The sequence below is a fragment of the Cryptomeria japonica genome, chromosome 6, assembly GCF_030272615.1.
Source record: "Cryptomeria japonica chromosome 6, Sugi_1.0, whole genome shotgun sequence".
NCBI classification, from domain to species: domain Eukaryota; kingdom Viridiplantae; phylum Streptophyta; class Pinopsida; order Cupressales; family Cupressaceae; genus Cryptomeria; species Cryptomeria japonica.
Window position 1 is genome coordinate 414,263,301 of NC_081410.1, and position 144,179 is coordinate 414,407,479.

The following is a 144,179-nucleotide window of genomic DNA, read 5'->3' on the forward strand; positions in this document are numbered from 1 at the left end:
CTTATTGCATTATTTTGTTCAACCACATGTACTTTCAACACATAGGAAAATAAAGAGATAGCTACTTTTTTATGTTCTTAAATCTTCATCATTTCCAATGTGTGGGACTAAAATCTTCATTTGTGATATTGTTTGAGCCATATCAAACATTGGAACACTTGGTACATTTTGATGAATTGTTTTGTTAACCTCTGATTTTATTACATATATTTCTTTTTCATTGGAAGCAAGACTCTTAATTGTATTATTAATTTTTGATTCATTTTTCCCATCATCAGCTTTGGATTCCTTCTGTGGTATATTAAATTGTACTTTCTGAGATTTTGGTGCTTTGGCCTTATCCTCTTTCTTGTTAGTTAGCTCAGAGTTATTTCGGGTGGTCACTTGTTCTTTAGTAAATATATTTCCAGACTTGCCCTAATCTAAATTGATCATTCTATTCCTTAAGTTATAGTTACTCTTGGCTTGAGTAACTACAACAATAGTGAGAGATCTTATGTCTTCTTCACTCGACCTTCTCAATATGATGTTTTCATCAACAAAATTAACAAAATTAACTCTTGGGATCTCTTCATCCTCAAAATCTGAGAAACCTTGTTGACACAACAATTTTGTATTCCTTTGATTTTCAACATCATAATCACTTCCCATATCCTTAGAGGAGTCATAATATTCAATTTCAAACCTACCAATAGAACATATTTATTGTTTTCTCTTGATCATCACTATTATCATATTCTTCATACATTTGTTCAAACTTCAAAATGGATTGAGTAACAATACACTGCTGAGGGGAATGGGGCATGTTGCAGGGCATACACCATGGGGTATCTTCAACTACATGAGCACTTGGTCTTTTCAAAGGGTCTGGATTATTCTTCCTAGTTGTGCCCCTTTGATTCTCTTGCACTGGTTTACCATCTTTCCAATTTATATGATAGGGCATATCATGTAACCTCATTGATATCTCATGATTTTGATACCCTTATCTATCCTGAGGTATACCCTTTTCATTTTTTGTAACTCTATAACTAATGTCCTTGACTGCATTCATAATCTTGTCAAGTTTATCCTCTTCTTTTGGTTGCTTATTCTGATGTCCTCTTGGATTCTGCAAATTTTTCATGTCATCTCTTTTTCCAACCTTATTAACATCTTTTCTATTGTTTTATATATCGATTTCTCCTTTAAATTCATCTCTAAGTGTTGGAGGATCTCTTGATCTAACTAATATCCAAATTCTGGATTATATGCTTTCATGTAAAAAATTAGACATATAGAATCATTTAGTCTCAAATGCTGAGGTATTTTATTCAAAATTTTGACAAATCTTGCATTGAAATCAGAGACCAACTCATTTTGAACCTTTTGGATTGTCATCATTTCTCCTAATTAAATTTTTTCATTAGTGTGGTCTCCATGCTGTTCTTTGAATTTTCTTTGGAAATCATGCCAACACATCATGTGTGCATTAGGAAGACTTCTATACTAGTCCCTTGCATCATCTATCAGTGATTGCATAAAAAGATTCATCAATATATCCTCATTCTCAACTTCAAAGTTGTCCATGACATTCATGAAGTCCTAATGTGATCCTCTCCTAACAACCCACTACTCCCTGAAAACTTTGGCAATTATGATCTTATATCATTGTTCACTAGATTTGGGTATCCTAGGATGCTAGTAAAATCCAATTGCCTATATAAATCCATATGAAGTGAGGGTCTATCAAATGGGTCTTCCCTCACATTTGGGTAACTCTAGCATTCTAATCAAGGATATTTAGTGGGAATTTAACTGCATCAGGTTGTGGAGGTACTTACTGTGGAACTACAACAATATTTTGAAATTGTGGGTTGATAGGAACATTTTGTCGTTGGAGTTGCAAATTAAGAAACTGCTACAATATTCATTGATGTTTTTGTAACAATTGTTGGTACAATTGAATTTGTTGTTGATGTTGGAAACAATGCAGAAAAGTGAGAGGGGGGGTGAATCAGTTTGCACTTAAACTTACTCCAACTTAAATTACAAAATAGATCTAATAATTAATAGTTAAAGCATGAAACAACACCACATCAATAACACACATAACACCAATCTTTTTGATGTCGAAAACTTGGTTAAGGGAAAAACCATGACGGGAACCTACCCATAATGAGATATTACCATGTTAGGAGTAAACGTGAATATTACAATGGGAATGCACATGCATTAAAGCAAACTTCCTAGAGCTCACTGCTCAAAATAAGAAACCCAAAAAAGCTACAACCTTAAGGGAAGGCACAATGCCTTATAGGAAGTCTCATTGACTTAAAAAAACATTCATACTACAATCTGGATCATATGAACTATGAAAATTACATCTCCATATGCTTGAGTATAGTTCCAGTTAAGCACACAATCTACTTTGCAACACTTCTCTTCTCCTTCACACTTCCGAAAGATCAAATCACTTGTTCACACATCCAACTCGATTCTTCACTCGCATACACAATGCAAACACTCATAGACATACATCTTACATGATTATTACATATATTTATACAAGATATCAACCTCTATTTCAAGGTCGGCTAAACCCTCAGTGCAAATTACAAAATAATATCCTCACACACTACAACAATACATGCAGACCAAAACAATGTCTGCTAAGACATAGTCTGGACTCAAATCAATACTAAAAATACACAACACCTCCAAATATTATGCCCTAATCATCCAAAACATGCTACAATCATCAAGAATGTTTCATAACATGAAGAACATCACCGGACAAGGAAAATATTCAATAACATGAATAATAATCAATGTGGACCACCAATATGCATAGAACATGATCTAGAGACATTCACAAGCAATGTGAATTGCATCACAACAACCGCAACAACTCGAATTACTAGAATCATCATCATTTCTCTACCTGAGCATAAGAACATCAACATAACTAACTGCTAAACTGAAATCTTTGCTTGGGAACCTCCAAATCATGAACCACTCTAACTAAGGATACACATCAATGTACAAAACACAACCGACATATCTGCAACCAAAGATATAGCAATTCCAGAGCAATACGAAGCACAAACCAAGATACCGAATAACACTAACAATTACATAACATCCTCAATCATTAGCTCATCTACAATACATAGGCTAAACCAACTCATCCAATCAAATTGCAACACTGGAATACACAAAAAATTTCCCAACAATCTACACATATGTTGACATTAATGACAACACATCAATAACAATATATTAGATAGTATCTAATAGTTGATTCATAAATTGGGGCCCTACTGGTTGATTTACTTGGGGCATTCAAATATTTGAAGCACTGACATCAACAAATATATTACATGAGCTGACACATTAGTGACTATATGACTTGATGTCAAAGGTTGTGTACTATCATTACCAGTTAAAAAATCAACAATAGGTGGGACAGTGGTAGTACTTGGCTTTGATTGATGGGTGGATTGTGATTGAGATGCACTAACAACCTTATTTGATAAAATTTGCAAGTCTTGCAACCTCTTGAGAAATTCTGCTTTCCTTGTCAGCATTTCTTGTCTTGTATAATAAGATTCTAATTCTTGAATCTCCTCTATTAATTCTTGATCTATCAGTTCTTTTGTTTTTACCCTTGACATTGAAGAAGCATTTGCATCGGTTTCAATTGATTTTCCTTTGTCTTGGTATGTGAGGGAACTTATTCCAGGGATTGCAAACCCATGACATTCTACACCAGAGTTTACAAGTAGACCACTAAACATATCATCTTGTTCCTTTTTTTCAATTTGACTTCAACCTCTTTTTTTAGTTGCTCTTTATGAGTTTCTTCCTCTAACTCAGCTTGAAATTATTTTTCCATATGTTCTAGACTAGCATTAAATTCCTTTATCCTCTCTTTTTGTTTATTTTGACCCTTAGATACTCTTTAGGTGATTTGGTGTGATAAGTAGTCTTAATACCCTCTTCTTCATCATAGTACACCTGATCCCTCTCTTCATTGTAATAATAATAAGAATACTTTTAGGTATCTTAGTGTAATGCCTATGAGATCTAGGGGACAATTCATTTGATGAAGATGACCTCCCATGACCAGGCATCAAAGATGTACTAGATGATTGTTCCACATCATGAATATTTAAATTGAAATAAGAAGAAGATGGGTCATTACCAGATGGTATAGGCTTACTTGTTGTATTGTTTGATTGCGATTGCTGATTCCCATCACGTGGAGGCTAATTTGGATGCCCCTGCTACAAGGATCTCCTCTTGAACATACTATCTTCTAAATCTTCAAGAGAATATTGGGATCTTCCTCTTCTTCTACTAATTGGTGTATACTTACACACCAATGTCTTCCCACACATCTACACTTGAGCAATTATTAAAAATACTCAGATTCTCCACCACTTTAAGTGGAAATTTATAAATCTTAAGATAATTCCTCTAAGAATTTGTAGACCTATAGAATGACAACCAAAACTCTTACAACTTATACAAAGTATGAATTCCATCTTACCCTAGTGAAAATAATTGCTAGAAAAGAATACATGACCAAATCTAGACACAAATTTTAACATGAACTCAAAGTATTTCAATCCTAAGCCAAAATTAATTGAAATTATCAATTCCCCAATGGAGTCACTAGTTTGTTGGTTCTTCTAGTTGATTCCTACAAAATTCTTAAGGATTTTCCCTCTCCCATCATTGAATGTTATAGATAAGTGGCCAATGCTTGAGAATCCTTCATAATTTGAGAGAATTCTCCTTCTCCTTTGGCTCTGCAAAACCAAGGTAGGTACACTTGATAATACCTAAAGATTCAACACATTAACCTCAAGTATTATCTATATATAGATAGTTCTCAAAATTATGACTAGAATACATAATATTTCACTTAGAATTGGCTCAATTCCAGTTACTCATTTTGCTATGTATCAGAGAATCTTAAATTTATTCTAACCCTACTCCTGCTAACATAAATGAAATGGAATTTAATTTTATGTTGAAATGGTTATTGAAACTTAGCACAAATGGGACCAATGCCTATATCCATGGTAACAGAGTCATACATCAAATGGATATCATGAAACACACTTGTAAATCTGAAAACCTATGCCTAGCATAAGCATTCTAATTCATCATTTCAAACCATACTTAAGAAATCTCTACTGTATTCCTTAATTATTGTAACACACTTAAAGGATTTAATTTCTTCCTTGAAGAAAACCAATGAATACAATCACACATTTGTGAGATCTTGACAGACATGAGCTTATTTATCCTAAACAAACAAACTCATATAATAAAAGGAACATCAGATAGGAGACAATTTGGAATAACATTTTCACTTATCTTTTCTCAAGTGTTCAATACAATTCACATGACAAAAACTCTGCAATTATATTTTTTGCAAAAAAATCTCTTACTAGACTACCTACCGCATACAAGAAAGATATCAAAACCCCTACAAAGTAACCTTGAAATCCCTTTTATAACAACAAGGGAGAAACAAGCTTTAAGTAACTTCGCCACATATCACATTTTAATTTTTACAACAAAAAATGCTAAGAGCATCTTTATGACTGAAAATGCATAAATTAAGAGATAGAAAATGGAAGCCACCCAATTGGTTAGCTTTTAATGATTATATCTGATTTGATTCCTTTGGTTAACACGTCCATGCTGAGTTGGAGAATAAGACAATCTTGATGGTGAATTGGCATCCGTGAGTCCCATTGGAAAGTGACATGTAGACTAAATAAAACAAAATATCATCAACCAGAAATGACCAAGGCACTAAAATATCTCCTTGTTTTATTCCTCATTTATCTTTCAAGAAAAACTGATTGCAAGTGTCCAAATGGGCATTGTAATTTGGACTTGCTACAATTGCATTTTGTCTGTTTAAAATCCTGACACTATATTCCAGCTCATATAACCCATTCAATTGTTTGTGCAAGTTCTCCTCTAGTTTATTAGCATCATCAGTAACCTTATCAATCACATCATGTAGGAGAACCTTTCCGAGCTTCACTTTACATTCTTGCTATGTTCTATCCTCCCCAATATCTTTAACAAATGATGGTGTAGTGCCTTGCAATTTGTTTAATCTACTGAGAGCCTTTGATATATTTCCATGAAATTTTTGGTGTTCCACCAATAATGCATCCACTTTAGACATTGTAACTCTCAAATCATCTATCATGCCCATCCATGGTTTCTCAACTCCACCTTCAATATTCTTAGAATAGATATGCAAGCAATGTAGAAGTTGTTATTTTTTGAACAAATATTTTACAACAAGTTATAGATGACATTCCACTCTTGTTTGCTTGTGTATAATTTAGACAATATTATGATATCTTGTCCACATGAGCTACAAATGTGGTAATACCTATTGAAATTTGGCCTTGATTAAATTTTGAGCTATTTTAAAATTACAAATTTTTAGCTCCTTCTTCAAAGACACATTTTCTTGTTGAGCCTTGACTAATTGTCTTTCACTTCTATTCTTTTTTCCTTCTCAAGGCTAGAATCAGTCTTTAATTTTGAAGTTGTAACTTTAGCTTCCAATAAAAGGCCCTTCCTCAAAGAAACACTTTGCAACTCCCTTGGTTCATTATTCTCTCTCTTGAGTTGTGCAATAATTTTCTCGTGTTCCTCCACTTTTTCCTTATTGAACAAAGCGGTATTTACATTAAGCTTTTCTACTTCTGTAGCTAATATATCCTTGAGTCTATAAACCATGAACTACCCTAGGATTTGTTATGGGTTAGTTACTATAACTATCCTTTTACCTTCTGGATATAAGCACCACAATGAAAGAGTGTTGTTTGAAGTCCTAAAATCTGATCCAAAACATAGTTTATCCAACCCTTCATCTGTAAACCTATAATAAACTCCTACATATCTCCTTAAGTTGTCAAAGGCAATACAAGATGCAATGTCAAGGCCTGGGATTAGTAGGCAGCCAACTTTCTTTAGCATCTCTCTTCCTTTTTTAGTTGTCATATTGTCTAATTCTTCTTTCACATGCTCATAAAATTTCTTAATATACTCATCATGTTGCTTAGAGGGAATATCACATTGCTTGCCAATTAGCTCTCTTACCTTCTTTTTATAGAGAAATATTTTAAATTCTTGAGAGTGAATAAATTCATCATTTAATAAAAATGTCTCCGAGGCTTTGTTTCTAACATCATCTATCAAATAATTGGCTATATCCATGATATCATCATTAAGTTCATTGGGAGGTTCATAGGGTTGCAATCTCACTTCTTGTATCACCTCCTCTTCCTCTTGTTGTCCTATTCCTTCACCAATTCCCTGAGATACTGCAATATTTGTAGATGGCATTGGAGACATTTGGGTAAAAGGTGTAGCCACAACTAGTCCTGCCTCTTCAGATATTGAAGAATTTGGGGACACGGGAGAAGCAACAGACTGATTTGTAAACAACATATTATAATTTTGAATAAACAATTCCATCCTCATGACCCTATCATCCTCATCTAAAAATATACTTGGGAAAGATGGGTTATCTAGCCTTCTCCTACTCTCAATCTTTTGCACTTTAAAGTAAGAAGACATTCTCATTCTTACTTCTTCTCGAGATTAACAATTTCTCATTAATTCTTCATTCAACAAAAAAATCATAAGCTCCGAAAGTAGCAATATTCTTAGCAAAATGATAATATCCCTCTGGATCAAACTTTCTTTCTTTTAGTCCAATTGGAAAATGAAATGATTTCAACAATTCAACAGCTTGCTCATATCTTTTGACAATATTAATCATAAAGTCACCAATGTCTAGACACACTAGAAGAAAATACCCCTTGGAAGAATCCCTGAAAGGGGCAGATGCTTCCAACATTTGCCAAACAATTTTTAGAGAAGCTAATATATTAGACATAATGAAGGGTAAAACATGAGGCTGGACAATTAATTCATATACCTTAATATACATATACTTCTCTGCCATATAATAATCTTCTCAATTATGATGAATACTAACCTTGAGATCCCCATCTTTTCAATTAGGCCTCAAGAAATTCATTACTTTCTTTATCAACCTTGGTATTTTAACACCATAGGCACTATATATTCTCTTGACAAAAAATTTCCCAAACACTATTGCTTGAGAATTCTTATAACCACAGTCTCAAATTGAAGTCCACAATTGGACTAGTTTCTTGTTGCCATTATGGTCAAACACACTCAGGGCCCTAAGCTTTGAATTGCTATCCTTGATACAATAACATGTGCATCAACATGGAGTACCACTTAAAGTTTATCTTGGAATCATTTTGTTGGATTTTAACTAAGGCATCATGAATTGCCTCTACTACAAGTTGTGGGTAATCATATGTCCTATAATCAGTTGCACTCTGGACATCACAAGTTAATACAGTTAACTCTTTAGTCATAGATGGGCCTCCTTCATATCCCAACACTTGACTTACAACATAATAGGACATTTCAAAGTACTCGTAAAACAAATCCACTTTGAATGGGGGCTTCTTTATTCTTCCAAACTATTGTAATTGACTCGTATACCTCTGCCTATGCATGGGCAACCATTTTCTTTTTTACATACCATCAGTGGCCTCATACATTTCCTTCAAGATTGCAAGGTCGATCTTCATGGTGTAATCCCTACAATCCTGCATATCAAAAACTTCAATTACTTTGTTTATGTTAATCTCCAGCAAACAACCATTTGTAGAACTAATGAATCTTCTAGCAGGATTATAACATCTTTCTAGGGCCTTAATAAAATCTATATTGACAAAAACATTAGGGACAACTAATTTAGTGAGCCCCAACCACCATGGATTATATTCTGGTACTTCAGACTTAGACTTCAAGAAGAAGAACTTAAAAATATTATGTCCCCTAATCTTGGAGTAACTCTCTCTATAGTTTCATTGTATCATAAAATCTAGAGACACCGACTCCTATTTTTGGCCTAAAAGATGATCCAGGCAATTGGGCTATCAAATCGTCATTCAAATTCTTTTCCTCCTTTTTTTTACCTTAGGTTCTCCTTATTTTGAAGATTTTGATGAAGTTGAAATTCTATGGACTCTATAGAAGACCTTTCTCAATTTGCTTGGATGCCCTAACCTAGGGTTTTGATTTCTTACCCTAACTCCTTTTAGAAAAACCATAGAATCATTGTAGAGAATTAAGAAAGGCACACTTACTAGTTTAATTCACTGGTTAAGAAAACTAAAAGTGGTTGAATTTGATTGCAGAAACTCTAGCTCACCTTCCTTGCCTTGAAATTTTCTTCAATTCTTTATAATGAGTCAAAATATGCGAACGACTAATTTTATTCCTCTTTCTTTTCCTCCATTAATGCAATTCATGTGAGCTTTGATGACACAAACGGGCAGAACCAAAATTTTAAATCTCGTCTGTCAATAAAAAGGAATCAACGACCATTAGCGAAATTCAAATCCTCTTTGGCTGAGAGTATTTTCATTAACTTAAACTCACTGAGAAACTCCTGAAGCTTCACCTGGTAACCCACATTAATCCTTGGTTGAAACCTCGCCATCTCCTTAATTTCTTTCCCAGACGCTCGTTGAAATCCTTTGAAAACTCTCAATGAGTCCCGAGTTAACAATTGAAACCCTTTTCAACTACAAAGGGAGAACCTACTCATATCTCGAGAACTCATTGAGGTAGAAAAAATCCTCTCAGTGAGTTCCAAGTGCACCACATGTACCCCTTTATGTTTGACTAGCCTAGATACTCACTGAGGAAAAAAGGAAACCCGAGTAAGCTGCGAGAATAAAAAGATCACTGCTTTCCATTAGAACTTGGAACTCTGCCAGAGCTAAGAAACACCTCATCGAGTGCCTGAGTATTGACTTGTTGGCATTTCTTGAAAGACAAAAACAACTCGAAGCTTAGTGAAATGCTTCAAAAGGTTTCATCCAGTCCTGAGTTACCCCTTATAAATGTTATTTCACCACCTTAAATGGGAACTCAAAAACTAGGCAAGGCATGAGAGACACTTCAACGAGTTTTGAGGGACATTAAAACACTGGCCAACTTAAAACAACTTTAAAGTACGTATGTGTAAGTTATGTCCTTAGGATATCGTGAGGATGGGGCCAAACACAAGGCATCAAACATTGAGGCATTAAAAGAGGAGTGAAAGACTTAGGATTGACTAAGGACATGACAACTGATTAGAATAATTGCATAAGAACATGAGGTTAGTTACGAGTGATACATAACCCATGAGAGAGATGCTTAAGACACATTTGACCGAAAGAGCAAGTCACTGGACAAAATGAAAAACCTACCAAAAGTTATGCTTAAAATGCATTTTAAAATCAAGGCAAAGGTTAATCCCTAACCCTAAAGCATATGCAAAATGTAGACCCAACACGTCATAAATTATTACTAGTCAAATTTTTGCCTCATGTTTGTGCTCCTACTTTAGCATGTCCTATCTCCATCCCCTCTCTAGGTCTGTTTTGGCCCTTTTTCCAACCCTAATGTCATGGAAACCATTGAGTGAGCCCCATCCTATAGGTCTCTTCACCATTTCCCTTGGTTCTAGTTCTATTTGCTGGAGGACCAATGCGTGGAGCACCTTGGTCTAGACTAGGGTGCCCCAAAATGCCATGGTCCCCCTTAAGTAGTCCCTAATTTGAAATGGGGCAAGTCATTTATCTCCCCGATGATATATGGTTCCCGTGGCTACACTTGACCGTTGGAGGTTGGCCTAATTGATAAACCCTATATAAAGACATCCTATCAATACATTTTAGATCTAAGACTCCATCCATAATATTCATGCATCTGTGAAGCATTCATCATAAAGCATTTTTAGATTTTCAAGGATGCATTTCATCCTTCAAGTATTATGGAGCAAGGTTACATCAATCTTCATGCAAGCATGTGTGTGTGATTAGGTTTTTCATGTTCATGTGTTTGTCATGCCATTACATTCAACATTTGTGATTAAATTCAAAATTTGTGATTACATTCAAAGAGCATTACATCATCAATCCTTCTATCAATAATTGCAGATTTGAGGTATATCTCCTTAGCATTTATTTCAGTATTTGCATTGTTTCATTCAAGGGTAATTCCTAAACTGAGGTTTGACTTCAGAAAAACCCCTATCCACAATCCTATTTCATTTCTTTTTGTGTGTAGGAAACAGGCTTAGGAGCTATACTCAAGAATTTCGACAGAGTTGATAGTGACGAACATGTTCAACTTTCGATGGAGGGAAATTCAAAGGACCAAGGTGAATTTGTCTACTTGGTCTCAAAAAATTAGGTCAAACTTCTAGGAATAGGTTCTAAATATCCTATTTTACCTAGATCTCACTTTGGGGCTTTTTGGGATATCTATAGCAATTTGTTTTTTATAATTTACTTCAATCATTCTTTGTTTTACCCTAATTTGACAATTATCATCCAATCTTCAACTAGAAAGGGAGGGCAATAGATAACCAGCGAATCTAATTAGAATTTAAGCCCTTTTCATATTTGGATTGTGGCTAGATTTATTAGGTTTATGCCACTTTCAATGTGGTGGTCCGGAAGGAAACATTAGTGGTCTTACTATCTTAATTGGTGAAACCCTAGTTTTTCCACCATTACATTTTGGTGAACCTGACTTTTTTCATACTTATTTTTTACTTGTTGTCTTAGGCTTGATTTGTGTGCACTTTATGTAAGGAAGTTAAGTAGTAGAGAAACTTCCTACACTAACTTTGAGAGGAGGATAATGCATTTTTTTTTACAGATTGTTAATTTTTTTACATAAACTTAATAGAAATAGATATAATAACATGCATACCACAACACTGTGATTTACATGGGGAAAACCCTTTCGGGAGAAAAACCCCACACTCCAAAAGCTGTCCAATATATCATTTAGAAATCAATAACATATTACAATATAATTGCAGAGAAATCTCTTCATAGGAGTACCGCCGACCAAAGATTTAGAGGTAATTCAATAGCTATAAGACTCTTACAGACAACCTCTATCTCACACTACTCATATATAGGAGATACAATACATGAAATCGTTAAATGGTATTACAAAACCATGGGCTAAAACCACCCAACAAAGTGGAACTAACCTTATCTACAATATAGGTTCCCTATGATGTGTTAAAGCACACATCAACATGTGTTCCTCCCTTTTATAGCTCATTTATGTGTCTGATGCATTTTTATATTTCCTATTTTAGGAGACCAAACTTTTGGAGGCCATAACTTGTGAACCAGGTGTCCATTTGACTAACCGTTGGAAGCGCTAGAAAGCTTGAAAAGTGATCTATCACCTCATAACCTACCACATCACTTATGTCCACTTTCTGAGATATTTAAGAGACTCTAAAGTCCCCAAAATTAAATTTTAACCTTTCATCACAACCTTAAAAAAATGGAAACTTTAATATCTTCAAATCTAGTTATGATCTTGCAACAAAATTTTGCTAGCATGCTTGTCTAGCTAATTTGAAGCTTTGGGGAGAATTTCGAACCAATTTGTGCCCAAATGAAAAGTTAATATAAATAGTAACCTTACGTAAATGCAAGGTTGAGACACCATTTTCCCAACACTTTAACATTCAAATTTACACTCATAGATCATATTTACAAAATTGAATTACAGAAATTTAGAGGTTAATTTCACAAAAACCCTAATTTATCTTCCTAAAATTGAATTGTGGGTTGTATAATTGTTCACTTGTATTTTCAGATCTAGTTCATACTTACATTGCATCTTGTAATTTGAATGTTTCAAAACAATAAAAATAAAAATAAAAATTATTTCATGCATTGTTATGTGTGTTTAGATTAGTCCCTTTATAATTTGTTTCATTACATTAGCTTCTTTCATTACACGTTTCCTTTTTCTTAAATTCAAAAAATGTCATATTTCTTTATACAAGGCTTTACTACCTTTGATGAGCCATTTAGTACCTATGACTTTGATTTTTATCCTACTCATTATGTCATGCTAATACAAGAGAATACTATCAATATTATCCCTTACAAATATAATTTGGTGCAAAAGGATTCTCTTAAGCTACAAGGATTTAAGATATATGAAAATCCCCTTTATGAACCTTTCAATGATTCCTCTCCCAAAGTTTCTCTCCATAAAGAAGAAATATTAATGCAGGAAGATATTTTTAACACTTCTCTCAAAGATCTCCCTCTTTGGGATGAACCATTGGAGAATAATTTTAATTATTCTCTTAACAAGTCCCTACCCTATGAGAGTTCCTTGGTGAAAGAGGATGATATTATGGTAAAATGGGGTGATATGATTGACAATTTCCTTAATAACACCTCACCTTCTATTCGTTTCAATAACCTTCCCCGTAGAGATGAAGCATCAATAAGATATGATTGCCCCTTTCCTAAGGTTTTCCATAAGGATACTTTAGAGCAAGAGGATAATACCATCTCCCATCCTTATAATGTTTCCAATGCTCCCTCTCCTAAAGATGAAGAATCTAACTAAGATCAAATCAATGTTATTCATGTTTCTGAGAAGCCTAAGGTTGTTGTCCACTTTCATCAAGATGTCTCTCAACCTCAAAAAATCCCAAAAATTGTTGTAAGGGATGAAGTGACCCATCAACCTGATTATCATGCATTGCCTTACACATATAATAATGAAGTCTTTACTTTAGAAGCTAGCAAGAACATACAAATTAAAGAACAATATACTTTGTTAGTTCCTACAATCCTCTCTCCAATTCATACAAATACACCATCTCCTACTAAAAATGTTCCTAAAGAAGAACCCTTGGAGGATGATTGGGGATCGTTAGCTTTCACACCTTCTTGTTGTAGAAAATATAAGATGCTTGAATTTGATACTCAAATTTTTTATCCTAACACATGTCTAGATATTGATTGGGCCTCTTTAAACTTCAATCCAATTCCACCTAAGAGAATAAGCTCTCTTGATCCTACACATGGATAAAATGGACATGTTTTAGGATGTGTGCAACAAAGTCTTGAAAGTCATGAAAAATCACACTTTTTTCTAATGAAAAGCTAGGTTTCCAATCTCTCCCTTTGTCAACATCCCCTCCTCCATTGTCTAGTGAATCCATGTCTTCTCATTTCATATGGCACTACAACAAGATAATGTTTTGTCTAATCTTCTTCATGCCAACTTAATTTCTCCTCTTTGGCCTAAATGGAGAAAGAAACATAGACAACATTTTGAAAATGCTACTTTTTAGAAGTATCATCAAATCCATGGCTATTTTAATAATTAATGTCAAGCTTTACAAATTAAAATACAACAATATAGTGATTTAGGTATCATAAAAATAACATCTAACAATGAATGATATATTCCTCATAATCAATTCAAATAACATTCAAGTTCCTATTAAGTTGCTCCTTACTATGTGTCATTGCTAGCTTACCTATTGGGGGCTCATTGTCATTCATGGTAGTACAATTTTAGGTGCAATCATACTCAGTCAGCAACATAATAGTTTATTTATTCTTGTCTCTATGCTTGGGGTTAAGGATAATTTTCTCTCTCTTTCCTCTTTCTAAGGATTCACTTTTTCCTATATGAGTTGTATTTTTGATAACATGATGTCCTTTCTTGCATAGAATTATCTTTCATGCGAGTACATGTGTGTTCCTTGGGTAGGACCTATTCCTTGCTTGAAACAACACGTCTCTTATGAATAAATATCTCCTTGGAGGTTGTGTACAATACCTCTCATTGTCCCTATGCTTGGGGTGCATTGATATTCCATATCCTTTATAAGGATCCACTTTTACTTTCTTGAGTGGTGTTTTCTTATGATACAATGTTATTCCTTGTGTGAAGTGGCTTGTTTTCTCAAGGATTCTTTCTTATGTAAGAAGTGTGTGTCCTTGTGTACAACCTCTTTTTCACTTTGGGTTAAAAGTGTGTTATCCTTCATCAAAAAATGCTTTTTCATAATAGGGGGAAGGTACAAATTCTTGTTCTCCTCCCTTTCTTTTGGTCAATAATGCTATTTTTGTTCAAAAATCTCCTCTTGGAAGTAGATGTCTTGTGAGAAAAGATCTCTTCTTCCTCCTAAGAATTCCCTTTACATTTGTTGCAAGATATCTCTTTTACAACAATCCTTTTCCTTTCTTACAAGAGTAATACCTCTTTAGTTATGATTTATGAACATTGTTGCCTAGAAGGATATTTCCTTAGGGTTGAAGTTGTGTATCCTTGTTTCTAGATTCCTTAAGACATCAACATAGCTTTATTTCACATCTTAAGGGGGGGAATTATGAGAAATCTTGGGGGCTTCACTTAGTGAACTTGGGTTATATCACATGTGTTCATGGCATATTGAAGAATCCCTCTATTTTCAAAAAATATTGCCCTAAACTCCTTTCTTGTCACCTTCTCCCAATACATTGCCTAAATTAAAAATCCCTTATTTTCACAAAATATTGTATGTATCAATTTTTTCTTTAACATTTTTCATACCCCTTTATATTTCTATCTATATACACATAAAAATGGCTATGAGCAATTAAATAAATATTTTATATTTATTTAATAATTATTCTTCTATTAAATAGTTAATTTGAAAAGATTAATTTATTTAATTCATTTTCATGTCTTTCTATTAATTAATATTTTATTAATTAGTTCATCTATCATATTCTTCTATTAATTAAATATCTAATATTTAATTATTCTTTTAACCATGTTAATTAAATATCTAATATTTAATTATCTCCTCCAAGCAATTAAATATCTAATATTTAATGGTTATTCTCCTATCCTATAGTCTCATATATTAAACAATTTCTTAAATTATTTAATCTTTCTTTTCCAACTCACCCTCCATCTCCACTTCATCTTCCCTTTCCCAACTCATCAAACATGTGGCTAAGGAAATTAATATTTCTCAAATATTAATTCATCATCTATCTTCAACCTCCAAATTCAATGAATATTGTGTACTTACACATATTTCATAACCATCTCCTATATTCTCTCCAACACTCCCTACATCATAGGAAGGACTTGAGTCCACTTGTCCTATCATGCCTAAATCTTCTCTAACCATCCCTAGATTCTCTCAGTCAGCAACCCAGTCAAGGTGAGATGAGTGACACTTGTCTTCTCCTTCCCCCTTTCTCTCAATCTTCACCTTTGTTCACAACCATCCAAATCTACAGATTTGATCATGACCATTGATCTAAGCCACATCATCTCATCCTCTCAAGGTCTATAAAATCAAGAGCTTCAGTTGAGAAAGAGTTAGACTTCAAGAGACTTCAAGTGCAATTTCAAGAAAATCATTTGTAAAACTTATGCATATGTGAGTTTTAATCTTGAAGCAAATAGAAATTATCAAATAGCAATTATCATATAGCATAATCATTTAGCATAATCATGTAGTATTGCATATCATAGCATTTGTTAACTATCAGTTATCAGTCCATTCTTCATATGTCATCTTGGAAGCTATCAGTGCATTATCTAAGAGCACACCATCTGCAACCAGGAACAATGGAGTTAGGACACAATGAGACATAAACCATGAAGGTAATATTAATGTTTTTATTTCATATGTATTTAATGTAGTTTCATTGGTTGAGTTTGGATTTCCTATAGTATTTCCATTTGTATTTTGTGAAACTAACATGTTGCAGGTAGCATTCTAAGGATGAAAATCAAGTCGACACATTTTGTCGCCCACCATGGGGCTCATGGACCTCGCATATACCTTTAAAAATCTCACAAAAAGTAAAATTAAGGCATTTGTAATACAGATTCACGCATATGTGAATTCTGACAGTGCTTTTTCTCATAGGTTAGCATATTTGCATCACAGATTAGCGCATATGCCATGTAGGTTAGCACTTTTGTCTGAAAATCTACGCATTAGCATTGTCGGTTAGTGATTTTGTCTTCTAGGTTAGCGCTTTTGTTCTCTAGATTAGTGTATTTATTAAATAAACCATGCTTTTGTAGTCTAGGTTAGTTCTTTTTCTCTAAAGATTAGCGCATTTGAGGAAAAAGATAGCGCATATGGTAGAATAGTGATTTTGTTTCCAACTAACAAAATTTTCTTGCAGGTTCGAATGCCCAAGAAATTAAAATTTACAAACTACTAACTGTTAGGTCCCGGAGACAACAGAGGGGGGGGGGGGTGAATCAGTTGTCTAATAAATTCAAACAAAAAAAAAGTTAACCAACTTAATGCTTAATACTAGTAAACTAGTTTAATATGCTCATAGACAATTTTAATAGTTAATTGCTATACCGGTAAGGATTAGAGCATGAAACATAAAGACAAAGTCATCCACAACACATAACACCAATATTTGTACGTGGAAACCCTGTAAGGGGAAAAACCATGGTGGGAAACCTTACCCACAATCAGATGATACTACTGCAGATAGTAAGTGTACATAAATGGGGTCTGCACATGCAAAAAGGGCAAGCGCCTAGAGCTCACTACTCAATCACAAAAGGGAGTCACACTGTCTATAGTTGGATGGTTAAATCCAATAAGAATGTACTGGACAAAATAACATCTTCATATGCTAGATTCAGTACCGGTGTAGTTCTGATTGTCCTCACAAAAACCCTCCTTCAATCTTCAAATGATGTCTACATGTATAGCTCTACTTATTCTCGCATATACCTTCACACAATCCATTTTCGCATTCCACACTTGATCTTACAAATTAAGATCTTACATTTATACCATAACCTAAGACCAATTTTAATAGGTCGGCTCTACAAGATATTACAATAAAAACATTTTACAAACAATACAATATCCGATGCAATAACCAATTCAACATGTCGACTTAATGCATTTACAACAATAATTAATCATCTCCTTAGCGTGCCGTGCTGATCTGGAAAAGATAAACCTGTCGGTGTCACTTGGACCTATTTGGCGGTAACAACAAATATGCAAATGCTAATGTACCAATAAACAAAACTCCAAAACAAAGTGTCCACATGATGTCTTCGATATAACCAAGTGTTTTCCATATTGTTCCAAGTGTCGCTGATCATTATATCTTGCCGGTGTACCAGATACCGATGACTGTGCATGAGTCACTTGCTTGCCGGTGAATGTTGTTGATTCTCCAAAGTGCCAGAGTTCATAAGTGTTTAGTAGGTATTGACATCAATGACAAAACCATACCAAAATACCAACAATCTCCCCCTTTGGCATTGATGGCAACACAAGATGGAAAACCATCAAAGTGCCAAAATAGAAATGCCAAATACCAAAAACCAACAATCTCCAAAAAGAGATCATAACCAGAAATCAAAATACAGATACAGAGAGTAATAATCTCTCCCAAACAACAATCTCTCCCCCTGGGAGAAACATGTGTTTTCTTTATGTTTTTCCATACCAATCTCTCCCCCTTTGACATCAATTGCCAAAGTTCTTACCAAAAACATCTAACCAAGCCAAGTTCATATACAAAATACCAATCAATTTAGTATACCAACTACTCCCCTTGAGAAGTATCTCCCCATCAAAGCCGGAATAAAACATTTCTCTGTTAATTCGGCCAGTTGATGACAATCATCAACTTCCTAAGTCTCTACCGGTGGGGGTATGACCCCAAGTTGATCTCTGAGATATTCAAAGGTCTCCTTAGGTAGAGGTTTAGTAAAGATATTTACAATCTGCTCTTTATGATTCACATAAACTAGTTTTATTTCCTTTGCTTCAACATTTTCCCTTAGAAAATTCAATTTGATAGAAACATGTTTGGTTTTAGAATGTAATACCGGATTCTTAGATATATCAATTGCTGCAGTGTTATCACAATATATAATAATAGGTTCCTTTCATTTTACCTTTATGTTTTTCAACATTCGCTTAAGCCATAGTACCTGTGTACAGTTAGTTGCTGCTACAACATATTCTGATTCTGCTGTTGATAAAGATGTACAACTTTGTTTCTTACTCAACCAAGAAACTAGTCTGTTTCCAAGAAAGAATGCTCCGCCGGTGGTGCTTTTTCTATCATCCACATCTCCTGTCCAATTTGCATCTTTGTATGCACATAATTCAAAGTTTTCATCTCTAGGATACCATAATCCAAGATTTATAGTGCCTTGTAAGTACCGAAAAATCCTTTTTACTACTGATTCATGATTTTCTCTAAGATTATTTTGAAATCTTGAAACAATACATACTGCATTCATAATATCAGGTTTGGTTTGTGTGAAATACAGTAAACCTCCTATTATAGATTTGTATCTAGTTGGATTAACAGGTGTAGATTCACCCCTTAGTGATAATTTGTCATTTAATGTCATAGGTGTGCTTACCAGTTTAGAGTTCTCCATCCCAAATTTCTTTAGTAACTCTTTTAAGTATTTGGATTGACTCAATAATATACCTTTATCAGTCTGTGAAATCTGCAATCCTAAAAAGAATTTTATTTCTCCAATCATAGACATTTCAAATTCTTGCTGCATTTTAATAAAAAATTCTTTACATAATCCATCTTCTCCTCCAAAGATTATATCATCAACGAATACTTGTATAACCAAGATGTCATCATTAGTCACTTTATAGTATAAATTGTTGTTTGAATTTCCTTTAGAAAAACCAATCTTCAAAAGATACTTATCCAATCTTGCATACCAAGCTCTTGGAGCTTGCTTCAATCCATACAAAGCTTTTCTTAACCTGCAAACCATATCATTGTCATCTATCAAAGAAAATCCATCAGGTTGTTCAATGTAGACTTCCTCTTCAAGATCTCCATTCAAAAATGCACATTTAATATCCATTTGATAAACTTTGTAGTTCTTGTGTGCTGCAAAAGCCAAGAATAATCTGATTGCCTCTATTCTAGCTATCGGTGCAAAGGTTTCATTATAATCAATTCCTTCTTTTTGAGAATATCCCTTACACACTAGTCTTGCTTTATTTCTGATAACCTTACCATCTTCATTAAGTTTATTTCTGAATACCCATTTGGTTCCAATTACATTTTTATCTTTAGGCTGGGGAACTAATGTCCAAGTGTTATTTTTCTGAATTTGTTCTAATTCTTCTTCCATAGCTTTAATCCAATGTTTATCTTCACATGCCTCATGAACTGATGATGGTTCAATTTGAGAAATAAGACATACTTCTTCATTAGCCAATCTTCCTCTTTTTATAACTCCTTTAAACTTGTTTCCAATTATCTGATCTTCAGAATGATTTAGTCTTACATACATGGGTGTCTTTGTTTGCTGTTGTTCCTCAGTTACTGTGGAATCCTCAAACGATACCAGGGTAACTGGATCTTCATTCTATACCAATGGATTCAGAGTAGGTTCATTTGTCAGAATTTCTGTTGTTAGTTCAGAGTCTATATACCTTGAAGTTCCTCTGAATTGTTCATCAATCTTTCCATTTGTACTTTCAACAATTTTCTGCAATCTTTTGTTAAAACATCTATATGCCTTTCTCTTAGATGAATAACCAAGAAATATTCCTTCATCACTTCTAGGATCAAATTTGCCAATATACTCCTCTTCTGATATAACATTTACTTCCAAAAATTCTGAAATATTTAAGAGTAGGAGTAATACCAAACCATAGTTCATGAGGGGTCTTACCGGTTTCACCTTTGATGTGAAATTTGTTGAATGTATAGACCGCTGTACCGACTACCTCTCTCCAATATACATGTGGTAGGTTTTCTTCTAATAACATACTTCTTGCTGCATCCAAGATAGTTCTATTTTTCCTTTCAACAACTCCATTCTGCTGTGGTGTCCAAGGTGCTGATAGTTGTCTTCTAATTCCATTTACTTCACAGAATGTATTAAGTTCCTTAGATGTAAATTGTCCTCCTTGATCTGATCTTAGACATTTGATTTTCTTACTGGTTTCATTTTCTACCATTGCTTTGAATAGTTTGAACTTTCCAAGTGCTTCTGATTTTTCTCTAAGAAAAGTAACCCAACACATTCTAGAATAGTCATCAATGATTAGCATGAAATATCTATCACCTTGTAAGCTTTTAGTTCTATCTGGACCACATAAATTAGTGTGAATCAAATCAAGACATTATTGGATTTTTCTAGAATACTTTTGAAACTAGCTCTAACTTGTTTTCCGAATTGACATTCCTTACATACTGTATTCTGAGGTTTGACAATTTTAGGTAAATCTCTAACTGCCTTAGTAGTATTGATTTTCACCATGCAATCAAAGTTTACATGACAAAGTCTCTTATGCCATAGCCAACTTTCATCAATATGAGCAATCAAGTATGTCTTTTCATTGTTATTTAGATGAAAGATGTTACCTCTAGTTTGGTTACCGGTTGCAATTTCCAAACCAATTCTATTCATGATTTTGCATTTTCCATTTTTGAATTGTAACTGAAATCCTTTCTCAACTAATTGACCAACAGTCAAAAGATTATGCTTTAATCCTTCAACATAGTAAACATTGTGAGTGTTATGCTTACCATCAAGAGATATTGTACCCTTACCTTTGATCAAACAAGCTTTGTCATCTCCAAATCTCACTAAGCCTCCTTTGTATTCTTGAAAGTTCAAGAATTTACCTTTGTCTCCTATCATATGATGTGAGCATCCTGAATCAATGATCCATTCATCCTTTACTTCAACTTTAGCTGTTAAGGCTTGTACTACCTGTTGAGCAGTAGGTACCGGTTGATCTTTTGTTATAGCAACAAAAACCCATCCATTTTCTGTCGGATCCTCATCAGAATCATTAGTCACACCTTCATCAACAATGTAACAAGATTTGTCTTTATTCTTCTTAAATCTGTATCTCTGATATTTAGGGTTAGGCTTGTATGTTCTTCTAGCTTCTTCTCTTATTCTAGCATGTCTATTAGGGCATCTTGAAGCCATATGACCAATTTTATTACAGATAAAACATATAAAGGGTGCTTTACCTTCATACTTACTTCCAACTGGACCTTTAGGCATTTTCCTTGAAAATAGTGCTTCAGGTTCTTTAAGTTCCTCATTCTCTTTCCTGCTTTCTTCAAGTTCTCTTGCATAAAAGGCTTTCCAATCAGATTTGTCAAATGATGGAGCAGATGATGTTGATGCTTTAAATGTCAAATCTGTCTTTATAGTAGCAACAAGACCAAATTCTTCAATTTTAAAAGCTAAAAGTTTCCCAATCAATGTATCCCTAGTTACTGATGTATTAGACATTGTTCTTAACTCATTTATAGCAGTGACTTTCATTTTATATGCCGGTGGCAATCCTGTTAAAACTTTTGAAACAATTTCATCCTCACTTAAGGTTCCTCCACAACATTTAATACCCAAACACAATCTCATTTACTCTTTCCATAAAAGCAAAAATCCTTTCATCTTCTTCCATTTTCAGATGTTCATACCTGACCCAGAAGCTTTTAAGTTTTGCAATTTTGACTATGGAATCTTCTTCATTCAGTGTTTCCAAATGATCCCAAATAGCTTTAGCAGTAGGCCTATCTGATAGTCCCATGATTTGTTGATCTGATAATGCGCTCAAAAGTGCTTCTCTTGCTTTGCAATCATTTTCTTCATCTTTACTTAAGGTAGGTGGATTAGGCTGACCAAGAGTAGGAGCAGTATAACCATTCTTTGTAACATCCCAGATGTCCTTTCCAATGCAATTTAGATGTGTCTCCATTCTGATCTTCCATATGCCATAGTTGGTTCCATCAAGTTTAGGACTGTCCTTTCTGAAATAGTTAGTAGACATTGGATCCCCTCAAGCTGTTAAACTTCTGCAAAAGAGGACTAGGCTCTGATACCAATTGTTAGGTCCCATAGACAACTGAGAGGGGGGGGGGGTGAATCAGTTGTCTAATAAATTCAAACCATAAACAACTTAACCAACTTAATGCTTAATACCAGTAAACTAGTTTAATATGTCGGTAGACAGTTTTAACAGTTAATTGCTATACCGGTAAGGATTAGTGCATGAAATATAAAGACAAAGTCATCCACAACACATAACACCAATATTTGTACGTGGAAACCCTATAAGGGGAAAAACCATGGTGGGAAACCTTACCCACAATCAGATGATACTACTGCAGATAGTAAGTGTACATAAATGGGGTCTGCACATGCAGAAAGGCCAAGTGCCTAGAGCTCATTGTTCAATCACAAAAGGGAGTCACACTAACTATAGTTGGATGGTTAAATCCAATAAGATTGTACTGCACAAAATAGCATCTTCATATGCTGGATTCTGTATCGGTGTAGTTCTGATTGTCTTCACAAGAACCCTCCTTCAATATTCAAATGATGTCTGCGTGTATAGCTCTACTTATTCTCGCATATACCTTCACACAATCCTTTTTCGCATTCCATACTTGATCTTACAAATAAGATCTTACATTTATACCATAACCTAAGACCAGTTTTAGTAGGTTGGCTCTACAAGATATTACAATAAAAATATTTTACAATAAAATCAATGTCCGATGCAATAACCGATTCAACATGCCGGCTTAATGCATTTACAACAATAATTAATCATCTCCTTAGCATGCCGTGCTGATCTGGAAATGATAAACCTGCCGATTTAAACTGGACCTATTTGCTGGTAACAACAAATATGCAAATGCTAATGTACCAATAAACAAAACTCCAAAACAAAGTATCCACATGATGTCTTCGACATAACCAAGTGTTTTCCATATTGTTCCAAGTGTCGGTGATCATTATATCTTGTCGGTGTACCAGATACCGGTGACTGTGCATGAGTCACTTGCTTGCCGGTGAGTGATGCTGATTCTCCAAAGTGCCAGAGTTGATAAGTGTTTAGTAGGTGTTGACATCAATGTCAAAACCATACCAAAATACCAACACTAACACGCATGTGCAGGATGGTGTTTAAGGCAAATATTATGCATTTCCTCATCTAGTTGATTAAAGGCCTTATTTTGGGAAGTAATATATCATGTCTTGTTCATTTAGTGCAACTAAGAGGATAAATTGACAACATGCAACTTTCATTTTTAGTAACTTCTCTAAAATTGTTGCACATAGACTTCTAAAAAGGCTAAAATAAACACCATGCTTGTTGGAGAAACATCTCCATATAGGACTTAGCCAACAATTGCTTTGAAAAGGTTAAAGAGAATACTTATATTCCATGTCTCAAAAGTGGTAGGTATATGCTCTCCCCTTAATTGTGTGACCAAAAAGCCAAACCCACTCTTTTATGCTTTCTTTACTTTCAAGCAATTAAATCCTTTAGAGGGCCTGCGTTCCTGAGCTGTCTTGAGGGGGCCAGTGAGAGGGGAACAACGTAAAGTGGAAATGGGCTAATACCGGATCCTTCCAATCCACTATAAATAAATAGTGTTTGTGACGAAAGTCCCAAAGAACATGTGCTAATAAGTTCATACCGACACTATGTTTCCCCATAAACCCTATGGAGCGTAACCTCTATAGGCTGGGAACCTTCTGTATTTATAGAGCTGAAAGTGCTGCATGTATGGCCACATGACCGAAAGCCTTTACTAAAAACCACTTGTACTAGTTGCCAAAATCCTTCTAGTTGTTGGCGCAGGAGGTCGGACTTCTGAATCGGCTCACAAACATATGGTTCCTAGTAGAGATATAAAGTTTGCCATGAGGAATTTTCATGGAAACTAGTGCTTGGCTATCCCAAAGAAGTGAGTTCCGAGGGTGGAGCCAGTGGGGTCAAGCATCTAAATATCCACTTTGAATAATGTAGCCTCAAGGGAAACCCCACGTGAGATTCAACAACTATTGTCTCAGCCCGCCATAAGATTTGTACTTGCTTGTGCATTTTGTTTATTAAACATTGTGTCTTCTATGTTTGTTACATGTTCCAAATGGTCAAAAATTGAAGAAAATTATCATCTACGCGTGAGCAAAAATCCAACAAATTGCTAAAAAAGTTTGATCAAAAGGGTAATACAAAAGCTTTCCAACACTTTAAACACCATATCAAAACCAAAGTGTCAAAACGTCAGTATCAAAATTATTCTTGAAGTAGGTTTGTCTCTATACCATCACATATTGTCAAACTAGCTCAAACGACTAGGTCACTAATCCCACAGGTTATTCCCAAGAAGTTCTATAAACATCAACATTTAACAAGCTATTGATTCAAACATCTTAAGTGCAAAAAAATCAACATCATTATCAAGTTTCTCATCAAGATAATCAAATCCTCTATCACGAAGCTTGATCAATCTATACTAGGTTCATAATCTTTGATATATCTTTCCTATTTTGAACCTAGGTTATATCAAAATCAAAATTGCACAAACATTGGAATCAAACAAACTTGTAAATTGTAAAATTCTTATATGACTTTTAAGTATCACCTTAAGAAAATAAAACCCAGTTATAAAGCTACTCAGAAAAGAATAAGATTCTTGTATATCAATCGCAAGATCTTATTAAAACATAGGACATTCCTACACCATTTTCGTCACTACTTATGTGGCTGTGGTACAGAGTTTGACGGAGAAATTTTACAAGGACGCGCTTTTCAACAAAGAGACGCTTTATCACAACGAACAAACAATAGCGGTAAAATCAACAAAGCATATCTTCCTAAACCAATAATCGCCTATTGACTTTGTCCTTTGGAAATTTCAACAACTTTGAAATAATCACATGCTAATTTGGACTAGAGCCCAATACGAACAACTTAGAAAAAAACAACAAATGCAGGAAGAAGATAATCCTATATTTCAAAGTTTCGGGTTTACCGTTGTTGATGAAGAAGCAGTCAATAGCACCATTAGAGACCTCGAGCAAGATTTCAAATTTGATAGGCTAATGGAAAAATTGTTGGCAAAGCAAAAAGAGAAATATCTCTTAATGTTGGCAAAATCTGGGGCTAAACTACCACAAGACTTTAACATAGAAAGATTGAAACAAGATGTAGAGGCAAGTAACACCCAAAACACAGATGATCCAAATAACGAGGATGTGAACAAAGAAAGTCATGAAGAAACAAAGAAAGAAAGGGATGACACAAGAAAATAATGTAATGATAAAAGAATTCACGAAGAAACAAGGAGAAACTATGTGGATAATCCATTGTCAAACCTTACTCAATGAATGCAAACTTTACAATAATAGATACAAGACATGAAAAATGGAACAAGCTCTAAGAAGTATTCATTAGAAGATATATGCCCATATCCGTTTGATAAGAATCTGAATATGATACCATTTCCGCAACATTGCGAGATTCCTAAATATGACAAATACAATGGAAAATCTGATCCTCAGGATCACATTAGGGAGTTTTATACTATGAGCATGGAATTTGCTCATGATGAAACTTACCTTATGCCTCTTTTTCCTAGGAGTTTAAATGGACAATCAATGGAGTGGTTTTCAAGATTACCATTTGGAATCAAATCTTTTGAAGAACTTGTGAATAGATTTATTTCACAATACTCCTACAATATAAGGAATGAGATAACGATGTTGGACCTCTGCAATGTTAAACAAAAGAATGGTGAATCTTTTATGATCTTCTTACAATGTTGGAAATGCATGTTTAATAGGTATCCCGAGATGTACCTGATCAAGAAAAAATGGACATATTCATTGATAATCTTATCAGTGAAATGAGTTATCGACTAAGAATGCAATGTCCTCCCTCTTTCGCCAAAATGATTGAGAATGGTATGAAAATAGAGAACGCAATGGTAAAGAAAGGAGAGCTAAAACTTTACAACAATAACAACAACAACAACAACAATGACAAACCCAAGTTCTGGTCAAAGAATAGGAATGTTAGCAATGAAGGAAATGACGATAATAGTACTACAAAATAACAACAACCAATTTTTAATCTATCAAGTCAAATCCCAAGCAATAATAATCTAGAAAACAATAAAGCCAAGTCTTTTTTCTCCAATCCTTGAAGGAAATTCACAAACATTGGAGAACCTTTGGAATCAACTCTAAAAAATCTGCTTGCCAACAAATTGATTATTTTACCAGAAGCAAGAAGTTATGAACCACCAGTCAAACCAAATTGGTGGAATGACAATCATTTTTGCAATTACCATTGGAATAAAGGACACCTAACAAATGATTGTCAAAGATTGAAACACCTTATCCAAGATCTAATTGATAATGGAACCATCACAATGGATAACCATAAGACAAATGAATCACACCTGGCTTTCAAAACTCCACTTCCGAATTATGACAAAGGTGAACCATCCCAAATAAAAGATGACAAAGGAAAAGCCAAAGTGAATTACACTTATACATATGATGATGTGGTAAATGTAATCATTGTTAAAGATAATCCATCTTCAGAGCCGATCAATCTTATTATGAGAAGCAAAGCAAAGGTTACCTTTCCAGGTATAGCAAAAGACCCAACATCCACTTCACAACAATACAATTTAGTAGAGCAATTACAAAGAATGCCTACTCAAATATCAATTCTGAAACTTCGCAAGGTTTCACCTATGCATAAGGAAATTTTGGAGAAAGCTTTAGTAGAAACAATAGTTTCAAAAGATTTGGATATAGATCAGTTCCAAAACATGGTAGGACACCTTATAGCTCCTCATTGCTTATCATTTTCTGAAAATGATGATGCATCCTTACAACATCCTCACAATGCTCCCTTACATGTTGAAGTCTCCATTAATAAAACTCGTGTCAAACATGTACTCATAGATGGAGGAGCCGGCTTAAACATTTGTGCATTAAGTTTGATAAAAGCTTTGGGATATTCAGAAAATGCAGTGGACCCGAAAAAGAAAATAACCATCAAGGCTTATGATGAAGAAGAATGTTCTTCTAAAGGAACTGTTATGCTACCAATAAGAATAGGACCCGTGGAAAGGGATTAATTGTGTTAGGTTTTAGATTTGAACCTCTCTTACAACATTCTTCTAGGACGACCATGGATTCACAAAATGCAAGCAGTTCCTTCTACATATCATCAATGTGTGAAATTTCCTCATGAAGGACAAGAGATCACTATAATTGCAGATTCTAGTCAATATTGCAATAATTTGAAGCCCACACAGGATACAAGAGTTTCACATAACAGAGAATCAATATATCCAACCAAATAAATTCAAGCAAAGTTATGGGAAACTTTTGAGGAAAAGCTCAAATTAAATGATGAAGCAATGGGAAAATATTCTTTGCATAATTTTCCACTTTTCCCCAAGTCATATGGAAAGCCTACATACATTCAATCAAAGACATCAGAAAGATCAAAACATATGTTTAAAGGAACATTTGTTAGTGCTAGAACTCTTGAAGAAGAAAATGAAGACAAAGACATTCTTGGTTGGTTGTACAAGGATGAAGATAAAACTATAACAATAGCAACAGACGTCAATATTCCCATAAAACAATATGGAAAAGGTTATGAAATCATGCGAAAAATGGGATATGAAGGAAAAAGACCAATTGGTAAGCAACATCAAAGTATTTCAGAACCTATTTGTCCACACTCACAATCCAAAGAAGATAAATCCGGGCTTGGATATCTAAAATCCAATCAAAGGCAACATAATCATCAACAACACAAATAGAAAAAGAAATCAGTTTCTAAAGAAGAAAATTGGCAAGAAAAGCTACATCAAGTGGCCAAAATAGTAACCGATAAACAAAAGAAGCAAGAAGAACATGAAAAGAAAGAAGAGGAGATTACCATCCAAGGTAAAGAAAAATCTTGTCAACAAGTTCTAAAAATACAAACAAATGCAAAATCTGAACAAGATATTCCAGAAGCAGTAAAAATAGAGATGACAGAAATCATAGAACTTTTTGCACCATATGACATTCTAGTATGGTATAATGGAGTAATCCTAGACCAAGATTCAAAGACAGATTCAAAAGAATATGAATGGAGTCCAAATGTCTTATCTACTACATCAAGTAAGGAACACAATGAAGACCAAACAACTACCAGAAAAGAAGACTTGTCTATTGCAAAACAAAAGATGGAGTGAGAAAGAAGGCAAGAAAAACTTAGAATTCAAAGAAAAGAGGCATATGCAAAAAGGAAAAGTAATGACAAAGACAAAGAAGTAATGCTACAAGAAGTACAAACAAGGATAGATCAAGCATCTATAAATACAAGATTATCATCAAAAGAGCGACAAGATGTATCCCGATGTGGCAGAACCATAGAAGAATAAAGAGATAGTCAAGTTGGATTGACTATTAGTCCAAAAGAAGTTGAGTTTGAAAGGAGACAAAATCTAGCAAAAGAATCTTCTTTATCATGTACACAAGTATGTCAACTCCAAAATGAAAATGAGGTCAATCAAGAAGGAATTTGTAGTATTAAAGATGTGTGTGTTGATATAATCCATTCATTTAATGGACAAACATCAACTGAAGAACCACTTGAGTGTGAACTATAAAATGCTAATATTGATTTTGTTAGAACTAATTCAGAGACGCTTGAGAAAGACAATTCTAAAAAACATTTAATGTATGACAATACCTATTCTATGCCAAGTTATGATCATTATGTCATGAATGTTGAAACACCTATTGATAACATTGATTATAATTTATCCCTTCTCTATCCTGAACTGATTGATTGGGATAATTTAGATAACCTTGAACTGAATGTCTTTTCTAATGATCATGACTTAGCTATGTACCTTAACGCTGTTGAACCCATCCCACCTAAGATATCTTCCATTGCAGAATCAAGTGATGTTTCTCATAGTCAGGAGAATGCCAAACTTTCTAGTTGCAAAAGCGAAATAAAACAGGGAAAGAGGCCTATAGTTGAAAACCATTTCATGGCAACACTAGATCAATAAAAAGGAAAAAAAAAGGACATATTTGATGGTGAAAACCTCTTTGAGGCGCCGAAAGATGGAAAATTTGACATTCTTCCTGCATATTTTTAGGAGAGATATGCTATCCTGATAGAACCAATAGAAGCAGTAAACATTGGTACATCAAAGGATCCTAAAATACTTCATTATGCTGCCTCATTATCAGAAATAGAGAGGAAAGAATACATGGAATTCTTTAAGCAAAGGCAAATAAATTTTGCTTGGTCCTATACGAATATGCTAGGACTTAATCCAGATCTTATCATGCATCATCTTAATGTGGATTTAAAAGAAAAACCAGTTAAGAAAAAGCTCAGAAAGATGCATCCACACATTGCTCTTCTTGTAAAAACTGAGCTGAAGAAACTATTAGAAGTAGGTTTTATAAGACCTGTTACTTATCCAGAATGTGTTTCAAGTATTGTTCTAGTATCAAAACCAGATAAAAGCATAAGAGTCTGTACAGATTTCAGAGATCTAAATAAAGCATGTCTAAAAGATGATTTCCCGCTACCAAACATTGATATCATAGTGAACTTATCATCAGGGCATGAGATGTTTTCATTAATAGATGGCTTCTCAGGATATAATCAAATAAGAATTGCACCTAAAGATCAAGAAAAGACAGCTTGCACCCATGCATGGGGAACATATTGCTGGATTGTTATGTCATTTTGGCTTAAGAATGCAGGAGCAACTTATCAAAGGGCTATGACAATAGTTTTCCATGATATGGTGCATACCTTTATGGAAGATTATGTTGATGACATACTTGCAAAATATCATACAAGACAAGAACATGTGAACATTTTAAGCAATATTTTTGACAGGCTGGAAAGATATCAATTGAGATTAAATCCAAAGAAATGTGCATTTGGGGTAACCTCTGGAAATCTCCTTGGGTACATTATATCAGCCCGTGGAATTGAAGTAGATCCTGAAAAAGTCAAAGCTATCATGGAAATGGAGTCAACTAAAAAGATAAGTCAATTGCAATATTTACAAGGAAGATTGCAATAAATTAGGAGATTTGTTTCTCAGTTAGCAGATAGATGTCTTCCATTTACCCATCTTCTACATAAAAACGTTTCATTCAAATGCTATCCAAAATGTGAAGAATCTCTTTTGCAAATAAAAGAATATCTTATGAGTCCTCCAGTACTGATATCACCAACCAAAGGGAAACCATTGTTGCTCTATATCTCAGCAACAAATGTATCATTAGGAGCCTTCCTAGCTCAACATGATGATGAAGGAAAAGAAAGAGCAGTTTATTATATCAGTAGAATGCTTGTTGGCTATGAATTAAATTATTCCTCAGTAGAAAAGACATGTCTAGCAGTTATATTTGCAACTCAGAAGCTACGACATTATATGTTGATTCATTCTGTGAAACTAATAGCAAAGATAGATCCTCTCAAATATTTATTGAGCAACTCAACATTGATAGGGAGACTAGCCAAATGGGTTATGATACTGAGTGAATTTTATATAGAGTATGTTGACCAAAAAGCTATCAAGGGACAAGTTATCGCTGATCAATTGACTGATGCACCTTTACAAAATAACATGCCTTTGCACATTGAATTTCCTGATGCAGATATCTTGATAGTAAGTACAAACTTTTGGGAATTATACTTTGATGGCTCTTATACACAATATGGATCAGGCGTAGGAATCTTTTTCATCACACCTCAAGGACACACAATTCCCAAATCATATAGACTATGGTTTCCATGCACTAATAATACTGCATAGTATGAAGCATTGGCTATTGGGCTTAAAATGGCCATTGAATGGAATGTCACAAAACTACATGTCTATGGTGATTCACAACTTATCATCAATCAAATAAATGATGAATATCAAACAAAGGATGATAAGCTTATGCCATACAAACAACTGGTAGAGGAACTTAAAGGACACTTTAAAGAAATATCATTCACCCAGATTCCAAGAAATGAGAATAAAGCAGCAGATGCATTGGCTACAATAGCATCTCTCTTGCAAAATAAGGAGAATCAACAACGTTATGAATTTCTTGTGGAAGATATCTTAACCCCTACCATTCAATCCCAACATACCTATCAAATTTGCCATATATCAGGAGTCGGTCAATCCTCATACGATCAAGCTTATCAGTATTTAAAAGAACATATCCTTCCTCTTGATTTATCTCACAATCAGAGAAGGAATTTTATCCGCTAGTCCTCTCACTATACTATAATTTCTGATATCCTATATAAGCATGGTCTAGATGGTCCTTTATTAAGATGTCTTGAACAAGAAGAATCTGAGAAAGTTCTTGACAAAGTTCATCTAGGTATTTGTGGCACACACTCAAGTGGTTTAACATTGGATAATAAACTTCTTCTTATGGGTTACTTTTGGCCTACTATGGAGAGAGATTCATTCACATATTCTAGAAAATGCAAACAATGTCAGATCCATGGGAATCTCATTCATGCGCTAGCACAAGAGTTATATCCTATGACAGGATCATGGCCATTTTCACAATGGGGTCTTGATTTGGTGGGAAAGATAAATCCCTCATCTTCTAATGGACATAAGTTTATTTTGATAGCTACTGAATATTTTACTAAATGGATTAAAGCAGTGCCTTTAACAATAGTGACAGGAAAACAAATATCATCATTTATTTTGAGTTATATAATTTGTCGCTATGGAGTTCCTATGACTATTATCATTGATAATGGAAGACCATTAAAAAATCAAGATGTGAAGGAGCTATGTGAACAATTTCATATCCAACATAGGTTTTCTACTCCATATTATCCACAAGAAAATGGTCAAGCTGAGGCATCAAACAAAACTATCTTGAAAATCTTAAAGAAAACAGTTAATGAAGCTAGAGAATATTGGCACATTCAGCTAAATCTTGCTCTTTGGGCGTACCGAACTAGCATCCGCACTCCAACAGGTTCAAATCCATATTGTTTGGTCTATGGATTAGAGGCCATATTACCTATCGAAGTAGAGATACCTTCTCTACGAGTATCCTTGCAAGGTCTTATACTAGAAGAAGAACAACGAGTCTCTCGACTCCAGAAACTAGAACTGATTCAGGAACATCGCCAAAATGTAATAGATCATTTGAAAGTATATCAACAAAGAATGGAAAGAAGCTATAAACATAGAGTCAAGCTACTCATTTTTTAGATTGGAGATATAGTTCTAAGGGAGAATCCAAGAAATCAGCAAGATCGAGAAAAGAAGGGAAAATTTGAACCAAATTGGCTAGGACCTTTTGTCATAGTAGAAACATATGGATCAGGAGCATACAAGTTATCTACCCCTGAAGGTGATTGGTTTGATGAACCTATCAATTCTATCCATCTCAAGAAATTCTATGCTTGAGATATAAAGTCCTGAAAAAAATAATAATAAGCATATAAAGTCCTAAAGAAATCAGTAAACATTCGAAAAGCAAAAACCCCTAAAAAAATATACAAAATATGGAAAAAATGCAATAAATTTAGATGGTGAAAACCTGGTGAACAGGGGCTATCTAAAAAGTGAGTTCCTCCATCTATGAGATCGATTTGCGCACCTATCCACTCCATCCTATCACATCTATCGCTTCCATCTATCTTAGCTTATCCATTCTATCATTTGCATCCATTGCTTTGAACCATTTAGCTGAAAATATGCAGCTTACCAACAGTTATAAATCTTTGACATACTTGTCGTAGTCACTATCCTAGATTTTACCAAAATCAATCATATCTGCATTTGTATCCCTCCATGGTTTGGATCTCGATCAATTCATACATCCATAATAAATTTTTGTTTCCGTTGGGGGCAAAATCCTAATTGATTTTGCTAAGATGATCTTTTGAATGTTTGAAAATCCAAAACATTCGAAAAACTTAGAAAAACCAAAAACACCTAGGATTTTGAAACAGATAACGAGCAATAAAGCAATGAAAATCAAGGCATTTCATCAACAACTGAATCGTGAAACTCAGAAACCAAAGAATCGATTAGCAAGTAATAAAGGATTATCAAAGATCATTCATCAAGATGATTATATCAGTTAATGACCATACGAACATGTGAATGACATGCAAGATTCAATATTTATATCTTGATTTTATTGCTAATCATGTACTCTATGCAACTCAAGGATGTCCATGACTAGAGAAGCTATGATGGGGCATGATTATATTTCTTTAATTGCTGTATGTGGTTTATCTTTTACTACAATATGAACTTGTCTCAGGATATGATCGGTAAAAGATCAAGGAGGACGTTCCAAGTCATGCATGAAAGGAGATAATCCTTGTCTATTCTGCAAGCAATACTCAGGTCAACTTGATCCATTATATCAAGTTTCTTGTATTAACTTGCTATATCAAAATCCATGTAAGAAATACTCAGGTCATCTTGAATCATTATGTCAAGTTGCTTGTATTTTCTTACAACATTTTAAAGCTTAATGATGAAATCAAGCACTGTTACAAGATAACATATGAAGAATGGCAGTACAATTTTTAGTTAGATTATTTTGGATTAGCTCATTATTTGTCTGCATTATAAGCATTCATGTTCAGTTGCATTATAAGCATATCATTTAATTAATAGATCAACGGTCATAAATAAAGATTGAGTATACTTGGACAAACAAAAACAATTTGCATTTAATCATTATAGGTGCATTCATTTTAAGAAACATTTTAATCATCATCCATTTCATTAGTTTGCATTTAATTAAGTACATTTCATTCATCATGTAGTGTATCATCATTATTATTTGCATTATCATTCCATTAATGATCATTTAATTGCATCTTTGCACTTAGATTCATAATCATTATAAACATTACATAAAAAATCAAAAACATTTCATGTAGATCATTTGCGTTTACATCATCATAAATAAAAAGAAAATCAATCATTCATTTGCATTTTCATATAGATCATTGCATTTGCATCATTTACATTTCATTTAAGTTAGTAATAATTTTCATTTGCATCCGAGATCATCAAAATCGAAAATCAACAAAAGCATTTATCATTTCATTATCATATAAAGCATCATCATTAAATAAAGTAATATGCATAAAGATCATAACATCATCCATCTAATCACGCATCCATCTAATCATCATATAAAATATCATCATCAAATAGAGTAACATAATAAAGATCATCATCATATAGAATCCATGTTTGCATTTAGATCATCATAAAAAAATAAAGTACAAGTATACAATGATATCAGATAAACAATACAAGTGCCTCCAAATCAAATCATGGTTGTCCTGTACCACTACCACCTGATTCTGTTCGTCTCTGTGGTTGTGGGCGAGAAGATCCTCTAGATGCCTGTATCCCATGATCACCACTGCTAGTATCCATCAACACGGTGGTATGATAACTACCTACTCTCTGGCTCTCTGCAACTACTTTCTCATATCGTTGTCACCAGTGGGAAGTCCCCTTCCCGAATTGAACTAATGCTCTAACAGTATCAGCTGAGAGAGTACCTGATCCAACCTGCTGAATGTGATCAAGAAGGCCCTGAGTATCCTGCTGTCTCCTAACTGCTCTATCCCTCTCTTCCATAAGAGTCTGCACCTGTGCTTGAAGCTGATCAATCTATGCTCTAAGACTATCAATGGTCTCCTAATCTCGCACATCATGCTCTGGTGCATCCTGATCTAGCATATCATGCTCTGGTGCAACTTGCTCTAGCAAATCCTACTGTGGTGCATGAACCCCAATCCCCTCCTCACCACCTCTCTATCTAACTGCTGGAATCTCCATCCGAGTAGCTCTCGCAATCCATCATCTAATAAGGGGAACATGATCCTCTGGATCCTCATCATCTCCACCTTGAGTTGCAATAACCCTGGGGTCTGGTTGAATCTGACCAAAATCAATGTCTCTCCTGCAACCCCCATCCAGTCCAGTCACGCTGCCTCCTCCTGTCAATGGAAACCCTCTTGGTGATCTCATACCTGCCCTGCCATGCTCCCTCCCAACCCATCCAACATCCCTCCCACCCATAGGACATGGTCTCCCAATCCTGCCAACTGGTCCAAACGGTCCTCCACAAACTCTCAATCGACCTCCCCTCCGTCCAGGTCTCCTACCACCACCACCTCCATCCCCACCCTCATCTCCACCTCCCCCAGCCTCCTGAGCAACTCTGATCTCTCGTCTCCGTCTACGTCTCCTCACACCTGGATCATCTGAATCATCATCTTCATCTCCTAAGCTGGGAGGAGGATCTGTTGGATCAGTAATACAAGGAAATGGATGAGCTAGTATATACTGAGCATAATCTGCAGTAACCCCATGATCAAGAATGTGCAATCTCATATCATAAGCCACTCTTGAAGTAGCTAGAAACTCTCTACGAGCAATCTCAAATGACAACGAAGGTCCCCAATCTCGTCTATCTCTATACCACCGAGCATATATCGTCACACCAGTAGGCATAGGCTGAATGATATCAAACTGTCTAAGAATGCAACTTATCAATTGTCGCTCAACAATGTAAGGAGTTCGACCAATGAGATATCTACTCTGTATGATAAATGGTAATGTCCATGCATCATCCATCCATGGCTCACAATCAACATATGGTCTCCAAGTAATGCTATCCAATGAATCAAGCACCCAACACCAATACTCCATCTTACCCAGCTTATGCTGAGTAAGGATACCTGCATAAAAATATACATATGGTTGTCTCTCTCCACACACTCTGTGATGGATAGGCCGGGTAATAGCAATGTGCTCCCAACACCAGATCTGTAATAATGTGCATCCTGTAGACAAACTAGCACTCTCATCATACACCACCTGATTAAGATCATGATATAAATGTGCAAGCATGCAAACACCCCAAGCATATCGAGTACGATGCTGCATCATACTCAGGAGAATCTCACCCCATCCAATAGCAAAACCTTGCGATAGCCTATTAGGACAAATAAATCCTCCAATCAAACCAACAAGAATCACAGGAAGAGTCTCGTAATACATCACCATATCCTCCCATTGGATCTGTCCTCTAGCGATTTTATCATCAGCAAACACGGCTCTGCAAGCCTCTATCCCAACATGATCCTGAAAATCATACTGCACTAACTTGCCAGTCACTGGGATGTGCAAAATCCTATACACATCCTCGAGCGTCACACTAATCTCACCAGTGGGCAAGTGGAAAGTATTATGTTCACTATGTCATCTCTTGGCTAACGCTGTCAATAATCTTCTATTATGTGTAATCTCAGGCATATACAATAGATGGCGTAAACCACATACATCTATATGTCTAACCTCAGCCTGTGTCAGCTCTTGCACTAAATGACGTACTGTCGGTAATTTCTCCCGACATTGGAGAACATCAAGTTTCTCCTATTTTCCAAGAGAATTCAATCAATCATCAACTATCTATCTATCACATCAAAGCGATTGCTAATCTATCAAATCTATCAAATTAAACTCAAGAACACTTATGCTATCTATCTATCAAATCAAATTGAAGCAAATTATGCTATCAAATCATTTTAAAACCTATCAATCATGGTTTTCTATCAATCATTGAGTTCAATCAAAACTCTGCTAAGCTCTTGCATTAGAAACTAAATCAGTTTCTTAGAGATAATCAATCAATCAAGCAATCAAATCAATCAATCAATCAATCAATCAAGCAATCAAATCAATCAAATCAATCAATCAAATCAATCAATCAATCAATCAATCAAATCCCTAATCATCTTACATGCGCATCAAACACGTTAAATCTAATCATCACAGTGATTTTTAGCTTTTGCACTTATCAAAAACATCAATTTTGAGCAAAAACGTTAAACTACAACATTTGCGCTATCCTATTGAGCAAAAGCGCTAAACAAAAGCATCAGTGCTATCATCCTTAGCAAATGCGCTAACCCTAAGAACATATGCGCAAAACAAAGCAAAAATGCTAACTTTAGCTGCAAAAGCGCAAACCAACAAAGCAGAAGCGCTATCCTATGCATATGCGCTATCATACTTAACATATGCACTAACAAAATGATCATAAGCACTACTCTATGCATATGCGCTAAACCTAATTGCATATGCGCTAAATAAAAACACAAATGTGCTAACCTAATGCTGAAAAACAAAAAAATTAAAAAAAATATTCAAAAACGCGCCTAAAAACATGAAAAGTTGCGTGACAAGTTGAAAACAAAGCTCGGGATAAGATACATACCGGATACCCATACTCGGGAGGTCGCTGATATCGTCGAACACGCTCAAAATGACGGTTCTCCATAGGAATCACCATTTCGCCACCTCACCAATAATATTTTTTTCACAAGCTGACAAGGATAACAATGAAATTAAAATTAGCCTTGGTTAATTCTATATTTACTATTTGAAGAGTAATTAATGCTATTCAATGGGGCAATTTAATTTGTTTTTTACAAATTAATTTAATTGACAAATTTTTTATCAATTATCATGAGATCAATCGTTCAAACCAAAGTTTTCAACAATTTCACGATCAATCTCTCGAGGGGGCACACAATCAGGATTTTCAATCTTCATCAGGCGCATTATCGAGACTTGATTTAATCTTTGAAACAATATTTTCTCGACATCATTTTAAAGAGGGGCAAAATGTATACACATAAAAATGGCTATGAGCAATTAAATAAATATTCTTCTATTTAATAATTAATTTGAAAAGATTAATTTATTTAATTCATTTTCATGTCTTTCTATTAATTAATATTTTATTAATTAATTCATCTATCATATTCTTCTAATTAATTAAATATCTAATATTTAATTATCTCCTCCAAACAATTAAATATCTAATATTTAATGGTTATTCTCCTATCCTATAGTCTCAAATATTAAACAATTTCTTAAATTATTTAATCTTTCTTTTCCAACTCACCCTCCATCTCCACTTCATCTCCCTTTGCCAACTCATCAAACATGTGGCTAAGGAAATTAATATTTCTTAAATATTAATTCATCATTTATCTTCAACCTCCAAATTCAATGAATATTGTGTACTTACACATATTTCATAACCATCTCCTATATTCTCTCCAACACTCCCTACATCTTAGGAAGGACTTGAGTCCACTTGTCCTATCATGCCTAAATCTTCTCTAACCATCCCTAGATTCTCTCAGTCAACAACCCAATCAAGGTGAGATGAGTGACACTTGTCTTCTCCTTCCCCCCTTCTCCCAACCTTCACCTTTGCTCACAGCCATCCAAATCTACAGATCTGATCATGACCATTGATCTAAGCCACATCATCTCATCCTCTCAAGGTCTATAAAATCAAGAGCTTCAGTTGAGAGTGTTAGACTTCAAGAGAGTTCAAGTGCATTTTCAAGCAAATCTTTTGTAAAACTTATGCATCCGTGAGTTTTAATCTTGAAGCAAATAGCAATTATCATATAGCATAATCATGTAGTATTACATATCATAGCATTTGTTAACTATCAATTATCAGTCCATTCTTCATATGCCATCTTGGAAGCTATCAATGCATTGTATGAGAACACACCATCTGCAACCAAGAACAGTGGAGTTAGGACACAATGAGACATAAACCATGAAGGTAATATTAATGTTTTTATTTCATATATATTTCATGTAGTTTTATTGGTTGAGTTTGGATTTCCTGTAGCATTTCCATTTTTATTTTGTGAAACTAACTTGTTACAGGTAGCATTCTGAGGATGAAATTCAAGTTGACACACTATCTTATAATATGATAAAGAGTTGGCTAGGTTTTAAGAAAAACTCTAGATTTGGTAGAAGCTGCTAATATTAATTGATGGGCTCTAAATTAACTGGAGCTCTTATTTAACTTGGCTTGGTTTTAAGTTGGAGCCCTAGACACATGTTAACCATTGAATATCAGAGGAAATATTATTATATCTTTTCAATTGAAATTAACAAGTCATAGTGTTGGTGTTTCCAACTTGTTAGGACTATTTAAAATTTGGCAAGATTTGGCTTATTGTTTGTCTTGATTTCCCCCCTTTTGCCTCTGCTAGGGTTGAATCAATTTTTTCAACTTAAGTGTCAAAAAATTACACCCCAATCTTGGTTTGTTTCCCTTTTGTTCTAATCACACGTTGACTTGTTGAACCATCTAATCAAGCCTTTAGTTATGACTTCGAGCCTATTACATTGTTTGTTCACCAACCCCTTTGTGTTAGGATTTATGAAATTCATAGGTCATAATAGCTCCATGGGCCTTTTTTTCAAAGTTGTTATATTTTTTCCTATGTCCTAGGCGAAACAAACCCATGACCCTTTATTAATTCATGACAAATACTCACATGCATAATTGTTCACTTAAGTTTCCCTGCACCCTCACACTATTTGACTCTAGTAAGATTATGGGCTGTGGGCTGGCGAGATAACACAAAAGCTTAAGGTAATGTTTCCTTGCCACCCCACTGCTAAGAGATAGCAGTTAAACATAAGTTGTGGGCTAGCGGGATCAATGAGGCAAAACATCTAGTTGTCAAGGGCTAGTAATCCCCGCCACCCTGTATGGGTAAAACAATGTAGGCTTATACATCATGGGATGATAGGTTGTTATTGAAGTTATACCCTGCTACCCCGCATAGGTTGACCACAGATAAAAGAGATCATGAGACAAGGGGAAGTAAAGTAAATGGTAAAAGACTCTTGCAGCTCGTGGGCCTTGACTTTAGTTAAAGGATGGACTACAAGCTAATGGGGATCACCAAGGTAAAGGAAAATTTCCCCCGCTGTTCCGCTAGAAGGAAATATTGGAAAGAGACATTGTATAGATGATCCAATGTTGTCATTGATGGAAACTAATGCTAATGTACCCATCCACATAGCTTAGTTTTTTCATACTGGAAGAGTGAGTGGTTTTGGTTAAGTCTTATAGACTGGAAAACAAAGTATTTGATAGAGAACATGTTGATCGATCCATAATTCAATACAGGTTTATATATTGTGTTGTGGATCTCAAGGAAGCATTATGGATGTGTTATCTACCATATTCTAGGTTTGTGGCATTCGGTGTTGACTCATGGTTGAGTTAGATGATCCGGTGTGTTGGTTCTCAGTTTGACAGAGCAGTTTAGCAGTATTGTGTAAATAATCATTGTGCAGATTATGTGGATTGATTTTGGTGCTTATTTATGTGATTGTGGCATGTTGTTAGACAATTTGGGTAGTGTGTGGACAATTATTTTTGGTCCACATATGCATTGGAGTTCGAATTGAGCTGACTTGGTATAGACGTTTCATTATTTGGATAGTGTTCTTGAAGCTGACATGTAGAAGACATAATTTTATTTTGCGGATATAAAAGATCAATTAATATGATCATTTTCGGTATCAGTGTGTGTGTGGAAAGTGTTTGTGATCAATTGTGCGTAGTTTCATGTGTGCAAGTGAAAGATTTCTGCTTCAAAATAAAGCAAAACAATATAACAAAGCAATGAAGCAGAGCATGTTGGCACTTGCATGCAGATTGCATTGATGAACTTTTATGTTATCATTGATGTCAATTATAACCGGTAATGATGTTGTAATAATGTTGTTTTGCAACTGGTAAGTGAGCTTGTTAAGGAAACTGGTATTACTAGAGAAGAGGTGAGATCAACCGGTAAACCCTACCTATTGATATGCTAAACCCTAACCGATGGAGCTTGGTGAATCAGTTGTATTGGTTTATGATCAAATGATGAGCGGTAATGAATATGCCACGTATGCATGTTGTATGAGAAGAGTTTCAAATGGTTTTTGGCGCGTAGAGATAATGGTTTTATCTTGGGAATGTGCAAGTTCATTGCATGTAATAGAAACCGTGTGATGAGTTGCAGAGTTCGATGAAGCGGTGATCAAGGAGCGGTCGAGGTTGTCTTGAATGATGTGCAATGATTGCTATGTAATCCAACGACCATACTTGAACCGATTTGTTTGTAATCTCTATGAGATCTTAGGTTTGTGATGTGTTATCGACCTATTGTTTTGTTTATAAGGTCAATGAATTGTTTTGTTGTAGTGTTGGCAATTTTGGTTGAATGTAAGAGTGATTGGTTTCCGAACTAGACGATGTATCTGTAGTATGTATAAAGGCAAATAGGAGCATGAAAAGGATCTGATCAAGCAGAGTAGTACTATTCACCAGATCAACAAACCCCTATTGTTCTCTAACAATTACAACAGTCAAATCCCTTAACCAGGTAAGCTCTAACAAGCTTAGTGATATCTAAATCTTCTAACCAGGTGATCCATTAGCTTGGATTTCAAATCCTCTACCGAGGTTACTCCTAACAGGGTATTTCTTCTAATAGGGCATTATAGCCAATCCCTTAACTAGGTGGTCCCTAACAGAATCTGTTCTTAACAAGACTTATTGTAAAGCTTTAACAGACTTGGCTCCTAACAGGGTGAACTTCATAAGAGTTCAAAATACTTGTAGGTATTCATCCCCACTATGGTTTTTCCCATTTGGGTTTCCACGTCAAGATCATTGTGTCAAGTGGTGAATGTTTTTGTGGTTATGTTTGATATGGTTAATTTGCTTAACAACTAAATCCACTTAGATATGATAGGATGACCGACAACAATCTGAAATGAGCTTTTACTTTTGTCAGTAAAGTATTTGGATGTTTTGGTTAAAAGGTTTTGAGAGTTTCAGAGTTGTTTTATTGTTATTCTGTTATGATAGTCAATCGATTTACTTAACAATGATAGTACAATTTGTAGTTTAGTGTTTGAACTAGTCAGTTCTGAGTTTGTCTTGAGAGAGTGTTTTTGTTTGGTGAAAAGTTTATGTCAGTTTTCTATCTATTGATTCACCCCCCCTCTCAGTAGTTGACTAGATCCTTATTGATTCATCATACCATCAGATCAATATGTGATGAAGGGTTTTGTGCTTAACCACAACTGTACCCAGACATTTGTAGATGCTATTTATCAGTTCAGACATTCCAATTATCTTTTATAAAATATTTTGTAAGGCAGTGAGCCTTCCGAGGTTGTTGCCCTTCTTCTTTTTGAGCAGTGAGCTCTAGGAAGTGTGCTTGAATGCATGTACATTATCTATGTAATATTTTTATACTTCTAACATAGTATATTGATATTGTGGGTCTCATCCCCACCGTGGTTTTTCCCTTAATCGGGTTTTTCACGTATAAAATCTGGTGTCATAGTGTTGTTGCTGATTGCTTTATGTTTTTGCATCTTTCTTTCATTCATTTGCATTAAGTGGTTTAAAGGACAAGTTAATAAGATCAAAAATTGTAGAACATTGATTCACCCCCCCTCTTAGTGTTCCTTGATTTCAATAGGAAATACAAGGCACAATTGTTGTGTGGGCCTGCGGGACATGATGCCAATGAAGAGCCATGTGAAGAGTAACTGTCTAATCGAGGATCAACGATGAAGTTTTACAATCAATATATCTACCACCTTTAAACACTCATAGGAATTGAATTAATGGCGACTGAAGATGCATGAAGACATATTTTCTCATCTTGGTTTTGATGATTTCAGTGTAAGGAGATGCTAAGTGAGGAAGAGCGTTCTGCACTAGAAAATTAGGGTTTCAAAGCACCAAAAAACTAGTTTGTTGATTCTACTGGGCCTACTTTATTTTCAGCTAAATTCTACAGTATGTGGGAATAAAGTAGAATTTGAGTTGTTAAAACCCTAGCTCATTAGAATGGCTCCAAAAAAGTAGCCTGTTGTTTAGAAGATACCTGTTCAAGGTGAAAGCTTGAAACCAAGAAAGAAGAAGTCTATTTATTTTTAACAACCTATAGTTTCCACCTCCACTTTTTATTTAAAAACCTCTCTAGTGTACTAAAAACCCTAATTAATCCGCCCAACTGCATTAGGACATGCATGACATTCTACCAGGGTTTGGCATGGAAGAAAGCAAAAGAAATTTTTTCATTGACCAATGCTTAGGGTGTAGGATGCAATTATAGACAATAGAGCATGGGACATTTTCTAGTATTTCTATGGGAATAGGGATAAGGATGTGCCATTGTCAAATCCATGGACATTGGATGTGGGAAAATTGGTGGTCCCTAATGTATTAATTGAACTAGACTTGCTTAGATTCTTGGCTAGGAGGTATCATGCAAAAACATGTACAATAAGGACAATGAAAGGACTGGTCATGGTAGACTTGAGCAAAGATGTCATTATTGCTTGTTTTGGTTTGAATAGGGTAGCTTTAAAACAAATTGACCTGGACAAGTTGGAAGAAGAGTACAAAGAGAGAAGAAGGATCATGGGAAGTGACGACATGCCAAGATATAGGAAGAAAATGTTCAAAGTAGGAAGGTATGCTTTTTCATCTTTGAAATCAAGAACCATTTAAGTTGGTGACCTTCGAGCACTATTTTGTGAAAACATACCATGCTTTGGGCCAAATATTAGGAAAAGATGCACACAAAGAAAGAAGGTCTATCAACTTAATGATGATAGAAATGAAGATACAACACACAAATGTTAATGAAGAATATGATTTTGCTACATACATTCATAGCCAGTTACATGAGGGGTTGGTGAGAATACAGGGTGATGGTTGTAAATTTTAGGCATTACTATATATTGTGTTATCTCATTCTTTTTCAAAATAGAAAGTTTGGAGTCCTAGCATGAGAATCACCATGTTTGATAAACAAGGTGACCCATGGCTTGTTCAGATGTGGACCTAGATTTGGGATCGGAGGTCAAAGTATTGTGATTATGTAACTTTTCATGACCATTTTGTGATGAAGATTTTAGGATGGCGTGGTCTGTCATACCAAAGGTTCCCACCACTTGTCATGCAATTATTGAGGACAAAATATTTGAAATCCACTAACAAGCCTGTGCTAGAAGATGCTTACACCCATAATTTTGGGGTTTGTTTTTATTATACCGAGTACACAATGATTCGAGTGTATGGTTGCCCTCAAGCACCTTATAGGTTGCCTAGAATTTTCCCTCCTATGCTTGCATTTATGGAGTTTATGTGGCAATTGATGTGAATCCTATGCTTGCATTTATGGAGTTTATGCGGCAATTGATGCGAATGGAACATCATGGGTAAAACCAAAGAAAAAAGGAACACACTTGCCATGTTTCACAAGGTTTTATGATTTTGTAATTGGTTGTGATATGTTAGAGAATGAACACAGGTTCATGAAAGACATGTACCATTTGAAAGTGGTAAAGTGAGGGACTATGACCCAAAGGGTTACATAAACTATATGAGCATAGTAAGAATGAAAAGGAAGGCCTACTTACATCAGGTATTTTCTAAAGAGGATATTATCAGGAACTGTTCAAGTATTGGTGAAGCTTTGGATAGAAGAAAGAAATGGATTATTTTGTTGAGATTGAAAATTGAAAGAAGAAGTTGGGATCCAAGCTTTACAGGTTTTTATGTAGAGATAGGCAATGAGGTTCAAAGAATGGAACTTATGATTGATAACTTTGAGTTACTCTTTGGTCAATCACTTGCCAATGCACCTCTGATTAAAGAGAGGCCTGAGCCACTAGCAAGGGAGGCAAATGTTGACAAAGGGAAAATAGTTACAGAGGAAGGTGGTTTTTGCAAACTTGGCTTGAAATTCTAACCTCACTTACAGTAATGATAGAAAATGTTAAACATAAGAGTAAAACCCAAATGAAAAGAAACAATGTTAATGTATTAGCTAAAATCTAGCTCATGCCAACTCAATTGTAAAATGTCCATATGCAAATTTTGAAGAGACAATATTCTTGTTTTTATAGATTAAAGAGTGATGGAATGATGCTCCTTAATGGAATGTGACAATGTCAATGATACTGAAATCAAGTATATTGATTGCATGATAGTTGACACTTTGATTTCCTTGTTTGAAGAAGTGAGTTCTACTAGAATGGTACATACATTCTTTCCTTTTTTAAAAATCAAGATTCATATTATTATATTCAATCTCAAGGAATAAGTAGTAATATCTCAACCTTACTCTTTAGCCGTTGTCTTAACTTCTTAAGTGTTTGTTTGTGGATATCACACAATTGACACTACTCCATGGACCAATTTACACTATTTGATCGCTTGTGTTAGGTTAAAATACTATCTTTTGCATTGCTTCATCATTAAAATTATATACAAAGTAAAAAAGGTGGTAGTTCTTGTAAATCACAACTATCCTATACAATATAAACTACTAACTAAACATCATATAATAATATTATTAATATTCCCTCTTATTACATCATATTCTTTTATTGAAGTAAGGGTACCAAAAACTAGAGTAGGAATAACACAATGGTCCAAACAACCACATGTTGAACTATGAAACACTTAATAGCTCACCAAGTACATAAAAGCTTATGGACTAGTACACACTATAATCTAAGACTTACATCATCGAGGGCACACCCAGTTGTTCACATTAGTGGGAATGACCTTGCTAAAATTTCAATAAAGGATAGGGATACTCACATTATCTATCATTGAAGTTGTTTATAAGGGACATACAATGTTAACAACTAGAATTTTACAACAAATGTGGATAGGGAAACACACTATCCACAAGCATAAATTATTTATTTTAGTTTAGAATATATATTCCTCCTCATAGTCTTGGCTACCAAAACTTCTCATTATCTTGCTTATCAGAACTTTTCTTTGTTTTCTTGACTACCAAAACCTCGCATTATTTTAGTTACCAAAACTTTAGATCACAAGTATTAGAATAACTCTCTTATGATCTAGAGTGAATATAATATGAAGATCTAGAGCTTTTAAAGCAATATATCCACTTTTTATGGTGAGAAGTTAATTAAAGATAGAAATAGTCCTCCATCCTTATGACAAATTCCCCAACCTTCACTTTGAACCCCCTCTCCCACCCTCCCTAATTTTTTATAGCCAAATACAACACAAAAATCTTTGATACATGTATGAGAATACAAAGACAATTAAAAAATATCAAATTCGACCAATAATATATCTATTTTATAATAAAAAATTTATAACTGGTATTACATAAAAATGACTCTTTAGATAATTATAAAAAAATATAAAACTCTTAAAAATAGTTAATAACAAAATGATACTAATCTTTAAAGTTTAAGACTTCAAGTATTTCTTGAGATTGACAAATTGTTTCTAAGTCATAAATTGTATACATCATAGTTTAACTTGAACAACACAATCTAAATTTTGACTTGCTTAAATGACTCATCTTAAATTACACTTAACAACTTCATCTCAATGTTCTTACTTTCATGGTATTTAGTATTGAGGATTGCACACAAGAATAGAACACACTCGCAGTTGCAGCTAGCTCCCAAGATTGCGAATGTTGGAATATGTTGGTCAAGGTTATTTACCATATTATTGTTCAATATCAATATAAGCCACCGAAACCTTCAGTAAAATACTATATTTATGAAGTTGAATTGTCTATACAATATACCAACGTTCTTCTCATATTATAGAAATCAAAGACTAGTTATTTATGAACTTGGGTATTGAAAGCTTGAAAGGGTACTGAATCAGAAGAATCACATCGATTTTAACTTTGGAAGAGTATCTCATCAACTTCCCATATTACAATAAGATCCAATAATACATTATTTTCAAATAATTCAGCTAAGATGTGTTACTGTAAATTGTCAATTCAAACATTTGTTTAGAGTTGGATTATGGTCTAACTGCATGAGATCTGAGAATGAGTAATTCTAGCCTAAACCCTAACAAAAATGCTGTCCACAGATCACCCTAAGCTGAGAGTTTGCTTGCTGGATGAAGAGCTTTCTATTGATGGTTTCATGTGGGTGGATGTATTACTTGTAGAGGATTCGGCCTGATTGTGGGGCACTCCAGCAGTGAGCTGCCATACTTGCCAATGGGTGAGATACCCAGGCCGAGAATGTGAAGCAGGTGTTTCTATTTTTCCTTCTAGCATTTCAACTATTGTAGACATCCTGGGTCTTCTACCTGGATTCTCACGGGTGCACAACAAACCCACATTAATTATCCTTACCACTTCTTCTTCATTGTATCCAGAACTCAGCAGGCTGCCATCTACCAGTTGCAGCACTTTCTTTTCCTCGTACAAATGCCAAACCTGTGATGTGGAGCCATATTAAAAATCATATCTAAAAGACAAAGCTTTTGAAATAACCGTGTGGAAGTTTTTGACATGTACAAGAGTGAATTTAATACACAATGTTACCCATTCAAGAAGGTAAGCCCTCTTTTCTTCCAAGCTGGTGTCTGTATGTTTTCTGCCACTAACAATTTCAAGAATGAGCACCCCAAAGCTGTAAAGATCTGCCTTGTCTGTTAGATGCCCACTGAGGGCATACTCTGGAGCCATATATCCACTGAAGAGTTTTTCAAACGATAAACTGATTTTAGAATTGCTGAAAAAAAGGGGGTTGCAAACGTATGCTATTCAGATTTTATGTAACAATCATTTAAAAGAAAAAAGGGGTTCAGTCTGAAAATTGCATAAGCATGTTGTTGGTAGTGTTAGTTTTAGTTCTGATGGTGTGTTAGAATGTAATCAGCTATTAAGTTTAGATCCAAGTTTGTAGGAATTGATTGTTTCTTAAGACTATAAAATATCTAATTTTTTCAAGCAGAATATAATTGTCAGTTTCATTTGTGTATATCTCCTGTCTTTTTACTGTTAATTTTTTAAATTTATCATGGTATTGAGTTGGGTTGGATGTGACTCCATCATAGGAGTTCTCAGGTAAATGAGAGCATCTTGAGAGTTGATTTTCATAGGGTAGAAGGTAAAGTTTGTTCTAAAATGAGTATCATAAGTGCGGTTGGCTGGATTAGGAGCTTATGTGTTGAAGTCTTTAAAAGAGACATAGAGATCCATCTCAAAAAAGATTATTTTCTATCATTTAAAAAAAAGGCCTCAAAGGACCAAAGATGAAAGTGCTATTTTGTAAGGTGAAAGTGTCTATTCGAAAAGAGTATAGATTATGCTACTAAAAACATTAAAAAAAAGGACTAAACAAATCATTGAATTATTTTAATGATCATTAGATGTGTTGGGATCATCAAAGTACATTTAAAAAATTGTTAGAGAAAATATAGGTTCCTCATCATGCCTTCATTTGATGTTGGAGGAGAGGTGCTCGACACCTAAAAGGATAGTGATGTGTCCATTTAATAGTTTAGTGGATGCTTGGTTGCAAGAATGAAAGAGAGAGTTTGTAATGTGTAAGAATTGATGTAGGAGTGGGGTCAGGCAATCATGCACATCCAAAAAAAAAATATATTTTTTGCGTAGTTGGAATTTTAGCTTTACATTGATTTTTGTGATTAATAAAGCCAAATATTTTGACATGGCTTGTAATAGACTTTAGCAAATATTTTTATTGTAATTTGGTGACAATTTAAATTGTTAAAATTAAAAAATCATCAATATAAACATTGAGAATTTGTGGACCCCACATACACCTAAATGGAAGCCATCAAATTCAAATTTCTCGAGAGTACATGCTTATCACAAAGCATATTCTCTTTAGTTTGGCATTCCACTGGGTTTTGCCAAGTTTGGAGTCAAATGGGTGAGTTGGTGGCATGAGGTATCTTTAACAAATTGTAAGTGTGTTGTAACAACACTAAATGAAGATTCTAAGGCAAATTCAAATTAAAAATTAGGAAGGAATCTAAGTTTGGTGTGTCATTTCTGGGTCCCCCAATGAAATGTAATTTTATGAAGAATTTGACATTTTTCATGTTGATTTTCAATTCTTGGAGACATAGTCGGTGAAGGCTTGGAAGATTAAAAAAAAAAACAGATTTTGGAAGACATTGCTGCTGTTGTACATTCGATTCGCAGGTCTGTTATCAGTCATATATCAGATTGGAGCATCAGAAAGTGAAGACAATAGGCTTAGCATTGTGTAATGAAAAGTTGTTTCAATTTTCAAAACAAAATTCTCAAGTTTGTTTGCATAATATTGATGATCATTCCATTTCTTTCTTTCTTTCATGTTTTTTTTTTTTTTTTCCCAAAATCAGATTAGCATAAATGTTTTGAAGTGTGTGATCAGGTGATTTTGAAGGGGAGTCTCCTTTACATCAAGAATATACTTAGATATCATACATACTTCATTTCTTCAAGTGTTGGAACTAATGAATAAATTTATAAGCAAGTTGTTGGCAGTGTTAATTTCAATTCTGACAGTTTGTTAGAGTGTGACTCTAAGAAGTGACATTTCAGTTAACTATCAAATTTAGATCTAAATTTGTAAAAAATGGTTAATACCCCTTAAGATTATATGAAACATGTAATCTTTTGAAACATAATATTATAAACAGTTTCATTTATGTATATTTCTTATCATTATATTACTGTTATTTTTCTAAATTATTTTCCAATTTCAAAAGATTACAAACTTGTTATCTTGTAAACTCTTCAGTTTTTTCCAACTTACATTGTTCCAGCTACCCTTGTGCTGACATGAGTGCCTTCCTCATCGAACATTCTTGCCAAGCCAAAATCAGCTACTTTGGGATTTAAATCTTTATCTAGAAGAATGTTTGTAGATTTAATGTCCCTGTGTATAATTTTTAGCAGTGATTCGTCATGAAGGTATGCAAGACCCCGTGCAATTCCTAAGCAAATCTTATATCGAGTGGGCCAGTCTAGCTTAATCTGGGATTCATTACGATCTGCAAATAAGAATTAGAATTCAGTGAGAAAAATTGGATTCCTTGTGCTTTCTGTAATCACTTCAGAACAAATAAACATTTAAAATGCAACCCATTATGACACTTCCAAGTTCCATTTATGAAGAGTTTAGGACATGGCAATGACAATAAAAATAAGAGTATTTTAATATTGTGGGAAACAGTTTTAGCTATCAGGATGTATTATGGTATCTATGATTAGATGTTGCATAATTGAAATTTTTTACTTTTCATCGATGAGAATTATTTGTACTTTTCATCGATGAAAATTATTTGTAGCTTGCTCATTATACCATTACTCTAAATGAATAACATCAGTCCTCACATCCAACCATAGTTGCTGCAGGACATCCTGATGACTAGATAGCCATTACCAATATTGTATCAAACAAGAAGTAAAAAGACATAATGAGCCGCATAATTTAATGTCAATTTTCAAAGGTTCTGTGGATCAATTTGATATAAATGGCAATGGTGCTTTTCAAATGTTCTAACAGATAAATTGCTAAAAGTATAGAGTAATTGTAAAAAGGTAGCTTTACCAAACAATGCTTCAGCAAGGTTTCCATTTTCCATGTATTCATAAACCAATAGCAGCTCATCTCCCTCTACACAGCAACCATAAAGCTTAACAAGATCTGGATGTTGTGCTGCAGAAATTAGTCCTACTTCATTCAGAAACTCTCGACTCCCCTGTTTGGAGTAAGCTGATAACTGCTTTATTGCCACCTTCCTCCCATCTGGCATTATGCCCTGTACAGTAAAAATATTCATATGACAGTGATCTGGTAAATCCTCTATTAAATTGGAATGCTAGATTTCAGGCATATAGGCTTGGTTGAAATTTGAGGATGCAGATTAATGTACCTTGTAAACAGCACCAAATCCACCTTCACCTATCTTATTTTTGGGATTAAAATTATTTGTTGCAATTTTCATCATTTTAAAGCTGAAAGAATTGTTCTCCATGGTCTGCAGCTCTGTTAACCCTCGGAGCATGCACAGAAAACAATTAATATGAAGCTGGTGAATTAGAAAAACAAAATGATTTCGATCAGGTAAGTTTAAAAACCTTTGTCCTCACTGAAACAGGATAATTTGTTGGCTCCCCTTTTCCTTTCCTTGATTAAGACCATAGATAATATCAGCAGAAGGCCCAAAATGATCACCACGACAACAATAATTATGACTGTCTTATGATTCTTTGAGTTTGGCACATTGAATTCTGCCACAAGAAAATTCAATAAAATTACATATCAGATGAAAGAGGAAACATAGCAAAGGGTTTATCTCAAAACAAACAGCCTATAATTCATACACTGCTAATGGCCAAAAAGAATTATTCCCCTTGCATTGAACATTATATTTTGAACACTCTGTGAAGCTCAGAGCACTCTTAGGCTGCAGTCCCATGGAGGAGGCTTTCTAAAAATTTTCAATGGACGTTGTTGAGATTTTTTAAAACTATTTTAAAGTGGATGATTTTGCGGTGCAATGTAAGTTTCAAATTTTATAGAAGTCGATAGAATATTTTTTTACCCCATCCGAAACACACCCTTTTAAAATTATAAACTAAAAAAAATGTTAATTATCATAGATTTTTACCATAATTGAAATACCAATAGATAGTAAAAATGTGGTCAAGATAGTAAAAATGTGGTCTGAAAAAAGAGGTTGAATCATAATGATAATGGTTTTCTGCCTGCTTTGGAAATCAATTTTTGTTGGGATTGCTGAGAATAAGTTTATGCTATGTCTCTCAGTTATGAAACTACTGTAATTAATTCAAATCAATATAAATCTTGGCTCTGCCTTTACAAGAAAAAAAAATTGTGGTTATAAGTTTATGCTATGTCTCTCAGTTATGAAACTACTGTAATTAATTCAAATCAATATAAATCTTGGCTCTGCCTTTACCAATAAAAGAAAATTATGATCAACTTATAACTCTGCAGGCCATTGTATTTTTCTCCCCTAATTATTCAGTTTTGTTTTCTGTTATCCTTAAGTAGATCTATTCTAAGCAGTTAGAACACAGTAAAAGATAATGGCATAAAGATCTGACTTACGAGGAGATACTCTAATGGCCGATACCAAAGGTCCATGCATATCTTGTAGTTCACAACATGCCCCTTTCCCAGCCCAAAAGAAGTGAATCTCCAAGAAGTTTTCTGTAACATTTATGGTGTAGTTCATAACAACAGCCACATTTTTGTCTCCAGCGGCCTCTTTAATATTAAAATCTTTCAACTTTCTATCTCCCTGCACAAATTTTGAGCAATTCCACCCAATATGGTGATCAGGATTCAGGACCGTTAAATTTTGAGCAATTCCACCCAATATGAAAAATGGTCTGTTTTGACAATTTTAGACTTTAAAAGAAACATCCCAAAAAGTTACTGACAAACATAATTGAATATGAGAGAAATTTTGAAACATTCCAAGAATTTTTTCAAATTTTTCTTCCATACTAAAGATTGGAGAAGAACTCTCTAATTTTAAGCTTTCAAAAATTTTATCCCATAATTAGTCAATTTACAATACCACGAAAAATCAGATTGCTTTTATACATACATCTAAAGCAGAAATTGCTAAAGCAAATTGATGTACCTGAATATAGACATCAAAGATACGTGCCCTTTTTGAGTCTGGCGTATCTGGATATTGTATCTCTGCAAAATGGAGCTCTACAGTGTATAATCCATTATGGAGGTCAAGGCCATAGTACCTCAGAGAGGCTGGAGAAATGCGTGCTGTGCTGTACAGTTCTGGATCTAATGCTTGAGAGCTAGCTATGGTGTTATTTTGTGGACTAATAGAAAAGGTAGCGTTACTCTGGGCATTGAAATTTTGCTGACTCAGGGGATCCCCAAAAAATCCTGTATTAGTTACTAGCCACTTTTTGTTCAGACTTTGGAAAAATTGAGTAGTACCAAGATCAGCGTCGAATTCAGTACCAAAAGATTTCAACTTGTTTCCTCCACAATTTATAGCAAAACCATAGTCTGCAGACAAAAAGATCACAACTTTCAATACTGTTTTTCATTTATATATATGGGTTCTTTTTATAGTGTACTGGTTGAGTGATGTGATGTTGTGATTATCAAGGTTGAAGTTTTCATTGGGTCATTGTGAACTAGGTTTGCACGTCTTTTGATTCAACGTGCTCTCATATTTGAACCTCAGCTTTATTAATTGAAAATGAGATTCTTTTAATACTGTAACTAAAGTAATATAATTACATTTGTAAGAAAGAATGTATAAGATGGATATATAGATATATGAATGGGTGAGACATACAAAGTTTTTGAGAAAATTATGTAGAAATCACTGTGAAATTTGTTTATCTATGTTATTTTTTATTTAGTTTTATGTTTATGTTGGGAAGTATTTTGATATGTAGATATATTGACAAAGTACTCATTTTGTGTAAAATTGGGTCCCTTGTTCTATGCCACCTACACACATTGTTATGAATTTATCTCTACCTCATTCTTATGATTCACACATCTCGTTCCAGCTACAAACTTACATATTTTTTTATTTCAAAACAAAAACTTCAAATTTGAATATTTCCCTCCAAAGTTTATGTGATTTGTTGCATTGTTCTTGTATTTAAAGGCATTGAATACATTCATTTGATTATTTGACAACTCCAAGTTGTATTCACATATCATTCACATATTAACACATCAATTGGTATATTAAAAAGAATTTTAGTCACAACTATGTATAGGAACATATACATGACTAAAGATTATTGTTTTCAATCATTTGTAGACATTTATACAAACTAACCTAAGAGAACATGCCCTTATGTGACATACTAGTGACCCTACCACATTGTTTTACATTGATCTCTAGAATGAAAAATATAATTGAAAAAGTAACCATTTGACATTAATACATGGTCATTTTAACTTCCCTTGCAAATTTGGACCAAGAGTATAAATTATTTGTACAAAGGGCAAACCACAAGAAACTCGAAATGCAATTGTTCACCCATCTCATATATAACCATCAAAATTAAAAATTTCCTCTTTGTTGTTATCATGTTGCAATTGTTTATCTATTAGCTTTTAAGTAAAAAATATAAAAATATGAAAATGGTAAAGATTTTTTCAAGTATCGTTGCTAAGTGATACATGAATTTGATGTATGAAATTCTCAAGTGGTAGATGCCTATACGAAGAATCATTTCCCATTTACCTTATATATTGTCCTACAAAGTATTCATAGGTCAAATATCTCCTTTCAAATTAAACTTGTGCATCTTTTATGGTGTACAAATGTCTTCATCATTTCCCACTCAACTTAAAAATTAGAGATAAACAAGAGTACCATTTTTAGTATAAATTTAAAATATTTTTGTGAAAAGAAATTATAAATAAATAGGAAATATTATAAAATATTTTTAAGAATAAGATGATTAAGAATTCTTACTTTGTGACTTGTTACCGCATGGAAAATTTCTTTGGAGGCATAATGTTGGATCTCTAATTCAATCAACAAAAATCAATGAGAATTTTTGTTGGTTATTATTTTTAATAAAATATGCTCTAAATTTTTAATAGGATTATTTGTAACCTCTTTTTATGATTTAAAAGAATTCTTAAAAATGTTGTACATATAGAAAACATACCCATTATTTTTGAGATTTAGATTGTTCCTAACTATATTCCTGCACACATAAATGAAACTAGATTAAAAATTTGATCAAAATAAGGAGTTTCACTTTTGAGTAGATTGCGTGAAGAAACATGTTTCAAATCTTAATGAATATATATCAATTTTGATATAAAAGATAAATAAAATATTTTATAATAAATTAACACAATAATTTTTTGAAAGTGTTATGTAAATGAAATTAAATCAACATTTTATAATAAAGAAAAAATACTACCACTCATGAAGAGGTCAAAGTGAACTTTAATCTAAGAAAAAAAATTAAATATAACTTTTGAAGTTCTAACTTAATAACATGAATTGATTGTTAGAATTAGAATAATTAAGTAAACTTTAGGCTACGTTGGTACTTACACTTTTGAAATACTGGTAGACAATGCTATGGGAATATCTCCTGAAAATTGGTTATATGACAAATCTCTGCAAAGTATAGAATTTATTGTATTAATGCATCTATTAAAAATGGAGCCACATTTAGGGCCACAAAATATGTTTAACATGAATTCTTTGTTTATATATCGATTTAACAATCACTTAATTTTATTGTGTTTAAAGAAATGAAGGGGAGTGTCTTTGTCAATAATTGAACATTTTATAATAGTAATGTTTACAATAGAAAGATCCACGTGTAGTTTTTTTTTATCTATATAATAACAATAATGTATATTAATAATTTATTCTAGAATTTAAAAAAGATTTAGAAATTTGTTTGGTCAATTAATAATCATATTTTCTACTAATAAAAAGTAGTTGACGACTTACTAATAATTTGTGATGTTTTGTTTCTAAAACATATATAGGTTTGGGCGATTGATAAGATATTTTTAATTTTTCAATTTGAGAAAAACACACATCTTTTGTGATTAATAAGCCCTTATTTTTAACATAACTTATATTCTATGATATTATTTAATGAATACAAGTTCTATAATTTATTATTTTATGTTTATATATGTCAGTTACATTAATCAAATCTTAGATAGCATGCTTTATGTACAATGCTCTTAATAATTTGCAAACATTTCCACTAATAATTTATGATATGCACATGTAGATATTAGTTTACATACAACAAGATTTAGATCAAAATTAAACACAATTTGTTTGACAATAAAAGTTCTTACATTATTTGAATATCATTATCTTGTGAAGAAAGACTCCCACTCAAAAAGTTGCTCCCTAAAAACCTGAAATATAGGAACAACATCTTTTATTTAACATTCTATTACAATATAAATATTTTTGACTTGAAATATTGAATATATTTTATAAATTAATAATAAATTATGCATTCTAATTAGAATATCTTAAATGGTAGTTTCTAAATCATTAAAATAATTCTTACAATAATACTAGTGGTTGCAATGAATAAAGTTTTTCTGGAATTTCTCCACTTAACTTGTTGAAACTCAAGTCCCTGTGGAAACCCAAATCACAAGTAAAGTTATGAAACCAAATCAAGTAATATATGGAAACTCTAGATGCTTTTTCAATAATTTTACAAAACTTATAAATATTACCTCAAAATATTAAAATGATATATTATGAATAAAAACAATTAAGATGGCCTCTCAAAATTCCTTTTTCTTCACCCTTATGATTATCATCTAAATGTAATGGGTTCTATATGGAAAACTCATCTTATGAGAGATGCTTTCTTTTGAATCACTTCCCATCAAATATGGGATGAATAAAAATTATATTTTTAAGTGAACTATAAAAGGCATCATATGCTTTGATATGTAGTAGAAAAAGTACTTATATAAAAATTAATGGGATAGGAAAATTTATATTGAAGATTCATAGTGTATAAAACTTGCATTGAGTTTATGATATTACAATATCAAACTAAGTTGTATCAATTGTAGAGGAAACTCAATATGTATTTATACATGCATAAGCTAGAAACTAGTATTTGGGTGAATGACATCTCAATAAATTTGAATCCTTTGATCTTACAAAATCAATAGATATAATGTGTTCTATGTGTATACTTCACACTTATGAGAGTGGACTTATGTGAACTAAAATGCTCAAAATTATGAAATTGATTCCTCAAAACTCATTATATAATTTGATGCATTGAAAAATTTGCATATTTAAAATAAATAAGCTAAGAAGATATACTATGAATGATTCAAAAGAAACAAGACTTGTTGAAAGGTTTCGAGGTAAAAACTAAAGAGGGGTTTATTTTGTAATAAAGTACATTTTTTATTATGATTGAGTTGGAGTAGTATTAGAATTGATTGATTTTCAACAAATCATGATGATTCATTAACACAATCATACTACAAGGTTCTAATGGAAGACTATCCAACCATACAATGTAACCACTAGATCTAAGTAAAAACACCCAAATCTACTCAAACAACATAACAATTTAAATTAAACAACAAAGAAAATAGAGAGAATGGTGTATTTATTCCATTACTAATGATTACACCAAGTTGCTAGGTATTTCAATTGAGTCTTAAGGCCTTACAAAAATCTTAGATTGAAAGGTCTGACAATACAATATATTATAATTGACCAAGAACTCATTAGCATTTATATGAGTCACAAACTAGTTGTACAACATGACCAATTTTATGAGTCTTTAATCCCTTGACTGCTCTACAATCCATGCGTAGTTAGATCCTCAATGATGTGCCACTTGAATTACAATCTCAGTTACTTTGATCCTCATTTGATCTAATCCTTTTGCATAGATATAGTTAACTCTATTAAAAACTCTCAATCCAAGCTTTATCCTTTCACTTTCAAACTCATTTGTCAAGTATTATATAATCTTGGTTTTTCTAGAGGATCATCTCTTGAATAAATCATTATCTAATAATCCTAATCTTAATTAAGCATAACCTTATGAAGTATTACCAATTACAACATCTTTTTATTATCTCCCAAGCATAATGAAATCTTAATTATTTGGTGTCAAGAAATAGATCCTAAGTAAGAATCAATATGATCCTAAAGTACTAATCGTGTACACATATGCCTTAAGAATGGTTAAATTTGGACCCTCCCTTTGGTTCAAGTTGGATGCAACCTTCTTATCCTCGAAGCAAAATAAATATCTCTATTTTGAGTAATTAAACATATCACCAACTTAAATAACGGAATCCGAGAAAACAAATTAAAAAAAATGTTATTATACAACACCCACATGATGTATTATCCCTCTGTCACAACCCTCCTTTATCACTTTTTGATTTAAATACAATTTTATTATATTTTTGGATAAGCTATTTAAATGATTGAATAAGTGTTATAAAAAGAATGAAAATAATAGTACACACACACACACACACTTGGAGAATATACATTATTTTTATTTATTTATTTTCCACTCCCAATTATGACACATGTTCTAGGAAGAATAAGAAGCTTCTAGAGGAATCTCCACCACCTTGCATGTAACTCCCCCACTAAGTTTAATCAATTTGCATGAGTCCAATATTGGAAAAGAATCTCCTTTTTATTTAAATTTTCTAGATAGTGGAATGGAGGGAATTTTCTTATAAAATTGTATGCAAGTTTCAAAGAAGGGAGTTGATTATGTTTTGAAGGAAATTTCCCAAGTTTTAGAAGTAGATCTTCTTTGGTAGTCTCATTTTGGTTGCAAGAATTTTAAGTTGTTGTTTGAAGGATTTCTCTCAAGTTGCAAGGAAGGATCAAAAGGATAGCTTGTGGATTCAACATCAAGCTCGATAAACCAGGTTCTCTCCTTGTTATTTCATATTCACTTATGAGGAATTCGTATTATCAAAAATATAGTTATAGATCTTCTTTTATATAAAGAAATTTTTATATTAGATTGTAAATATTTTATTTAGGGATAAATAATAATGATAATGCTTTCATATAGTGCACGTAAAAGATAGTTTTTTAATTTATTTTATTTCCCTTAAGAAAATATGCACATGATCTTGCTTTTTTTTTTTCCAAAGATTTTACCAAAAAAATCATATTCCTTTATTTGTTTAAAATCTCTTTTTCTGAGATTAAAATTCTTCCTTGTGTGATTTGAATCTTAATCTTTTTTTCTTCCCTCTAATTCATTTCTTTGGTTCTTCGAATGGAAATTTGAATCTCATTCTTTAATCTCTCTGTGATTATTAGTTAAATAAATCTCTCTGTGGTTATTAGTTAAATAAATCTCTCTGTGATTATTAGTTAAATAAATCTCCCTGTGAGTTGAATAAGATCTCTTTGTGGATATTAGTTGAATAAGATCTCTCAGTGGATATTAGTTGAATAAGATTTCTCTGTGGATATTAGTTGAATAAGATCTCTCTATGAATATTAGTTGAATAAAATCTTCCCGTGAATACAAGAAATGAATATTGGAAATAAACAATCTTCCTGTGAATACTGGAAAAAAACAATCTTCCTGTGAATACTGGAAATAAACAATCTCCCTGTGAATATTGGAAATAAACTTGTGAATACTGGAAATATTAACCTCTTGTTTACTGTAAAATCAATCCAAAACAATTGTTTGATTATCTATTTTATTCATGTTATCATTTTCATAAATGAATACTCTTTTTGTTTATATATATATACCTTTAAATAATTGGAAATGTAAACCATATATATATATATATATATATATATATACATATGTATACATATATATATACATATGTATACATATATATATACATATGTATACATATGTATATACATATGTATACATATGTATATACATATGTATACATATGTATATACATACATATATATATACATACATATATATATATATATATATATATATGTATGTATGTATATATATATATATATATATGTATACATACATACATATATGTATACATACATACATATATGTATACATACATATATATATGTATACATACATATATATGTATGTATGTATACATATATACATATCTATATACATATATATATATATATATATATATATATATATATATATATATATATATATACACACACACACACACACACACACACACACACACACACACACACACACACACACACACACACACACATAATTTATTTCAAATGATAAAATGTATTAAATATTACAAAGGGATTATATTTTAGCAAGTGCCATTTTCTCAAAAAATGATGTTGGGTTTCGGGCAGCATGCGGGGTAGTGGCGGCGATTATTGTAACCGCCAGGGGAAGTGGTACCCTCCACTTCCCCTGCAGTCACTGTCACGACAGTGGCCGCAAGGGAGTGGAGGGGACCATGGGGTCCCCTCACCACTGTGGTCCTGCTTCCGCAGACCCGCAATGGTGATGGGACCCGTGGGTCCCACTCCCACGTACTCCCCTTTCTTTACCTTTTTCAAAAACAATGCCACTATTAAATTCGGCCATTTTTTTATTTTTTTTTGTTTGTTTAATAAAAAGATTTTAGGTAATTTTTGAAAAGTATTTATTGTTAGATTTTTTTTTTTTCAATTGTAAATTAAATTGTATAATTGCCTTAGGAAAATTTATAATAATAATTAAGTTCCTTTTGCAATTTTCAAAATGTAAATTAAAATTGTATTAAATTTTATAATCGGAAAACTACTTAAAATTCGTTGGGTTACTTGGTTGGTATTTGGACTCATTGAAAGCAATTATTGCACATTATCATGATTTGAATCTAATGTCTAAATTAATCGTTATTTTTGGAACCTATGACCATAGGAATAATGAATTGCTTAATCATGCACGCAAGTTACACTATTTTTTATATCATGCAAATTATTTATACATTAGTTACATTTATTGATGTTTTCATCTCCATGCAAGTTACATGTGAAATTATTAATATGCAAGTTTCCTAATTGACATTATTATGCAAAGTTATATTTCAAGTTTTGAATAATAAATAATGTTAGTTATGGTTTTTATTCCATGTAATTCATCAAGTAGTTATTTCAATTAATTGAGCTTTGCAATGTCTAATTATACGCGTTCAATTCATAATTATTTTCCAAGCATGATGCTTATCATAAGTTGGAAAATTAAATAAAGGAAGTTGGAAAACCAAAACCTAGTAGCGTTCGGTATATACGGTGCCTCTGGGTCACGCTTACGGGTAATGTCGTCGTGTTGAACTACTGCACTTAACACCTAATAAAGCTACATCAACGACGTCTGTGGCATCGTCCCTATAAATCGCCGGGGAGTAATAAGGGACACTTGGAAGTTAAAATCCAAGGGGCGGGTAATCCCCCTTGGATCGGTAATCTAATAAGATAATTTTTAAATGATTTTACATCCATTGAGTTAAACCATAGTAAACCCCCTTTAGGGTTGGTTAAGTAAAATGCTTTTATGAAATTGATTTTTAATCTTGAAGAGATATTGGTGATTGACAATTTGGTCAAGGGTGACGCTTATGATAGGTGTTAGGATGTAGTTGTTTTTGGCCACAAACAATAGGCCATCTTGAGCCTTTGTTTAAGTGCTACCACCGTGGGTAGCAACCGCAGAGAAACTGTCTGGGACATTGACCCTAGAAAGGGTTGCATACCCACTAATCAGTTTACATCAAACCATAGAGTAGAAAATAGAACTACATACTTTATGCCTTGATCCCGTGTTGAAGTGGGTATGTAGGCAGTCTTGGGACGGAGTTGTCCCTCGTACTTAGGCGTTCGTGGGTGGGGTCTAGGCTTGGTAAGAAGAAGGATTGAGTAAGAATCCTAAATTGAAAGATAAGTAAAATAAAATGGAAAAAGTAATTCAATGCATACTCGGAAGGAATCTCGTATGGATTCACTTGACTTCCCGAGGCTTTAAGCCAAATTCCAAGGCAGAATTCAAGCTTGAAATTATGTTATTTAATTACTCCTAAGGACAACGACCTCGGTGCACTTCTGTTAGAAGAGTGTAGTACTTAGTGAGTGGCTTAGGACCCAAATGGTCCCAATGAGTCTCTCTGGCCAGAGCACCTCCTATCCCAATTGGATAGATGCCTACCCCGTATGGGTAGATGCCTATCTCGTATTGGATAGATGAAATCTTATGTCCCGTATGGACATATGCCTAACCCGTATGGTTAGATGCTCATCCCGGATGGATGAATGCCTAATCCAAATGGATGGATGCCCAGAGTATGCGATTGAATCAAACATAAATGATTAAATTAAGCAAAAAAAAATAATGGTCAATTTTGTTGGGTTAATTAAGGTGGTTTATTACACCCTCAATCTTTACTGCACAAGCTTTATATTATTGACTAACCTCTATCTCCATTCAACAAGCATAACCTAACCAATGACCACACTATTATGAAAATATGTAGTGCAAAATTAAGTAGAGAAACAATAAACGATAAACACACAAATTTATGCGAAAAAAACCTTGTAAAAATATGCTAGGAAAAAAACAATGAGCAAAGATCTTTCGTATTATATTTCTTAGGAATTTTCACATTTACATCAATCTTCAAAAAGTATCTTGATTAGATGACTTTGCATAGCATATAAAATCTAAGTTGTAGAGTCCTATTAAGAAAAAAAACCAAAAATAGAAAGTATTACTCATGCAACTACATGATAGATAAATGTTGAAATGGATAAAAATAGTAAGTTCCAAAAAACACACTATTTTTCACAGCTAGAATGACACTAGTGTCCTACCATCTCTTGACTTTTTGTCATTGCTAGAGGGGTGCTAGAAATGACTTCATATTCCCACACATGCACTACCACAATATACATCATTAGGATAAATAACAAATACTACCATAAAGTTATAAATTCACATAATAATAAAAAATTAAGAAAAAAACCAAAACAATGGAAAATAGATCAGAAAATAGAACATGTATTTTTGGGTGATGCAAGACTACATGACCCATAAGATGCTCTTCCATTAGACATTATAGGTAAGAAATTTACAAGCTTGGAGATGGAAAATAGTGATTGAACATTGTAGAACTATCATTTAAGTTGGTATCACAATATTAACATGTTCTTCCTTCATCTATCTTATTTTTGCAAATATATTTTCAACTATGAAGTTGGAACCTATTACCTCTTAGAGTTTGTTGTAGTCCAACAACATAGTCCATAAAATTACCTTTCTTAATCTTTGTTTCTTTTTCTATAGGAATAACATAAATGCCACAATTATCAAATGAATCTCCCTTTTAGGAAGCACCTCAATCTTTCCATCTCTTGATCCTCAATAATAGAGATTGATTCCTCCTTTTCAGAATGCATGACCTCTTCACATTTCTTCAATCCTTAAAAAAATCTAATTGTTTACAAGGAATCATCTGTCTTGATTTCTAATATTAGCTGGTTTACCACACATCTTCTAAGAGAATCTATGTTAGCACACCTAATAGATTTATTTTATGTACTAATAATTCATCATTGGAACCATTCTCCTTACTTCTAGCATCTCATCAACCTATTGTTTCATCAACCTTTTAATCTAGACATCACACCCTTGAATACATAAATATATTTATCTTTACATGACCAAAAATCTTTCCAAATTGAGAACTACAACTCCATTTTTTAATCATGAATCCTCTAGTTGGCATCTTATCAAAATGAACCCTAATTTATTTCTCAAATTAGATTACACTTTGCAAGCAATTCATTTCTTATAAATTTCTTGAGACTCTTATTTATTTCTATAAATATTTAATATTTAATCATTTTGAATACATGATTTGATGTCAATTGCATGTGTATAAAATTTGGATACCCTTATCACATGTTTATCCCTTTTTTCGTGTGTGCTTTGTCTTATATTTTGACCCTTTCTACCTGCACATTGATACCTTTTACCTTTTACAAGCCATTCACTTATTATAGATTTCCTCAAACTCTTGCTTCTATATATAATACTTTAAGAAGCAATCCTTTTGAAATACATGATCTAATGTCAATTTTATGTGATAATAAGATTTTCATACTCTCCTTTTCCATGTGTGTGGTTTATCTCTTGTTTTAACCCTTTTTCCTTGGTCATTGATGCCTTCTAGCCATGTTCCCCTTTTCTATGTTTTTATACACATTGATTAACCTTTTTAATTAATATATGCTATTTAATTGTAAGCCCTTCCTATATCCTTTCATTTGTTTAATATTATTTTCTAGTTGATCCCCTTACCCCTTTGTTTAACCTTAATTTTTCATCTTAAGGATTGTTTTATGTGTGAACCCCACCTTCCCCTCCATAAAGCTTGTCTAAATGAAAAATTCCTATATATGTACATCCTTCCATAAATCAATGATAAATTTAAGAAACAACCCCTAATTTTTGTGATAAAATCTTGGTGTATCTTTCTTTCTTGAAAAAAACTATTAATTTTTATTGGCAAATATTTCCCTTTTTCAAAAATATTAGTTGTATTGACAAATTTACGTGCATTACTAGATATTTATATAAATTTATGGTTAATATTGGCAAATGATAGGTAAATGCATTGATTACCATGGCAAATCCTTCCTTTCTAAAATATATAAATTGTGATGAAAAATAAATATTAACTTGAGTTAACCATGATATCAAATATTATCAAATTTATGCATCCATCAATATCCATACAATTGTTAGCACAATTTGCCCATATATTCCTTTGTTTTGTTAAAATAATAAAGTAAGGTCATCGGGGTGGTAGTCACCAATGGGGTCAATGGGTAGCACCCTTTGTAGGGTTGAGGGGACCTTGAACATTTAAAATCAATGCATTGTAAAGAAGATGCTTAAATAATAATCCTACTAGAAGTTATAAATTCATCTCTAATCTAACACTCATAATTACTTTTCACAAAGTATTATATACTTGTTCTTTAAACTATTTATAAGATTTGTCTATGTCAACCAAGATCTAGAGAACTAATGAAATGCATGAGCTACTCATAAGACTAATATGACAAGAATAAGTGTACACACAATATATGAGAGACCCTTGATTATATAGACCAAGGTGAGACATAAGACAACACAAGATTATGACAAGTGTCTTAATATTATTATATAAGTGATAAATTTCCTATGTGTCCCCTAAGTAAAATTAAGTGTAAGGTTTAGAAAGGACACAACAATGGAATTAGTTAGGTAGTGGCCCTATTCACACCAACACCCCCCTTAAGTGTAACTTAGGGGGAAAATAAAGCATTAAAAACTTGAAGGACGGGTCTTAGATACAAGGCTTGTTGAGGTACCCGTGTACAAAGAAAACTCTCACTAATGAAGAAAAGGAGAAACCTAGTGGGGAAAAACCCCTCCCCAAGTAAGACAAAATATAAGAAAAAAACTATAAAAGAAATAAGGGCGAAACCTCTTGTGAGGAAAAATTCCTCCCATAAAAGAGAATTAAGAGAGAAGTTCAAATCAACCCTTGAAGAAATGTCCATACCCCCAAGATATCTCACAAATGATGATATTTATTCTTGATGAAGGGTTTGGTGAAGATATTTGCATTTTTCTCTAATATAGGACAATATCGCAAATCAATGACCTACTCTTGCATCAACTCCCTGATGTAGTGCGTATAGGTCTTGATGTGTTTGGTTCACTAGTGTTAAATATGGTTCTTTGAGATCTAGATGTCACACTCTAATTGTCACAAAAGAGGACAATTGGTCATGGAATGTTGAAGCCAAACTTAGTCACAATATTTTGAAGATAAATAACCTCAATGGCAACATTAACAACTCCTTGATATTTAACCTTAGTCTAAGAAAGAGAAATAACATATTGTTTCTTACTCGATGAATGAATGTGGCCTATATTGAGATGAAAGCTATAACTAGATGTGGACTTAAAATTATTAATATCACTAGCCCAACAAGAATCTACATATATAAGTCTAGTCGTGTACTTATTACAGAGTGAATTCCATTTTGATGAGTTTCTTGTATATAATACAAGATGCATTTGGAAAATTTCCAATAAAGCTTGAATGTGGTTCCTATATAAAACATGAAACCATATTAAATTCAAAATATATGTTAGGGTGAGTGTGAATCAAATAGATGAGGCTTGCAACAAGTTGGCAATACAAAGTTGTTGGAAACTTGAGTTGTTGTGTTGTGTTGCCATTGATGTCAACCTATGTTGTGTTGTCATTGGTGTCACTATGTGTTGCAGATGGTTACATATTGCAAATGATCCATAAGTGAGTGTTTTGATACTGTTGTGTGGTTTGGTGAAGATATTGAGGTATTTCTGGAAGGTTGGTGTAGTGGAAGTTTCAATATGCAGGAAACAATATTTATGCAGGAAAGGGTTTTTAATGTCTCAGTGGAAAAATGCTTTGCATTCCTTCAGATTGTGAAGATTATTTGTTGTGGTTTTAGATATAATGCTTATGATCAGTGTATGATGTATTATCAACTTTATAGGTCCTCTATTGGTCAAATGTTAGAGATGGTTGTTTTCGTTTCTGATAGTGGCTATCTGTTAGAATTGGTTTAGAGAATGCTTGGTGGCTTATGGATATGCCAATACAAGTGTTGCAGTTTGGAGGACATGTTCATTTGGTTTGTGCAGTGTTCCAATTCAATTTTTGGGTGTGAAGTTGACTGGCAAGTGAAGTCAAGTTATTTTGTTTTCGGAATGCTCAATTGTGCTATGTTAAGGTTGGCCCGGTTGACTTATCTTACTTGGATCACATTCTTTTGGTCTAGGTTTGGTTTGGAGAATGAGTTTGGTTAGTGTTTTGGGTCTCATCATGGCATGCTGATATCTGCATTGTGTAATTTACATTGGAGGATAGTTTTTGGACGATTGGTTAACATGCCTCATTTTCTATCTACACGTTTCATTTGATGCCAACTTTGGTGGATATGTTACTGTATGTGGTTCATTGGAATCGATTTGGAAGGAGGTGTTGTGATGTGTTTGGGTCCCCTCTATCTCCTAGACTGGATCACATTTGACATGTTTGGTCTAGGTGGTCTAATTTGTGTAATATTGTATATTCTGCTCGTGGCCGACCTTGTTAAAGGTTTAAATGAGTGTAGATGTGTGAGTGAATTATGGGATGTTTGTGAATTAAAAATTAGTTTTAGTGAATGATTTGCAAGAAGATTTGATGTTGGAGATGTGTGAAAGATAGTTGTGAAGAGCTTTGATGATGATATCTTCAGTGTGACAGTGTTCTAAGATATTGTTTGAAGTCAGATGTGTTTGCCATGATATTGGTCACTTTACATAGTGGTTCAAGGTCAATTTTATGATCAGAAGATCTTGTTCATTTCATTTCAATTATTCCTTTCTTTGCTAGAAGACATAGTCTCTTGGAAGATTTTTGTACTTTTCCTTGAGACGATGTGTCTTAGTCCTGCAAGTCATTTGTATCTTTCCCTAAGGTTGTGTACCTTAGTTTTTCAAGTCCTCCTAAGGGTAGTGAGTTTCATAGGCAACATTGTAATAGATTATATTAATATTGTGAGTGTGATTCTCACCATGGTTTTTCCCTGCTTAGAGTTTTCCACGTAAATCTAGTGTTCATGTGTTTGTTGTGCTTTGTGCTTTCATGATTTATTACTATAGTAATTATATAGTCATGGTTTGAAGTTTAAAAAATAAGACATTAAGTATTTTGAGGTTGGGACCGATTCACCCATCCCCTCTCAGTCCTATGGTGTGTTCAACAAAAGTGTCATAAAATAGTTGAGTAGAACATTTTGCCTCAAGCTTGACTCCAAATAAAATGGGAGTTAGTGTAGGCTTACAATTTTCCATGTGAAACTAACCTTGTATATCAAGAATATACTTGGGTTGAGGAAGAGTCCCATAAGAGGATTGAGTGATTTCTATATTGAGAAAATAGTGTGAAGGACCCAAGTCAGTCATAGAAAATTTATCAGGTGGAGAAGATTTAACTATACCAGTGATGGATGATAAACTCATTGTAATGATAAAGTCATTAAGATAAAGAACGAGAAGAAAATGAGTGTCTCCCTATCACAAAATGTAGAGATTCAAATTTGAGTGACATCAAGAGAATTTACCTAATAGAAGAAAGGATTTTTGTGAAGGTATGAAAATGCGAACCAAACAAGATATGAATAATGCAATGCAAGATCCAAACTCACAATCCACACAATTATAAAATGAAGCCTAAGATCTATACAAAAATCAAATGATAAACAATAATACCAATACAAATACCTTAGGGGACCCCATTGTTACTTGATAATATTGCTTGAATGCTTGATGTATACTTTCTCTTAGATTTTGTAGCATAACTTATATCAACATGATAGTATGAAGGTGTGGTGCTTGATAGTAACAATGATAGCTCTTGATAGTAATAATGCTCATGAAAGTGATAATTTGATGATAGTGTAGGTGCTTAAAAATGCTAGGGGAAAAATGAGTGAGTGAAGGTCTTATTTATATGCCTCACATAACATTTGATCAATGGCAAAGATTACATGACAAGATCAATATATGAGAATATTAGAAAGAAGGTAAGATCTTTAATGCACGTCAATTGATAAAGTGGAAAGATAAGGAAGGGTGTAAATGTATAGAGGAAATAAATAAAATATTTATTTTATTTGTTTGAGGCGGGAAAATTAAATAAATTATTTGAATTTATTTAATTTTGAAAGGAAAGTGTTATCTAATTAAATAATTTTTTAAAGTTATTTAATTACAGGAGGGAAATTAATATCATAATAAAATTATTTAATAAATCTTGGGATAAAATAGTGAAATTAATTAAACAAAATTATTAATTAATTATGGATAGAAAAGGATAATGAAATAATTAATAATAATTTAATTAGTAGAGAAAAACTAGCTTAATTAAATAATAAGAAAAATATGTAATTAACATAGAATAAATGAAAAATGATCAGGATGACATAATGAAAATGCATAGTCAAATTTAGATTCTATATTTTGCCCCCAATGGTTTTATGGTTTTGTTTCAAAGAAAAAGATGACATGTAATATGCATGACTGATAAGGTAGACATAGGATGAATGCCCCCTTAGGAGGTCGATGAGAAAACAAGTTCATTGACAATCTCATGATAGGAAGGATAAGCTAGGCAAAAAAAAGGGGAGATAAAAATGATAGCTTAGGGCTCAAATTGGGTTAACCTAAGATTTGAATGTGCACATAGTGGAAACTATCACACAATTAGATAGAGGGGTGCAATTGGAAGCTCATTTGTGCAAGAGGGAGACACTACTCCACAATTGACATATGTGATATGTAGTCGATGCACTACTGTGTAGATGGTGTGGGCCGATGTGCAACTAGACACCACCAAACATATGACATGGGTTGATAATCCACAATGTGGGCCAACATGTAATTGGTGCATGCATGACATGGAATAGTGTGCAATACATGGACACATTGTAGGATAACATGCAACCAGAGTGCATTTTTATGCACATGGTGGGAGCAAACAAGGGGGCACTTGATGCATTTTTTCATAAGAAAAAAGGTAAACAAAAAGTGAAAGTGACCAATGGGATGACATGATTGATAGAGAAAATGTGACTAAACAAGGTATAAGAAAAAAATTCATCACTAGATTAAACTAAGGTCTTTTGGGTCAAAAAATGGATGACAACTTGGGTTTAATGGATGCAGGTAGAGCTAAGGGATAAACAAGGGTAGCGACATCACCATGATGATCATTATCGTAGGGGTGATTAATCACATTTTTTGAGGGTACAAATTCATTTTAGAGGGGTGAACTTGTAGTCAATCTACACATGTATGGTTTCATATTTAATGCAAATGCTATGTGAATGATGCTAATAAATTTGAGGTTCATGCAATGTTATGGTTGAGTGACATGATACTAAATTTAATGCATGACTAACACACATGGAAGTATATGCAAGGATGAAAATTAGCCCATTGATTTTAAAATACATTGTGAAGCATCTAAATGGATACTGGAGTGGATGTAAAATGTGAAAGATGGATGGGGTATGATAGATGGATGGTATGCCTTCTATTTTTGTTATCCTTTATATCATCATTGAGAATTTTATGAAGTAAACAATAAAAAAAATAAATGATCAAGATCAAAGATCAATATGAAAGATAAAATGATAAATAAATGACCATGCCCCACTCCTCAATCTCCACCATGATATCAATATTGAGGCTTATATGAGCTTCCTCAAAATAGGTGAAAAGAAAGGATAAAAAATATATGCACTAAAGTAAAGATCATGCCCCAGTCTTCACTCTCCACCACGATATCAAGATTGAGGCTTCCACGAGCTTCCTTGGAATAGGTGCAAAGAAACGATCGACAAGATAAAAAAATCAGAGATCAAAGATAAAAGATAAAGATAAAGATTAAAGATCAAAGATTAACATAAAAAGATCAAGAGAAAACAAGATCAAAGCTCCAAGGATCAAGATAAATTGACAAATACAAAAGATCAAAAGATAAATTAGCAAGTAAATAGACCAAATGATAAAACAAGTCAAACAACCAACATATCTCTTGCAAAATGGAACATAGGAAATATACGTCTATTAAAGTGTAGAGAGCTAGGTAAGGCATGATATAGGAAGAATACATCCTATCAAGGGAAATATAGATAGTTAAGCAATGATGGTATGCAATAGATTAGAAAAGTAAGATTCATAAGAAGCAAACTTAGATCAAATTCAATCTTTCATTCATGGTTTTCATGAAAGCTCAAATGTTCTTGTCTTGTGATATGCACAATTTTGATCTTGTTGTTGTTGGATTTAAGCGTAGGTTTATTTTTATTTTCTCAAGGTGATAATATAGATCCACTACAATGACAAGGTCAAGAAGATCTCCCTAGTTAGGTATGGGAAATGGTGGGATAGGATGGATAGATAGAGCTTCCTTTTGATTTGATCAATTTTTTACTCGAACCTTGGGCTTATGAATTTTGGCCTTCTTCTTGCAGACATGACGAATATGGTTTTGGCAAGCTTTCAAATGATAGCTAGATATGGAAGCTAAGAGATAAATCAAGATCAAAGATGGGATGAGAATACATAGGTAATATGAAGCATATATGACGAATGATATAGATAGGATAATCAAGGATAAAGAAAGGAAGGTGGAATGGGAGACACACGATGGAGGATTTAGCTTAAGGGTGCATGGAGATTTTGGAATTATAAGTTTGGATGCCATTTTAGGTTGTGTTTTGACATGCACTGCTTGGATAGGTTTGATTAGACCTTGTTGAGGTTTAATATTATGACATTTAGATAAATGGATAGTGGGATCTTGATTTAAAATAAGATAGTGAGGGGAAGTGAAAAAGGTACTTTTCTCTTGAGGTGACATGGAGGAGATACTTGGGTCTTATGATGAAGTGGGATTATGAAGGTGAAAAAGGAATATATCTGGATCTTGCACCATAATAACTTTTATTTGGATTTGGAAGAAGATTATTAGATGCTATGGAAGGTATAAATTGTTCTAAACAAGTTATGGTGTAATCATAAGCCATGGTGAAATATTCAAAATTCTTAGAGGAGCTATCCTTGTTAGATGAATCTTATTTTCCATGTTTAGGGAGTGAATCCTTGAATGCCTTGAGATAATTATTTGATATGGGAGGAGTATCTTTAATAACAATATCACCATTATCTATGAAATCTTGGATAAGATGTTTAAACTTCATGCAATTTAAAGTTTTATGTCCTTTGATTCTATGATAGTCACACAACTCATTATCTATATACCATGGTGGTTTTATTGCTATTTCTTGATTTCTAACTTCAGGTAATATGATAATTTTAGCTTGAAATAGTTTTGCAAAGCAGTTTAAATGGGTTCCCCAAGGGGAGTGATTTATTCAAGAAGTTTGTTTTATCTAGAAAGGGTAATACCTTGTATGTCTTTCGATATGTTAGATCAGGTTTGAATTTCATTTGATTCCACTACACCATCATTGACAATATTCTTATTCTTAGCCCAAATGTAAGGTTTATCATTAGACGTAGAGGGGTTTTCCTTATAAATATTCACAATACATTTAGCAATAAGAGCATTTTCAATGTTTATCCCCATTTTAATAATCTCGTAAAATGTATCAACACATTGAACTTGTAAATGAAAGGCCATACTTTGGTTTAAGTTTTGAACAAATATATTAACAAGTTGTGTTTTAGGGATATGATAAGGGTGCTTGCTTGCTAGATTTCTCCATCATTGTAAGAATGAATAAAATGTTTCTCCATTTCTTTGTTTTATGTTATAAAAATTAGCCATAGAAACCTCATTTTCAATGTTGTATGAAAAGTGAGAGATAAATTTTTCTACCAACTCATGAAATGAATCGATCCTATGAGGTAGATGTAAGAACCACTCAATAGCTTGACCTCCCAATTTTTGAGAAAAGAGGCGCAATAGATAAGTATCATTATAAGAAACCTCCATGCATGCTATATAGAATTTATTATATCACGAGGATCAAATTTTTCCTTATATTTGTCAAATTTACATATCTCAAAAATGTTGAAGAAAAGGTATCATGGGTATAAATCTGTTAAAGGGATACTGGCATATGTCATCAAGGGTGTAATTGTTCTTCATGTTTCCCATTTCCATATTTGCTATCTTTTTTGCAAGCTCTATATTTGGGATACCAAGTCACTTAGGGGTATCAATGGAAATGAGTTGAAGTTATTCATTTATACGTATTTGTAACAACAACATCTCCTTTATTTTTCAATAAAATAGCAGCTTTCCTTTTCAATACTTCTTGTATTGTGTTATTGAATAGGTGATTAGATGAATTTCTATGATTTATGTTCAAAATCCTTTTATTTGTCTCATTTAATCAAAATTTGATGTAAGAAGATACATGATAGTTGCAGGTTTTAGATCGTGTTAGTTGGTTTTGATAGCTTGTAGTTGTGAAAACCTATTGTTTTCCTTCAAGCAAGCATTAGAGTCATCCCTTTCTCTAAGGAAATATTTATGCATCACATGTTTAGTTGAATTGTGAGAGTTTCAGGGCTACTTGTTGGAGGTTTTGTGAGATAAGTAGGTTGTAGGTCTCAGTCAAGCATTTGGTGCATCACCTCCTAGGATAGGTTCAAATTCAAAGTTTCCTTATATCCCTTTTCCTGTCAAGAATTAGTTTCAGATGTTTCATCAAAGATAACCATCTCACTCTAGAGGTTGATTTCCACCATAGGCAACCCACAAGTCTGGAAGTCATCCAATGTTTCACAAGATTGCTAAGCTTCCAACTTAAGCATCATGAGTGCAATCTTGGTGACAACAATTATAACTAGAAATGGGTGGTTAAAAATGTGGGATGTAAGTGGAGCCAAAAGGTTTACTAGGTGGGGTTTAAGTGGAGCTAATGGGTTAAGTAGGTGAAATGTGATTTTGGTAAGCATAGGAATGAGATGCCATTTTTTGGGTTTGTTGGTAAGTTTAGGCATGAGAGGCAATTGTTGACTTTGTTGGTGGGTGGAAATGATGTGAGAGGTGGTTTGTTGTGCTATGGATGAGGATGAAAGGGAAGATGTTAATTCTATAACTTGTGGATGATTTTGGGAATAGGAGATGCTTATGGATAGAGGAATGCAAGATCTCATGGGAAAGGTTGGGTTTGGTATAGGTTGATCTAAGATAGTGGAGGTATCAAATTCATAAGGTAACTCAACACCCATTTGAGCTAGAAATTATTCCAACACTTTCATACTCTTAGGATCTTGTTCAAATTATCTTATGTCTTCTAATTTTGGTTCTTGTTGCTCACCTTTTTTAAAAAGAGAATTTCATGAAGTTGGATGTTTAGCTTGTGAAGCTAGAATGTTTTAGGAGTATTATAAAGGAGATGATTGTGAAGCTCCTTGACTTGTTTTCATATTTTTCTTATTGTGTGATCTTGTGATTGTTATGTGATGTATTAAATATAATTGAATAAATTGATATATATGATAGATTCTTGTTGTATTAAAGCAAAAAATGATCAAAGTTAAGCTAGATCTCTAAAATGATAAAGGTAAAGTTAAATGTTTGCTTGAACTATACTTATGAGCCCAAGAAAATGGATGAATATTGAGATATACCAACCCAAGACTAGACAAAGACAAAGACAAAAATCAATATATTCACCAATGACAAAAGATAGATCTTCAACTTGGAATATACTTGTGAGACCAAAAAAATGATATTGAATACAAAAAGAGAGGAGATCCAACTTAGACTTTGATGCATTTAGGAAATGATATGACAGGCTTCTTAGATCTTTATCTTTTTCAAAACTTATCAAGATTTATAGTTTTTTGCTCCAAGTTCGCAAGTCTTTGTTTATTTTTGTTGCTATTTTATGTCTAACAGTATGAAATTTTCTATTCTTGATAGGGTGAAGCTATGATTTTCTATCGAATTTGCAAGTTTTTGAATCATTGATATTGAACCACATGTGTTGGGAATTGTACCAAATGTGCTAGGAAAGTTACTAGATGCACAAAGGAACTTTCTATATGCACAAAGGCATTTTCTATATGCATGAGGAAGCTTTTTAGATGTGTGGTGGAATTTTCTATATACACGGGGGGGGTGTGGGGTGGGGGAGGGGGGTGAGCTTGCTAGAGGTGTGGAGGAAATTTTCAAATGTGTAGGTGAGCTTGTTGGATTCATGGTACTATAGGGTTTTGGTTTTAGCAATGGTTGGGTTTTTGACAAGAGATTTTGACTTAAAAAGTGTTCCAATTCAATTAGTTTTAGTGCATAAATAGAAAATATAGAATGCATACACTCTTAGATCTATAAATCCAATTTTTTTGAGCTTGATTGTTTTAATTTTTAATGATGTTGCCTCTTTGAACTTTGATTACATATGCAAGTATGCATTTAAGAAATGAAAAAGAAAACAAATTACTTATGGCTCAATTTATATTTTCATCCCCTTTTGGGTTCAAGTGGGAAAAGGGATCTAAACACTCAAGTACATAAGAAACATCAACAAGCCTAATCAAGTGAGATTATTAATCCTTGTATGGACAAGAAATGATGACCAAAAAGTTCAATCAAAGGCTTTACAAGCTCAACTAGGGGTATCCTCTATATACCATAAGGACTATATGTTGAGGCCTACATTTGTGGATGAAGGGGAACATTGATAAATGATTGAGTAGAAAGGGTAACCCACTCTCAATATTCACTTCTCTAAGGTAGCAAGTTCTTAGAGGCTTATCACAATTTGATAATATTACAAGTTTTCAAAAGGTGTGTCTTTTTGATTCACCCCATGCTCTTTATACTCCGCTAGAAAAAGGAAGTTGAGGTCATCCCCTAGAGTGAACACTTCTCTAGGTAGACCTCAAATAAAACTAACCTTAATTTGCAGACCGAATGCATGATAGAACAATCTATATACATTATAAAATTATCCAATTGTGTAGAAAAACTTGTTGGCCATTTGGTGGAATTGATTATGTGTTGCATTGATGTTTTGTCATTGATGCCAACACTAGTTGTTTGGATTCTTTACTGACACCCTTCTGGTCCCGGTAGGTTGAGTGGATTTTGGTTGTTTTGGATCCGACATGATCCGGTAGGCTCCGGTATAGATTGGTGATGGAATTGGCTTGTTCATGATACTCATGCTCATATTCGGTCAATTGGTTTTGGTCTGGTGATCGGATGCTATCCTTCTTGCTTAGAAGCTTAGTTTCTGGTTCCGATGAGGGTTTCACTAGCAGAGATTTTGATGAAGATCTTTGATGAATTGCACAAGTGATGTTGGTGCAACTTCTGGTGGAGTTTCATGATGCTGTTGGTGATCATATTCGAGACTTGGCGGACAAAGATCATTGCTATAGTATGTGGACCTATACTGGGTCCCAGATGATCTAGGTTATGGACCGGCTTTAATGTAACGTGTGGATTGGACCTCTCGATGTGTTTCCAGGATGTCTTATGTGTTGGATATTATTTGTTTGGTCTAAGGCTGACATGGTTTGTAATTATGTAATTGGTTTATTATCTGGTGGCTGACCTAATTGTTTATGGTCGAGGGTTTGAATATATAGATGTAAGATCTCATTGTAGATCATCATGGTTATGTTAGAGGTCATGGTCAAGGAATGTAATGTGCGAATAATGTAATATTGTTTAGGCAGAGGATTTGGTCGATCATTGGAGGTCAAATTGGGTTTATGTAAGAGGATTCAGTCCTCCGGTATTGAGCTTAACTGGAACTGTACTCAGGCAGAGATGCTATCTTTTGTAGTTCAACACCTCTAGATTTTAGTATGGATTTCTATGTAGTCACTGAGGCTCCTTTTATGATGAGCAATGCGCTCTAGGTTGTTGGCCTTCCTGCAAGTGCAGGCCCCTCAATTGTAATTCAGGGTTCCAGTATTAAAGTTTTAAATTGATAATAGTTTTGGTAATCTGTGACAACTGATTAACCCCCCCCCCCCCTCTCAGTTGTCTTCCGGTTATTTGAACTGTCTAACAAAACTAACCAAATGTAGAACATAGATGATGAAATGTGTCACTCTACAAAAATGATGCTAAAATAAGAAAACAATGATACTAGATGCCCGCTTAAAACTATCTTTTATGCATTAGGATACCAAATGCACCCTAGAAGTGACCAAATACATATAAGATAATTATGATCTCTATAAAAATTTTCAAATTGCATGATAAAATAAGATAGATATGCATAAGGATAACTAGACGCATGACACAATTGACCAAATGTGTAGATTTGACCTAGACACAAAATAAAGTCCTCTACAAAGAGAAAAAGTTGTTACACACTTATTGGAAATGTGCCATAAGTCAGCTTGAATGTGTGGGTTGTTGGCTCAAATGTGCGTATTTGACCTACAACTTAAAAAATAATGTACTTCTTGCAATTTTTTTTATTAAAATCAAGGATGTGAGTCCTACCGAGCATGCCAAAATGTCACTATATGAAAATATATATCTAAACAAGATATAAGCAATGTAATGCAAGATCCAAATTCACAGTAAAAAAATCACTCAATAAAAACCTAAGATCTATGCATAAAATTAACTGATAAACAATAATACCATAGTAAATACCTTATATTTCTCTAATGTTACTTGATAATCTTTTGAATTATTGATGTAGATTTGCTCTTAGATTTTGTATTTTAACTTTGATATCAACACGATAATGTGAAGATTTGATGTTTGATGCTTGATAATGAATGCTTGATAGTGATAGTGATAGCTCTTGATAATGATAATGATAATGCTTATAAAAGTAATAATTTTATGATAGTGTAGGTGCTCAAAAGTGCTATGGAAAGAATGAGTGGGTGAAGGTCTTATTTACACGTCCCACATAAAAATTGATCAATTGTGAAGATTAAAGGACAAGATCAATGGATGAGAAAATTAGAGAGAAGGTATGACCTATAATGCACATGGATTGATGAGGTGGAAAGATAAGGAAGGGTGTAAGTGCATATAAGAAATATATAAAATATTTATTTTATATATTTGAGGTGGAAAAATTAAAGAAGTTATTTGAATTTATTTAATTTTGAAATATAAGTGTTAGATAATTAAATGATTTTGACAATTATTTAATTATAGGAAGAAAATTAATTAAATATTATTATTTTTTAATTAATATTGGGATAAATATTTAATTAATAATGGATAGATGTGTAAAGTAGTAAAAATGGGATTCGTTAGTCTAAACATACAAACTAGGAATCAAAACCAATCCCACTAATTACATTGGAGAACAAATAACAGGCCCAACTAAAAACCTTTGGGAGAGCTAAGCTCAATGGTCTTGATTGTTCTCTTTTACATTTTTTGATTGACTAGATAATATAGATGCAAAGAACTAGGCTAAATGGTGCAAAATTTATAATAAACAACATAAACAAACAAATGCAGATCTGGAAATCAATTGACATGTATATAATTGGAAAGGGAATGTAGAAAGGAACTTGCCATAGAAATTTGAGCTTGAAATGACTAGACATTGTAGCTAGGTGCCTTAGTTCTAATAGGTGTCCAAGTGTAGAACATGAGACAAACTAATATCATGAGATTCAATCTTCCTTTTGGTCAACTTTTAGGTCAAAATACCTAGACAATGGTGCTAGGTGCCCTAGTCTTGGTGGATAGGGGCACTATATGTCAGTGTCCACCTCTAATGAAATTTTCTTGGTTGCTTTTGTCTCTATCTACACTCCACTCTTTTACCCTCATTTTGAACTTGAAACCTCTTTATGAGATTGTAAATGTACAAAAGGAGAGAAAATTGGTGTTTGGCTGTATAGGGGTTTGCCCAGTCAAATCCTTGGTTGGACTCAACCCTACAACAATGATGATTAGGAAAAATATAGAATTTTAAAGTAAAATACTGAATTGAAATAATATTACCTCAAGGTTAATGATATCAATGATGATGCAATGCTCTTAGGATAAGTCCTCCATGTGTTGGTGCAATAACATGATAAATCATCACAAAATCCATCATGAAAACATAATTGAAGATGCCTTGTTGTAGCTTAATGCTCCTTGAACTCAAATTTTCTCTTGAAGAATAATAATTTCTCTTGATTTGCAACTTGCAGATGAGAAAATGAATTAGAGATGATGTCTTAAATAGAGTTCTCCATGTATTTTCACTTTTTGGCTAACTTACAATGGTCATATCCCAACTTGAAGGATAGATTTTTAAATGTCAAAGCTAACATATTATCATCCTAAAATTTCAGCCAAAAAGCATAAGACATTATAGCTAAGCTATATGCCCTAGCAAAATAGGCTTGAATTTTAAGGGATACGAGATAATAGGGCCCTCATATTGGATCTATATTTTATATGATAAATGGCAACATTTAAGTGGGGGAAAAAGTGCATTGAACTTTAAAATGAGATAAGACCCATATAGACTTAAAACAATATAGAGAAAGGGCACACTTAAAATAAGGGCCCAAATAGGAATGTGTTGAAGCTTTAAAGTAAAATAGGAGTCATATTCTTGAGTTGAGGATTAATTCAAGGCAAGAATAGGTCCCAAAATGCTTAGAGGAATGTGAAAATTAAAATGAGTTATAGTAGAGTGTGAAATTAGACTCATAATTAAAGGAGTACAATATATGACACTACATTAGCCCCCACTTTAGTAGAGTATGAATTTATGCTCATGCTCACAAAAAAATAGAAATGAATAAATAGAGCATTAGAGAGAAAGACAAGCTAGGGAGAGGATGATATAAAGTTTAAGAGATGCACAAGCCCCCAAGCATAGGATCCTATCTATCCATGCAAATAACCTTCAAATATGCACAAAAGGAAACAATTTTAATACTAAAGAAAACAAAATAATACAAGTCAACTAATTGAAAAGACCTCAGCATCAAAATGTCCCAACCATGAATATAATTCTTGGTATGTTATTGCAAAAGTATGTGGCCTTATAGAAAGAACAGGGGCATACACCAATTGATAAGAGGAGAAGAGATATGGATTCTATGTCTAGTAAGGAGTTGATTATTATGATCCATATTAGAAGAGAGAAAGAGAAGAAACATGAACTCCATTGGGCAAAAAGTTGTGTTATGTTGGGTGATTCATGTGAAAGAAAAGATAGTGAAACATGGCTAGCAAGGTGTGTTATGCTAGTTGACTCATATTGAGAAAAATTACAAAGAAAAACCTCATGTTTGCTAAATAATTTGAAACACTCTATTGCGAAATGTGTGTTGCAGCATGCACACACAAAGATTACCAAATAAAACCCTTGATTTGCAAGGCAATCTAAAAACTCTATCGTGAAATGGGTGTTGTAGTGTGCACACACAATTATTACCAAACAAAATCTCTTGTTTGCAAAGAAATCTAAAAAAATCTACTACAAAATGGGTGGTGCAATGTGTACACACAAGAAACAAGGAGGTCATGCTTATGCCCCCCTTAAGATGTCAACATAGCTACATTTTGATACCTTAAGGTGGAAAGAGAAGCACACCAAGATAAACACCTTAACCACCAAGGAGATATCCTTCAAGCAAAAATGCATTCATCCCAAGTTAGAAAGAGGATACAACTCTCTTAAGACCGAAAGAGATCATTGTAAAAGAGACATATTGCAACAAGTGTAAAGGGATCCTTTTCAAGAATACATGACTACTAAAGAGGGAGAGAGAAATATTTTCCTAAAGATATCTACCTCAAAAGAAAAGAGGAGATCTTTAATAAAGATGCCATATTTGAAACTAAGAAAGGGGAAGGAGATCCAGAATATACACCTTCCCTATTGCTATGAAAGGGGATTATTTATGAAGGATCACACAATTTATATCTCTAAAGAGAGAACATTTATAAAGTACATACACTTTCAAGAAAGGAAGAGGTCCTAATAAAAAAATACACACATCCAAGGAAGGAGTAAATCCACATGAAGAAGATGAAATTATATGCAAGAAAGAATATCAAGGTATAAAAGATACAACTCAACAAAGGGAAAATAGATCCTAAGAAAGGAGGAAAAATTTAAAAATATTCTTGCCCCCATTGTAAAGACAAGAGTAAATAAGCTATTATGTTGCTAGCCACATATGGTTGCACCTGAAATTGTACCACTATGAATGACAATGAGCCCCCAATAGGTAAGCTACTAATACCACATAGTGAGGAGCAACATTGTAGGAACTAAATGTTATTTAGAATGGTCATGACAAAGGTTCCACTTGTTGTCACTTGTCATTTGAGCAATACCAAAATCAATGGCTTGTTGAATTTTAGTCTTCAAAGGTTGAGATTCATTAGTGGAATGGCCATATATTTGAGGATAAACACAAACATAAGAATTTTTAAGATCGTGTTTACATTTTCTCCTCTGTTTGGGCCAAGGAAGGGAAATCAACTTGGTTTGAAGAAGGTCAAATAAAATGCTTTCTTGTTTAGATAAAAAGTTAAGAGAAGAAGATATAGATGCACTAGACAATGGGGGAAGGGATATCGACAAAGGAGGAGGTTAGAAACCTAAGCCTTATTTAGAAAAGTGTGATGTAGATTTCTCATGAGCCTCAAAACTTTGTTTCACACATACTAGAAACCATGTCCATTGTATCCATATTTATACAAAGGATTTTGAAACCAACTCCATAATGTTTTTCCAAATCAAGTGTAGGAGTTTTAAAAATGTCAAGAGAAGAGGGATCACTCTTAGTTTAAATTGGGTTTAAGTCTAGAGAGATCCAATCATCGTTAAGATACATGTTAGAAGAAGAAGTAGTTGGAATGGATTTAGAAGAAGCTTGAACAAATGAGACACTAGGCTCCTTTGAGGCTTGAGTCTAAAATTTAGAGACTTTATATTCTCCATAAAAGGAGGGTACAAAGTGTAAATACTCCAAATCATCCTCTAAGAGTATCTCTTCAAGTTAAGGAGCATCCTTGGTAGGATGTGGTGCATTTATTTGTATTAGAGAGAAATTGAAGGATATTGAGATTGAGTTTCCATTTGCAAACAAATCTGTAAGTTCTTATCACCCTCTAAGGTATAAATCTTGTTTTTTAGATAAACTTGACATTACGATGAAGAGTAGAAGGGACTGCTTGCATAACATGAATCAAAGGTCTATATAGAAGAAGATTGTATGTGAGAGTACCAGGCGTGACATGGGTAGGATCAAAATACCTACTTTAACAAAAAATATAATTGTACCTAATGAATGCTTACTAGCATTATTAAAGCTACAAATAGAGAGAGTTCTAGATTGAATAAGAGAAGCATCCATATTGATGCTACGCAACAAGTCAATGCTACATACATTAAGACCTAATTTAGTATCCACTTATCAAAACACCATTGATGAGGACAATTATCATAAGAGGATCATATTTACTTAGAATTTCCAAAGAAGGTAACTCATGTTGGGAACACACAATATCGATCTTTGCTTCATTCATAAGATCAAGAATGATTGCTACATCATTTGGTATAGTACAAGGTGATACACCTACCTTCTGTAAGGCTTCTTGGAGCATCCCATGGTATTTAGGTAAAGTTATCAAATACCGAAGAGAGATCTTAGCTTGGGTAGCACAAATTTTCTCAACAAGATCACACTCCTTACCAACATGTTGTGAAAGACAAGGTGGTGGATGAAGAAAAGGTTGGGAAGTGGGAATAAATTTAAAATTTTTCTTGTTGTTTCAAGTGTTATATGTGTGAGCTACTGCATGATAATTAGGTTGTTGACTCACTATACCTTTAACAACAATAACTAGTTTGTTTTGAGGTTGAGGGACATCTTGACAAAGGTGGAGATGAATTTTAGGCTTTACATAACTAGAAACATGAATAGGATCAATTTTGAGAGAGGGACTAGTATGATTCATCAATGCTTCATCTCTAGAAGGGATTTCATCCAAGTGAATTGTACGAAAAGTGTCATGAAGGGAAGTATTAATGGTATCATCCTCTTTCTCCAAGGTGTCATTCTGAGTAAGACAAACTTTAGGAGAGGGAAAAACATAACTCAATACTTCATCTCTAGAAGGAATATTAATGAAATTAAAAGAAAGTAAGGTATCACTAGGAAAGGTAGCCATGATATCATCCTCTTGATCCAAATGATCTTCATGGGGAGGTACATTTTTAGGAGAAGAATCAACATCATTCCTCAAAGATTCGTCCTTACAATGGAAGTTTTTGAGAGAAGTGTTGATAGTCTCTTCTTGCACCAAAATGTTCTCATGGGTGGGAGTAATTTTTGGAGGGGGTAAACCATAGCTATGGATGAAAGGAATAGCTAAGTTATCATCATATGCATAAAAGGGAACATCATTAACATCTTGGATAAAACTTGAAATTGAACTAGCAAGAGAAGATAACAATTCCATTTAACCAAATACACTTATGATCAAACAAGATATTCATATGCCATATTAATCAACAATTATGTAACCAAGTAATGTTAAACAAATGTATGCAATGAATATCTAAAAATATCATACAAAATCAGATTATCTGAAGTTATGCAAGTATAAGAAGAGTTGGGTTCACCAAAATGTAAAGTACTAGAAGTGGAATTCACTAGTCTAAACATGCAAACTAGGAACCAAACCAAATCCAACTAATTACATTTGAGAACAACCATGAGACCCAAATACAAACCCTTAGGAGAGATGGGTAAAATGGTTTTGATTGTTCTCCTTTGTTTTTTGATTGATTGGATAAGATTGATGCAAAGAACTAGGGTAAATGGTGCAAAATTGACAATAAATAACATAAATAGAAAATTGTAGATATGGAAATAGATTGACATGTATAGAATCAGAAAGGGGATGTAGAGAGGAACTTGCCATAGAAATATGAGATTTAAATGACTAGACATTAAAGACAAGTGCCCTGGTCTTGATAGGTATCCAGGTGCAAAATGATCTCAAGAGCTTCTAATCTTCCTTCTGGTTAACTTTTAGGTCAAAACACCTAGACCATAGCGCTAGGTGCCCTAGTACTGGCAGATAGGGGTTCTCGTTGTAAGTGTCCACCTCTTTTCTAATAAAATTTTCTTGGTTGCTTCTATCTCTATCTACACTATGCTCATATACCTTCAGTTTGAACCCAAAAAGTGTTTATGAGCCTATAAATGCACAAAAGGAGAGAAAAATTGTGTTGGGTTGTATAGGGGATTGCCTCAATCAAACCATGGGTTGGAATCAACCCTACAACAATGATGATTATGGAACAAATAGAAATCTGAAGTAAAATACCGAATTGAAATAATATTACCTCAAGATTAATGATATCAATGAGGATGCAATGCTATTAGGATAAGTCCTCCATGTGTTGATGCAATAACACGATAAATCAACACAATATACATCATGAAAACATACTTGAAGATGACTTGTTGTAGCTTAATACTCCTTGAACTCAGATCTTCTCTTGAAGAGTAATAATTGCTCTTGAATTAAAACTTCTATATGAGAAAATAAATTAGAGATGATGTCTTATATAAGGTTCTCAAGGTATTTTCTCTTTTTGACCAACTTACAACATTAATATCCCAACTTGGAGGATGAATTTAGAAATGTCAAGGCCAACACATTATCCTCCCAAAATTTCAGCCAAAAAGCATAAGACGTTGTAGCTAAGCTACATCATCTTGACAAAATAGACCCAAATTTTAAGGGACGTTATATAATAGGCCCTTGATATTGGATTTGTATTTTGTATGAGAAATGATGACAATTAAGTGGGGGAAAAAATGCATTTAAATTTAAAATTATATAGGACCCATATAGAATTAAAATGATATAGAAGAAAGGGCACACTTAAAATAAGGGCCCCAATAGGAATGTGTTGAAGATTTAAAATAAATTAGGACTAATATTATTGAGTCAAGGATTAATTCAGGGCAAAAATAGGTCACAAAATTCTTAGAGGAATGGGAAAATCAAAATTAGTGCTAGGAGAGTGTAAAATTGAACTCATAATTAAAGAAGTACATTTATGACAATATAATATGAAAAATGATAAGGATGACATGGTGAAAATGCATAATCAAATTTAGATGTCTAGAATTCCATCTTGGCATGCCATGCCCAAAAGGGCTCCTTGAGGTTATAGATAAGCTTCTTCATCCTACAAACCAATTAATAATCTTAAATAAATCCTTGTGAATGCTTCATGTAAATCTCCTTCTAAATATCCTCATACAAAAATACACTCTTCACCATCCGTTTGATGGACAAACCATTTATGTGTTGTAAAAATAGCAAGATAGGCAAATGGAATTCATCTTAGCAATGAGAGAATACGCCTTTGTTTAATCAATACAAATAACCTATGGTAAACCTTTGGTTGCCTCAAGTAATGCTTTGAATTTGTCCATAGTTTCACCCAATAAATATTTGGTCCAATAGATCCACTTACATGAAACCTTTTTTCTTCCCTTAGGAAGAGAGACAAAGTCTCATGTGTGATTCCTCATCAAGGAACTATAGTCTTCTTCCATTATTGAATCCCACTCAAAAATTATTAATGCTTCCTTAAATGACTATGGATTAGATGTAGAATCAATATAGATGTGTGAAAGATTTTGATTCTATGATTGAGTCCTTTGAGTATTTGAAGGATCCCCAACAAGTGTACCTATTGACTATAGAGACTATTTATCCCACTGAGGTAATGAAGAAGATGGGGATGAAGGATGAGAATCCTAATCCTTAGAACATGAATCGTTTGGAGATGTAAACCTATGAGCTAGGGGTGAGGTAAAATCATTCAAGTGACCATCATCTTAGTCCACCATGGAGGAAGGATGAGAAGGAGGAGAGGCCAAGCTAGAAGAGATTGTATTAAAGTTTACATTCCTCTCAATGAAGAGTTTATGCATTTACATATCCACGAGTTGATACCCCTTGACACCATTCAAATATACAAGAAATATGCAAGGCCTACTTAATGTTCCAAAGCTTTTCATTTCTCTAGAGGAATATGTGCCCAAGTAGGAAAGACAAAAACTAAAAAATGCCTCACAACTGATTTCCGTCCACATCAAGCTTAAAAAGAGTCATCTCTTCTAATTCCTTATAGAGAACTCAAATTTTAGTGCATGCAACATAATTAATTGCTTTATTACAATATTCCAAATCAAGAGAATGACCATGAATCATGTAGCTAGCTATCTTTATGAAGGTCCTATTATTCCTTTTGGAATCACCATTCTAATATTGTGTGTATGCAATTGAATGAAGAAGATCAATCCCATCAAGAGCATATAATTTACCAAGATGATGGTTCACATATTTTCAACCATTGTTTATGCATATAATCTTGACATGCTTTCTATACTCCTCAAAGTGAGCTTTAAAATATTGAAATTTTTCAAAGACTTCATTATTTTGGCAAAGAAAGTAGACTGAAGTTTATTTAGAATAGTTGTTAATGAAGATGAGTACATAGCAAGGTTTGCTTATAAACAAGGTTGGAATAAGCTTGCTAGATAATTGTGAACCAAATAAATGATTTCCAAAGTTCTCTAAGACTTTCCTTTGTCAAACTTATCTTTTGGATGTTTGCCCATGGCATAACCTAAACACAATTCATCTTGAAAAATTGATTTGAGGGAGTTGTGTTTCCATATCCTATGAGATGATTATTTAAGATAGTGGTAGTTAAGATGGAAAAACCATTCATGTCATAGCTTACTTCATCAAATCTGAATGAGTGATTAAAGTTGTAAAAGGAAATTCTAGCACAAAATGGAAGAATGCATATAACTAAGACTCATGGCTATATTTTCTCATTACAACCAAGACAACACATGAAGATATCTGATCAAAATTGATTTGGGATAAAACTCAAGATTTATTACCATTCTCAAGATGAGTTATTTGGTAGATTAAATGAAAATATAGGAACATAAAGAACACTCTCAAATGATCTATCATCGATGTCAATTGAATATTTTTTACAACTTCCACCTAAGTATCATCACCTAAGAATGTGTGGCACTGTACAAGGCTCAAATGAAGAGAATTATTCTTGATTACAACTCATATGATGTGTAGCACCTTATTCAAGTATCCATTATTGGTAAGATTCTACTAATGCAACAAGTGCCTATCCTTTCCTTTTCTTTGATTTTGAAGAAGTGGAAGGAGATATTATTGTGTGTAGGAAGATGGAACATTGATGTGATATTTCTTAATAATGTTTGTCAATTCATCAACTTTCTTAGCATGGAAACATTGATCTTCATGACCAACTTTCTTGTAGTATGAAGAAGTCAATATCTCCTCCTTCTATTATTTCCCCTTCTTTGAAGAGGATGAAGTATCTCCATTTGAAAGAGAATATGATTATGCTCTATCTTTTGATGACTTGAACTATGATTACTTATTTTTCTTATTAGAACCCATCTCATTATTTGGATGACCTGCCACCAAATCCTGTGACTTGGATGGCTTGATAATAGGTCCATGAAGATCAAATTTTTCTATTGGCATAAACATTTTATGAGAGAATCAAATGATGGTGTAAAATAGGGCTTTACCATAGTCAACCAATGAATTTGCAAACTAGAAACAAATCCTGAATATTATGAAGGAAGCTTGCCTACCAAATTGAAGACCAATTTTGCATCCTTCTTCTAAAAAACACATTATTTGAGTTGTGCCCTTAATTTAATAACCTTAGTTATTGTTGATGGTGGTTTTAGAACAACAAAATTCAAGTAGAATGATAGACACTCTACTTCTTTTTAAAAGTTAAAAGATATCCTTGTGAAGTCAACTCTAAGGTTTCTTTTTAGCTATGTATTGATCATGTTGGATAATTTAAGTGGTTTATGTGATTTTGTTAACAAGAGGCCTTTATTGGTACAACCAAATTTGAATAGTTATTTATAGTTTTACACTTGGTATTTGTTAATCAAAGATCAAATATTTTAAGATTAGGTGAAAAAATAAGTATCTATCCTATTCTAGAATATCCTAATATATTCTTGTAACAGATGAAAATTGGGGTTTCACAAGTTATGCTTTGTAAACTAGGAAATGACATAACTTTTACATGCATCACATTATAAAATGAGGATGAAATCAATAGATCCAACCTCAATTCTATTAGGAATAGGATTGAATGCTGATTGGAGTCATATTTCCTTTTTGTTTAAGTTCAAAATGTAATTGAAAATGTGTAAATTGAATGCCAAATCTAATGTAAGAAAGTACATCCATGAACTAACAACTTGGATTGATTATGCTAACTGATAATGAAACATAAACTTCACAACAAGTACATAAATGGATAGGGAATTTGAATGTGCACTTGTGACTAAAATTTAGTGCTGATTTGGTAGGACCAGGGCACCTAGTGCCTTGGTCTTTTTGAGCCACCGTAAGAGAATCTAGAATCTGTTTGTAAAATCCAATGAAAAACATTGAGGACAAGGGCAACCCCAATGCCCTTGCCCTAGAAAATCAGGTCCAAATTATGGGAATAGGTTCATATTGGGCTCCAGATGTTGTCTGAGGTCTTCTTGCTCCATCAAGTACTTGTAGCTACACACAAGAGGAAAGGAAGGGCTTTGTGGATAGGGGTTTGTCTTAGGTCAAACCTCGGGTTTGGAATTAACCCTAAGTGAAATAGAAATTGAACTTGAATTGAATTGGAAAGATTTAAATTCTTGAATGTAGACATTTATACTTTCAATAGGTGATGCAATGTTCTTAGGATAAGTCCATGCATTGATGCAATAACATGATAAATAACATAAAATCCATCATGAAATCATAGATAAAACATAACATGAAGGTGCCTTGATGTAGTTTGTTTCTCAAATTGAATCATATTTGCTCTTGAGGAAAAAGGATTTCTCTAGAATTGGATGATAATTTTAGCATAAGATAAGATGATCATAGATATCCAAATGAATTGAGAGAGATGCCTTATATGGGGATTTCATAATTAAAATCACCTTTAGGCTGACTTATATTTGATATATTTTCACATAGAGTGGGGTTTGAATTAGATAAGATTGTTAGATTATCCTCCTAAAATTTGGGGAAAAACGTCCAGGACCAGGTAGCCCCCATCGATTTGGTCCTATTATATTTTTTCTAAATTTATAGGGATGCGAGGTAACGAGATTTTAATGTTGAATCGAGCTTGGTGGCTCAAACCATAACTCATAGGTATGCAAAATATGCTTTGAGAATCGAAATTAGGGTAAGATTATAGATAAATAAGGAAAAAATGATAAAGGACACACCTAGAATTAAGGGCCCAAATAAGAGTGTGATGACGTAATAAAGTGGAATAAGACCCATAATATTGATTTAAATATTAATTTACAATAAAGGTCCCATAATGCATAGAGGAAAGGGAAATACTAAAATAGGTGCTAGGAGAGTGTGAAACTGGACACAATAATAAAGGTGTACAATTTACGATGCTACAATTCTAAACTTACCTTATAAATTTTGAGCCAACAAAAAATAATATCAAAATAATATCAAGGTCCAGAGAAAATTAGCTAAAAATAAGATGAACTATAATATGAATGGACAATGATAAGATTTAAGTTTATTTCTTAGCCATGAAAGATATAATGAAAATAAAATAAACCAATATTGCAATGACTAGTTTTAAAACCATTCACAACATCATTGCAAGAGTCTAAATAAAATCTCAATGTAAAGATATTTCAAATTGAATGTAACTTAACCACCATATTCGATGTGCAAATTCAATACGCAACTCTATTACAAAACATAGTAAGGTAGAACTCACCAAGTTATCCACTCTTAAAGAAATGGAGCGAAACAAACCACTACCAAGGTAGAGAGCATTCAAAACATAATAGGCATGATCCTTTCATTACTTGAATAGATGAGCACTTTATAATTTTCAAGAGCACTTCCACACTAAAAATTCAACAGTTCAATTCGTATAATAAATTTTAACAACCCTCTTCAAAGTCCATAATGTTGGCATTGGGTTGTCATTGATGTCAACCGGTATGAGAGATGTATGTGCAACACTATTAAGGAGGAGTACAGGTTGAGATATCTTTGATATCACCTTGTGTTGTAGAACATTGGTAAGGTAAGGTAGATTTCCCCAAGAGTCACCGGTACACAAGTTGGTGCTTGACTTGTGTGGATGGAATGGTAAGGTGATCGGTACTGGTATAGTGCATCCCCGGTAAGGAAAGGATGTCAATTGGTAAATGATGTGTTGACATGGAGAAGTCAGATCAACCAAGTGAGTGGTTGTCAGCCGGCCAAGGTGCTTGGATGTTGTTTGTGATGAAGAGGCAAAATGTTACCTGAATCACATCAACACTAGAGGAGAAGAATGAACAGGTCACATGTATGTTGTAAGGTTGCAGGACAACAAGACTCCCACCCGATGAAGATGTAGTCATCATGAGAAGCAATGATTGACAGTGAGTGTGCCCACACTGGATCTATCAGTGAATCAAAGGAATGCCTCAAGTGCATGAGAATAGGGATATGCATTGGACCGACAGAGAAGGCATGATGAAATGCTGGTACAGATGAAGAGTGATGAGTTTGTCATTATGACAAACCGGTTGAGATATGATTAGAGTTGATCAAGGATAAGACAAGGCGCATATGCAGATGTCTTCCCACCTTGTGGGAATGTGCATGCTTTGGATAGACATGTCTGAAGACCGGTTTGGGTGTTCCACTGACAGTTCAACAAGTGTAGACATGAAGAGTTAACCGGTAGAATGTGAGATACCGACAGGGTTAGAAAACCGGCAAGAAAGAGGAACTGATAGAGTGTTTGGTCGGTGATCCTATCTAGACCAACATGAAGATCCTTGTTGGTAGTTGGTCGACATGGATACCACTTGGAGTCAATGTGGCAAGCTCGCAGAGATTGGTGAAGTGTCGTGTAGAGATAGGTATTTCTACAAGTGTGCATTGAATATGGATCTTGTGATTTATGGATCAGATTAGAGAAGTGTGGCGTGAGGAAGAATGAACGACAGAGAAGAATTAGGGAGTTGTTCGTGCCTGGATCGAAGCAAGAAGATCAGACTGTGAGAAGACCTCAAGGAGGAAACAACCGAAATATTAATGGCGTTTTGACAGAGGTAGGTCAAGATACATGACTGTGTTTGCTTTATTTGGAAAACGTGTATTGGAAGGTGCGTTATTGGTGAAGTTGTACAGTTGGCCTCGAGGGTGATGAGGAAACCCTAACTGCCTAGATTTTGAATTGACTTTTGGTGAGAAAACCAGGCTATAAATATGCAAGACAAAGACTTAGTTAAGTTGTTGCTGAATAGAAGAATATTATGCTGCTGCAAAGTGTGTTACTTCTGCATGTAAGAGCAAATCAGCCAAGTTCTCAATGAGTATCTCAGAAGAGAGTGGGAGTGAGTGAAAATCAAGTTGAAGTGTTCAATCGGTAGCAGAGCAGAACTGGTAGTGTCAATACCGGTAGAGTAGAAGTGAAGGAAGCTACAGAGAAGGCAAACAGAAAACCGACAAAGTGTTGTACCGGTGAAGAGCAGATTGTAAGGTGGAGATCCAACAGAGCAGAAGAAGAGGAGAGGTGTACCGGTAGAGTTTACCGACAACTAAGTAGCAAAGGAGTGAGTCAGTGTAGCAGAGAAGGTATCTCACCGGCAGAGTAAGGTATATGAAATTGTTGCAAGATTCAGTTGTAACAAGACAACTACCTTTGTAATTGATGTTTTCATTGTGATCATTGAGTTGTAGCTTGGTGCAGGGGTTGTATCTCCTTTGGGTTGTTGACCATAAACAAGTTAGGGGTTGGTGTTCCTTGGGTTGGTGCCCAAAACATTGTAACAATTTTTATTATGAGGCTGGATTGGAGCAGTAGACTCCAGCAACATTGCTCACTGAGTTTTTTCCCTCTTGGGTTTTCCTCGTATATGTTAGTGTTATGTGATACCCCTTGTGTGTGTTTGCATTTGAGTTAGTCTCCTCACTAACTAGTAAGTTTGTTCATAGTTAGATCTAAAAATCGGTATGCACACATAGGATAGTGAAAGGGAAAAGTTTGAGAACCACTAATTCACCCCCCCTCAGTGTTGCATTGTGTCTAGCACATAAGAGGGTTATAAATAGCCAATGTTGGGTGCAAAAATGAATCCAACCTCAACAAGTTGACATAAATCACTTTTTTCCTCTTAGAGCTTAAAGTTACAACTTTCAATACACAATATACTAAACATAGAGAATTACAAGCTCAAAATAACCTATGAAGTTGAATCTATCCCCAGGAAGGATAGTACCTTTAATAGTTACTACATAAGAGAAAAGAGAGCATGTTTTTTATGCTAAAAATTGAGCCTTGAATTCATTCAATGCATCCTTGATGAGGATGGAATTGGGGCCGATTATATATTGGATCTAATGCTTTTGGAGTTTAGAGATTTATTTGCATTTTTTTATCACCAATTTAATCTCTGAGAACCAATATTGAAACTTATTGAAGTTGCACTTGACACTCGTGAAATCATCAATTTGTCCCTTTGTTATTTCTTTTCTCACATTTCTAATGAACTCTTTAATAATAACCTTAATAGGAAAAATAAATTACTAAGATTATCCTAGAAAGTATAGGGTATGACCTCAACAATTTGTTCTCTCTCTCTCTCTCTCTCTCTCTCTCTCTCTCTCTCTCTCTCTCTCTCTCTCTCTCTCTCTCTCTCTCTCTCTCTCTCTCTCTCTCTCTCTCTCTCTCTCTCTCTCTCTCTCTCTCTCTCTCTCTCTCTCTACCTTTGTTGTGTTAACAACATCTTGCTTGACTAAAAAAATATGCTTGCACTCCTTAATCATTATTGCTTTGCATTTAGTGGCCTAATACCACTCTATTGGTGATCCAAGGTTGGTAGCCATTATTACCTATTTGCTTTGCACTTTTGCCTATGGGATCTTCATCATTTATTTCAAGACATGTAGGTTACACTCCAATGCGTTAAGTTCCTCATCTAATATTTTTTTAAACTTTGGCAAGACACTTGATTTATCACCCATCTTTTGGTAACATTGGATAGCCTCCTAGATCAACCTATTGTCTTGAGCCTCTAAGGAATAAGCTTGAAGTGTTCTTTCCTTTTAGTTGCATATAATACTCCATTGAAGAAGTGAGTTGGCTATCATTTCTGCTAAGTGCATTTTATTTCTAGTTGTTCATTATATGTTCTCATCTTGCCTATCTTAGGAATTGGGTGACCGAAAAGTGACACAAACATTGTATCTTATCTCATTTTCACTTGGATTTATTTAAAAATAAAATATGGGTGCTTATTACATATTTGATAGCTATAATAGTATTAGATGAATTGAGCTTCTTTGGATGAGGATCATCCATGTGGTAAGGGTGTTTAATCCATTCTTTGGTCCTTTTGATGACCTTCTTAATTTTGTTCTTAATTGAAAGGTCCTCATGCACTAACCAATCAACTTTGGCAAGGGGTTTGTTGTATACTTTGTTATGATTGTAGGAAGGGTCCAACACTTTTCCATCCTCATGCATGGTCTTGATAACCTTCTCCAAAACACAGGTCCCTTAACTAATGCGAGGGGCATTCAGCTATAGTCTCTGATTCTCACCTCATGCTCATCAAGGCAATACGAGTAGAAGTTTTCAATATCTAACACATGTGCAAAGAACCCAATAAATGGGCCAATCTTACCTAAAGGATCAAACTTTTATCTAGCCTCATCTAAGTGCATGGTGAGATGGGCCATTTCTAATTCAACATTTATTGAACATTATGAATGCTTGAGAAAGAATAGTTCCCAACCTTGATGGGGAGGGAAATTTTAGCCTTGTGTTTGCATGCAATCAACCTTTGGATCTCTACAGCTTGCCTAAAGATCTCCAAGAGAATAATTTTTTGCCACATTTAGATCTTCACTTCCTTACCTTGGGCAATCCTAAGTGCCACATGATTGACCCCAAATTTAAATTTTTAAAATTAAAATCCTATCTTTCTTGCCCCTTTTCACTAGTCATTTTGAGCCAACTTGGTACACATTTGTGCAACTTATTGCTATGTCTTGGTTTTTGCATACATTCAATGTGCAATCAATTCATAAGGTCAAATAAAACAAAAAGAGAGAATTCATTCTAGGAACACTTTGGTTTTGGAGCTTAAAAGAAATCACCGTCTACACAAAAATCACATAGGCTATCCATAAGTTTGTGGATGTTGTCTTCCATCATTACTCAAAGCCATAAGGTAAGTCAAAAAAGGGGGTTGAGTCGGTTGACCTAGGTTAATATGGTCTTTGCAATCTAACAACTTTCTTAAAGAGAGTTTTAAATACCAGTTGTCCTTACAAGCATTTAGATACCAAGATTAAAATGAATAAGGTTTGAAAATCATCAACCTACCAAATTAGATTTGTGCATCAAAAGTCAAATCTATGTCATAGGGTCAAACCTAAGCCACTCAAGATTAATTCACATAAGAATTTAAATTTGTTTAATTCAGGATAATAAGCTTATCAAGAACATCGATTTTTTAATTATGTAAAAGTTGATTTTGTGCACAATGAACATTCATGTTTCCTCATCTAATTAAAAGCTAAGTGCCTTGATCCATTACATTTAATTCTTAAAACTAACATTTCAATTTGTCAAACTAAATTAATTATTAACTAATAATTATATTTTTTTCATTAACATAAATCTATGAAAAAGGAGCTTTTCCTAGTTACTGTAAATATTAATCACTTATTTTATTAAAAAATAAAAAATAAGTGTCATTGGATCTCCTAGATTTCAAATTCTTGTGAAACAAAACCTTATTAAAGTTCTTACAGAATTTCCAGCTTTTGTAAGGCTTTGCCGGTTATGTCTTTTGGAATCTTTCCAGTGATGTTATTGTTTCTCAAAACCCTGCAAAAACCCTAGCTATTATAAGCTACTTAGAAAGCTGTTCAATTAAGCAAATAAATTGTTGAAAATAGTACATCTATATTTCAGAGAGCGTTCTTATACTCACAATATTTTCAGATTAGTTAGCTTCATTATGGAATCCAAAGGGTTCCCACCCTCTGCAATATCACTTATCCTCCTGTTAATGGCCGAACTGTAAATATAACTCTGAACTTGGAAGCACATTGCAATTTGATACACTGTGAACAAATTACGATGGAGAAAAGAGAGTATAACAATACTAACAAGTCTTCTAGTTGAGATAAATTTGATACGTTTGGTGGAATAGGTCCGTTCAAAGAAGTTCCTTGGAGTATTCTGCAATAAAACCATTTTCTTTTATTAAGAACATAAGGTTTTCACAGACAATGAAAAATGAGTACAAATCATTTGAAAACATGTGTGTTGAAGATTTCATAGCTTGAAATGCACAAATGAAATTATCTCACAATTTTGTAAGATTTTTCAACTTCCCAATATCGCTTGGTATTTGACCTATGAAATTATTGGAAGATAGATGCCTGCACATCATAAAAATAGCAATACGTAGTGTCAATAAGTTCCTGTGTGTCACATCTCTAGTTTGAATGTGGCTTAGTTTCGACGACTATATGGTTCTGTAGCATTTTCAATTTCCTAATCTCTGAGGAAGTGCAGCAGAAAGTGTATATGAAATTTGGTCATTCAGAACTACATTCATTCTATAATAGGGGATGAAAAACAACAACTGTATTCTACATTCATTCTATAATAGGGGATGAAAAAAAACAACCGTACTCGGTTTATCAGAAAGCAATGCAAACAACTGTACTCTGTTAAAGATATCAGATTTTCACAATCCATACTGCTTTTTGATTTTGTTTCTGGATTTGATTGTGTTCATTTTTTTAATTAATGTTTCAATCACACACTGTGATTTATCATCATGATATTAGAGAGATCAAGGAATAGAAAAATAAACTCTCTAACATTCTTGATGATGGATCACAGAATATGTTCCAAACTGTTGATGCAAAAAAACTAAACACAATCAAATCCAGAAACAATAACAAGAAACTATACTACGTTTATCAGACTGTTTTCAATGCAAACAAATAATTGTATTTTCAAGAGAAAGAAGAGAGGGGAGAGGAATTACAGTATCTCCAAATTCCCAAGATTACCAAGCTCTTCTGGAATAGAACCAGACAAACGATTTCTTGAAAGATACCCGAAAAGAATTCCAATAAACAAACTGATAAATGACCATCCTAATCTTGTAAAAAAGTCCATTGAAGTGTGCACAACTCTTATATTCCTGCTATTATCCTATTTTCACTAGTTGTTCCGAATTGAAAAGCTTCACACTGTACATGGACTATATAAAAATGATATTCAGTATGCATACTATGACAGACAGAACAACAAATAAACTCTTGCAAAGAGAACTTACAGATATTTCAATGAAGTCAAGGAACCCAATTGTGAAGGTAATGGGCCAGTTAACAAGTTGTCTGTCAGATCACTGTCAAAAACACCAATCAAAATGCATAGATAGGTAAGCTATAGCTAGTACACGTGATTTAACACTGAAGTGGATTAATAATGCTTTAATTGATAAAGAAGTAAATATACAGGCATTTTTAGTACTTTAGCAAAAAGAGACGACAACCTATGCAGTAAGAACTCTAATCAGAATAGAGGTTCAGAAGAACCCAAATGAAATTCCATTTGAGATATGAATCTAAAAGGACTGATTGGGTAGATTCTTAAATAGGGTTTCTTTAGTAGCACTCATCTCCTAAGGAAAGGGAATTGGTTAGGTAACCATATATTTAGCAAGTTATATAAGCTTATGTTTTCCCTACATAATTTGTTAAATATATGGATAGCTGCTTCGATAGAATAATAGATGTACAGATGCACAAATAGTTCTTTTTTTACTTATGTCAATACTCAGAACTCATTTTGTACACCACTCTCGAAGTGCAGCAGAAAGTTTATATGAAATTTGGTCCTTCGAAACTATTTTTGATTCTATAATTGGAAATAAAAATAAAATAACTGTCTTCTTAAATGCATGAAGGTTCTATAGTTCATGATAGTTTAGTTTGATGATTTCTGGGTTTGACTGTGTTAAATTTTTTCATCAATGTTTTCAATCATGCTCAATGATCCAACATCAGTATGAGAACTAGAAAAGAGAAAAAAAATTAAACATTGATGAAAAAAATCAAACACAATCAAATCCAAAAATCATCAAACTAATTGTACTCTCTTTATGAGAATGTTTTCAAATGAAAACAACTGTACAATGCAAACAAATGAGTGTATTTTAGAGAGAAAGAAGAGAGGGGAGAGGAATTACAGTATCTCCAAATTCCCAAGATTACCAAGCTCTTTTGGAATAGAGCCAGACAAAAGATTTCTTGAAAGATACCTGAGAAGAATTCCAATAAAGAAACTGATAAATGACCATCCTAATCTTGTTAAACAATCCATTGAAGTGTGCACAACTCTTATATTCCTGCTATTATCCTATTTTCACTAGTTGTTCTGAATTGAAAAGCTTCATACCGTACATGGGAGTATATAAACATGAATAGCATTCAGTATGCATACTATGACACACAGAACAAGAAATAAACTAATGCAAAGAGAACATACAGATATTTCAATGAAGTCAAGGAACCCAATTGTGAAGGTAATGGGCCAGTTAACAAGTTGTCTGCCAGATCACTGTCAAAAACACCAATCAAAATGCATAGATAGGTAAGCTGTAGCTAGTACATGTGATTTAACACTGAAGTGGATTAATAATGCTTTAATTGATAAAGAAGTAAATATATAGGCATTTTTAGTACTTTAGCAAAAGGAGACAACAACCTATGCGGTAAGAACTCTAATCATAATAGAGGTTCAGAAGAACCCAAATGAAATTCCATTTGAGATATGAAGATAAAAGTATTGATAGGGTAGATTTCTAAATAAGGTTTCTTTAGTAGCATTTATGCAGCCATACATTTAGCAAGTTATATAAGGGAAGATATGACTAGATAGCCGCTTCAATAGAATAGCAGGTGCATAAATAGTTCATTTCTAGTTGATGCAAGGACTAAATGGGTCTATATATGAAGTTTTATTACTCACAGCTGTTGAAGTTTAGTAAAATTGGCCAACTCTGGGGGAAGCACCCCACTAAGATTGAGACTGCTAAGTGTTCTGCACCCAAAATGTCAATACTCAGAACTCATTTTTACACCACTCCAGAAATAATAGAACATGCTACGTGGAACAATTTCAGATACATACATGTTGGTGACGTGACAAACATTATTATTGAGGTAAGAACAATTACATCCCAGTCCTGGAAAAGTACTGTTATTAGGCTTGCCTCCATTGTCTGTGCATGGATCTTCAGTTAAGTTCCAATTTGTCATACCCAGTTGGACAATTGCCCTCAGTGCCTCAGCTGTTGATTAAAAGACACATCCCACCATAAAAAATAAAATGAAAAAGTGTTAAGAGAGTTAAAGCAGATTGGTACAAATCAGTCTAGTGAATTGCATAAAAACTGTTAAATTGTTATGTACTTTCATTCTTGTCTGTGATTGCAGATTCAGCTTCTCCTAGTAGACAACACAAAAGGGTAAAGGAGAGGATCAGTGAAATAGTGTAGATTAGCTGGGAAGTCATTGTGCTATAAATAACAGAATACAAGTTACAAAATTGTTATCAGAAACATGTATAATAACATTATAGACTGCAGAAATCATATGTATACAGCATAATAACATTATGGACTGCAGAAATCATATGTATACAGCAGAATACAAGTCACATAATTGATTACCAATGACAAAGGTTAGGGATGAATTGTCTTCATTAAAGATACTTTTTGAGTCCTGTGATAGGACAGGGTTAGGGATGAATGGTTAGGGATGAATTGTCTTAATTAAAGAGACTTTTTGAGTCCTGTGATAGGACAGGGAGAGAAAGATAGCCTGTATCAATTAATGGTTTTAGTTGAATAGGAAATTCGATGTAATAGACCACAAGATTTTTAATAATTTATTTAATTAACTTTTAAATAAAATTAATTTTTTTAGTGTAAAAATGAAATGTGTTGTATTGAATACTTATTAGTTCCTGCCGATAGGCAGGTATATTAATGCATTCATTTGGTGCATTTTATTTTTTAAGGCAGTCAATCATTTGAGAGTATTTTTAAAAATTTGTTCATATTTTTATAGTTCTAATTTTTGCCCATTTTTTTACAACTCAAATAATACTATTTATCTGCTTTTTTATTGGTGAATTCTGCAAACAGTCATGGCAAAAAATCTATTTTCTTCAAATATTTAGTCAATATTTTTATGAACCATCCAAAGTGTCAATAAATTTGCGGTCTTGTTGATTATGATAGATGGTCTTTGAAATCCATAAAGATGTACCAAAATCTTATCTTATTCAATGAGATCCAAGAAAGTCTAAATAAAAAATTATTTCTTAAGACATATTTTCCTGACAAATGTCATATAATTCAATGCATATTTATTATACTTTTTGACAATTGTATATATATTCAATAGATAGAACTATTAGTATTGTACATTTTAATGTGTATGCACTTGACACATTAAATTTTATAATATGTATAGTACACTAAGTGTCTAGAAACATCCTCCATTGCTTAATGCATGCACATGAATTTTTGTGCAGTTGTTCGACTATTAATTATCTTTTGTTGACTTGAGAATGTTCCTTTCCATTCTTTTGCCTTTATCAGTTTCTGTCGCCTGTCACCTGTGTGTATTCGAGCAATGCTGCAATACTTCTTTCTCTCTTGTCACCTCAAGAACGATTCAATAGCAACTGTTGGAGAAATGGAATAGTGTTTTCTTTGTGCTTGCAAATTTAGGTACAACAGGTTTCTTCTTAATGTGTTTCCCATTTATATGACTTGAGAATTGTAAAGGTGCATAAACTATTTCCATTCATTTGCAGGCTTCCTCATAACCAAATTTGTTGAGCAGGGAAGGATCAGCATTGGAAATGGAATTTGCGTAAAAATTAATACACAAGAGGTATACTCTCGTTAATGCATATCAATAGAGTATTTTTCAAATCACATTTACATGACGTCTGCTTCTGTAATACTGTGAAGTTCAAATCTGAAGTGTGCTTGCAAGGTTGTGGTGATATGCTTAAGGTCCTCAAATGTACCAGTTGAGACATGACAAAGAATCTATAATTTAGGGCAGCTTTTTCCATATTTGACAACAGTAGTAGCTCCCATAGTATTCACATTCAACGCAATATCAATCCCTGATTATCACAATAAATAAAAATACAATTCAATCTTCTAACCAAGAGATTTTATAAAATCCATTTTTTGAAAGTCTAGCAATCATTGCATTTCATGAGGCGACACCACTTTGAGGATGTCTGTCAACAATTCAGGTGTGTTCTCTGCACTTCCACAATTTGTTTGCATGTCTACAAAAGATTTTTCACCTTTAAAATCTGAGAATAAACCAACCTACTGTGATATTTGAGGCGTGTCCATACCATATTAAAAAAACTACCACTTTGGCATAGTCTGAGATGAAACTAGTAAAGAATTTGAGGTTATGTCACCCTGTACATCAACTTGAAAGCTACAAAATCCCTTTCAAAGAATCTATTTTGTGCATTTCCCGCAATCATTACGATATGTGAGATCACATTTACCCTCTATCTTCCCTCAGCTTCAAGCGGGAAGGAGGATTTGCCAAGATGAGTCCCTTTCTTGTATGATAGCTTCTCGACTTCTCCCTTTCTTCCTTTTTGGGAAAGCAGGTTTCCTTCTTTCTTGAAGCAACCACTTACAGAGCTTTACATTTCTTTTGCACTTACCTTCCAAACTAGATGAGTCCAAGTGGTTTTTGTGGGCAGCAGGAATCCAAAAGGGTAAACAGTTTTGTCTACGTTTAGGATAATGCAAAGGGTAGGGAAAGTTTTGTTTTCCTAGCTAGGTCCTTACCCACGTGCCAGGCTATAGGGACTCATCAACGAGATGTGGCACAAGTGCCGCAACCTTCACTGAGCACCTCGAATACATCCCAATCGGCAACTTGAGGGCCTAGCAAACCCATGGCCTAGTGATAGAAAGCAATTCTTTATTCAACACAGAACCCATAGTTTAAGAAATCCAATTCTTCCATGGGAAATATGACGTCTTTGGTAGATTTAGCTCTATCAAAGAATTTATCAAATAGAATCTTGGTGCCTTGAGCATGTATTGGTCTTTTGAAGGAGCCAATAGGTATGTTCAATAAATCCTATTCGAACCCTTATTTAGTTTATTAGATGTTCTTTTTATTACAAAGAGATGAAATCAACATAAAAATCCTAACTTTAAATTCTTAAAGTAGAAACTAACACCACAAATCTTCTTCACTATACAAATATCCTTTTAGTAGTGTTAGTCTAATAATTGGAACTATTTGTAGATCAAATATTTTAAAGAATCATAGAAATATGTCATTTGTTTATAATAAATGCTCATACAAGTGAATCAATGAAACTTCCCACAAGTCATTGGCATGTTTAAACGTGGGTCATTGATATTGATCTTTTGTGTGAGCTCAAATCAATGGTTGGTGCATATTTTTAATCACAATACAAGAACATTTGAAAACGCCAACAACAAAGTTGCATTATAAAGAAATAACACACTATAATTGTGTTTCACCACTTGTTGAGCAGCTATTTTGCTTACCATTTAGCACATGATAAAAAAAAAACTATCTTCATCCAAATATTTCTTCTAATTGTAATCTTTATATGTATTATTTACAGATGCTACAAGTTCAACCTAGTAAACTATACATAAAGGTAAACATAATACATTACATTTAGCTTTCTTCAGTTCAAAGATTTCCATGAACTCTATAATGTGGAAAATACTAATTTACAAACAAAAAACACAATTTGTGTATTACAGGAAGGACACCATTTTAAAGGCATAAATCATGGATGTCTACCATATGGAGCAACACCTGTGAAATGGAGCACTACTACTTAATAAATAATAGAAAATTGGCTAGAATTTTGCTTTTTCTGTTTCAAATTTTATATTTATCTCTCTCTCTCTCTCTCTCTCTCTCTCTCTCTCTCTCTCTCTCTCTCTCTCTCTCTCTCTCTCTCTCTCTCTCTCTCTCTCTCTCTCTCTCTCTCTATCACACACACACACACACACACAACTACTCTTCTATAAATGTTGCAAATGCTGACAAGACAAATTTATTATAATATGCAGTGACCCTCTTTTATATTCAGCTATGCATTGTCTTCTTTGTCGTCAACATCTTAAGAAAATATGTTATTTGTCTATTTTTGTTTTGAAATTTTTGTTTGTCTTGAGATAATTGACATCAACATAATGATCATTGATATCAACATAATGATCATTGACATCAACACTAATCAAAAATATTTCGGCAGGAACTTGACGCTTTGCGTCTCTTGTTATTATATGTTAAATAGTTGTTTGTTTTTATAGAGTAAATGTTAGAGATCAAATGTTGTTAAATGTAAATATTTTATAACTATTATTTTGATTTTCGATTTGATTATTCTACACTATGAAATTACTAAGTGAAAGATTTTTATTTTGCTTCCACCAATTTTTAGAATAGTCAAAGTCAATACTAGCACATGACTAAGATTGTTCAATGACTTCTAATCAAATGTCTTTAAAGGAAAAATAAATAAATAGTTAAGTGGACGATTTCTAATTTGCTTCTAATAAGAAGGTATAGAATGGTCCAAGTCAATATCAGTATGTTTATTAAGATTGTTTAACAATTTTTAATCAAATGATTTTCAACCAAAAAATTGAAATAGTTAAGTTCAAATATTTTCTTTTTTATTAAGGCTAAAGATAGGTTTTGGAAAGGCTCAAATTCTGTTGCAAATATTGATTCAGATTTAAAAATATATTTTAACAAATAATTATGAAAATATTTAATGGCCAATAACATCGTAGACACCCCAAATTCACCACTAATTTTCTTTATAATAACTCCCCCCTAAATTAATTAAATAGGTTACTATTTAATTAATTGCCTTCACCATTCATTATTAATTAATTCCCACTCTTTCCCTAATATTAATTAATTAAGCCAACTTTATTATATAACTTTAGCTCTTAATTCCTCCAACTTAATCTATTAATTAACCCAAGATTAGTTAGTTGATTACGCTAATTAATCCCTCTTAATATTTCATCTAATTTAGTATTCCACATCATCATTAATCCTTAGCCTTTTAATCCTAGCCACTAAATCTATTTGCATGGATAATTTTTTTGATTGTTTTCCTCTTGTCATGTGTCCTTAATCTCCCTTCTGCTCCCACATGCCTTAGCATGCAAACTCATCCCACTTGCCATCTTGGAAGCATCTTTGATTTCCACATCAACCCAATTCATGCTCCCCCATGTGTGGGCAACTAACTTGGAGGTATGCTAATTTTCCACCTTATCAATTGACCTTGACTCATATCTACTTCAAATGCTTACATGACAACTTGTGAGAATACTCGGCCTTCCACCTCACATGCCACTTGCCTTCTTCTCATTTAGCCATACACCTTAATCAAATATCATCATTTGATCTTGGATCTTCTTCTCCCTTGTGACATTTGTCACAATGCTATCATCATGTCCATGGATCAAAATCTTAACCATTGATTCAACATTACATTTGCTCCCTCTATTTTCCTCTTAGAATATGTATTTAATGAGAGGTCTAGCCTCCCATATGACAAGACACACTATACTTATGTTTTTATGAGCTAATAATCTACTTTCATGCTACTATTTTCTTGATTAAATCCACTTTTATGCTATCATGATGTTGTCAATTTGTGCAGTGCTTTAGCATGGATCAATCACATACCATCATTGGAGCTTATCTAGAATAATGGAGGTTTGATGTGTGTTTTTCAGTTATTTTCTTCATGTTTGTTGTTTATGTGTCTCCATTATTGCTATATCACAAATATGTTTTCTATGTAAAATTTTGGATTTGTGCTTGTTGATTTGTTGGTTTTATAAGTCACACAGAGGGTGCATATTCTAGTATGCACAATAGGACCAACATCCATAGTTATTTTATGCTTGTAGGTCTCAGTTCAACAATTTCACTACATGTTTTGATGATTTCACATTACATTTTAGCATATGCACTTTGTGTTTTAGTGGTACCACATCACATATAACATGTTTTTTCATAATTTTTATATAATTAAATTTTTTTGACAAAGAATCATTTCATAGGCTATTATAATGCTGATTTGACTAACCTTTGGTCTTTTACAGACCTAATACACTTTGTTACAATTTTTTTAAATTTCCACAACTTCAATATATTTTGATATTTCTACTCTATATTTGAACAATCACATATAATATTTCAACAAATATAATGTTTCAATATATACATATTTCATAATTTAAAATGTATTTTTAACCTTTTTAATTGTTTTGCTTAGAATGATACATATTTTAGCATGTGTAAAGAGGTAGAACAAAATTTAAAAATTTCTATTTTTTAGATTTTGACAATTCCACGCTTTGTTTCAACGAATCCAACGAGTGTTTTGATATGAACTTTTTACTTTTTGCTATCAATCCATAATTCAACGTACACTAGGGGAAGAGCACCAGTAGCCGTCATAGCTAACTTCGTGCACCCATAGATCCTAAATGGTACATCGGATTTTGATTTTTGTTTTAGTTGTCTTCGTATGCCACTTAATTGCTTATAGCTATTGATTTGACTTCTAGGTAGTAACGATGCACACTGTGGAATTAGTTATGCGCACAAAAGTCAAAAAGTACACATTTCAAAGTGTCACTTGATACCTAACTAAAGATGTTCTAGTAACCGTCCACTCAAAATTGCTAGTACTTGTGGACAAATATCCCAATAGTTTTGCACAAATGTTCCAATAGTGATGCACAAATGTTCCAATAGTGGTGCACAAATGGGCCAATTCTGAATAAAAATTACAAAAAATGACTAGCTATTGGTACAAAACAAATTTATTAAAGGTTTTTTCACTATGATAGCTATTGGGGGGTCAATATGGCAATAAGTGTGTAGGTATTGGAACTATGTTAGCTATTGGTGCTCTTCCCCTAGTGTTTTGATATGAACTTTTTCCTTTTTGCTATCTATCCATAATTCAATGTACATGATTTGTGTTTTAGTAGTTTCATAATTTCTCAACTTGTTCATGTTGACTTATGGTCATTTTTGTAGCTTGAAATTGCAAAGTCCAAGACACACCTTCAAACTTATTGATTTTATAGTTTTGTAGTCAATGAATTGATTATTGTCATTTTCTATTTTTGGTTGTTTTATTTTATGATTATTTGCTAGTATTGAAAAGTTAGACTTTGTTTTTTCTACACTTTCATTTGGGTTAGGGGAAGGGTACTAGGAGTGGACATAGTTTCAATAATGGACAAATTTTTGTCAACCCAACCTCCTGTTACTAGATTGTAAAGGAGCCCAAAAAATTGATAATGAAAAGTTCATTAATGAATATCACAAGTACCAATAGTGGATAACTTTGCTCAAATGTCCCAATAGTGGTGTACAAATGGGCTACTAGTGGTGCACAATGGACTAATTATAGTCAAAAAAGGCGATCTACTACTGGGGCATTTGTCCACTACTACTGCAAATTTTGAGTTATCTACTATTGGTGCAAAGGTGTTTATGTATGGGACGACACTTTTAAATGACCATTTTTTGACCTTTCTGCATATAACGATTTCCACAATGTGCATCGTTACTACCCAGAAGCTAGATCCTTAGTTATGATGCAGGAGCATCCCCAGTTCACAGCAATCTTGTATCAACCAAACAAACATTTTCCTTTCTGTTTTGTTTGCAGTTTTAGTTTTCTTTCCGTGTGTCCTAGTTTTGGCTCACCAGATCCCGTGGATTTGGATTCTACTTGAAGACTTGATCATCTTTCTTGCTTTCAGACCGCATCTCATTTGGATCACTTTCCGACAAGATATAGCTACCGATTTCCATGATAGTTTCTTGTTACCGGTTGCCTGAGACCTATTCTGGTGATATACCAGAACCCATTCCAAATCTTGTAGAGCCTTGAGCATTGATTTTGATGTTCCTTGGCGTGTGGCTGACCTTCTTCGTTTCATCCTTGGATTTTTTGGAGGAATCTCTTGGCAGAGGCCGACCTTGTTCATTTTGCATGTTAGGTATTGTTCTTCGGGTTTTGATCCCTTTTGGGCCGACTGGATCCTTTGGATATATATATATATATATATATATATATATATATATATATATTGGTCCAGACTGATCTCCTTGAGGTCCCTCCTCATCGGTGACTGCTTCAAGTGGTATCAGAGTGAAGTTTTGTTCTGGAGGTTGCACGCCCTGAATTTTGTTGTAGGGTGGTGGATTATGAATCCAAATTGCAATTGTAAAGGACTAGCATGAATCAATGGCACAAAGAGGAACTAGGAATGGTGGAGCGCATGGGAATACAAACCCTGTTATGATGGAGATGTTGCGAGGAATATCAGCCCGGTTAGAAGCTGTGGAGACAGCCCAGAGAAGAGGCTGACATATTGAAGATGTAAGAGAAGATGAAGGGGAATAAGCCTCGACAGAACAAGTAAACCTACTGGCAGTTGATTAGAATGAAGAAAGGTTTTTAAGGGTTTTGAGTAGGGCGAACACTAAACCTCATTTTACCCCACCAGAATATGATGGGAAGTTAGATTTAGATGAATTGATGGATTGGATCTCGGAGATGGAGAAGTATTTTAATTTTGAAAACACTATAGAAGAGAGGAAGGTGAAATATGCCTCTACTCGGTTGAAAGGTCATGCATCTCTTTAGTGGGAGTATTTGCAAGTTGATAGACAAAGAAGAGGTAAAGAAAAGATTAAGACATGGGATCAGATGATTGCTAAGTTGAAATCAAAGTTTGCCCCGACGAATTATCAAGTGGATTTATTCAAGAAATTGCAGAACCTGAGATAAAAGGAATCTAGTGTGAAGGAGTACACCGAAGCATTTTACAAATTGAACGTCAGATCCAGACATGTTGATGATGAAGTTGAACAAATTGCAAGATATTTGAACAGATTGCGGATGTCTATACAAGATGAACTCAATTTGGTCAAATTGGAGAGTGTTGAAGAGGCTTACCAGTATGCACTAAAGGATGAAGAGAAATTGAACAAAAGACATGAGCAGAGACAAAGAGGTAGAGGTGGAAGGTTTAACGGAGGACGATTTCAAGGAGGAAGAGGAACCAATATAGATCAGAACAAGGACAAGGAAGTGAGCAAAGAAGGTAATTCATACTGAAAGGATAATAGAAATTTCTACTGGAGGAGAGAATCAAATGGTTACCGAAATGAGAACTTTGGAAGACAAGATAGGAGGACATTTAAAGGAACTTGCTTTAAGTGTGGAGGAGAAGGACACCGTGCATTTGAATGTAAGAAGATAGAGGCTATCGAAAGAGCAGCAGTGATGGAAGAAAACCCCACTGGATCAGATAATAAATTAGAAGATGGAGAACTATTGATGATGAGGAGAGATTTGTGTCATACTGGAGGAGATGAAGAACCCTTGCACATGAAGAATCTGTTCAAGACTAGATGTAAGGTATCTAGTAAGTGTTGTAAAGTTGTTATTGATAGTGGTAGTTCAGATAATCTTGTTTCAGAAGAGATGGTGAATAAGTTGAAATTGGAGAGATTGAAACACCCTAAGCCTTATCAGATAGCATTGATTTACGATGAACATAAGTTGTTAGTAAGTGAACAGTGTTTGGTAAAATTGAAAATTAAGAATTATCATGATGAAGTTTTGTGTGATATTATACCTATGGATATTTGTCATCTTTTATTGGGAAGACCTTGGCAGTTTGATAGACATGCAATACACGATGGGAGGAAGAATACATACACTATTGTGGCCAATGGGATGAAGCAAACCTTGTTACCTTTGGAGGAACCTTTGAAGGGTGAAGTTTGTACAAATACCAGAATTTGTTTAGTAGATGGAAGGAAATTCATGGATGGACTGAGACATGAGACTATGTGTTTTGCCTTAATTCTTAAGAAGACTGAGAGATTGGAACTGGAAGGAGAACACTTGGAAGAGATAAGAGATTTGTTGACAAAATATGAGGACATCATTTCAGATAATGTACCTGATGGATTGCCACTTGTTAGAAGTATTATTCATTGCATGGACTTGGTTCCCAAAGTTATTTTGCCTAGCAAAGTTGCACACCGGTTGACACCGGCAGAGAATGAAGAACTAAATAGACAAGTGTAGGAGTTGTTGAAGAAAGGTTTGATCCCTTATGCAGTACCAACACTATTAGCACCTAAGAAGAATGGATAATGGAGGATGTGTACCGATTCAGGAGAAATAAACAAGATCACAGTGAAATACCAGTTTCCTTTGCCTAGGATGGATGACATAATGGACTGTTTGAGTGGAGAAAAATACTTTACAAAGATAGATTTGTAGAGTGGATATCATTAGATCAGGATCATAAAAGATGATGAGTGGAAGACAAAAATTAAGACAAATGAAGGACTATATGAATGGTTGGTGATGCCTTTTGGATTGACTAATGCTTCAAGTATTTTCATGTGGCTAATGAATGAGGTATTGAAGAAATTCTTGGGTAATTTTGTTATTGTGTATTTGGATGACATTATGATTTTTAGTAGAACAAAAGAGGAGCATTTGTCGCAATTAAGATACATTTTACAAAGGTTGAGAGAAGAAAATTTGCTGATCAATATCAAGAAGTGTACTTTCATGAAGGATGAGTTAGTCTATTTAGGATTTGTGACATCTGAGGATGGTTTGAAGATGGACCTTGAGAAAGTGAAAGCCATTGTTGAGTGACCTACACTGGAAAACATTGGAGAGGTAAGATCTTTTCATGGATTGGCTAGTTTTTACCGGAAGTTTATCATTAATTTCAGTTCAGTTTGTAACCCTATGATTGAGACCATGAGAGGAGATCAGAAGGAATTCAAGTGGACCGCTAGAGCAAACAAAAGTTTTGAATTGTTAAAGCCGAAAGTGACTAAGCAACCTGTGTTAGCTTTACCAGATTTCAATAAGGTATTTCAAGTGGATTGTGATGCAAGTGGAACAACAATAGGAGCGGTTTTGAGTCAAGAAGGGAGAGCAATAGCCTATTTTTGTGAGAAATTTAATGACGCTTGAAAGACATATTCAGTGGATGATCAATAATTTTATGCCATAGTTCAAGACTTGAAGAAATGGAGACACTACTTGTTGCCTAAGGAGTTTGTGTTGCATACAGATCATCAAGCTTTGCAATGTTTGAACAACCAGAGTAAGTTGAATCAGAGACATATGAGATGGGTAGAATTCTTGCAGAGTTACACCTTTGTGTTGAAGCATAGAAGTGGGAAATCAAACAAAGTTGCTGATGCATTGAGTAGGAGAAGGAATTTGCTGACAAAAATGAGAATGATAGTATTAGGTTTTGAAGACCTTGTATGATGAAGACTCGGATTTTGCAGAACCTTGGAAAGCATGTAGCGAACCGGTTATGGTTGATAGGAGAAAATGGTTGGATTATTTCATTCAGGATGAGATGTTATTCAGGGAATCTTAGTTGTGCATACCAAAGAGTCCCATGCGAGAGAACCTAATAAAAGAGAAACATAATGTCGGTTTAGCTGGACATTTTGGCATTGACAAAATAGTTGCACTGGTGAGTGAGAAATACTTTTGGCCCCAGATTCATAAGGATGTTAAGAGATATGCATAGAGTTGTAGAGTTTGTCAAGTTGCAAAAGGTAGTAGTCAGAGTGTGGGATTGTATAAACCTTTGATAGTACCAGTAAGACCTTGGGAGGATATAAGCATGGATTTTGTACTTGGATTGCCTAAGACACCGAGAGGGAATGATTCTATATTTGTGGTTGTGGATATATTTTTCGAAGATGGCTCATTTCATACCTTGTAAGAAGACAACAAATGCATTACATGTAGCAAACCTATTTTTTAAGGAAGTGGTGAGATTGCATGGATTACCTAAGAGCATAGTTTCAGATAGAGACACTAAGTTTGTTGGGATTTTTTGGAGAACATTTTGGAAGAAGATGAAGACATATTTGAAGTTCAGTTCTACTTTTCATTCACATATTGATGGACAGACAGAAGTTGTTAATCAAAGTTTGGGAAACTTGTTGAGATGTTTAATGGGAGATAAAACTAGAAGTTGGGATTTGATTCTTGCAAAAGAAGAGTTTGCCTACAACAATTCGGTGAATAGAAGTACCGAAAAAACACCTTTTGAGATTGTTACTGGAGTACATCCTATAGGAATAGATGAATTGAGAGACATTAGCAGTGACAACCAGAAGAGTTCAGAAGTAGAAGATTTTGTAGATCACATGGTAGCATTGCATATTCAGGTTAAACAACATTTGGAAGACATGAACAACAAATATAAAGAGAAGGCAGATGAGAAGAGGAGACATAAGGAATTTGAAGTTGGCGATGAAGTGATGGTATATTTGAGAAAAGAGAGATTCCTAGTTGGAACTTATAATAAGTTGCAGATGAAGAAGTTTGGACCCTGTAAGATTTTGAGAAAGTTCAGTTCTGGAAATGCATATGAAGTGGAGCTACCAGATAGTCTAAGTATTTCACCTATATTCAACATTACATATATTCATGAGTACCATGAACCAAAATTCAATGAGGACAGTGTTGTAGACCTTGAGAAATAATTTCCCTGGAAGGAACCAGATCAGATTGAAAAGATTTTGGACAGTAGGATTGGGCATAGTACCCGGAATAGTCAGTATAAAGAATATCTTGTGAAGTGGAAGAGAAGACCAGTTGAAGATTCATCCTGGATTTCTCAGGAAGAGGTAGAATGCCTTGGTTTCCTTCCGACCCCAACAAAGGGAGAGGATCACGTTTCATTAACCTTGGATGTCTGATGCAGGAGCATCCCCGGTTCACAACAATCTTGCATCAACCAAAAAAACATTTTCCTTTCTGTTTTGTTTGTAGTTTCAGTTTTCTTTCTCTGTGTCCTGGTTTTGGCTCACCGGATCCTGTGGAGTTGGATTATACTTGAAGACTTGATCATCTTTCTTTCTTTCAGACCCCATCTCATTTAGATCACTTTTCGAATAGATATTGCTACTGGTTTCCATGACAGTTTCTTGTTACCGGTTGTTCCTTTGTTACCGGTTGCCTGAGACCTATTCTGGTGATCTACCAGAACCTATTCTGAATCTTATAGAGCCTTGAGCGCTAATTTTGATGTTCCTTGGTGTGTGGCTGACCTTCTTCATTTCATCCTTTAGATTTTATGGAGGAATCTCTTAGCGGAGGCCAACCTTGTTCATTTTGCATGTTAGGTCTTGTTCTTCAGGTTTTGATCCCTTTTGGGCCAACTGGATCCTTTGGATCGATATATATATATATTTGTAATCATTCTTTAGAATGTAATTAATTAGAATCAATCAATGTATCTGATAGATAGACTGTTCCTAGAAGATAGATCTTTCGATTCAAGGTCTCGGTTGTGACCTATTCTACCAGGCCTGTGTGTCGGTATGTTGTAACCCGGTTGTTACCAGTTGGATGTAATCAAATTTCATGCAATAAAACTATCTGTTCTTCATTGCCTCCATCATATATGTGTGTTTCTGTTGTGTTTACTCTTGCTGACCAGTCCAGACTGATCTCCTTGAGGTCCCTCCTCACTAGTGACTGCATAAAGTTATAAGCAGTTAAGTTGTATACAATGACAACCAAAAAAAAAAATCAAAATCTGATGTACGGATTAAGAGTTCTAGGTGCACAAAGTTAGCTATGTCCACTACTGGTACGCTTCCCCTAGTTAATTTACAAGTATTTTTTACCTCAAAGTTTTATTTGTGTATGTTCTCTTTTCATGTTCTAGGTTGATTTTGTGGATCAAAAGAATATAATATCTTCTTTTTTTCAAAAGACATCTATGTATTTCATCACTCTAAAGGAAAACCCCAACCACAAAATTTTGATAGGGTATATAAACTTAGGGGAGAACAATAGTTGTAACTCAAAAGAGTCATCACCATGTTTGACACAATCGTGAGGCCTTGTTTCATCAAGGCACAAGGTGAAGTAGCATTTTCTTGTTGTATGGTTGTAGATGGGCTCTAGTTCATCGATCTAAACCCCATGTATCCATGAGGTATATTGAGAATAGCATAGAGAGCCTTATTTAGCCTAGCATGATACAAAATAATTTGTTTTGTGGTGCATAACATACGAGTTAAGCACAAGAAGTTATTTACAATGTGCCTTCTAATGGTAGAGGTAGAACTAACCTTAGGCGAGGCTTTAGTATCTATGATAAGGGGTGCATAGGTGGTCCATGACCTTGCATCCCTAGCTACCCACACCCTTGGTAGATGGTATATATGTGGACCTATAATGATTGACATAGGTGCCTTATACAATTTCTTTAGGCTTGTTGTGTCTTCTTGGTTGAGTGTTATGCATGCCAAAACTTTCTTATAAGTCTTCAAACCAATTTGAATAATGGAAAACCAATTTAAAAAAAAACCATTATCCAAATTGGTATCCTTAATATAAAACTTGAATCCAGAGTTAGTTCACCATCTATAGTCCTAGCCCAACTTTTAGCCAAATTATTTTACCTTTCCATCTTACCATCACAAATATAGTTAATTTCCCACAACATAAATATTTCCATCCCCTATTCATCTCACATCCCATAGTCCATTCCCATTAAACCTTGCAAACTTTAATCTATTATCACTAGTCCATACCTTTATCTTCCAAATCCACTATCCATAGTCCTTGTTCACTATTTGTAATGTATGGAAATTGAGAATTAGGGTTCAAAATAATAAAACTACTAACTAGCCCAATTAACCTACATACATTGAAAGAGGGTTTAACTCAATAGATCTAGGCTCAATCCTAATAGGAAAGAGACTAAGATTATAATCAGATTCAACTGATTGATATGATTAGCCATCTTTCTTAAGTTGAATTGGACTAATTGTGAATTTAGGGAAAAGCAATGAAATATTGAAGTAATATGACATAAACAAAAAGCTACAGATATCCTATTGATCCATAAACTTGGATTTGGGCAAAAGAAGATGTGTCAGATCTATTCCCAAAAGTTTGACCTAATTTTTCGAGTCGAGGTAGCATAGATCCGCCCTAGTCCTCAAAATTTTCTACCATCGAAAGCTGAACTTGTTCATCACTATCAACTCTACCAGATTTCCCAAGTACAACTCCACACCTATTTCCTGGACACCAAAAGAAAAGGAAATACTTTGAGAATATGGGTTTGCCTTAGGTCAAAACCTGATTTTGGAATTAACCATGAAATTGAATTGACAAATGTAATGAAAGAATAAAACAAAATACTTTCCTTTTGGGGGAAAGACTAAATCTAAAATGTAATCCTTGAAACCACAATGTTTACCTTGATGAAGTTTTGTTTGTCTTCACACAAAGCAATTAGGGTTTTATGTAGAATGTCTTCATAAAATATTGATCATGGATTTCATCTTTAATGCTTAAACTTGAATTGAATATTGCTTCAATTCTTGATGAATGATTGATTTCTTGCTCACTTGAATTTGATAGAGTACAACTCTTGATTTCAATTTGCTAGGTTAGAAATGAGAGGGGTATACCTCCTTTTATAATTGACCATTGAAAATGAAATTGAATTTTCACAAGAGGATAACACAGAATCCAAATTCCCGCTCATTCATGATGACCATTAGGGGGTACAATTTGGGGTCCAATTAAGAGGCCTAGAGCATGATACGCCCTGGTCCTGATTTGGGACCAAGGTGTGGTACGCCATGGTTTTAGAAATCAAGACTCCAAAAATAAGGTAAAATTGGGAAATTGATGAGAATGTAGATTAGGTAAGTGGTGTGAGTAGAATCAACATTGCAATCAGGCCTCAGAAGATGAGACGCCAAAATGAGGCCTAGGTTAGGATGAAATTGTAGGTGAGTAAAATTTAGGACTTTACATTTAGCCCCCACTTTAGTGGGAGGATGAGACTAAACATACTCATGGTAAAGTACAAAGTTGCATAAAAAAAATTTCACCAAGATATCAAAGAGACAAGACACACTAAGCCCCCAGGGAATTTAGGATCTCACTACTCTAAAATCGAGATAAAAGGGACAACATAATAAAGAAGGAGAGAGAATGCATGACTACACTAGCCTAGTAATATTTGCTTACTACGAGTCATGAAAAAGAAAAATACCAAATTACAAAAAAAAAGGGTCAGTTTGCAAAGTAACTTGAGTATGAAAACATGTCATGGTGTGTGCAAAAAGTGTAACATTGAGTGGAGTGTATGCCCCCATGTTAAAGCGATTACATATACCTTATTAGGAACAATTGCTTTAAGGTAGCATGCATCCAAAATACAAGCACATTACCACAATGAGATGCCGCTAGGAAAGGAAAAATCAAAGGATAATGGTCATAAAACATTTATTAAAAAGGACATAAAGGATCCACTAGTTCCGGGGTCAGTATGCTCTTATGATAAATAATGCATATCAAAGATATTTTTATTGAATTGACCTCATCCCCCAAAGGTAGTGGAAATACAAACACAATGGAATAAGGGAACATATGTCTTTTTGAGTCAACATTGATGAGACCAAAAGGGATCTCAATGCTTTGCATCATCCCCAATTAGACAACATAGGGGATAATGTATAGAAGAATTGAGATAAATAATAATAATATCACAACAGATTCAACCTCTTTATTACCTTGCACCAATGGAGTAACATGGGCCATCCAAAGACAACCTAACATAACACAAAAAACACATCATGGGGGAAGCACATTATGAACAAGTAAACACATAAGAGAGTATCTACACCACGAATGAAACTAATTAAGAAAATCATCCACCTCCCAATCTTGTTGAACATTATTTAGCGAAGGTGGACAAGATGCAATATGATCTGCTTTGAGCATGACAAATGGAGCTACTGCAAGTGCTAAATAAGGACCATGCTCTAATGATGAGTCACTTTGTTTGTCACTAGGAGCTAGGGTTAATGCTTTTGACAGTTATGAAGATTAGTCACAATTAACATCAATAAGCTCATACATATCATCAAAATCATTAGAATCAACATTGTTAGCATGAACAAAATCATCATCCATATTATCATCTAGATTAATAAAAATAGGATCTCTAACACGAAAAGAGCATGAACCATCATTTTTTTAAGCATTTTTAATCTTGGTGATTTAGGTTGAACTTCTTCCCTATGGTTAGGCAAAGGCTGGGAAATAGGATCAAGTCAACATTTGGTGTCTTTGGGGAGGAAATGGTTTGTGAAGCAACTTCACGAGTCTTAGTATGACATCTTCGTCAATGTTCTCTCGCACAATGGTTCATTTTAGTTTTAGCCGAGACTTGTGAAGGTTGAGGATTAATAGACATAGGATTCTTATCTTCCTTTAAACGAGGAGGAAAAGGAGATGCCAAACAATTTCCTTTGTAAGATGTAGGAGGTGGGACTAAGGCATATATAGGAGGAATGTAAGGAGTAGGAAGAATACTAGGTCTATAATGGGGATGGAGAATATCCATAGGTATAGGATCTATAGGCTTACTCAAGGACATTGATCATTTCATTTTTCCACTTCTGATAAGATAAGAAAAGGATGTCACTTTGAGGCTTGATAGGTTCAAGTTATTGAGGCCAAAAGTAATCAAGGGTGAAATGACCATGCTTCATTTTGGGTTGGTAAAGGCTATGATTAATTGTTATGATAGTGTCATCATGAGGGAATTTTAAAAAATTATGGACTGTAGAAGGAATCTCTTTATGGAAGAGAGCCAAGGATGTCCCAACTTCACACAAACAAATTTGATGTAGGAATGATAGCAAAAGTCACATCTAAGAACTTAGTACCAACCTCAATAGGGAGAGTAATAGAACCAATAGCAGGTAAAGATAAACCATCATACACCTTGACCATAACATCAGATTTATCATATGTAACTTGATTCAATTGTAAAGTATAAAGATATTATTTGGTAATCAAATTCACCATACACACTGAATTAATGAGCTCTCCCTATGAAATTTTGTCTTTGATCTTTGCAGTGATATACATGTAAGGAAGCTAAGTAGAAGAACAACTTCCTACACTAACCTTGAGAGGAGGATAATGCAAATTTTTTTACAAATAATTACAACAGTTATAGAAACTTAACAAAAATAGACACAATAACATGCATGCCATAACACAGTGATTTAGGTAGGGAAAACCCTTTTTAGAGAAAACCCCACACTCCAAAAGAAGCTCAATATATTATTCAACAATCAATAATAAATTACAATATACTTGCCGAGAAAGCTCTTCGTAGGAGTACTACTAATCAAAGACTCAAAGGTAACTCAATCATCATAAGACTCTTACACACAACCTCTATCTCACACACCTCATATATAAGAGATACAATACAAGAAACCGTCAAATAGTATTACAAAACCATGGGCTAAAACCACCCAATAAATTAGAGTCGACCTTAGCTCCCTTCTATATTCCCTATGATGTGTTGAAACACATATCAACATGTGTCCCTCCCTTTTATATCCCATTTATGTGTCCAACGTATTTTATATTTCCTATTTTAGGAGTACAAACTTTCGAAGGCCATAACTTGAGAACTGTGTCCTATTGACGAACGTTTGAAGTGCCAGAAAGCTCGTGAAGTGATCTATTTCCTCATAAACCACTATGTTGTTTACACCCACTTTTCAGGGCATTTTGAAGCCTCTAAAGTCCTCAAAATTAAATTTAAACCTTTCATTTCACACCTCCAAAATGGAAACTTTCATATCTTCAAAAATAACTGTGATCTTGTGTCAAAACTTTACCGGAATGCTTATCTAGTCAACCAGAATCTTTAGGAAGAATTTCACACCATTTCATGCTCAAATGAAAACTTACTATAAATAGTAACCTCATGTAAATGCAAGGTTGAGACACCATTTTTTCCAACAATACAATGGGCCATCAGGTGCAATAATAGTCTCACTAGGATCAAAAGCAATGCAAAGATCTTTAGGAGGTATAGTTTTATCCACAAGACTTGAAAAATTATTAGAATCCATACCAAGTTCATTGGGAGAAAAGGAAAGCAACTTAAACTCAACAACATTAGTAGAGTGAGAAGGCAAAGAATTGGTGAAGATATGGAGGTTTTGATTAGGAGGAGCTACAAACTTGTTTCCCTTGTCATTTGCACCACCTCTAGATATGGTATTGTTATCAATGTAGTCTTGAATCTTACTCCTTAATTTATAAAATTTCTTAGTATCATGGCTAGGTTGATGATGATATTGAAAAAATGCTTTGGGATCATGGTAAATGGAAAAGGTTTAGAAGTATCTGTTGACTTGATGGGAGGAATTTTCAACATATTAGCATTTATCAACCTCGACATTACACAATGCAAAGACTTAGAAGGAAGAGTAAAAATATTTTCTAAAGTATTCGGATAAAGGGGCCACACATGATGTCGTGGCTGCCACATGAGTGTTGATGTTGTCATTTATCTTGATGTATACCTTGTTCAGTTTAAACTTTACAAACGATTGTCGAGCACCCTCATTTTTATCAGTTAGAGCCATTGAAGGAGATAATTCAAATTGTCTCACTTGAAGTTGATAATTATGAAGCACTAGACACAATTGCATAAAGGAAGTAAACTCAAAAAAAAGAATTTTATCTCTAATGTATTTTTGTAAATTAGCAATAAAAATTCTTTGAACATCATAATCAGCCACTTGATAAGCAATTTGAGAATGCAAATGCGTAAAGCAAGTAAACTCAAAAAATAGAATTTTATCTCTAATGTATTTTTGTAAATTAGCAATAAAAATTCTTTGAACATCATAATCAGCCACTTGATAAGCAATTTGAGAATGCAAATGCGTAAAGGAAGTAAACTCAAAAAATAGAATTTTATCTCTAATGTATTTTTGTAAATTAGCAATAAAAATTCTTTGAACATCATAATCAGCTACTTGATAAGCAATTTGAGAATGCAAATGCGTAAAGGAAGTAAACTCAAAAAATAGAATTTTATCTCTAATGTATTTTTGTAAATTAGCAATAAAAATTCTTTGAGCATCATAATCAGCCACTTGATAAGCAATTTGAGAATGCAAATGTTTATATCTACCAATGAAATCAGTTACTTTTCCTTTAACTCCTTTCTTAAAATGAATCAAATCAGTCAAAGTAATTTTAGGACCAATATTATTTTGAAAATGTTGAATGAAAGCATTAGCCAATTGTTGAAATGATGTAATTGAATAAGGCGACAAAGAAAAATACCATTGCAAATCTTTATCTCTAAAGATTCAAGGAAACAAATTAGCTATAAGTTTCTTATCATGAGCAAAATCACTACACAAAGTTTGAAATGTCTTCACATGAGTCAAGGGGTCACCTTTTCCATTGTAAACTCCAATTGAGGGATTTACATATGTTTAGGGGGAACCACACAAACAATATCATTGGATAATGGGCTTACTACATCAAATGTGGGCACATTAAACTTAGATTGAGTAATGGAAGTTAATTATTGTTGTAGGGATGTAACAGTTTGGGATAGATTATTGATGGTTGCTTTAATGGATGGATGGAAATTGGACATGTTGGATTGTTATGGAGGAGTAACATTGTTATATGTAGGTGGAGGTTGAGAATAAGGAGGTGGAACACTATGGTATGTTGTTATGGGAGATGATTGAGATACAAACATGGATGACTCATGGAAGGAGGTATGTAAGAATATTTATTAACAAGATTGCCCCCATGACCAACATGTGTAGGATTAACATTTAGTGTGGAAGTAGCCATGATAGAAGATGTAAATGTAGGCACACTAGGAGAGGATTTGGGCATAGGAATGGAATGATTATCTTGACTAGTGGGGTGAGAGTAACCAAGGACTTCAACACAACTTTTTATTGGCATGATATTAGTGTCAACAATATGTGAAAGGTCACAGAACAAATCAACACCAATTTTATCACTTTGCACCATTCTATTTAATCCTTCAATCAAAGGGATTGCCCCACTTTTTGAGTATTGTTGACTCATCCATTGTTGAATATTTTTAAACTCATTGTCAATCTTCTCCAATTGGTCAATAGTAACCCTAGTTAGTGATTCATCCACATAATGAGAATTGTGAGGATAATGGGGATAAACAATATCATTAGTTGGATTAGAGGAAGCACTAACATTCTCATGGAATAAGTGATCTAATAGAGGCTTCGTACCCTTAGTGATTAAACCTTGGGAAGCCTTAATTCTACAACTTTTTCTCATGGGAATATTGTATGTAGGACTAATGGTAACAAAACTCATGCACAAAAGAGGGAAATTTGAATTCACAAATTGAAAACTATGATTAAGCAATACTATTTGTTGTAATAATGATTGATTAACCAATTAAATAAGAAATTTGAATTTGTAAAGGGTTTCAGGGCCCCTTCAAAACCTGTTTTTGCCTTAATCCAAAAAATTGTGATTTTGAGCAATAAACGTCTTTATATCATAATATAACATGCCACAAGAATCAGATTTGAAAACACTCTTGAAAAATTATGCAACCCACAAGTTAATTTTAGAATAATAAATTAGGGGTTTTTGTGAATTTAACCTCTAGATGTATGAAATTTAGTGTAAAATAACAACTATGAGTGCAAATTTGAATTTTAAAATGCATACAAAATTAGATTTAGGACAATAAATCAAAATTAGGCATGCAAGATGTTGGGTTCACCAAAACGTAATGTATGAAAATTGAGAATCAGGGTTTAAGATAATAAAATCACTAAGTAGCCCAATTAACCTACATACATTGAAAGAGGGTCGAACCCAATAGATCTAGGCTCAATCCTAACAAGAAAGAGACTGAGATTATGATTGGAGTCAAATAGATTGATATGATTAGCCCTCTTTCTTAAGTTGAATTTGATTGATTGTGAAATTAGATCAATGCAATGAAATATTGAAGCAATCTGACATCAGTAAGCTACAGATATCCCACTGAGCCACAAACTTGGATCTAGGCAAAAGAAGATGTGTTGGACCTGTTCCCAAAAGTTTGGCCTGATTTTTGGGTAGCATAGATCTGCCCTGGTCCTTCGATTTTTTTGCTGTCAAAAGCTAAATATAAATCTTGATTTCAATTTGTTAGGTTATAAATGAGAGGGGTAGACCTCCTTTTATACTTGACCATTAAAAATCAAATTGAATTTTTGCAATAGGTTGACACAAGATTCAAATTCCTTCTTAATCATGATGATTGTTAGGGGGTGCAATTTGGGGCCCAATTAAGAGGTCCAATGCATGGTACGCCTTTGTCCTAATCTGGGAGTAGGGTGTGGTATGTCCTAGTCTTTGAAATCAAGATTCTATAATTGTGGTGAAACTGAGAAATTGATAAGAATGCAAAATAGTTAAGTGGTGTGAGCAGAACCAACATTGCAATCAGGCCTTGGAAGACAAAATGCCAAAATGAGGCCTAGGTGAGGATAAAATTGTAGGTGAGTAAAATTTAGGATGCTACACTATCCTTTAAACTCCATAATTCATAAACCATTTTCCATTAGTTTTTCATCCACATTTCCCTTAGTCAATTATCCATAATTTATATCCACAACCATAGTCCAAACACAAGTCCCAAAGCCACCTCACCTCACCTCACCATAACCTTATTCTAAAGCTTAGACCCTTATCCATATACCATACTCCTTAGTCCATAGTCCATACACACTAGATCATTTAAAACTTTGGTCATTGTTTATAGTCTTCATCTGTCATCTTTCCAAAATATTAAATCCACAATTTGTAACCATTAGCCATTTATCCTTCCACCTTAGCTTTTATTCCATATCAAACATTATCAAAACCCTAAAAAAAATTTCCTAGTTGCCTCATCTATTATATCAATAGTTCCCCAAATGTTAGGACTTTTGTCTTAATCACCTTATCCATCACCTTCAAGTATTCTGAAACCTTAGGATTTTTTTTCCTAATTATCTCATCTATCTTCTTCATATTATCTACATACCTCACGACATTTTTTCTAATCACCTTATCCATCATCTTCATAATATCCCCAAACCTTAGGACATTTTTATCTTGATCACCTCATATACATCTCCATATTATCCTAAACATTGGGATTTTTTGCCCCAACCACCTCATCCATATATAATATCAACTCAAACCATAAGAATTTTATCCCAATAATCTATCCACATCTCAAATTAATCTAAAACTTAGGAGTTTTGTCCTAATCACATCACCCACATCTAATGTGAGTCTAATACTAAGGATTGGCTTCCTATTCTTCCCCATCCACATTAAGCATTAGTCTCACTCATGCATCCACATTTCTCTTAGTCTGCCAATATTAACCCATCTATAGTCTATCCATGTCAAACATAAACCTACATAAACTTGTCATATTAAACCAATCCTTTCCAAAGCCTTAATCCATATCCATTGTCCCAAATTACACTTATCCTTAGTAGCTTTGTTCTACTCACCCATCTAGTTTGTCCTTAATCCATCATTAAGGTTCATCACTTATCAAAGTCAAACCTTAGTCCATCTGACACCATTAAACCCAACAATTGAGATTTACTCTTGATCTAATACTCAAACTATTCCCCCCCCAAAAAATAATTCCATTTCCATTTTTAAATTATCACATCATACCTTTGTGTTCAAAGGATGCACCCTTTACTACTAATTGACCCAAATCTCACCCTTCATCTAAATTTAAATTTTAATATTATCCAAGCTATCCCATACTCCATAAAATATCCAAAATGATCAAATCCAAAATTTTGAGAGCCTTAGGTTATCTTTAAAAATAGAGTTGCCTTATACTCATCTTTGTAATTCAACACCCTACCATCTTCAAAAGAAATCCTTAAGTAGACAATTTAAAACCCAATTCTGGATCCCTCTTTTAATAAGAAATAATTGAAAATTGTTATCTAGGACCCTTAATTATCCTAGGGCCTAAACATCCACTCCTTGCGACCCTTAATTAACCTAGGGTCTATTATCCATCAATTAGGACTCTATAACCATTTGTAAATTCCAAAATTTGAATGAAAATTTGAACATATTTGGGATCCAAGCTTTCATCCATATAGTTTATCTAACCATTTATTCCCATCTTTGGGAATCATCTTTTTCATTCAAGTTATCTAATTCATCTTAAGATCACCATAAGGCCACCATCCATTTGGAATCTAACATCCTTTTTCCACTCATTTGATCTAAATCTAACTCATAAACCATTACTATCCATCCTTTGCCACATCAAATCCTAAAAACAAGACTATTGGAGCCTACCACTAGTGAAATTTCTAAACTTAGAATTACTAAAGAAAATCACCTCCTTCCTCTATCCTTCATAGAATGATACTCTTTAGGAGAACCATTTGAACCCCACCATGAAGATAGTGATAATGGTGAGGACACTCCTAATCAACTTGAGTACATTTATAATCCTAATAACCTCCTTAGTTTCAAACAAGGATGCGAAATCATGCAGATATTTATTTAGATAATAAAAAAGATGCAATCCTTAGGAAAATTAGTGAATTAGAAGCTAGATTGTTGATTTATTATGACCTCTCCTTCCTTAACAACATAATGCACTCTGATCCTAGGTCATGACTATCCATGCCAACCTTCATCTAGAACATAACTAATATAAAGGGAAATGATACACATGGAGACCAATTGACTTACTCTTACTAAGTGTATTAGGTTGATGCAGAAAAATCAATGCACATGACTCACTGGACCAACAAATCCCTTATCAAGTAACCTATTGTCTTAGAAAGGTTTATTTAATTATTGACTAGGGACATTTCTTCTTTGATGATGCTGGCACTTTATGTGTAGCTAAGGGCTCCCTAAGTTATCTGTCAGTTGTGTATGGTAAACTAATCAAATTTAACAAACTGAAGCAAAATGTATACAATGCATTTTCATCTTGTCATATCATCATCTTCTGACTAGTCCTTCTATCCATATTATTAATCAAATATTTTTTTAATTATTTAACTAAGCCAATATTTCTTCTATTAATTTTTTTTTTTTAAAGTTTAATAATTTCGTTACCCTTTACTTTCTATCATTAATTAGATAGTTATAAATTATTTAACTAATTCATCTTTTGATCTTCTATAGTTAAATAATTTGAAAAATTATTTAATTAGCTAACACTTCCTCTCAAAATTAAATAAATTTAAATAATTTATTTAATTTTTTGACCTCAACTAAATAAAAGTAATATTTTATTTATTTCCTACTTATCCTTTCAGCTCATTAATCCATGTGTAAATTTTAGGTCCTATCCTCTCAAATTTTCTCATCCATTGATCTTTCTAATTAATCTCTGCCATGTTATGTAAGGTATATAAATAAGACCTTCACACATTCATTTCTCCTAGCTAGCACTTTCATGATCTAAATCCATAATACTTCATGAGATCAAGAGCACTACTAGTATTTTGAGCACTATTACTGTCAATAAATAAAGCTAGCTTCTATCAAGCATAAATCATCAAGCCTTCATATTATCATGATGATATCAAAGCTATGCTACAAAATTTGAAAGAAAATCTACATCAAGCATTTAAGTGTTTATCAATTAATAATTGAGTCCCCTAAGGTCTTTGTAACTTTATTATTGTTTATCATTTGATTTGTGCATTTATGTTAGGCTCATTTTGTGATTGTGTGGATTGAGTTTGGGTCTTTCATTGCATTATTTCCATCTTGTCTAAATTCACATTTTCATAAATTCTATAGCTGCATGTGGCATTTGGAGGTTGCAAGTGCATCAAAGTATGCACACAAATGGGCAAATATTGCAAGGTCGAGGGGCCTATGCTAAGGAGCCAAGGGTGATAAAAAAGGTATCAAACCAAGGCTCAAAGGAGGTAGGGATGAATTCATTAATACTTGAAGATGTAGAAACCAATGATAGAGGCCATGACAACCAAACACTAAAAAAATAATCATAAAACCAAATAAATTTTCATTGAAACCCTAAATCACCATGAATAACTTACAAATTTGAAGAACCATGTGAATAAACTGAGGGCAACCAAAAAGACCAACAATTTCAATAGCTATTTTCCTAAGAAAAAATAGAGCCTCCAAAAAACCAAAGAAAGCCACTAATGGATATAAAATTTATTACTAAAACCTACAATTAGGTTGAAAGGCCAACAATAGTTCTTATATAAAAAATATATATGTCAAGCTATGAAGATTTTTCTAGAGTTGCCAAACTTGATTTTGCTACTTTTTTTTTTTCTTCCTTTGAAACAAATAATTATGTATAGCTATACTCATATAGTCATACAATAGAGGGTACAAAGACAATTTTTTTTTTTGCAAAAACTGAAAATTATCTTTTTAATGAAATAAAACATTAATATTCATTTCTCAAGCCTTTTGGACTCAATGCTAATATCTATTTATCTCCATGATGCTTCATTGATAGGGAAATTAGTACTAGAAACACCAAAAACATTGAGACAAAACTTACAATTTAGTGATCTAATACCTTGTAGGAGTGATAGACTATAAATACAAAATTCAAGAACTTCCACCAGAGAGTTCAAGCACAACAAAATAGCTAAACACTATCATAAAATATGTGAATGTACAATGATATCTCCTTGTTTATGCAAGGCAAGGAGGAAGTAGGAAGGTGAAATAAAAACAATGACTAACTCTCCAAGAGTTGTGACATATGTAGAACACTTGGAACAAGTGTGAGTGCATGTGTCACGTGTCTATGAGGTGAGACAACAAAACCACTAAGTAAACTTAAGCTAGTATGAATAGGTCTAAGAACTAGATAAATGCTAATCGTATGTACAAAAGTACTTTTCAAAGTAACAAAAGGAATAAACCCTAAGTGGTGTAAAATAAACTGTATTCACTAAAAATGTGATACACCTCATGCAAAATGTATATGGTTAATTGATTAACATGTAATCATAATAATTAGCATACAAATGACCTATTCTTAAAAAATAAATGTGAGAAATATAGAAAAAATGTGGGAAATGTAAAATAAATAAATTTAAATGCGATATTGCTATAAATATCCAAAATACATCTATCTAAAATATGTTGAGAAATATGTTTAGTGTTTGTTGTTTTTAGACAGATGTAGCTACGATACCATTTTTTTTATAATTTTAACAAATCATTTACTACATATCAATAGTGCCAAAAATTTATGAAATTAAAATAAATTATTTACTCATATGTAATGAATTTATTAAATATGAGATTTATTAATTTAAATAGTAATTGTATAGATACAAAACTATTTTATTTTACTTTGAGATGAATTATTTTGAAGGCTATAATACATTTGTAAAATCATTATAAAAAATAGAACATTTAATTATACTATCATTAACTCATGAGAAACCTAGATATTTTTTTGATCTTTTTAGAAAAACTAAATTTATGTTCAAGCAAAAAAAATGATTTCATTGTATTTCATATATTTATATTTATTAGCAAATATTGACATTGTGACAAGTAAATGGTTGCCAAATCTAGTTTAAAAGGTAAGAGTTTTTGTTAACAAGCTAATGATATTACACTCCATCTCTCCCTACCACTGTAGAATGCTTCTCAACGTAATTAGATTCTAAAGGTGAGAAAATGATGTGGAAGATATCGAGAATTGATATGTTAACACTACTAGAATTTTGATAACTATCTCAAAATTTGTAAATTGATTTAATTGTGTTTCGATATGGTTTGGTTCCAAACGAATGGCATTGTCATCTATTCTTGCAAAAGTGAACTAGCACATGGACTTGAACCTATACTTTAACATGTGACACATTGCGTCAAGTTCTTGCCTATAAGTATTACATATAGTAGTTATTGTTAGGTAGATTAGTTGATGATTGTAGTTAGATTAGTGGAAACATTGATCATTCATGTACAACGCTAGTCATCTAGGTGATCACCCTTTGTGATGCTCTATATTAGTCACATGGTTTATTAATAGCTACTGTTAATGATATATTAAATGAATTTCTCTACACATCTTATCTCCCCTTTTTAAGTGATGTGTAGAAAGACAAATGCTTGTAGCAATAAGGAACTTGAGCATAGAATTTTCGTCCATCTTATTTTCAATCAATTTGGTCTACTTGAATGCTTTTATTTGCAAGTGTGTTTGGATAGGTTCAAAATTGCGTTCAAACAACCATGTTAGAATTAAAAAAACATTGGTCAAGATTATTTGTAGCATCTTGCACCCTTCTTTACAATTCACAACCATAGATAAACAACTCATTCTTTTTATGTATGAAACTTCTACAACGTAATTTTTCTTAATAAAGTAAATTGAGTATAATTAGTTAAAAGTTGTTATTATTTAGAATTATTATACAAACATTTCAAATATTTGTATCTATATTTATTTTTTATACAATCATAATGTATTGTATATTATACAAATAATAGGCACATAAAAATTGAACAAAGTAGTATAGTATACAAATAATAGACGTGCACAAAAACTGAACAAAGTATTAAAAAACAATGAAAACATTAAATATGATCAATTTTTAGATAGACAATACATAAAACAATCAAAACATTAAATATGATCAATTTTTAGATAGACAATACATAAAGTAGGTAGGTATTATTAGATTACACAGTGTCTAAGATTTTAAATATATATATATATATATATATATATATATATATATATATATATATATATATATATATATATATATATATATATATATATATATATATATATATATATATATATATATATATATTTAATTGGATATATATGAATGCCATCACAAATGTCATTCAAGGAGACAACATAATGTTGAAGTCAACAATGTACTTTTATTATGATGTATATAATATTGTATATCATTCAAGTCATTAATTGTGTGACAAAATTTATAAAAAAGATAATTAATAATTTGATTTTTGCAATGACTATTCTCAACTTGAACTAATGGAGAGAAAGATAAATGACATTTTTAAAATTATTAAATAAAATAATAATTATCGACTATAGAATTGTTGATTAATTTTTTTAATTCTATATAATGATTGGTTGAACTAATAAAAAAAATTGGATGCATTAGTATCGTGTTGTAGGTAGGAACTAAAATAAATGAATAGATCAAATTTTGACCATTGGAATTCAATCACCTTAATCTTCTAATATTTGAATACTGATAAGGATTGTAAGTGTTAATAACTACCTTTGGGGAATCTACTAACTCACAAAGATTGAGAACAACAAGCAAGCATGCCACGGGCCTAGGATGATGGCACAAAAAGATTTAATAAATAATTAATTCTTCTTTAAGTTCTTTGACTTAAAGGAAGTATTTCACAAATTATAGTATTCTTAGACCATCTTAGAATGAATGAATGTTTTTAAATACAACAGCATATCATACAAATCAGTTCATAATAGCACTAGGCTAGTTCATAATAGCTCGACTAGAAGGAAGTCAAGGGGATTTATTTTGAATTCAAATGTTAAAATTTCATGGTTCAAATCTATGGCTGTGAAAATGACCTAGGTCAAGTTTGCAACTACAAATTTGATTAAGGTGATGAATAGTGGGTCCAAGGATCAAGATTGATCTCTAAAGAAGAAAGATAATGAAATTAGTATATAGCAATGTCAGGAGCAAAAAACACATAAGAATATACCACTTATATAACTATTATCATATAAAAGGTCCTCTAATCATGAAACATAAAGAAAAATGACTTAGGTATTCAAATTTCACAATTACATAATAAGATCATTATATACTTAACATGTAAGCTTAGCATTGTTATGAATATGAATAAAAATAAATTCCTTAGTTATTCAATTATTTCACTACTAACACGAGAATAAAGGAAATTTTTTGCTAAGATAGGCACCATTCTCCTTATCTTTAGGGATGTTTCAATCATTTTAATACAAGAATACATGGAAATGAAAGACTTTTATCTAGGGGAAGAGCACCAGTAGTTGAGCATGTACCAATTGTTGTGAGGTTTGTTGATACCTTTTGTTCCAAAATTTGAACAAATAAAACCTATTGTTTGAAACATAAAATATCAAATTTTGTTAGGAAATGTACCAATAGTTGTTAGGAAATGTACTAATATTGTAAAAAGTAACCATTTAGGTGATGCCATATCAGTTGCACAACTATTGGGGCCTCTTTTGCACGCCTATTGGTCTCACTTTTTTTTTGGGCTGTTTTGGACACCTTGGCAAAAAGCATGCTGATGTGGCACCATACTTGATGATGTGGTGTTGGAAGCTTAGCTATAAGCAGGGGACTTGCCAAGTAAGCTACTCTAAAAAATTGGGAGTGATTTGAAATTTCCACGTAGGATTTTGAGAAGCGCGAAGATAGGGTGCTCAACTACTAGTGCTCTTCCCCTAGGATACACATCATTCTCCTTATCTTTTCCATCTTTTTATTAAATAGATATATTAATATTCATATCTTCAAGGCTAGGACAAGTGTTATTTTCATTTTCCTTTTGTGTCCCTTCATTGAAGAGATATATTAACATTCATATCTTTTAAACGACAACAAATGTCATTTTTTTTTAATCTTTTTTGTCTCATTATTGAAGGGACACATCAATATGGAATCTTGTAGGCCAAACAAGTACCTCCATCTTGTGTCTTATTATTAAAGAGACACATCAATATTTATATCATTTCGTTATGAGGTATACCATTTTCTTTTATCATTTGTCTTGTTATTGAAAAAAATCTACTTTTAAGATAGGACAAGCATTATTGTAACATCTAATCTTCAATAACACTATAATTTTCCATCATGACTGTCGTTTGATTGTAATGTTACCCAAAACTCAATTTAAATTTTCTAACACCAAAACCAATCAACAATTATATTAAAAACATGTAACTTTTTTATTAATTTATTAACCCTCTTAACTAAATTTAAAAATTGATTTGAAATTTCTAACACTATGATACTGAATTCCAAACCTAAAAACATTTAATCTTCTTTATTAACTCTTGAACTTTCTAAAAATGTTAAGTAACGATTGAATTGGATTCCAATGTTGAATTCAATGTACTAAATTCTATTCAACCCTTTCAATTCAATTAAAGTCTCTATTGACTTTCCCTACATACCACATGACTACCATGCCTTTCTAGGGCCACCCATTATTCCATCATCATTATCATTACAATTCATTCTCAAAGATTGATCCATTATTCTCTGATCTCTGTGATGCCCTGCAATTCTCAAATGGGGTTTAAGCTTTCATCAGTTTTATGTCTAAGCATGGTATTCTGCTGCTGCTCTCTGCAATGGGGAGAAGCTACTGTAACACACCCACAAGAAGGTAATTTTCTTTCTTTGATTTTTATGCTTTTTATCATTATTAATATCGAGTATTGATGGATCATAGAGTGTGATTCAAAATTTTAACGTAAGGATCTTGAACATAATTGAACTCAAAAATAACATTCATTCATACAAATTTCTTTTCTGGGCTCTTTTCTTATGAACAGTTGCAGCGCTGAAAATCATAGCAAAGAAAATGAAATATGGGATTTGGATTTGGGACTTTAGTCAGGATCCTTGCAGTGGGGGAAAAAGCTGGAATTTGAATAAAACTAAAGGAAATGAAACTTTTGTTTCCTGCAATTGCGGCATACCTGGGGAGAAATTTTGCCGCGTTACCCATATGTATGTTAAGTTCTTTTTCCTTTCTATATGCTTCTGTTTTACAGTTGATGCCCATAACAAATCATTGGGATGCTTGAGTGCAGACTTCTCAAGAGACAGGACCTCTCTGGAGTGATTCCACCAGAGTTCGTCAATCTAACATTTTAGATGTTTAGAGAATGTAAGTAGAAAAGATGTGCTAGTGCTAATTTGGAGGGAAATGGATATTGATTTCCATCAGTAGTTACTTTTTAGAGCATGACTGCTTATTTGGTTGCTTATTCATTTCAATTCAAGGATAAACAAAAAAATTTATCTTCTTTTTCTAAAGATTTTTGTGGTAGGGTTCTGTTTTGTCTATATTTGGCGGGTTTTGTAAAGGTAAGGACTTTTGGGAACATTTCTATTATAACAAAAAATAGGCTAAATTTACTTTCGGCAATACCAACATAAATAAGTATAATGTTATATCTTTGTAAGGTCATGAATGTTGAAACGATTTCCCTTCCACATGACTTTTCACCTTTTGTTGATTCAATTAAATAATACTAAAATTACAACGCCCCACATCTTTGGCGGCTCTATGGGGCCACCAGAATGCACCTGCCCCATAGTGTATTTTATAAGGTAGACTTATAATGTACACTATGAGGTGGGTGCATTCCGGTAGCCACATAGTCATTTGCGCAAATTGAGAGAAATCTTTTAATAATATTAATAGTTCTACTCTTTACAAAAGAAAGGCTATAATATTATTGGGACTAGGTGGTGGAATGCTTTGTAAGTAAACTTTTACAATTTGTTATGTAAGGATTAATAAATTTAATTTGGTTAATGATGAAGATCACATAATGTTTACTATGTGACTGAATGGTACAATATTATTTTTTAAGATTTTTTGGTAAAATTTAAGATAATGAGGAATATAGAATATAATATATTATTATTATAATTCTTTGATTTCTTATTAAAAACAACAAATATGAATACAAGACACTTTGTAACTCTCAAGGCTTCTTGTAAGTAACTAGCCACCCTCTTAGATAAGTTTGGTTTGATAGTTCTGTTTTGGATGTTGCTTTCTGATTCTAATCCTCTTAGAATCATTTTGTAAAGGGTTTCAGGGCCCCTTCAAAACCTGTTTTTGCCTTAATCTAAAACAATCCCCCAAACAATCCTAATTCCAATGAGCTTCATTTTAAATAACATGTTTGAATGCTTAGTTTAATAGTGTTGTATAAACATACTTTGACCTAGGATTACACTTGCTCTCATGATTTAGAATATCTCATAAATGAAATTTAGATTTAGTATATTTAACAATAAGCTATACAGTATTAGATTTACATTCAAATAGACATGAGTAGAAAAATGAAAAGAAATGAGTAGAAAAATAATAAATTTTATTTTACATGTTTATTCTATTTATTTTACAACATTATTTGAGTAGCATATCAAATAGATATGAGTAGAAAAATATATATATTTTTAATGATCATTTAGGTGTTCATATATTTATCTATTATATTGTTTCCACAGCGATCTAACTCGAAATTATCTCAGTGGTTCAATACCAGCAGATCTAGGATCTTTGGCCCATTTGAATTCCTTGTAAGATCTATACTTAATTTAAAATTTGTAGTTGTCACTTTATAGTGAGTCATTTTTTAGGATTTTAAAACTATATCTCATAATTTATATTATAAATAATGTTAACAAACTATAGATTTCATGTTAGACTTACTATATTATTATCTATTTTTTAAAGATCTCTAAATATAAATCGACTATCGGGTCAAATTCCAAAGGAGCTTGGAAAGCTTGGAAGTTCAATGCTCACACTGTAATATTTCTACTTTACCTTTTATTTATGAATATATATTCTCCATTGAATATAGATAATAAAAAAATAATTTTATCTATATATTTAATAGGGGTTTTATTTCAAACAATCTATCTGGAGAACTACCACAAGAATTTGCGAATTTGAGTAAGCTTCAAAAACTGTAAGTGTTCGATAACCTTTCTTCAACATTTTTTATCATACCTTTAAGAATTCCAAATAACTAGTTTCATTAAATTTGTTGTGGATATTGTGATTGGTTTTGAATCAATTTTTCCTTAAAACCATTATTTGTTACAATTAAATTGAAGTCTACTTGAGATGTATATGACTTTGACCTAAATCATGGATTCAAATAATAGAACATATGCATGTTGTGATTTTTCAATTCATAATTTGATAATTATCCAGGTTTTGGAGAGAGAAATCATTGTAGGCTTAAAAATTTTATTTTTTATGTTTTAAGATGGTGATAGTTGCACCTTTAAAGGTTACACTCATTTTTATGTATATCCATTTTTAAACATCAAACATTGAATAGGATCTATGATATGATAAAATATATAATCAATTGTAGTAGCAACTAATGTGCTACCACCACATCCAAAACTGATATATTTCCATTGAATTATGAATCAATTAACGTAATGATAATTGCTTTTTCTTGGAAAAAATAATAATCACAAGTATTTAATTTTTTTGATGAATAGGCATTTTTCATTAAAAAATAATTAAAAGTACACTATCTACAAAAAAGATAGGGGGATGCGAGATCACCCCTCAGGAATCATAAGGGCAACACCTACAATTAGCACTATAATATAAAAAAACACGGGCAACACCTAGGAACAAAAAATAACTAAAAATAATCTGCTAAGCAGCTAAAGCAGTGGTAGTAGGAGGCGGTGGTGGATCATGATCATCCTAGGGACCTTATACATCAATGAGATCAAGGTTGTCATTTGGGAAGGACCACCCTTCATCAATAGCCATCTCTTCATTCTCCTTCTCCTCTTTGACTAGGGAAATGGCCAGAGCAAGCCACATGAACCCTTTGGAAGAGTTAGACCAAGTATTATCACTTCTGATATTAGGCCATCCAGAACCACCACTAGCAGAAAAGTCAGCACCCATCGTACCCCACCCGAAGGCAGAGCCACCATGTGTGTGGCATCGATTGCAGTTGATGCCACTATCGGATTGGTGGTGAGGAAACTAGGTTCATGGGGGCTATGAACGACAAGCAGAGGAGCTACGACTATGCCATTGGCCCTAGGGAAAAGAACTATCATGGGGTGAAGAGAGGTCATGGGAGGTATAAGGGTCTGAAGGAACTCATGCCAACATACAAGGGACATTTCTGCAATGGTCTAGGATAACTTGCAAGTGGGCCACCTCAAGTGCAACCTTGTTGGTTTGCACTTGACTCTGAAGCATCACATTATCAAACAAATACACCCTTTAGTAAAAAATGAAACATGAATATCAATAGAGCAGTGAGAAAATAAAACAAACATTTCTATCCTTCCATAATGTGAAGCAGATTTCCACCCTGAAAGCATGCCAAATTTGTGTGAATTTGAAGAGAATTCGAGAGGAGTCCCCCAAAATAGCCATATGCCAAGTGAAATCAGAAAGGCTTAGGCCGAAAAGTATTTCCAATTCAACAAATGCTGAGCTTGGCAGCATAACTAGAAAAGGTGAGTGAAAGATTCCGATTGACCACAAAATGGGCAACGAGGGTCAAGAACTCCCAAGTGTCGCAACCGAGCTCCCAATGACAAGCCTTGGAAAAGAATACACTAGGTAAAGCGATCCATCTTAGGCTCAACAATGGAAAACCAAATAGTTTGAAATCTGTGATGCCATATGTGCTATGGCGATTGCAAATGCCTTGAAATATTCAAAGCCGGGACCATAGGCAAATGAGGCATGAGCCACTGGTAACCCAGCAAGGGCTTATATAACAAAAGGGCGTATTGGGAAACCAACACCAATATTTCCATTAGGGTTTGATAGAATGAATGCTTAGCTTTTGTAGCATATTCAGAGGTAGAGCTGACAAGACAAGGTCAAATGTTTGTTGATTTGGTCGAGCGAGCCGAAACTAGACTTGCATGTCCTCCCAAGAAAAGAGTTGCATGGTAGCTCTGGAGAAAAGTCCCTAGGGGTGCGAATGCCACATTTGTGAAAACAGAGATCACTAACCCTAGGAATGCAGGCTAAAGGAAGCCCTTGAATATGAAAGAGTGGTGATCACCAAATATTATGTTGATTGAAAGAAAGACCATCCCTAAATACAACTTCATCCTAATGAAGCCAAGGTTTGATAGCTTCCCAAGCACACCAAATGCTTTTGGCAACAAAAGTGCCTTGAATATGCACTCTATCTTTCATGTCAAGAGGGTTTGAAGATGATCCCCTTCCATGAAGGCCTATTAGCCGATTATCTAACAGAAATGCACTGTCTAAGAAGAACTTTCCAGGCTTCATCACCAGTGATGGCCTAAATGACCCAATTGGTGCATAATCAAAGACCCTACTTTTGGGTTGAAATATGGCCAAGACCTCTAGACTCCCTGGGGAGACAACAATACTCCTAGGCGACTTTGTGAAAGTCTAGATGGTTTGCTGCCAAAGCCTACAAAAAATCCTGAAGAAGATTCTCAAGCTTACTATAAGAATCTTTCGAGGGGGCCCAATAAGAAGAATAGTACACATGGGTAGCAAAAAGAATTTTAGAACAAATTTAGAATTTACCAGCCAACTAAAGTGGATTACTAATCCAAAAAGTCAATTATTTGTTGATTCTGGTGAGAACCGCATTCCACAAGTCAATAGGAGAACCCTGGAAGGCAAAGGGAATGCACACAAATCAAAATATTTCCCCAATGCTGAATCCATTTCTGCCCATATTGGAGAAGCCAATTGGGGACTAAGAGAAAGGATTGTATATAATAGTAGGTTTTGTGCCATTGAATCACCAACCCAGAAGCCAAATAAAAAGTATCAAGGCATTGCAAATATTCATGAACATTATCTTCATCTTTAATAAGGGTGAGAAAGGATTCATCTATAAAATGACCATTGACAAGCCAAGAAGGTGACTCAACCAGGGAAGTCCCCCTAATGCGCCCAATATTAATGGTAGTTGTGATTAGGTAACCAAAACCTTTAGTAGCCAACACATATAAAGAGGGAGCCAACAAACAACCTTAGTGAATGGAGTGAAACAATGACAAAGTCAAAGATTTTCGATCATTGATGGTGATACAAGATGAGGCATCTCCAAAGAGAATTTGCATTGATCGAATGAACTGATATCCAAACCCTAAGGCCTAGAGCATAACAAGAATAAAAGGCCATTCAATACAATCATACGCTTTAGAAAAGTCTATCTTGACAAAGACGACATTCTGTTTAGAGCGGTGAGCCCACTCCATAACTTCCTAAACAACAATGATATTATCCAGAATGAATCTAGACTCGATAAAACCTGTCTACTCAGGTCTACCAATCTAAGGGAGGAGATGGTGAATCTCGAGAGCCGATGCTTTAGCAATGATCTTATAAGAGACATTGAGTAAAGTGGTGGGATGCCAATTATAGATATCCTCAAGGTCCCCTGCCTTAGGGATGAACTTGATGTTCCCTTTGTTAATAAGTTGACTTAGAGATTGAGAATGCAAAGCTTCAAGATAGACTTTATGGAGGTCAAATCCAACACAAAGCCAAAGGGTTTTGTAAAATTCGAAGGGGAAGCTATCACAACCCGAGGCCTTGTCATCAGCCATAGAGAAAATAGCCTCCTTGAGATATTTAAGGGTTAGGGTTTAATCACAAAAAGTCTTTTGAGACACAGATAATCGAGAGTGAACAACAAAGAGACATTCCCTCAAGTCCCTCTCACATTTAGGAGAATTTCCATGAGTAGAAAATACCTTCTCATAATGTCTGACAAAGTCTTGAAGGATATTCAGGAGCTTAGAGAACAACATTTGGCCATATTTAATGTGCTTAATACCAAGTGAGGAATTATGACCTCTGACGGCCAAGAAAAATTATTTGGAGGCATGATCTCCCACTTTAAGATAGTAAAGCCTAGCCTTGATTTTGGTACCACAGGTGACATAGCTATCAACAAGTTGTTTCTAGTGCTTGAGTTGAGAAATTTGAACCTATAATGCAAGATAGAAGGGGTGAGTGGTGAGAGCTTCTATGTCATGACACAGGTCCAGAGTATTGGCGTCATAGGACTGCGAAAAAGACACTACTAGGTTTCTTCCATAGATGCAAAGAAAGTGAGCCGTGCATTGGATAGCATCATTACACCATGTAATCGAGTCAGAAAGATGAGTGGGATGACTTTCCAAGTTCCAAACCTACTAAATGTGGGCCGCCAGAGTAGGGTGATTTAGTAGAGAATTATTTAGAAAAAAAAGAGATTTGAAAGGCCAAACACGATCCACTTGCCAATTAATGGAGAAATTTATGGGGAAGTGGTTTGACAACATTACCTCAGGCAGAGGTAAAAATAGAAGCTCTTGGTTATCTCCAAAAGAGAAAAAAATGAGCTGTGATCATGGCATGATCAAGTCTTTTATGAATTTTGTCAATAATTTCCTAAAAATTACTCCGTCTGCCATACACCCTAGAGACAAAGGTGGTTGGTATTGGGATAAAAAAGACCCAATTTATTATGCTTGTAAAACTAGGCTTCTCTCTCCCTAGTTGTCCATTGAAAAGGAAAAATACCTTCCTTATCAAAGGCCACCTCAACCATATTACAGTCACCACACAAAACCCAAGTAGTAGGTGACAATGAATCCACAATCCATCGCCAAAGGTGAGATATTTCCACAATATCATTGGGAGCATAAACATTACTGATCCCAAAGGAATGATTTTCAATTAACATGAGGACCACAACCAATCTCTGAGTGGGGTTTGCTCCATGGTTCCCAATAGAGGACTCCTAGCATGACGAGAGAAGAGTGACAACACTTCCTCAACCAACTCTGTGATCTAAAGCAAAAACTAAGCCATTTGGCCAAATAACATGACATGTAGCAGTAATTATGAAAACAATAATTTTAATCTCTTGAAGACAAAAAATATCAATACTAGGATATTTCAAATGAGTATCCCGTGCACAAAATACATCTTGAAAAGGTTAGAAAGACCTCGAACGTTCCAAGACATGAAACTCATGATTGAAAATCATGCATGTTATCCTCATCCTCAAGAGAGGAGAAACTATTTTGCAAAAAATCTTCTGACTAGAAACCCAAGTGCGGAACCACTTGGTACTTTTCAAGAGCTCTGTCACCATCCTCAACACACCCAAAAGGGCTATGAGAGTTACACAAATAGGATGTCTCAGCTGAAATAAGAGAAGTAGGTAGGGGGTACGAACCTAACAAGAGCGAGCACCACTAAAACCTAAAGGCTACTTTCCCTGTAAAATAGGGTTTAAAATTGGCTATTGTGGTGGTGATGGTTGTGGCTATGACTACAGTTGTATCTATGACTGTGAAGAAACTTGGGGTTGTGTTTGAGTAACAACAAAGTTTTGTGGATTTTGAGAAGAGGGCTGATCCTTTGCAAACAATTTTAGTCCAACCCTCCTTAGTTTTAGGAGCTTTAGAATGAGGAGGAGCAACCTACTTGGGAAGAGATGTAGCTCTTGGAGTAGCCAAAGGAAAGTCCTTAATCTTAAGCTTTGAAGATTAGCACCAAAAAAAATAATTGGGAAAATTTAGATAGGTTACTCGTTGAGAGTAACACAAACCTCCTATATGGATATTTATAGTCTCTTTGAGGTCTTGAGACAAAAATAGCCAACAAGGCAAAGGGAGACTAGGAAAATCAATCTAGATTGGGACTTTAAGCTTCTTGTCATCAAAGATAGTAAAGTCTTGTGACCATGGTTGAAAAACAAGTAAAGAGGACCAAACAAACCAAGGTCCATGACATAATATCACACACATGGGTGGAATTGGTAAAGTGAAACAAAAAAAAGCCTTTATTGAGATTCTAGATGTCGTCAACCTTGACCCTATGAGGGGCCCAAGCCTTGGTAATCTAGTCATGAAGCATGCTTTCCGGTGGAATCCCCCCAACAAAATAACCTATTAATGTAAACTTTTCAAGCCATTTACAATCGTTTTTAAAGTCCTAATCAGGCAGAACAACATCTAGGGTACCAAAAGGCGTACCTTTTGAAAAAAATTGGGAACAAAGTTCCTGGGCTATTTGTTCATGGGTGTCATTATCACCATATACCAAAAATCCAACTCAAGCATCAATAGTTGGGTTGAGGTTGGACAAGGCCATTAAAATGCTAAAAAATCCCATAATAAATGTAGTAAACGGGAAAACCACAAAGAAACACATAGTACAAATAACAACCATGAAAAACTCCCTCAAATCTCTTTGCTGACTTCAAACCATAAGTATTTAATTTAAAAATATATATTGAGATAGCGATGGTTATATGTATTAAAAGTTTGAGCCACTTGTTTTTAGATCTAATTTCAAGCTAAAAATCATAATATAGGATCTATAATATGATAAAAAAACATAATTGATCACAGTATCTCTTCGTGTGTGCTACCATTACATAAAAAAATGATGAAGTCTCATAAACTTATGGTTCTTCATAAATTGAAAAATAGAATCAAGACCCACCACTAAGAAAATAAAATATTAATTTTAGTATCCTTAGGTAATGAAAGATTTAGTTTTTCAATATGAGTTGGTTAATTGTGAAAAATATTAGGGTTTCCACCATTAGATGTATGAAAACTGCTAATATTTAGGCATAGGGACCATTGAATTGAAAGAGGGGAGTAAGCTCAATGGATCTAGCCACAAACCAGCAAGGATAAGGACTAATAATTCTATTAGATTTACTAGATTTGATTGGACTGACCTCTTTCAAGTTGAATTGTGAAAATGCTGAAATTAGGGTAAATTTGCTGGAATTGATGTAAAAATGCATGAATAGTAAGCTACAGTCATCAGATCGAGCCACAAACCTATATCTAAGGAATGTAAATTTATTCGAATCTATTTGTAGAAGGAGGTCCTAATTTGTCGGGACCAGGATGGTGGTTGCTCTGGTCCTCCGTACTTAGATCACAACTTCATACTTGTTTTTGCACACACTAGAGAAGGGAAATAGGTTGGGAATAGGGGTTTTCTTTAGGTCAAACTTTGGTTTTGGAATTAACCATGAAATAGAAATGAAATATGATTGAATTACAGTAATGAAAATGTTCTCCTTTTGAGGGAGATGCTGAATAATGGTTGAAACACAAATGATATACCTCCTTGTGAAGTTTTGTTTGTCTCCACATGGAATTAGGGTTTCATGAAGTTTCCAATAACATAGAACATGAATGTCAACTCCAATGCTTGAATCTTGACCTTATCTCTACTCCAATGTTTGAAAGAAGATTGATTGCTAGCTCACTTGAAATTGAATGCTTGATTGCTTGATGTCAAATTGAATTTCATGTGTGGATATCAAAATGAGAGGGGTAGACCTCCTTTTATACTTTCTCATTGAAAAACAACTTAATTTTCCAACATGAGCTGACATGGAGCCAAAATTTCCACTCAATTCTCATGATCGTTAGGAGGCCCAAAATTGAGTTCTAATTGGGAGGAATAAGGTGTTGGGTGCTTTGGTACTGTGGGGACCAGAGCACCATGCCATGGTCCTACCCAATCAAAGACAAAAAAATTTAAGGGCAAGATGAGGTGAAAATAGTGGCAAAATTGCATAGTATGAGTAGAATCAGGTCCTAGTCAGGCCTCAGGGTACAAACGCCAAGGTGAGGGCCCAAATGTAGATAAAATTGTAAGGGAGTATAATTTAGGATGCTACAAGTTGTATTAAATAATATGAACTAATTGTAGGTTAAACTTGGTCGAGCACACCAATACACTGAGAGGGGGGGTAAATCGGTGTATCATAGAACTTCACTATCTATTTTTAGCTTTTAATATCAAACACTTAAATTGAATGTATCCATAAGATACAATCAATTATATAAAGAAAAAAAATACATAACATCAAAATATATACATGGAAAACCCAAGATGAGAAAAACCATAGTGAGAAAATGTTGCTAGAAGCTACTGTCCAAATCCAACCTCACAAATAAGTCAAATGTTTACAGTCAGTTTGAAGACACCAATAATCTGGAGACATCAATCCCATTTACAATAATAATATATTTTGGACACCAATCCAAAGAGAACACCAATTCCTTGATTACATTCGAACAGGGCACCAACCCAAACTTAGATTACATGGCTACAACATTGAAGACTACTGACATACCTCTAATTTAAAATTAAATAAGAAGGTTCCTGAGTGAACCTTTGAAAATTTTCTTTTTCATTTATAGACTCATCATACACACCTTTTCTTCTCTATAAATCTTCCTTTTCTACTATCCTTCGGGATGGTTCATTGTTTGAACATTTCCATCTCTATTATGCTATGCAATCTCTCACACCTTCTATTCTTGACAATATCAACAACCAACCCCTTCTATGCTGATTTACATATATTTATATGCTCTATTTTCACCTCTAGCAAGTAAACCAAAACCTAATTCCCTTATACCTCATCATATATTAGACAAAATTTGGTTGCATTGGAATCATGCAATGATCTATTTTGATTTTCCATTCTATATCGTCTTGCAATCTAGTCCATCCAATATATTAGCAAGTAGTCTTTTCTTATTACCATAGTTCATCAAATCTGTTATTTCCCATAGCTCATCCCAGTTGGACCAATCATATTAAATAATCATTTGTTTACATGTCTTGTTCAACTTCCCAAGTTTCAATATGCTCATGCCAAAAAAAATTATTCATACACATAGTCATTAACAAGCTTAATCTTGGGTTGTCAATCTTCTTTTTATTTTGAATTTGAAACTTTAGTCCTTATATACTAAAAAAAAACATTATTTATCTGTCCATATTTGACTTTGATTGAAACATGTGGTGGTTAAACTTTCCACAAATGCAAAAGTATGCGAGGTATGGGATTAGACTTCCTGTAAACCTATTTAATAGATTGAATTTGAGATCATTCTTGTTGTTATAGAAGAAAAGATAGATCTAGAAGGAAGTAAAATTTGTAATATGGTGAAAATTAGGGTTTCCACCACTCGGGTAATAAAACCACTAATTTTTCTTAGGGACCAATTACATTAGGGAAAGATAGGAATTAGATAGATCTAAACCTAATAGATCTATATTTTGATAAAATTCTAGGGGTTTTAGAGGTTCCTCTTCTTTCCCTTGAGTTGAATTGATTTGAATTTGTTACAGATGATGAAATTAGGGTAAATGTGTGGATATTGAAGAGATCAGGCATAAACAATGAGCTATAATTATGAAACAAAGACACAAACCTAGATCTAAGAAATATGTGAATGTTCAAAACTATTCCCAGAAGGTCGACCTGAATTGTCTAGACCAGAATGCCTGTCGTTGTGGTCCTCCAAACTTTTCGCCATCCAAAAGGGAGTTTGTTTGTCTCTACAAATAATGTCGGTCCTGAAAGTTACAGCTTCGCACCCATTCTTGCACACAAAAATAAAGGGGAAAATGGTTTGGGAATAGGGTTTGCCTAAGTCAAACCCAAGTTTAATAATTAACCTTGAATGAATAATTGCAAATACTAAAATAAATAATGGGAAGGTATACCTCAGATTTGTAATTGTTGATGATGATGCTTTGCTTCTTGAATGTAATCACATATGTTGTATGAAACAACATGAACATGACAAAACCCTAATCACACATACATGGTTGTAGATGAATGATGTAATTTTTCTCCACAATGGTTGAATGAAGAATATGCCTTGAAGATCTATTAAAATTATTGATAATGAATGCTTCACGAATGCAAGGAATTTGTTGCTTGATTGATTGAATGGGTAGATGAAATTAGGTTGATTAAATGTCTTTATATAGGGGTCTCTAGTCCATATACCAATTAGGCCGATGTCAAATGGTCATGCGGAGCCACAAAATTGAATTCCCATTGGAGAGATAAGAACCTTGCCTCACTTCAAAATTGGGCCGAATTAAGAGGGACCAGGGCATGGGTACCCTAGTCCTTCTTAGCAAGGGGCTAGAATTAAACCCTAGGGAGGACACCCCTCTAGAAAATTCATAATTGGGCATACATGGCATCAAAACTATTGTTTGGGCACAAAACAAACCTAGATAGGTGATGAGGACGGAACATGCTAAAGTAGGGGCACAAACATGGGGTGTAAATTGGCTTGATGACAATTTACATTGAATTCACCAAAATGTAATGTGGTGAAAATTAGGATTTCCACCACTAGGGTAATAAAAACCACTAATTTTTTGTAGGGAACAATTACATTAGGGAAAGATAGGAATTAGATAAATCTAAACCTAATAGATCTAGATTTTGATCAAATTCTAGGGTTTTTTAGATGTGCTTCTTCTTTCCCTTGAGTTGAATTGATTTGAATTTGTTAAAGATGCCAAAATTAGGATAAATGTGTAGATATTGAAGAGATCGAGCATAAATAGTGAGCTAAAATCATTAAATGAAACCACAAGAATGGGTCTGAGCAATATGTGAAGGTTCAGAACTGCTCCCAAAAGGTCGACCTGAATTGTCAGTAATAGAATGCCCATTACTTTGGTCCTCCAAACTTTCCACCATCCAAAAGGGAATCTATTTGTCTTTGTGAATAATGTAAATCTTGAAAGTTATATTTCTGCACATGTTCCTATACACATAAATAAAGGGGAAAATGGTTGTGAATAGGGGTTTGCCTAAGTCAAACCCCAATTTAGGAATTAAAATTAATTAAATGAATAACTACAAATATTGAGATAAATAATTGAAAGGTATACCTCAGATCTAAAATTGTTGATGATGATAATGCTTTGCTTCTTGAATGTAATCACATATATTTTATGAAATGGCATGAACATGACAAAACCCTAATCATACACACATGCTTGCATACAAATGATGTAATTTTCCTTTGCAATGGTTGAATGAAGAATATGCATCCTTGAAGATATCTGAAAATGTTTGATAATGAATTCTTGATAGATGCAAGGAATTGATTTGGAATTAGCTTGATCAAATGTCTTTATATAAGGTTCTCTAGGTCATTTACTGATTAGGGTGACCTCCAATGGTCATGCAAAGCCACAAATTGAATTCTCATCGAAGAGACAGGACCCTTGCCCCACTTCAAAATTGGGCCCAACTAAGAGGAACCAAGGCATGGGTGCCCTAGTCCTTCTTAGCAAGGGGAACAAGTTAAGTTCTAGGGAGGACACCCCTCTAGGAAATTCATCAGTGGGTGTACATGGCATCAAAACTAGAGTTTGGGCACAAAACAAACCTATATATGTCATGAGGAGGGGACGTGCTAAAGTAGGGGCACAAACATGAGGTGTAAATGGGCTCGGTGATAATTTATGATGTTACAACAATGAAGAGAAACCAAATGACGTAGAAAAAATAGAAGATAAGGAAGAATCAGAGCAAGCAATCAAGACCTCAAAATATGTGTAGAGCAATCATTTAGAAGATCAAATAATCAGAGACAAGAACAAAGTACTTCAGACAAGAAGTGTTATAGAGGTAAATGAGAAAACTAATTGCTATTTTCTTCCACTCATTGAACCTAAATCATATGAAGAAGCAAGAAAACAAAAAAGTTGGGTTAAATCAATGGAAGGGAAATAAAATGAGATACAAAAGAATTAGACTTGGGAGCTAGTACCTAGATGAGTGGATAAAAATGTGATAGGGACTAAGTGGGTGTTCTAGAACAAACTGAATGAATAAGGACAAGTCATTGTTAGGTCTCTGAGACAACTGAGAGGGGGGGGTGAATCAGTTGTCTAATAAATTCAAGCCAAAAACAACTTAACCAACCTTAATGCTTGATACCGCTAAACCAAACTTTATGTTGGTAAACAGTTTATCAGTTAATTGCAGTACTAGTAAAGATTAATGCATGAAAACAGAAAGACAATACCATCCACAACACATAACACCAATGTTTGTACGTGGAAACCCTGTAAGGGGAAAACCCACGGTGGGAAACCTTACCCACAATCAGATGATACTACTGTAGATAGTATGTGTACACAAATGGGGTTTGCACATGTAGAAAGGCCAAGCACCTAGAGCTCACTGCTGAATCACAAATAGGAGTCACACTGACTATAGTTGGATGGTTAAATCCAATAATGATGTATTGCTCAAAATAGCATCTTCATATGCTGGATTCAGTACTGGTTCAGTTCTGATATGCCTTTACAAAAACATTGCTTCACCTTCAAATGATGTCTGCGTGTATAGCTCTGCTTAATCTTGCATATACCTTCTTACAATTCCTTTTCCCAATCGCATACCGATCTTACAAATAAGATCTTACATATATAGCATAACCTAAGACCAATTTTAGTAGGTCGTCTCTAAAAGATTATAATAAAACAATTATAAGTAAATCAATAACTGATGCAATATCCAATTCAACATGGCGGCTTAATGCATTTACAACAATAATAAATCATCTCCATAGTGTGTTGTGCTGATCTGGAATAGATAAGCCTTCCGGTGCATAACCTGGACCTATTTGCCAGTAACAACAAATATGCAAACACGAATATATCAATGAACAAATCTCCAAGACAAAGTGTCCAAATGATGT

General features: G+C 33.7%; 2 protein-coding genes and 1 non-coding gene across 6 annotated transcripts; 2 read left to right on the forward strand and 1 right to left on the reverse strand.

Annotated features, from left to right (window-relative positions):
• Positions 1-47,381: 47,381 nt before the first annotated feature.
• On the reverse strand, positions 47,382-98,552 carry LOC131039150 (probable LRR receptor-like serine/threonine-protein kinase At1g56140). Of its 4 annotated transcripts, XM_057971853.2 has the most exons (24): positions 98,468-98,552; positions 98,208-98,243; positions 97,927-98,086; positions 97,765-97,836; positions 97,282-97,353; positions 96,983-97,054; positions 96,068-96,139; positions 95,085-95,156; positions 94,882-94,953; positions 94,703-94,774; positions 94,519-94,596; positions 56,591-56,662; positions 56,370-56,432; positions 55,600-55,665; positions 55,202-55,240; positions 55,003-55,055; positions 53,170-53,564; positions 52,629-52,821; positions 51,632-51,784; positions 51,427-51,539; positions 51,102-51,312; positions 50,304-50,541; positions 48,074-48,224; positions 47,382-47,965 (listed from the first exon to the last, which is right to left on the reverse strand). In XM_057971853.2, exons 3-24 carry the CDS (start codon positions 98,052-98,054, stop codon positions 47,612-47,614), a joined length of 2,811 nt encoding a protein of 936 aa, XP_057827836.2. In that variant the 5' UTR covers positions 98,055-98,086; positions 98,208-98,243; positions 98,468-98,552; the 3' UTR covers positions 47,382-47,611. The 4 variants fall into 4 exon arrangements, with proteins under 4 accessions (XP_057827836.2, XP_057827805.2, XP_057827822.2 ...); XM_057971822.2 differs by lacking the exon at positions 98,468-98,552 and having other exon boundaries at positions 98,208-98,438; XM_057971839.2 differs by lacking the exons at positions 56,591-56,662; positions 98,468-98,552 and having other exon boundaries at positions 98,208-98,438.
• A 30,474-nt stretch (positions 98,553-129,026) lies between these two features.
• Positions 129,027-130,055, forward strand: LOC131855792 (probable LRR receptor-like serine/threonine-protein kinase At1g07650). The gene is made up of 3 exons (XM_057972098.2): positions 129,027-129,255; positions 129,425-129,602; positions 129,686-130,055. Exons 1-3 carry the CDS (start codon positions 129,141-129,143, stop codon positions 129,747-129,749), a joined length of 357 nt encoding a protein of 118 aa, XP_057828081.2. The 5' UTR covers positions 129,027-129,140; the 3' UTR covers positions 129,750-130,055.
• Positions 130,056-131,120: 1,065 nt separating this feature from the next.
• Positions 131,121-131,628, forward strand: LOC131039358 (uncharacterized). Its single transcript, XR_009372800.1, has 3 exons — positions 131,121-131,192; positions 131,350-131,424; positions 131,516-131,628. It is a non-coding gene; the product is annotated as an uncharacterized LOC131039358 (transcript).
• Positions 131,629-144,179: the final 12,551 nt, after the last annotated feature.

What these genes read in the sequence shown, in the direction of transcription:
- LOC131039150 (XM_057971822.2), bottom strand. Translation starts at nt 98,310, where the DNA reads ATGACTTCCCAGCTAATCTACACTATTTCACTGATCCTCTCCTTTACC. An exon ending in CTGTTTCAGTGAGGACAAAG is followed by an intron (nt 51,540 to 51,631) that starts GTTTTTAAACTT and finishes GAGGGTTAACAG; the next exon opens with AGCTGCAGACCATGGAGAAC. An exon ending in CCTTGCTGAAGCATTGTTTG is followed by an intron (nt 50,542 to 51,101) that starts GTAAAGCTACCT and finishes TCTTATTTGCAG; the next exon opens with ATCGTAATGAATCCCAGATT.
- LOC131855792 (XM_057972098.2), top strand. Translation starts at nt 129,141, where the DNA reads ATGCCCTGCAATTCTCAAATGGGGTTTAAGCTTTCATCAGTTTTATGT. An exon ending in TGTAACACACCCACAAGAAG is followed by an intron (nt 129,256 to 129,424) that starts GTAATTTTCTTT and finishes TCTTATGAACAG; the next exon opens with TTGCAGCGCTGAAAATCATA. An exon ending in TTTTGCCGCGTTACCCATAT is followed by an intron (nt 129,603 to 129,685) that starts GTATGTTAAGTT and finishes GCTTGAGTGCAG; the next exon opens with ACTTCTCAAGAGACAGGACC.